Raw genomic sequence first — 131149 nt, 5'->3', positions numbered from 1 at the left:
GGCTTCCTTTTTATGTATACTCTCTACTGGCAAAAAATTAAGCAGATTAGTAACAGTTAGCTTTTTCCCACAAGCAAAAAATTAGAACTGGAAACTACCATGAAATCAAATATTTAAATCATTTCATGGTTTTACTAAAATCCAGTGTCTGCTAAAATTTTCCCAATTATATTCCAAACGAGACTAGATATGTTTAATCTACATCTTTAGATATTCTATGAGTAGGCTTCACTATGTATTGAACGAAATACGCATTTTTAGCTGATGCTAGAATAATTAAAATATATTTTTGAAAAGATGTGTACCTATAACAATTGGTATGTGCATTGGTATACCCATTACTGTTTAGGTTGGATGCCAATTGCATAAAATTAGTCAAAGATTGTATCTAATTGTATCTATCGTTTATGAATATATAAAATTGGTATAGACGGAGAACCTTTTAGAAATTGTTCAAATTTTTAAAATACACTAATTTCTTATGGAAATGACACCTTAAATTTCCCATATAAAAATATAACAACGATAAAGTGAATGAAAAGCGCTGACTGAATATTCATTGGCATCTTAGTTTTAAATCACAGTCCATTTTATTGAAGTTCTACGGCTAAAATTTCCGTTCTAATTCAAGGCATTAGGAAAGCCAGAAAACTTGTTTGAAAAAATTAAAAAATGAAATTAATCACAATTTTACTGAAGAAAAGACTCCCTAAAATTTTCCAAAGTCTTTTGTTTTTTGTTTGTGGCGTAACGAATATATCCGAATTTCTCAGCTTAATAAATGTTTCCTCTTTTTTTAGTAGTGACAAAAATGTTCCCAACAATATCAACCGACAGATAATGATTTAAAATAAACCCTTCAAATCTTTCTTTATAATTTAATTTATTTTTATTTTGTAAAGAGAAAAAGATTAAAACTGAAAGTCCTTATTTACATGTCTAAAATAAAATAAAAATACATCTACTGTATCTATAAATATACGCTAATTTTAAGTATAATAAAATTATTGTCTTAATTTTTATTTTCTAATAATTTTTAATTTTATGTTCGAAGTAAGCTTTTTTTGGTACATTTCTATGTTAAAGGATGAAAACAACAAAGAAATTTCTAATTATTGATAAACAAGTTTTAAATGCAGATAATTCTGGTAGTTTTAAGATCATAAGCGATAATTACAACAAATAAAACATATTAAAATCGAAGAAAAAGTCGTATACCAAGGAGTATTTATATGTGGTGCGTGAGCATGCCTTACCAAAATATGACAACTTCCTTTCGAAAATGTAATTTGCATCTCACATAAACACTCCATGGTTTACACATATTTTAATAGATATGAAAGTGCACGGGTAAGTGTGTATTAAATATAACTAAAGTTTTATTATTTTCAAGATCAGTTTAATGAGCTGAAATTTGCTATGAAAAAGCAAAGCCAGGGAGACACGTCACTATGCGTGCTAGTTGGATTAGCGGCCAAACAAAAATATACAGGGTGAGATAAAAAAAACTGCAACAAAGTCAAACACCATAATTTTTAAATTTTTTTTTTAATTTTATTGAATGAAAGCAAAAAATGTCGGAAATAGAACCAAATTTTAGAATAAGTTTAGATTTGTTCGAATTGGTCACCTTTGGCACGAATTATGGCCTTCAAACGGCCAATGAAACCGTCACACGCTCCAGATACAATAGTCCAACGGATTGGTATCCGAGCGGAGAGCGACCGTCGGCTGTTATGACGGCACACACCATCACCATGGCCGGCGCTTGAGTTTTGGTGGCCAACCGAAGGTGCACATTTTCAGTTGATCTCTTTGGCAAGTAAACACTATGATTTTGTTTGTTTACAATGAATGTTTTCTCATCGGAGAAAACCAAATTAGGCAGTTCACCCCTTTCGGCCAAGCGAATCAACTCTTTAGCTCTTTTGAGACTATTTTGGTGGCCATTATGCGCTGGAAATAAAGCAGGGATCCTCATTTTGTAACTATTTTTGGGTGGCGCGTGCTGAGTCCTGTTGGAATGTCTTATGGCGGCCCACACCATCACCATACCCGGCGCTTGAGTTCTGGTGGCCAACCGAATGTGCACATTTTCAGCTGACCTCTTTGACAAATAAACACGATTATTTTGTTTGTTTACAAACTGCTGGGCAACGAAACTGCTGGACAACGGAGAAAACCAAATTCGGCAGTTCACCACTTTCGGTCAGGCGAATCAACTCTAGCTTTTTTGAATCTATTTTCTTTCCGTTGCGGTGCAAGTTCTTGCAATTTTAGAATTTCAATGGCTTTACCCCGATCTCATTTTTCAATATTCATAATAATTTTCGGCCACTGCGACGCCGGTTTCGATCAAGTCATTTCTTTACTTTTCGAATCATTTCTTCTGATGCTGCTGTTTTCTTCCGTCCGCTTCCCTGACGTTGGGCTACGCTACCAGAAACACGGTAATGACCGATAGAAAGAAAATTACACTATCACGCTTGAATTCCATCACAAACAGCTTTTTTCTGGAAAATTCACATCAAAATGCTTTTGTACGCTTGTAAACAATAGAGGTGAGCATAAACTAATGTAGCTAAAGTGTCTAGATACATCCGATTTAAAGTATTTGTAGGTCTAAGCGCTATTCTTAGAATTAGCTTCTATGGGGGTAAAAGCTATTTTTCAAACGATGATCAGGATGATATGGTATTAGTATTTCTTCCAAATCTTGCAACTGCTTCAGCTAATAACGATTGTTTATATAAAAACAACACCAAAGGGATTAAAATATCATCGTTACAAGAACAAATTTCGCTTTAAAAAAATATTTGTGGTAGGACAACTTCTGTCAAACTTGGATTGATCTGGGTATGCTTTATCGCAATAAATTCGAAATACGAACTATCTTCCAAAGCATGACCCTTGTAAGTCATACACACAAATATTCCTGCTGAGCTGCTTTTGGTTTGGTTTCATTTTAGGGGATGTGAAGTTATACGGTAGTCGGCAGCTCCACGCAGAGAAAAGATATAGAAGTGTAAAAAAGAATGAAAATTTTGCAGAGGTCCTCCTAACATGACTCTAATATCTAGCTTGCTAATTGATAGAGCAGGTTCTTCTCGAAATAGCCGGGCAATTAAACTTAAATACCCTGCAAACTGAGCATGATACCACCCCGAGCTAATTCATAACCCATATCATTTCCCACTACATTGCTGTGTCGTTAGACCCAACAAACATTTGAAAGAGGGCCTTCTTGCAATCAAGAATATCTCTGGATTTAATGACAATCTGGAATAGATTTTTGAGAGCATGTTGATCATAACTGATATTTTTCTAAAATTTCCAATACATTTCTGTTATGTCGCATGCCATCTATTACCTGATGGAAAAATTAAAGCCCATATGCATTTTGTCCAATCTTTATAGTTTTATGTCTTTGTAGAGTAATAGCTCATGACAGAGGCATGCTAATATGAAAACCACAATTAAGGAAACGAATGACAAACAAAGTTTTGAAAAAGTCAAAAATGTGGTTTCAAAATTCTATTCCATAGACCTTTCCTTTGTCAAAGTCAAAGACATAGAAATGTCAAGATAGGACAAAACAGAGTCAACATATGTACACCCAGTTTAAAATGCCTCTGTTGTTATGATATCATAACAACATAGTTTCCAATGTTAGCTAATTTAAACCGCTGAGGCAAAATACAGTGTTTGGAAAGGTCTATGGAATAGAATTTTGAAACCACATTTTTGGATTTTTCAAAACTTTGTTTTTCATTCGTTTCCGTAATCGTGGTTTTCATATTAACATGCCTCTGTCATGAGCTGTTACTCTATGTATTCTACATACAAAAAAAAATTGCCCAGAATGCATTTTGTCTAGTCTTTGCCATTTTAGGTCTTTGACTTTGACAAAGCTTTGAAACCCAAAACTTTGATATAAAAATAAGTTAATGTTGAAAACGCTGGTATCTATCGGTAGGTCTTAGCGACTACTTTGATTTCTCTGATAAATTTCGTTAATTACTGGAATTATTTGCATTTTTATTTTACCGACTTTTGTCGGTAGCTCAGAAAGTGATTTAGAGAATTCCACTACAGGTATTGTTAAGTGAAAGTAATTGAAGTAGAACAAGTTAAAAAGCAGTAATTTTGGCCGTGCCAAACTTCGAATACTCTTCACCATATGGAACGAATTTGGAAATTTTCAAAAAATAAAATCCTTAAAAAATTCAGTTACAATTTTAAAAATACTGAAGATAGTAGTTATATTGGGGTGTATACGGCGTGGACCTACATAGGCATTGTTTTTCATAAGCCATTACCATATGCAAATTCGAAACTTGAAATAAACGGTCAATAATGTAGCAAAAATCATCAAAATATCGTATATAGGGAGGTACCGTTATATCGGAGCTGTGTGAAGACCTGGAGAAGCATTGACAATTTTCTGTCACAGGCTGTATCATCCATTACGAACTTCAAATACAACATCTCAAACAATTTCGGTAAGTATTGTACCTAAAATCGTCAAAATACCGAATATAGGGAGGTACTGATATACATATGGGGCCTATACGAAGACCTGGACCTGCATAGACAATTTTCTGTCACAGACTGTAGTTCCCATTACGAACTCTAAACACGTAATTTGAAACAATTCTGGCTATATGAAAACGTGGACCTACATGGTCCATTTACGAACTTAACCTGCCTACTGGAAAAATAAACATGTGTGCAAAATTCTAGCCTTCTGTTTCAATTCGTTCGAAAGGTAGCGGACATCGCTAAATCGACTTAGAATTTTACGCTGATCAATAATATATATACTTTGTTGGGTCTGACTTGAGTATTTCGAGGAATGACCCTCCACAGTATGGTGGAGGGTATAAAAAGGGGCATGTAATCACTAATCTTATCACCTTCGTCTAAGATATTCCTCTTATTAGTATGTCCAGGATTCGTCAATGACCAAAACCCGAAAAGTGTCTTCCTCTCCAAGGATTATGATGAACATCACGTTCAATGCACATTAGAGAGTGGTTTTTATAGCTCCGGTCTTCAATAAGGACGAGGTTATTTGCACGATGATTAAGTGGGGTATAATCGATATGCCACTAAACGAGACACACATAGGTCAGAACAGGTAAGGCCACCGTGACATACAAACCATGTTCTACTTGTGGTCTGAGTTCCCATCTCTTCCTTGTGGCGTTCTTGCAATAAGATGTCTTTATGCGCTCTTCGATGTTCCTGCTCAGTTCAGTCTCTACAGCTATTGTAGTGCAATATACATTAGTTCTGAAATCGTGGGAAAAATCTCCACTTATCAGCACTACTGTGACGTCGGCATAGGCGAATACGTTTTGGACGAAACTCGCTAGTATTTCATTTTTCACCAGAAGCCAAAGCATGGGCGAGAGAACTCCCTGCGGTGTAGCCCTGCTTAAAGTGAATGTCCTGCCTCTAGGCATCCTATAAATAATGTTCCAGGAAATATAGAATATATACAAAACTTGGGACATATACAGACAATTTTCTTCAAGAAGGATTGGATCTCATTACGAACTTGAAAGTATTAGTAAATTTCAATCTGAGGAAAATCATAAAGTTCGATAAGTAAAACTAAGAATGTCGGATGGAAGCGTTTTATGAGGACATGGACCGATACAGACAGTTTTCTGGCAGAGAGATTGATATCTGTTACGCATTTTGTTGCGTGCGTACCGCGATTGCGAAAGATTAATTTTCTGTATTATCGGCTGAGCGAGAATTTACATTTGTAATTACCGCTCCAGCCGATATTGAAAAAATGAATGAACCGGATACGGTTGGGTGTCAAGGTGCTGCCAATGTTCCTCTTAGTACATGGTACTAAGATCATATGCAACCATGGGTAACGATAGGGCTCGCTAAGTGCGATCAAAGAGGAAGAGAATAAACAAGGGAGAACAAAAAAAAAGGAAAAGTGGGAAGATTGCGTCCAATGGCTGCCGTATAAAAGGGGTAACGGACAGAAAAATTCGCCATTAAAGTTTTGGTAAACGGGCAAGGAAAAATTTTTCTAAGCTAAAATTTAAAAAAGTGATCCCATAAAAACACCAAGATAGTGGAATTAAAGTTTTCGTAATTTTTTTATTTTTATTTGCCGATTGTTGTGTATGTGTGGGTGTGACCAAAATTTCGTAAGTTTCTGTTGTTCTAATAGTGTATGTCTTTTTGGTGTTTCGATGTTGTGTTTTTTCTTTTAAGATAACACCCCAACAAAAGACGGCTAGATATCTGACCCCTCCAAGTTTTCGGTGGAGGAGGTCAGCAAATTTTTTATATAAAGAGAAGCGCTGCTGCCCAGAAAGTCCGTGAGTGAGGCCAAGCCCCGGTCCGCCAAAGCACCGGTATTCAAACAGTGGTCGGCTCGGTAGGTCTGATGCCGAAAAGGTCAAAAAGATCATCAATATATGGAAAGAAAAGAAAATATATAAGTACAGAATCTCCAGGTAATAATTTGTATTATTAAAACTTACCGAGTCCTGAACGGTTGGTGCGGCCAAGCGGCATATATATATATATATATATATATATCTTCCTCCTGCGGCCTGGAAAAAAGAAGAGAATTTTGATTAATAATTAATTTAAATGAAAAAGGGAATGACACCAACATTTTGTACTGACTAGTTTAATTTAATGTAATTGTCTGTAGTTTAAGTGTGATTGTCCTTAGTGTATAGAATTTAGGTTAAGATTTTTATATTGTGAAAATTTCTAACGCCCGGTTATATACCTGAGCGTAGGGTTAGACCGTCATACGAAGGGAGAGTTCCAGTTTATTGGTAATTTTGGACATAAGGTAACGTCCATAATACCCCCTTAACAGAGCTCTATTAGGGAGGGAGTAGATGCTTAAAGTGGCCAGTTTGGCAAAAATTTTTATGTACTCTTCGTAGACTGTAGTAGCCCGAGCGATTGGCTCACATAAAGACAGATTCAGGTGTTAGGAATTTTAAAGTCAACATTGTTCAAATATTTATTTGTTAGGATTAAGTCAACTCTCGATATGTCAATAAATTATTTATATGTGTAAGTGTTAATAGTCGATATGATGTGCTAATTTGTAAACTCTTGGGGGAATATAGGGTGTAAATTGCGTGGTAAGTGTTAGTGGAATGCGGGGCCCTTAAGATATTTAACGATTATTGGACATAAGGGTCAAGGTTGGGTGGGCCAAGTGTGGGTGCAATTTCCACCAAGCACCCTTGTCACCGGTGTATGCAGTGTTTGTATTTGTGTTTGTTTTGAAGTTGTAATATGTCCCCTTTTTTTTAATTGTTAGGTCCCTTGGACTGTTGGTGTCAGGGTTGGAACCGACCCTGAGCAAAAAGCTCCCCTGAGCAGCTGGATACACACCACAGTACCGCATAAGGTGGTAACCATAACAATTTAAAATACCAAAATTCATTCTAGGTAAAATCTGACAAAATTTTGAATGTATAGAGGTATCGTTGTATAATGGGATTCATAAATTTTGCGAACATTAAATTCCAAATTTTAGACTTTGATACGCTTTTGTGGATCGCTTCTACAAGTTACGGGTAGTGGGAAGCCCTGTAGATATTTTAGGTACCTTTGAATTGAATAATTAGTCGTGAACAGTTGGCGGGTCTGGAGGGAGAATCTCGGCTTAAATGATCCTTAGACTGACGAGGCGATGCTTCGGTAACGCTGGGGTGTTATGCGTCCATGTGTCTATCAGTGTTACAGGTTTGCTGTCTGAGCACCGACTATATTCTAACGGAGCTTCCTTGATACATGGGCGCCTCAACGAATATCTGGTAAGTGCTTGTAAGTAAGTACTACTAAGTCCTTGCAATAGTGCGGAAATTTGCCATGGTCGATCTCAGTCGTTTCAAAAACTATGACGTAAAAAATTTGTCCAAACACTAAAAGCGCCAAGCCAATGAGACGGAATAAAAATGCTGTAATCAATATTTCGATGGGGACCCACGAATATCAATGACAAGAGGTTGCGGCTTATCAGAACAAACCTAAAGTTCGAAAAGACGTAGCTTAACGTGGTGCTAAGGGAACTTCCGACAAGCAGGATTCCCACCTTTGGAACAGTGGTGAAACCTGTCGTGGCGCCCAAAGTCTCAAATCCTATTCTGTCGTTTTGTCTGCTGAATTGCCAGTCATTATCTACCACTTAAAGGAATCCATAGACTTTCTAATTGCCGCAGCTAATAAACAAAGGGTGGTTCTAAATATTGCCACGACGAGACCGTTCTAAGAAGTTAAGGTGACTGTTAAGCTTTGCGTTTCGAAGCATTCATTTTAGCTTTCGACAAAGCATGAAAAGGCTGTGTAAAGATTCGAAGACCTTTTTAGATAAACTGTACAGGGTGAGATGAAAAAACTGCAACCAATTTCAGACTGCTGTCATTTTTCTAAGCCACTCGTCCGACAGCTGTTAAAATTATTCCAGTGACAGCTCATTATATTGTTTACAAGCGCACAAAAGCATTTTGGTGAGCATTTTTTCAGAAAAAAAGTTATTCGTGATGGCGTGATAGTGTGATTTCTTTATATTTGGATGGAAAACCACAAGTGGCTATCGTTAGAGCACTCCAGCATTTAAATGTGAATAAATCTTTTGTGTCTCGTACCATCGCAAACCCGCGTCGCTGTAGCCAAAAAATAGCTCGTGAACTGAACATTTCGCAATATTCCCTTCGGCAAATATTAAAAACTTAGTTCGGGGTAAATCCATTGAAATTCCAAAAAGTGCAAGAACTTACCTCGCAGCAGAAAGAAAATAGACTCAAAAGAGCTAAAGAGTTACTTAGCTTAGCCGAAAGTGGTGAACTGCTGAATTGGATTTTCTCCGATGAGAAAACATTCGTTGTCCAGCAGTTTGTAAACAAACAAAATGATCGTGTTTACTTGCCAAAGAGGTCAGCTGAAAATGTGCACCTTCGGTTGGCCACCAGAACTCATGCGTCAGCAGACATTTTGGCCGCAGACCTTGGACATTCCAATAGGACTCAGCACGCGCCACCCAAGAATGGTTACAAAATGAGGTTCTTCGCTTCATTTCCAGCGCACAATGGCCACCAAAATCTCCGTACACCAATCCGTTGGACTATCGTGTCTGGAAAAGAAAAAAAATTTAAATTAAAAAAATGTAAAAATTATGGCGTTTGACTATGTTGCAGTTTTTTATCTCACCCTGTTTTTGTTTTCCACTTTAGTCGGCCAACTCCCTTATAGTAATTGAAAAGGTTTTTTGAATCTATCTAATTCTCATGTTGATAGAGTTACATTTTTTTGCGTGGAATTTAACATAGATCTACGAAAGTGTATGTTGAGGTTATGAAGCACTTAAATACTTCAACACAATAAATATTTCAATAAACTAATATCTTTGTTTAATAATTTTGTTAATTCGTTTTCAAGAAACTTTTATTTGTTTTAGATGTAATACTCTTTAAGTAAATAAGCGATGTGTATGTAAATAACAAGTAAATACATTACTTTTTTAAACAAACAATTTGCCTCTACGTACAGACATGTCACAGGAATTAATTCCGAACAAAAGTGGTGTTAATTCCGTGTTCAGAAACGAACTTTTTTTCGGTTTCTAATCACTTTGGATTTTGCAAGTGAAATTGTATTTTTAAGGAACTTCCAACTTTAACACACTTTTAAAACACTTTAAAGTAATAAACATGTTTTTATAACAAATACACAATTAAATTCACATTTTTTATTTAAAATTAGCAAAAAATTAGATTTCTGAAATCTACTATTCATTCATCCAATACCAATTTTAGTTCTATTTTGTAGATTTGTATTTCTCTATTCCTTCACCCAATACCAAATGTTGTACCATTCAGTACAATTAAAGTACACATTTCCTTAATCACTTCCATATGTCTAGGCTAAACATGAACAGCGACCCTAATAACAAATTTCAGATTTCAAGCACTTCCTGTTGACCTAATGAAAAATTGCACTAAACGTAGTACTATTTAGTGCTTTTAGTACACTTTTAGAACTCATTTCTAAAACCACCTTTTTATTACGAATTTACTATCAAAAAGGATCCCAATACAAAAATTCAGCTTTATTCATTCACCCTAAACCAAACTGTTTAAACAGTTTCCTCACTTAGTACACATTTCCAAAACCACCTTCATATATGAAGGGCTCACAGCTATACCGAACTAAGTCATAAAAACATAATTCGAAGATATTTCGAGGTAAAGTAAATACACTGCCATTAATTTCTGGAAGGAATATTGTAGTCTACCAAACGAAAATGTAAAAGTCAATATTCAAAATTAACTAATGATATTAAATTAAAATGAAAATAATTTAAATATATTACTAAAAAAATATTCAAAAACAAAAAAATCTACTTTGGTTCATTTTTACTCTGAATAAAATTTCAAGGTTTCACAGCTAAAGCGAACCAAGTCAAAAAATAAAATAAAGTGTTCGTTATATGACTAAATATAGTTGATTTTAGCGATTATTTTCCCACTACTTTCGGAGTTTTATTTTAAGTCATGACTTGCTTTGGCGGCTGGCAGCTGTGGAAATCACACTAGCATCCAAAGTAAATGAAGTATGTTGATAAAATTTTACTCAAATGTGTATTTTGTCTGATTTTTGACTTTTGGTATTGAAAATTGGCCATGCAGATCCACGTCTTCGTATAACCCCAATATAACGGTACCTCCCGATATGCGGTACAAATTTAGTATTTGAAGTTCGTAATGAATACTACAGCCTATGGCAGAAAATTGTCTGTGCAGGTCCATGTCTGCGTATAGCCCCAAATACACATACATTCGGCTACATTCGGTATTTTTAAGATTTTAACAGCATTTTTAATGGATTTTAATTTTTGGAAAATTGCCAAATTTGTACCAAATGGTGGAGGGCATTCAAAGTTCGACCCGGCCGAACTTACAGCTTTTTTACTTGTTTTTTTTTTTTTCAAAGTTTATGCATTTGACAACATCTCATTGTCAAAATGTATATTTATAAATCCATTGTACATATAAATCAGAGATGGGAATCTGCTTTCTACGCAGGGAAATTTGACAGAGTAAATTACACAAAATGCAGAGATGGATATGCTTATTTGGAATGACTTTACCTTCTTAATTTTACCATGGATTCAACAAATATTTACACATTAAAAATTCGTCATTTCCGTCTTTATCATTTTTGGGGCTGGCAAATATTCATCATCTTCATTAAAAAATAACATTAACACTGCTATTATTACTATCCATTTATAGAAAATACTGATTTTTTTAATATTGCTGAAAACTGAACGACAATAAACACGTGCTCACCAGTAGTACTGATTCAAAGTGAAACACACTGACTTGGTTCATTTTTGCTATGAAAAAAGTCGAAAATCGGAGTCGTTGACTTAGGTTTTTTACCGTTATCTTTGGAACGAAACACTTTTTGACATTGTGCTTTACAGAGAAAACAGAGTTTCCATATACGGGGACATTGGTCCTAATTTCGGTATTTTTTATTTTTCATGACTTGGTTCGGTATAGCAGTGAGCCCTCCATATTAAACTTACTTTTCAACCTTAATTATCTTACAAAATTTCTTTATCCTTTCACATAATACCAAATGGTACCATTTTAGAAGTATAGTAAAATTTTAGAACAATTCCCAAATTTAAAATTCGAAATCCCTTTGATGCATCTATCCTGAACTTAATCAGTGACTCTCATTCCAAATTTCAGAATTCCAGCTCCATCGGTTCATCACAATTCCAATTTGTACCAAATTTAGTACCATTTGATACACATAAGTACGAATTTCTAAAGCATCCTACAAATCCCAATTCTACACTCCCACAGGTATCCCAATTTCAAATTTTAGGATTCCACCCCAGTTGGTTCGCCCAAATACAAATTGTACTTTATTTAGTACATATAAGCACAAATTTTGAAAAAAAAAAACTGCCTACATTTCCCAATCCTACACTCAGACAGTAATCATATTTCCAATTTTCAAGATACCAGCTGCATTGGTTCACCCAAATCCAAAATTAGTACTATTAATTAAAAATTTTCATAACAACCTACATCATACCATTTAGTACACATAAGTACAATTTTCCCCAAACTGCCTATATCCCTCAGTCCTACAATGCAATAGTAATCCAATTTCCAAATTTCAGGATTCCAACTTTATTGGTTTTCCCAACATTTAAATTGTACCAAATTTGGTACTATTTAGTACACATGAGTACGAATTCCCAAATTACCTACGTTCTAGAATGCAATAGTAATATTATTTCTAAATTTCAGAATTCCAGCTATATCGATCATCGGTTAACCCAAATCATAATTGTACCAAATTTAGTACCATTTCGTATTTTTCGTGCACATATTCCTACACACCGCCAGCAATGTTAATTTCAAATTTCAGGATTTTTGTTCCATCTTTTCCTCCAAATTCAAATTGTACTAAATTGAGTACTGTTTAGTACTTTTCGTATACTTCCAAAAATGCCTCCACATATCGACTCTACTCCTCAACCTTGATTTTCATTCCAAATTTCAAGTTTTTAGTTCTAACCGTTCTGATACGAAATGACACCCAATATAGTACATTTTAGTATTTTTCGTACCCTTATGGTACGAACCCCTTTGGTAAATCTTTCTTGCACTCCATCTAAATGTAAGAGTTATACCTCTATTGCTTCCTCAAATACAAAGGGTAGCATATTTAGCACATTTTAATACTTTTCATACCGTTCCAGTACTAATTTCCAAAAACCCAGCCTTAGTTGACCTCTTTGGACCAAGAGTGACCTCACCCAAAATTTCATTTTCTAGCTTCAGCAGTGTCATGTGGGCGTTGATGGATCGTTAGGTCAGTCATTTACATTACTCTTTTGTTAATATACAGGGTGAGATGAAAAAACTGCAATCAACTTCAGACTGATGTCATTTCTAAGCCACTCGTCCTACCGCTGGTAAAATTATTCCAGTGACATGGTGAGAATTTCCCAGAAAAATTTATTCGTTATGGAATTCAAGCCTGATAGTGGTCGGAAGAAAACAGCAACATCAAAGAAGTGACTTGACCGAAACCCGCGTCGCAGTGACCGAAAAATGGCTCGTGTGCTGAACATATCGGGATAAAGTCATTGAAATTCCAAAAATTGCAAGAACTTACACCGCAACAGAAAGAAAATAGACTCAAAAGAGCTAAAGAGCTGCTTCGTTTAGACGAAAGTGGTAAACTGCCGAATTTGGTTTTCTCCGATGGGAAAACATTCGTTGTCCAGCAGATTGTAAACAAACAAAATGATCGTGTTTACTTGCCAAAGTGATCAGCTGAAAATGTGCACCTTCGGTTGGCCACCAGAACTCAAGCGCCGGCCATGGTGATGGTATGGACCGCCATAACAGCCGATGTACGCTCTACGCTCGTATTTATCGACCGTGGCTTCAGAATAAATGCCGACATTCCAACAGGACTCAGCCAAGAATGGTTACAAAATAAGATTCCTCGCTTCATTTCCTACGCACAATGGCCACCAAAATCTCCTGATACCAATCTATTGGACCATTGTATCTGGAGTATTTTGGAAAGCAAGGTTGGCACTGAAAAATAACAAAGTGTCAATCACCTCAAGCAAGCGCTTCGCCGGAAATGGGTCAAAATACCGCAGAGCAACATTCGGGGAGCGCGTGACGGTTTCATTGGCCGTTTGAAGGTCATAATTCGTGCCAAAGGTGACCAATTCGAACAAATCTAAACTTATTCTTAAATTTGAAGCTATTTCCTAAATTTTTTTGCTTTCATTCAATAAAATTAAAAGAAAAAACATTAAAAATTATGGCGTTTGACTTTGTTGCAGTTTTTTATCTCATCCTGTAGATAATTAGCACTTATTATTTGTATCTTATTGACGAAGCAAGTGATTAACAAAGTGGTGCCATATCATTTATTCTTGAAAGCCAGCTTTTTCATTTGTGATAACTAAACAATGGTGGCCTTTCGAATAATAAAGTGAAGCAGAAGTAAAACACATTACCAAAAACTCTAAAAAGCATTTTATGCAAAAATGTACATGGACAGGGGGTCAGAAGCATCTCTAAAATTCATCCGGTGTATTTTTTTAGTATTGTGTGCATTACTTACTCCCGGCAATGTGTACAAATTAACAAAATTAAATTACTTATCGCACAAGAAACCATGGTACAATGAATTCAAGGTAGGGCAGAACTACCATATGATTTTAATTTTTTTATTTTCTTGGCTTAATATGTCATCTATATTTGTTTATGTATGTGTTTTCTTTTCAATAATAAAAAAATTGTTCAGAAAATATTCAAATTCGGGTGTTTTCAAAATGTTTATTTCAACGTATGCATCTACAAAATCTAGAGTTTTTGTAGCGAAATAATCCTATAGAGATATGTAGTACATTATTTTGAAAATAAGTTTTGACCTTTCATTCAGTTATCGCGTTTTTCAATTATTTATTCAAAATAAATGCAACAAGTTGGTTGATTTTTTATTGTTTTGATAGTAATTCTGACATTACAAGCCAAACAGGTAGACCTCTATACTTGCAATTTTTTCAAAGTTGACCTACCTTCTCTTCATTGTACCATGCAAGAAACTATATTTAAAACAATATTTTTCACAATTTCCACTTCTGTTTTCTAATCATGTGGTTTGTTTTGATTCCTCATTCATTCGTCTTTCATTCCTCTAATTTGCCATATTTACACTGAGTAATGTGATTTTCGTAGTTCACCAAATCGATCGGAATCTAAAGAAGCTAAAACAAAAACGATCGATTTTGAATTACAGAGTTCAAACCATCGGCGTTCATAGGCCCTTAAATACTTATAGCACAACTACAAAGGTAATCTCATGCAATCACACGCTTACAATTTTTTTGATGTCCCTAAATTGGCAAATTTAAATTATGTAGTTCTTCCTTAAATATTAGCGTACTGCTGGAAATTTGTTTCCGACTAAATATTTTGTCATTTCAGAGAGTAAAAAATTCAAGGAAGAATATAATTTAAAACTGAAGTCTAAAATATTAGCCTCATACATGGCAACACAATAGAGGTAGATTCATTAGCTAAAACGAATATGGCAATCATTTTCTGGCTTACTCGACCCCTAAATATTAGTCGATTTAACGACATCCATCTGCCTGTTGAAATCACGATACAGACCACATTATTTGAAATAGAACAATTTGTATTGTGTCTAGGATGGTTGGTATTGAAAATTATATATATCGGTCCACGTTTTGATATAGCCGCCATATAAAGGTACCTATCAATATTCGGTATTTTGATGATTTTTATCACATTTTTTACGGATTTGCCTAAAAATTGGTATTTGTAGTTCGCAATGGGTTTAAGCTCCGGTGGCGGAGCATTGTATGTATTTGTCCACCTTATATATAGTGGGTTCTAGAAACATTGGTTCTGGAACATTGAAAATTTAGGTCCACGGTTTCTTATAGCGCATACATAAAGATACCCACTGATACTCTGTATTTTGATGTTCCTAGTCTCATGTACTGACGAAATTTTTTCAAAGTTGGTATTTAAGGAGATTTGGTAGATAACGACCCTTGAAGTATAAAATTGTCTATAGAGGTTTCCGTGTTGGCATAACGGCCTCACCCACTTTATGGTTTTTGAAAAGTTTAACATCATTACTCAGATGGTCTTACTAGTATTTGTAGTTTAAAGTGGAACACGTTTGAATTCAGATATTTTATATAAGAGCATAGACAAATAAACGTATAGACTAAAAAGTTTTAAAATTTTCCCCTTCCGGCAGATGTCACTATGGTTTATCTTGGGCCAGTAAAGTCACTCAGGGCCAGTGAAGTCACTCGACTTCGAAAACAATTTATTCATTTTTCTGCTATATAAGTTCTATATTTTTATATTTCACGACATAGTTGGGTAATGTAAATGTAAACAAAGTCACTGTTTATTTTATAATTGATAAATAATAATAAATCATAATAATATTCAATACTTTGTATTTTGAGAGAATTGAGTGAATAGACTCAAATCGGAAAAATAGTATTCTACCAGCAGTAAAGCAAAACAAGCTAAAATAATTTCGATATTCATACTTTGAAGCAAAATTCAACCACTCCAAAATCATTAGTTTATATTTTGAGTAAAATATTTGGTCGCAAATAAGTGTAAAATTCTTGCCAGCTGTACACCCATATTTAAGGAAGAAATACAAAACATAGATTTGACACTGAAGGACTATGAAATAAAAAAAACGTAAACCTATCATTGCATGAGATTACCTTGGTAATTTTACCATGGCCTCATAAGTCATGTAATGTTTGATTATGAGTGGTTGAGTTTTGTTTCATAGTATCATTTTGCACCATCTAAAACAAGTACCGTTTCATGTTCCATATCTTAGGAAAAGGAATTTATTTTTTCTTGTCGAAATACTAAACATATAAGAATAGATATTTTCAAACCCTTCGTTTTAAAGACACATTCTCTGTGCTGTTAGTTCTTGTGTAGTCCTCGAAAAACGTTTCATTTTAAGCCAGTCTTTAAGGATCAAAACCCCAGAATAACCGGTTGAAAATTTTTCGAAAAATCTTCACAATACCTGCTAAATTGATTCTGTACAAAACGACATCCCTGACAATTTTCTGTAATTAAATTAAGGCTAAATTTGGGATGATAATCTTCTTTCAGAATTGCCGCGATATTGTCGATTTTCATTCTTGTTTTAGATGACGCAAATTATACTTTGAAGCGAAATTGAACCATTCATAATCAAACCTTACATGACTTATGAGACTTATTTTTTAGGCTCTTGTTTTAAATTTTATTCTTCCTTGAATTGTATACCCTCTGAAAGGCGTGAAAACACATTTACAGAAAAAAAAAACATTGAAAACATCAAACCTTTGTCCTTATATGGATTATTTTTAAAGTTGGGGATTTTTATTAGAATTATATTTATTACATTTACATATCATATACATGCATGTGTGTAATAAATGCACAGGGGTTATTGTTTTCAGGGAATTATAGAGTACAGGTTTAAACATTTACAATTTATAACTAATAACATAATCTAATATCGAACTGAATTGATTTTCTTTTGTCTCTGAAAATCAACGTTAAGGAATTTTGCTGCTTTCTTACATTTACATAAATCTCCCTGCAAAATATTAGACACGACATAGGCAACATATATGTTTATGTAATAATGTGGGTATATATATGTAAGTATATAGTGTGGAATGTTTAAAATTTACATATCTTTTTCAAAATCACATAATCTTGTTTACACATACGCGGGGCGGGGCATTAAGGTGGTAATGACAAAACGGCATAGAGGAACTAACATTTATTGGAATTAAAAATATGTCTGTGTTTTTATAGTCATTTCAAAATGTCTAAAAATTGAATGGAATATTTTTCTTCTGACATCGTTTATTAAATATGTACGTATTAATGTATATATGTATGTATATTGTAAATATGATCTCTTTTTTGAATTTCTTAAAGAATGATGTGTATACGTTGTTCTTTTTTTCAATTTGATTTGTTCAAAGCAAAATGTATAATGATAGAAATTATCAACTAAATATCAGACAGAACAAATGATAATGTACGTTATACTTTTGTCCTTTAACGCAAACGTCCTAAATGCGGTTTTAACAGTTTAAACGCTCCATAGAGTGTCAAACCAATAAGACCATATTTAACTGTGTATTTACAAATACGGGTACTCAAACTGGCCGGTGGGATTTCCATTATGGCTGGTATTATATGTGGATCTACACGGCCCCACATCTTAGCTATGCCGTTGGCATGACCAATGCCAACCACACCGACAACACGCACCGGACGTAGTTCACCAGTTCCCTCAGCTGGCTGAGGTAAGGCGGCCATTTGCAGAGAATGACATAGGAATAGGTCACGTTCTTTGACAAATACATCGGAAAATTCGGGAAACTCTCCGGCCATTTCTTGCATTAATTTCTCCAAGAGATCGCGCTGTTTACACTCTTCAACCTCCTCTATGCTGATGGTGTCGGACGATGTAAGGCGCCATACTAATTTTACAGTCTGCCACAATGAGAGCGCTCTTAAAGCCCTGTGTAAAGTGATGCGTATGGGGCGATCACCAAGATGTAACATGCAACCGGGTAATTTGTGTATTTCTTCGAACGCCCGACGAAATTCGCCACCCGGTGCCATGCCTAAATCCTTGGCTATTTGTGCGCTCATTTGGAGAAGTAGTATAAAAAATATGCCATTGATGTAACCATGTGAATGGATAATGCTGCGTATCTGTCAATATTTAATGCAATAAAAACCGATTTTATTACAGATCGTTATGGGAAATTGAATTACCTTAGCCAAATTAAAACTCTTTGCCTCTTCCAGAAGGGTCTTTTCATCGAGTTTTAAAATGGGTATGCGGGATGTGCACAACTCTACCATAACAGCATCTGGACGGATATTACGAATAACCTATATAAAAATGAAAAATATATGAATGTGCTGAAAATTGTACCAGCAGTACAGTTTTTGACCTTAAGAGTTGTGGTATATATAGTAACTCATTCAATAGTAATGATAATAAGCTATTTTAAAACATAGTTTACGAACATACAAGATCATCCCAATAGATCGATATTTCAAAAATATATTTCTCATTATTCAAATTTCGGCAAAAACAAATTTTTGATATATTCTTTAACAAAGTTAATAAACTCATAATGATTTTTTATCGGCCTCACAAAAGGGTAGTAAAGAATTTGACTGTTGTGTAACTGAACTGCAGCTAAGTGAAAAGATAGAAATAGTCCTTAAATTGTCGTAGCATGTGTTTCAATTTAATTTTTCAAGGTATAAATAAAAGTTTTAAAGTTACGTTTTTGAATAAATCCAACTATATAGTTATTCGAATTACTGTACGTTTATGCAATTCATTTACCAACATAAATTGATTAAAAATACATTTTTTACTTACAAATGAAACATCATCTTGTGATTCCTCACTGAAATGAGCTGTACCAACTAAATAAACTTTACTACCGAACGGTGTGTCCAGCACAGTTACCGTGGATGGTAGATTCCTCTCAAACTCTTCAATCGTATCGTATATTTTGATTTCACGCTTTGTTTGCGGCTGTGGCCCATTTCCAACTGCATTGGCATCACCGACAGAGGCTGGTGATGCCGTCTCTGCCGCCGATGCTTCTGCAATTGCTATATTAAGTTTTTGTTTACTGGAATATATAAGGGTTTCAGCCTTTCTGCGCCGTTTATCGGAAACATTTTCACCCAATGTACTATGAGGCGATGACGATTTGTTGGCGTATGTTAAGTCTGGATTAATGGACTTATCACTTTGTTTGGGCCCTTGATCGAGTGATTCGGAGAAATCTTCATCCGATGACGTCTCAATGACCAAAACAGAATTTTCTATGTCCTGATCTCTGATAGAATTTTCATTTATCTCTATAATTGACAAATCCGGATTATCGGTTTTGAATATTGTCTTATTTGCTAGTTTCGATTTGGGATCCACTTCTTCTTGAGATGTACTATTAGTCTCTGTACTTTCTGACTGTATTAGTAGCATACTCGCGTTTATAACATTTTGATTATCATTGTTTAGTTGGTTAATGGGGTACGATGGTCCAAAGTCATTTTGTACTGCTAAATTGTCCGATAAAGCTGCTGATTCTGAGTCTCCATTCAAAGTTGTGTCAAAATCCATAGATCCAGATGATGCTGAGGAGGAATTCAAATGGGAAAAGTTTTCACTGGACGTTGTGGTAATGGGTGTACTACTGTTGGTTGTTGAATTTAACGTACTGCTATTATTGTTGGCACTCTCTGTTGATAAAATTTGTAATAATATATGCTATTAAATGTACATTGAAGTGACTATCACATAATCATCGTACTTACCAGTAAAGGAAACAAATGTTGTTATATTATCCATAGCACTATCATATAGGCTATTGCTGCCGGCGGTATCGTTATTAATTGATTCTATGCTATTGTCAGCAATTAGAGGGGTTTTGCTGGTCGATGATGTTGCCTTCGCTGTTGCCGGTGTTGTGGAACTTGAAGATGAGGATGATAAGTCCATTTTTGGAAGAATCGGTTGCACATAAAATTCGTTTGTCGGAGGAAAGAATTTGCTCCTTCTTGGTTTTGCAAAATAAAGTGGGAGATGTGAAAATGGTCAAAATGTGGCTAGTGTTGAAAATTCATAAAGCTGTGGAATATATAAACAATATAAGTTTGAAAAATATTTTATAATTTCATTTAAGTTATTGTTATCTAAAATTTTTGGATTTCATCAGATTCTAGTGACACGAATGCGAGTAACTGAAAATAGTTTAATTTGCAGGGGAAACTTTAGCACAATAAAAGTTAAAAACAATGAATATTAAAAATGCTGTATAGAATCCATTTGCTTAACCTGTGCAAAGGACATTGTACACACATCAGCGTAATCCAACACACACGGTACAAAGTAAATGAGTCTTCAAAGGTGAGGTAAGTAAGGTGGCGAGGGTGCGCTACAAAGGCACATATCATTTTATATTATCACTCTCTGATTTAAAATTTGACACGTCACTATAAATTCGATTTGGCAATTTTTGACACAAAGATTAATGTTTGTGTCGCAATATTAGATAAATCGAAATCGTTTTCTTGGACATCTACCCAAATATCAGGAAAACTTTTAATTTCTATTTCGCAACACTCACATTTGTTTACTGGTTGTTAGTTTTTGTCCATTTGCTGCGCTCCCTGTTGGATTTTCGTTTAATGTTCTGTGAATATTGTAAGGGATCGTCTGGCGGCAATTTATAACGTTTATAACAAAAAAAATAATAAAATATAATGCAAAAATTCCCAAATTCCAATCTGAAGTATCAACTCAACTACTTCATATTTATGTAGTTCTCTCGTGTTCCTTCTTTCTCCATTTATCTTCATAAGTTTCCTCATTGGGTCTGACCAGACAACGAAGCCCGATGATATTCACGGCGATGTCTGTCCATCGACATACGGCTAATTTTAAGGGCTAAGAGAAATTAAATTTATTGAAAAGATAAAAGTGCAGTCGCTACTCAACCCTTGTTGATGCTAGACTGCGCCTTTTTATTATCGTTTTGTTTTTGCGTTGCAATAACACACATACATACAAACATAATCACAAACTAAGTTTTTGTTTTGTTTTTCGAGACATTTTGTTTTTCTTGTTTTTTTTTTTTCTTTCAATAAAAAGAAAATAAATCAGAAAAACTTCTAATTTTTTAAAATGGATGCCGACGGGGAACCTCCCCCAACACCTCTCTGGGACCCTAATAAACGCCGGGCACATTTAATGTCAAACCAAAAGAAAATATTTATAAATAATAATGGTGAACCAATCAAAAATACAAATATTTCACAGACTTCTTCAAATGAATCTGATTTGTCAGGAAAAATTGAATACAATTATAATGCTCTACAATCGAATATTCTTTATCCACAAAATCATCCGGGCCCATTCTATGTCATTGTCACTTCGGAAACCCCAATTAGCTCCAGGAGGAAGAATTGCGAGTTGCATTTATATGCACTTTTTCAAAAGATTAACATTCCCACCACATATGTGTGTAAAAACATTGGGTACAATACCTTCCGCCTTACATTCAACAACCTTGCTATGGCAAACTCTTTCGTTCAAAACCAACAGCTAAAAGAAATTAAATTGAAAGCGGAGATTCCAGAGCGTTTTATACAAAAGTTTTACGTTATTAAAAATGTTCCAAAATCCATTGATGGTATTACAATAAAAAATTCTATCGAAGACAACAACGATATTGATGTTATATCTGTATACAGATTTACAAGGAAAAACGAAAACAACAAAATAGAAGAGACTGAAACTGTTAAGGTAGGAATAATATGTAATGGAGTTCCTCATTCGATTTTTATGTGCGGTACTAGGGTCAAACCTGACCTATATGTACCCCCAGTACGCCTTTGTAAAAACTGCGGCCGTCTTGGTCACATTGCTATACGCTGTAGATCAACTAAACGTTGTCTAGACTGTGGTAAATTTATAATATGTCCAAACCAATGCAAGGAACAAAAATGCAATGATTGCCTTACTAATACAAAATGTAAAGAACAATGTGACACTCCAAAATGTATTTTGTGCAACGGGAATGATCACAATGCCACAGAACAAGGAAAATGTTCAAGGTGGAAATCGGAAAAAGAGATCAAATCGCTTATGACACTGTCAAATCTAAGCAGGAAAGAAGTTATAAAGGCATACCCTGAATCCCAAAATTATTATAACATCTTAGCTGATGGAAGCTACGACTCTCATTTTCCAACAATTAACAAATCTTCTAATCAAAATATAAGAAATTTTAATGATGAAATAAACAGAAGAATTACAAAAATAAAATATAGCAAAATAGCAGCTCCTCATACTAAAATCAACCATCCAGTAGCTAGCCCCATCACTGTTGCGCCTTCAATTCCTGTTTTTGAACATCCATCTTTTGCCAAAGTATCAGATCTGGAAAAAACCATGTCAATGTTTACAAAACAAATGTCCCAGTTACTTACCTCTCTGAACTGCACGGAAGGTTTAGACATATTGGAAAACTTCAGGAAATCCCTCCTACCAGGTCCTGCAAAAAATACAAAATATAAAATAAATTCAAATGAAAATTCTCAAACTCCAAAATCAAATTCTTATACAAACAATCAAAACTAATCATCTTTTATCATGAACATTTTACAACATAACATTCAAAGCCTAAACAAGAATAAGAATTATCTTGAATTTTATTTGAATAAATTCAACATCGACATCTGCATGTTAAGTGAAATTTTTAATATCGACGAATCGCAAAACAACACATCTATATCCAACTATAATATTGTTTCAAAAAAGAGAAAAGACAACTACGGTGGAGTTGCCATACTCTTTAAAAAGAATATAAAGTTCAGAAAAGTACACTTCCAAACACCATTGGACATACTCATTTGCCAAACTACAAATATTTCAAACAACATAACCATAGTATCTGTGTATTTCCCTCATTCTATTAGAGCCACTGAAATAAAACACGAACTCGATAAACTACTATGCTTTCTGGAATCACGTCCTGACGTACTGATCTGCGGCGATTTTAATGCAAGACATTCCTGCTATGGAGACACCTTTGATTCACATAGAGGCAATATTGTCAAATCCTTTTTCGATCCATCTAATTTTTATTCACTTAATGATGGAAATTTCACTTTTAAAAAACGATCTATCGACATCACTGGTTCTGTTCTTGATCTCTCTTTTACGAATACGGCGTTAACCACTTCGTGGAAAGTACAACCATACACAATTGGAGGAAGCCATCACTACCCTATAATAATTAATATTGGTATCAGCAATATCAGAAACAAACGGTTCTTAGCTAAGAAAAAGCTATTAAAATCATTAAATAGTGCAAATATTGTTCCATGCTTTGAGAAAATTAATGAAACTTTCAAAAATGAAATTAAAAAATCCACTTATCTCTTAAAAGATAACCAATGCCCAAAAGTTTGGTGGGACTCTGTGGTAGATAAAACCCACAGACTTCAGCTAGCAGCTCAAAAAACATATAACATGTGCAATAATAACATCAATGCTTTAAAACTTATTGAGGCTAACAAAGCCTTTAACAACGCTGTAAAATTTGCCAAAAGAAAAGCTTTCAAAACAAAACTTCATGATCTTAACAACGAACCAAATTCCAAGGCACTTTTTAAATTTGTTCGGGGATGTAAAAATTCTTCGATGCCAATATATAAAACTCAATGGTCGTCTGAAAACGATAAACAATTTTTAATTCATCTTAGGGATCAAGTTCCTAATAATTCCCCAATACAACACATGCATTTAAAGCCACAATCGTCTTCATGTTTTTCATATGAAGAATTTGAAAATGTGCTGCAGAAAAAGAAGAAACCATCAGCAGCTGGTGCAGATGGTGTTACTTACGAAATGGTCAACCATTTGTCACATATGGCCAAGCAGAACTTACTAAGAGCTATGAATGATACTTGGAAAGATGGCAATTTCATCACAGAATGGAGAAAAATTAAGATTGTTCCCATCCCGAAGATCGGCAAAGATTTGGACATATTTACTAATTACAGACCAATCGCGTTGATATCTGTTTTTGCGAAAATTATAAACTTAATGGTAAAGGAAAGGCTTCAGACCTACCTTGATCAAAATAATATCCTCCCCCAAAACACATATGCTTATAGGAAAAATCTATCTTCATCTATGTGCATAAATGATTTGCTACATACAATAAACTACCATAAAGAGAAAGGTGATAAAGTCATAATTGTATCTTTGGATGTGGAAAAAGCATACGATTGTGTTAACATTGAACTACTCGTCAAAATTTTAATTGAGCTCTCTTGTCCCAGCGATATAACTACGTGGATTGCAAATTTTTTAAAGAAACGGATTTTAATGATGGGCAACGAAAGTTTAGAGATCTATAATGGCCTTCCACAAGGAAGCTGTCTAAGTCCTACTCTGTTTAACATTTATACTCTCGGCTTACATGGTATAAATAACCAATCCATCAAAACTTTTCAGTTTGCGGACGATTTCATTATACTATCAGCAGAAAAGGATTTTGACGCTGCTAACAATATTCTTCAGAACAAGATGAATGAATTCATTAGGATATTAAAATCCCTTAATCTCTCTGCAAACACTGAAAAAACTGTAGTTATGTATGTAGCAAAAGGTGCCAGAAAAATACCACAAATCAGAATTGAAGGAATTCCAATAAACTCTGTGGACAAAATAAAATTTCTGGGAAGACACATAAAAAACAGCTTAACTATAAAAAATCATTATGATGAAGTAATTAAGACTTCCAGCTACACCCTAAATGCCTTGAAAATGGTAAATTCGCTTAAAGGTGGAATTCACCCCAATATATCTGTGAACCTTTCCCGATCGCTTCTTTTTTCAAAATTTGAGTACTCCATTTCTTCAATGGCTCACATGCCCAACTACGTCAATAAAAAACTAACAACGTGTCAAAACCAAATTCTACGAAAGAACTTGGGATTAACACCTTCAACGCCTGTTCACATAATTTACGCCTTAGCAATCTTTTTGCCTCCGGAACTAAGGTCGCAGTATCTAGCTGCGAAAGAGCTGTTAAAATTCAAAATGTTTCACTGGAACACTTATGAGAAATTCACGTCTTACCCAACTAATAAAACAAGTCTTGGATTGGTATACAACAAATTCAAACACATCTTCGACAAAACCAAAATATGTCCGTCTGAAATTCCAAGCGACAAAATTTCATACGCTATGAACATCTTTAATGCTGGAAAAAACTCAGAATCAAAAGAATTCTTTTATAGCATATATCTTGAAAAACTAAACGAGTTCAAATCTAGCGGCACTTCCATATGGGCAACTGATGCCTCTATTATCGGAGACTCGACAGGTTGCGGAGTTTGCAACATATCATCAAATCAAAACTTTCTATTCAAAATTAACGCCAAATGTTCATCACTCATGGGAGAACTCAATGCTATTAACAAGGCCGTTGACCTCATTTTAGAAGATGGTATTCAAAGGGCAGTAATCCTGACGGATAGTAAAAATGCCTGTTTGCTCCTAAGAAACAACACATCACACAACTATTTAGTCAACATAATAATCAACAAAATAAACAATTCAACTTTAAGTCACCTTACCTTCCTGTGGGTTCCATCCCACATTGGAATCCCATCTAACGAACGTGCCGACTATTTTGCCAGACAAGCCGTGGAAGCTGGCTGTGTAATTTCGTCCAATTTAGCCGTAAAGGATGCTCGTGCGGAAATATATGAAGCCCTATGGGATGAATGGGTTAGAAAATATAGACTATTGTCGTTATCAAAAGGCACTTACTTCTCTAATTTCTTTCCATCTCCACCAAAAAAACACTGGCATGCCGAAATGTCTTTAGAACCTGTAGAAATTAAAATTATCAATAGACTCCTAGCGGGTCACTCATACTGCAAAACGTACCTGCATAAAATGAACCTGATAGACACTAATTTGTGTGCTGTTTGTAATGTACCTGAAACGGAAAATCATTTGATATTTGAGTGCAATAAATTTCACCACCTAAGATGTAACTTCAATATTTTCAACGATTTTACCAACTTACCTGATTTATTGAAATACCGAACAAACACCGTCCTCAAGGAACTCTGTAATTTCATTACTTCAGCCAAAATTGAATTGTAAACAAAAATGATGTCATATGTCATATTCACCATGGAACTAGTTCAATTATTTAGTTACTTAAGTATTCACTAATATGTAAGCAAAACTAGTCTTGGTATATAGGTACTACGGGTACCTATCCAACAATTACTTTTCAATAAACAAAAAAAAAAAAAAAAAAAAAGATAAAAGTGAGTGAATGAGAATGACGTTCCATGCATGGTACAATGAATTCAAGGTAGGGCAGAACTACCATATGATTTCAATTTTTTTTATTTTTTATGGCTTAATATGTCAACTTCATTTGCTTATGTGTGTGTCTTCTTTTCAATAATAAAAAATTGTTCAGAAAATATTCTAATTCAGTTGTTTTCAAAATGCTTATTGCAACGTATGCATCGACAAAGTCTACAGTTTTTGTCGCGAAATAAATTATAAGAGATATATAGAACATGATTTTGAAAAGAAATGTTGACCTTTTATTCAGTTTTCGCGGTTTTAAATTATTTATTCAAAATCAATGCAACAAGTTGTTTGCCTTTTTATTGTTTTGATAGCAATTCTGACATTACAAGCCAAACAGGTAGACCTCTATACTTGCAATTTTTTCAAAGTTAGCCTACCTTGTATTCATTGTACCATGGTTCCATGTTTGTGTTGTTTTTCAATAATATTTGATGTTATCTCAAAAAAATTTTTTTCAATGTAAATATTAACTCCTAAAGGTGTAGGTACATAAGCATCTAGAAAGGTGAGAGTATATAAAACACTTTTTTGACTGCTTAAGTCATCGACTGCCTTCTTCGTATAGGAACAAAAGAATTTTAGGTTGACTTAGTTAGATTTTGGCCCTACGCTCCTTTGTCCTTTTCCGAAGAAGCCAGCCAATGATTTAAGCAATTCGAATAACGTTTTATGTTTTCTCTCCCGAAGTCTTCACATGGTATATTTTCTGACATATCATATCGTTTCCCCTTACAATTCGACATTAATATGCCTAGCCATGATGCAATGCTGCCTATGTACCATGGTAGAAGAATATAGGTAGACGCATCGACACAGCTGTTGGGACAATGAACTGTCAAACCAATTTCGGAATTGAAATCTTGAATGAAAAATTATTTAAAATTGTAAAAATTGTTGAAAAATGCAAATTATAATAACCTCCGAATGACGTCGTATAAGAAAAACATATAAAAAGCTACTGATATTTGAAAAAACATTTAATTTTTTTTAATTTTGAAAAAATTGTATACGTATGATTGCACGACTTTACCTTCTTAATTGTACCTTAATTACTTCTTTGTTTGTGGTTTTTTAGTTTTCATATTAATATTGATAGCCTTCTGCATAATTTGTTTGTAACGCAAAGAATGTTGGAATGCCCGAATGGTATAAGAAAAAATGTAAACTTGTCGCAGAAACTAATGCCATGTTTACGTTAGAACTTTTTGTAGGGTTAACCTACTTTGAGAGGATTTATTTGAAGTAAAAGTAATTGGGTATGACAATTTAAATCCAAATCCAGTGGGTTAACCCTCATATATATAAACGTACTATAATATTGCAAAAATAAAACTTGTAAAGCATGCAACAATTGGTTTTGTTTATTTCGAAAGTGTTTTTTTTTCGCAAATTTCTTAAAATAGATAAATAACACTGTTATTGTACCATGCCCATCCATAAAACTCATCTTTCTTTTCACAAACTTTTCTCGTATGTTTACAGACATAGTTCCGATCTTTTCGTTCGCGGAGTAATTCATTTGAACTAGTTCGTTTCGAAACGATACACTTTTGACTGGCTTAAGTCAACTTAAGTTAAAATTAATAACGTAACGTCATTTCAAATGAGCATATACATCACTGCCTTTTCTGTAACTTAACTGGTTAAATTTCAATGACTTCTGTGTATAAAATGGATTTATAAATATAAATTTTGACAATGAGATATTGTCAAACGAATAATTTTAAAAAATTGTAAATGTAATTCCATTACTACCTTCTTAACTCTACCATGGGAGAGCCTAACAAATTGTATTAAAAACATGTTCTCATTGAAATTTGAATCAAGTTGCTCGCTTTCATGATTACGTTCACGAATTATCGCGTTCATGGCATGAATCTCAATTCATTACAACGTGATTTCATTTTTTAACTTTTTGTTTTTTTTTTTTTTTATTTGCATATTGTTATTTTTTCTCAAAGAGATATTGTATTATAACTTTAAACTCTTCATTCATGTTTTCAATTCCTTCAAAATTTTCACTTTTAAAATATATTTTTGTATTTAGCTATTTTAAAATTCAACAGGAGAGACACGTGTAGATCAAGTGTTGATGCGTCTACCTATATTCTTCTACCATGGTTGGAATAGAGAGTGAATCACGCACCATGAACTTAATATAAGTGTCGAATATCAAATAGGAAGCGAATCATGTACCATGTGAACTTGATATTACAGAAAATAGAGAAACAGCTGGTTGTCACTTAGACCTTTATATTCTGGCAACACTATAGCTGTCAATTGTAATGTTTTTGTTTGTTGCACGTGCATGCAATACATTGACTCAAAGTTTAACTAAAAATAAATAATTAATAAATAATTATGCCACCGAAAGATCCAATTTCACTGAGGGAATCGTTCCTCGCGGAAAACAACACCTACTCTGAATTAGAGACGGATATGGATGCGAAACCTATTGGCAAATTTGAAGATATTGATGTGATGGAGAACGAAATTTGGTTCCTTCAATGCCCCAAGGGGATGGATATAAAATCTCTGGAAAATGAAAAAATTAAATTGCCTGGACGGACAACACTTAACGAGATCGAGTCAGTTTCTGTGGACTTTGTGGAAGGAAAACAACAACACTCATTTGCATATTGCAATCGCAATGGAAGATACGATTTACGACTACTTCCAGTACGTGGAACTATTGTTTTGAGAAACCGTCTGAAAGCAGCCGATAGTATTACTGAAGAACGCGTTTCTGAATGTTGCCCACCATCGAAAAAAGTTCCAATGCCTTCAAAAATCCGTGTGAGGCATCCATTGTTAGGATTCCAATATGAAGAAAAACTGGAAGTAGATCAAAATGTAAAGAAACGTCTACAAGAGGCAGACCAGATATCTGCAAAAATTCTCAGGGAGAATATAGGCAAGAAATTGAGTGAAAATCCTAAGCAGAAACAGATTTCCAAACCTATTGAAATAGACAGTGAAGAAGACGATGCTGTACAATTTGTAAGCGAAGAGGTGATTAAGAAAAAGAAGCGAAAACACAGTGAGAGCAACAAATCAGATGATGGTTCCAAAAAAAAGAAAAAATCGAAAAAGTCCAAGAAAGGTGATGACGACGAGGAGGTTTCAAAAGATCTACAATGGTTACAGAATTTATAATAAAAACTATCTAAATTTAAAATTGTTTTATCAATCGTACAAACGTTAGGTTTCAAAACTATTACATTTCCGCTATGTATACAACTTAAAATTACACTATTGGTTTAATATGGCGCAACAAAACGTTGAACGGGGCTAGTCCCCAATTTTGTTCCTTGTTGAACATACTAAGAAAGGAAACTATACATTAACGTTTTGCATGAAATTCTAAGTCTATTACAATCTATACTGTCCACATAAATTGAAATTTGGCACAGTAATAAAAATGGGATATATCGGTCCACGTTTTCGTGGACGAAATCTCCTGATATTCGGCATTTTTCTTATTTTTTGTCACATTTTTCCACGAAATTCGGTATTGAGAGTTTGTGACGGTATTATATCTGCGTTGTCAGATCATTGTCTGTATAGGTCTTCGTTTTCCTATAGCGATCGATTTTAGCTCCAATTTTAAAAGGAGTTGTTTCAAATTGGGTATTAAAAGTATATTGGTATTTACCTCTGATAGCTGAATATAGTCTGTATAGGTCCACGTTTTACTATACCACCCACATGAAGGTACCTTCGGATATTCGGTATTTGGACGATTGAATTCACAATTCCATCGAATTTGCCTACTGTGGCGATTGTAGTTTGTAATGGTGGCAGAATATTGCATTTATAAATCCATGTTTTTCTATAGCCGATATATAACGGTACCTCTCGATATTCGGTATTTTGATGACTTTATCCACTTATTGTTTTTATACCCTCCACCATGGGTAGGAGGGTATATTAACTTTGTCATTCCGTTTGTAACACCTCTAAATATTCGTCGTAGACCCCATAAAGTATATATATTCATAATCAGCATAAAATTCTAAGACGATTTAGCGATGTCCGTCTGTCTGTCTGTCTGTCCGTCTGTCTGTTGAAATCACGATAGAGCCCACATTATTTGATGTAGACCTTTCAAATTTGGCACAAGTGTGTGTATTGTCCCTAGGATGGTTGGTATTGAAAATGAGATATATCGGTCTACGTTCTGGTATAGTCCCCATATAACGGTACCTCCCAATATTCGGTATTTTGATGATTTATGCCACATTTTTTCACGGATTTATCTGAAAATTGGTATTTGTAGGTCATGACGGGTCCCTGAGCGTGTTGCAAAACATTACATGTATAGGTCCACGTTTTGGTATAGCCCCCATATAACGGTACCTACCGATATTCGGTATTTTGATGATTTATGCCACATTTTTTCTCGGATTTGTCTGAAAATTGGTATTTGTAGGTCACAACGGGTCCCTGAGCGTGTGGCAAAACATTACATGTATAGGTCCACGTTCTGGTATAGTCCCCATATAACGGTACCTCCCGATATTCGGTATTTTGATGATTTGTGCCACATTTTTTCACTGATTTGTGTAAAAGTTGGTATTTGTGGGTCATAATGGGTCCTAGTTCGTGTGGCGAAACATTGTAATTATAGGTGCACGTGTTGGTGTAGCCCCCATATAACGGTACCTCCCGATATTCGGCATTTAAATGTTTTTTGCCACATTTCTTCTAATGTTCTTTTACCCTAGGGTGGAGGGTATTAAAAGTTTGGCCCGGCCGAACTTAATGTTTTTTTACTTGTTTAGTTTGTAATGGTTTTTACCTCCTATGGCAGACCATTGTATATATGGGTCCACTATTTCATACGTATTTTAATAACATACATACATACATTTTCTAATGGAATTGTATTAAATCCGGTACATAGAGTTTGTGATGGATTGCACTTTCTTTGTCAGAACGTTGTCTACATATGTTCACGGTTTCTAATAGCCGGTTAGTTCACATATTTGTGGTTCATTATGGATTAAACAACCAGTCACATAACATTGTCCATGTTTGTCCAAGATTTTCATATAACGGCATCCACCGATATTCGGTATTTTGATGATCCTAGCTACATTTTTCCACGGCGCTTGCAATTTGGTACTTAAGACTTGTAATAGATAACAATCCTTTTGGTTGTGGAATGCTGTTCCCGCTTTGGCATGGCACCAATATAACGTTTCCACCTACTTTATGGAATTTAAAAACAACGATCTTCCCCACTATGGTAAAAAATTTTTCTTTCTTTCTTTATTTAATTCATACTTAATACTAAAGCCTCCAAGGCTAATTAATTGTATTAATAAGGTACTCAATACCAAGTAGAAAAATTCAAAATAACTTATAATTAACTATCACATTATTAAAAAACAAGTTATGAAAGGCTCCCCAGCCAAAACTACAAAAAAAAAAAAAACAAACAAACAAAAGTAAAAGTAAAAAAAAATGAGTCAATAGAGGCAAAATAACCAAAAGCAAATAATTAATTTTTTTTAAGAAAGGTGAACAATAAAGGCGACGATAAAAATAATTTAAAAATTATTATTTAACAATTAAAAAAAAAGAGTAAAATGAAGAAAATAAAAGCTCAAAACAACGAAAATAAAACTAATTGGGATAAATACCAGGATACAGGACATGATTCAACACTTTCAAACGAAAGGCATTATTAGAATGGGAAAAAATTCTAAGCTCAATAGGTAGATAATTCCACAAACGTACAATGAAAGACTTTTCAAATGTTAAGTTATTTATTCTGGGTATTAATATCTGAGTACTCCTAGTTGACCTCGAAAAACTGAACATATTAGCCAGAAACCTGGGAACACCACCTCTGATTGTTTTGTAAAAATAATGCAATAACTTAACAGATAAAAATTGCTCAAAATAAACTCCCAGGAAATCTATAACAAAATTTGAGATGTGATCACGTTTCTTCAAACCATACACAAATCTTACGATAGCATTAACTCTTAAACAAATACAATTTATCGTACCCGAAACCAGCTCAGGCCCATAATTGATATGAGGCATTAAAAGAGCATTCGCCAACCTCTTTTTAACCCACAATGGTAAAAATAAATTAGTACCATATAATCTACGAATAATAGCAAAAACTCATCTCTGAACGGAATCGACATGAGTCTCAAAAGAAAGTTTCTCATCTACCAAAATACCCAGCATTCTGTGACAGCTTACAAAACTAATTAGATTACCATCGGGAGCAATATTTAGATTATATGCATTACTACCAAACTTAATAGCCTTTGTCTTTGACGGATTCAATACCGGAGAATGTTCAAAACACCACTGTCCAACATGAACAAGACAATTATTAATTTCACTTTCAAAAGCTGTAGGATTAATATTAGAATTGGTAAAAACGAGATACACATCATCCGCATATAAGAGAGGAGTACAATTTACATCATTACAACATTCAGAGAGGTTAGGGATCTGCCATTGTAATAAACGAATTGGGATCTACCAGACAAATATGATAAAATAAGATTACAAGCTGTCTCAGAAAAATCGAACTCATACATCAGTTTACTGAGTAATATTTGATGAGAAAGAGAATCAAATGCCCTTGTTAAATCCAATGAAACAATTACAGTATCCTTTTTAAGGTTCGTGTTAGATCTCACTAACTCAGTTAAGTAAAGAAGCAAACTGGTGGTATTATGATTCCTACGGAAAGCAAATTGACCATTATATAACTTGCCTGCAATATGAGCAAGTATTTGGTCCTTCATAACATGCTCACACACCTTAGCCATCACAGGGAGAATTGATATAGGCCTGAGATCATCAGGGCCACGAACAACATTCCCCTTTGGAATTGGAACGACACGAGCTTGCTTCCACAAACAAAGAACATCAAAACAGAATTGACCAAATCCAAAATAATATCACTCACATATGGAAAGATTGATTTCAAAAAATCCACAGGTATTTCATCAACTCCGACAGATTTAGACTTTATTCTGTTTAGTGCATTAATAATTTCTTCCATACGAACACAACTAAAAAAAATACATCACTGCGTGCGTTAGACAATTGCAAATCAATATTAGGCATATGAGAGTTCCGATATTGAAAAAAATAGTTCAGATCATCAACATCAATGTCAAGAGACACATAATCATCACCAATACAACCCGAAGACCTAAAAAAAACGCCAAACAGCAGTTGAACCCAACGTATTAAATTTCTTAGAGTAATACTTTCTACGCTCACGACGAATAACTAACTTCGCTCTATTACGATAACGACAAAAAATTTTCTAATTATCATTGCTTTTATTATCAAGGTAAGCCTTAAAAGCCAAATCACGAAGTGATCGAGCAAGTGTAATGTGATTTGAACTAATCCAATTATCATCAGATCGCATTTTTCTATGCACCAAAGGAACATAATCAAACAACCCCAACAAAAGATTTGATATTTGAGAACATTTAGCGTCAACATCCACATCATTCAGCACGTCAATATTAAAGGCTGATAGATAAGAAAAAAAAAACCCGGCCAGTCAACACAAGAGTAATCTCGATACTCAACAAAATCACAAAATGTATTAACACCAATATTTAACGATGCAAAAATGAGTGAATGGTCAGATATCGATGGACATATTGCCTGATCAGACAGATGCACCATAGTGCAGTCATTTATCAGCATAAAATCAAGCAGAGAAGACGCACGATGTGTAACATCATAGTGAGTAGGTTTGGAATTACGAAAAACTGACAAGTTTAACCGGAAGCAGACTGAACGGACAGACATAGATTTATGTGGATCAAACATATTAGTATTAAAATCACCCACTATAACAATTTTTGAATACTCTAAAAATAAATCACTATGAATATCTTCAAAAACATTAATATCACCTGGAGGAGGAAGATACACAACACCAAACAGAACCTTTTCATCGCCAGACATAACCTCAATAAAAAGCGATTCGCATTTACCTATCACAGATGATCTGAAAACAACTTTATGAGAAATATCACTAGAAATATATATACCAACACCACTACCTCTAGAGTATCGACGGTCATTCCTCACAAATTTATAACCAGGTACATTTATTGCACTAGTTGGAATATCAGATTTCAGCCAAGTTTCAGATATACCAAGAAAATTCAAGCCTGATCCCGATAAAATATTTTATATGGCCTAATACTGCGTGAGTTTATATGAGCCACATTGAACTTATTACTGCAAGAAACCAAAACGTGTTTAATATAATCATTGTTGCTGATCACCGGCCCCAAATTAGTAATAAAAGACATCAAATGTATAAGACTTAGTTGTGGCGGGGAACCAATTATAAGAATTCAACAAAATTACACTAATAAAATATAATTTCAATAAATTCATAATGAAAAATAAATACAATTTTAACGCAGCTGAATACTATAAAATGAATTTAAAAAAAAAAATAAATAAATAAATCAAATGATCCAGCACAAAAACAGGATTAGAAAATGAATGGAATCGTAAGCAATTAAATTAACAAAAATTAAAACAATTAAAAAAAAAAAACAATAGAAATTTTAATTAGAAAAAAATAAATATTGATATGCCAATTTAATTTCCACCACCTTCCGCAACAGCAAGCAGTGACTCACATTGACTAACGTTCTAAGTATCCTCTCTACAATCAGAAAAAACCAGCCATGCCTTTACCATATCAGAATTCAAATTCTTTTTTGACTACTTTAAGGCGACGCAGTTTTTTGCAAACAAAGTTTAAATGCTCTGTTATTTAAAGCAACACCTTGGACACCAAGTATATCACAAATTCGAAGATTGCGAGTTTTAAAATATTCTCTCATGATGCTATCACGCAACGCAACTTTGTTAAATTTAACAAGAATCTGTTTTTTACGATTAATATAACATACATGATTGATGTCCCGGCTGTTTATAGGTATGTTATAGAATGATCCCAATGCAATAACAGACAACTCCAAATCATCCAAACCTTCAGGCAACCCTCCTATGAGGATGTCAGACCGATTCATCCGTTTATGCATTACATTGTCTTCCCGCTCAAGCGCAACAAACTTCGCAGCAGTAGAAGATTCAATCCGCTGCACATTGTCATTTTTGTCATTTTTAACTTCAAAGGGTCGCAAATTATTTATACCAATTCCAAACCAAATTACAAACACATCTATTGTGGTAGAGAGTACAAAAGTTACAGTCAATAAATAAGGCCAAAATACCACACTTCATTTCTTGTATTGTTCTTTTTTTCCCCAATTGCTGTTTAACGACTAGTATGTGTGTCAGACATTACTTGGCAATATAAAAAAATAGTTATTAAAAAAATAGGCATGTCAAGTTCGAAGACGGGCTATATCGGTTCACGATATCGCATGGCCCCAATACAACAGTACTACCCGATATTCGGTATTTTGATGATTTTAGCCACAGTTTCCAATGGAATTGTCTGAAAACCCGCACAAGGAGTTTCTTGTAAGTACTTTATTCCCTGAAAGAGAATTGTCTATATTGGTCCACTGTATCGTATAGTCCCCATATAACGGTACCCACCGATATTCGGTATTTTGATTATTTTAGCCCCATTTTTCAAAAAAAATTGTCTGAAAATGAACACAAGGAGTTCCTTTTGAGTACTTTACCCCTTGGAAGAGAATTGTCTACATAAGTCTGCAATATCGTATAGCCCCCTTTCAACGGTACTCCCGATATTGGGTATTTTGATGACTGTAGCCAATTTTTTCAATAAAATTGTCTGAAAATCTACATAAGAATTTTCTTTTGAGTACTTCATACCTTTATGCCCAATATAAAAGTACCTCTCTATATTCGGTATTTTGATGATTTTAGCTTTAGATATTTGGCGATTTTAGGGACGTTACTCTCCGGAGTTGTTTCAAATTGCGTACCTAGAATTCGTAATGGGTACTATAGCCTTTGACAAAAAATTGCTTATGCAGGCCCAATATTCGGTATTTTTATAGTTTTAGCGACATCATTCACCGGTGTTGTTTCAACTACAGTCTATAACAGAAAATCGTCTATACAGGTCCAGGCCTCCATACAAGCCCCATATATCAGTACCTCCCTATATTCGGTATTTTGATGATTTTAGCTACATTATTCACGGATTTTTTTCAAGTTTCATATTTCAATATTTTAATGGCTTATGGCAAAAGTTGCCTATGCAGGTTCAAGTCTTCGTATGGACGCTAATATAACGGTTACATTCGGTATTTTTAAGATTTTAACAGAATTTTTCAAGGATTTTTTTTTTTTTTTGCCAAATTCGTTCCAAGAGGTGGGGGGTATTCAAAGTTCGGCCCTGCCGAACTTATAGCTTTTTCATTGCTTTATTTTCTTGGCTTAATATGTCAACTTTATATGTTTATGTGTGTGTGTATTCTTTTCAATAATAAAAAAATTGTTCAGAAAATATTCAAATTCGGATGTTTTCAAAATGCTTATTGCAACGTTTGCATCGACAAAATCTACAGTTTTTTTGTAGCGAAATAATCCTTTAGTAATATACGGAAAATGATTTTGAAAATAAATTTTGACCTTTCAAATTACAGTGGAATATTGTTCATAAGTTTATTAAGCAATTGTATAAAAAAAAAACAATAAAACCAATTCAAATATTTCAAATTTAATCATATTCATTGTGTTACTGCTAACATTATAGCCTCGATTTTATAGCATCGAAGATGTTAGGCTAAACATTTTCATCGATTGAAAAGACAACATGAAGGCATTATATCTACATACAAATTGTCATAAGACCAAACTGAGTGAGTCAGACAACAACGATATGGTCATACAATATTAATTCATTTGTTGATAAAATACAACCTGTTCGACCATCCGTCACTTAATCACATAGTGAGTGATTGTTGTTAAGCAAAGATTGAGTGAGCGAGTGAACGATCGAATGTATGGATCGAGTCAAGCATGTCCTTGAGATAATTGCTGCGTTCCTAATACAATGGAGGTCTTTCGTTAAGGTCGACCCATGACCGCGTAAACCACACCTTCACGTTCAAAACACACACACACGCACACACATGATAACAACAATGTTAAGTAACAACGTTATGCAGTTGGCAAAAGCTAAAATGGTTTATTAATTTTAATGTTAGCATAGATGTTTAAACAAATATTTATGTTTTGCTTAGTTACGATATCTCTTCTTACTTGGCGTTTTGCTATAGCTTCTGTTTGCCTAGTAGTGATAGAATAAATTTCTCAAAACAGTAAAAAAGGAAAATTCTGAATTTTGTCACTGAACACTATTGAATTTCTATAAAATTCAAGGCGCAGAATTCTAAGCCGATTACCACTGTCCGTCTTTTGTGATCACGTTATCTTTATATCGAATAAAGATACAGTCATATATTACCTTACACACTCTAAAAAACTCACATTTTTGAATTCTTTCTTAAAATTTTACAATTTATGACATATTCTAATTCTGGACTTCGGTAGCTAAAAAAAGTTGTGTTCCAGTACTTTTTTAGTAGTAAAACTAGCAGAAGAGAGAACAGTTCGAAATGTCATTCTCATTTAGGTTTGCTCAAAAAGTAAGGGAACGGAAAATTAGCAGAAATGCGATAAAATGTCAAAATTCAAAATTCCAAAAGTAAACAGCCTAAATCGGACTTGTGAAACCTTACTGAAAAGAGCGCCAACATTTAAAAAATGAGTATTGAAGACGATAAGTTAAAATTAATAATTTATAATAATAATTAATAATCTGATTCCTCATTCAGCCAGTCCTCTTCACTGCTGGAATCATCCAAAAGTGAATACATCAGTCGCTCCATATTTTCTCTTTTTGTTTTTTGCACGACAAATATTAGTTTTTCCTTTAGTTTTCAAGTTGATCATTTTCTTTATTGAAATGTATCAATACATTTTTCAACCTTGTTAGCCCTGCCAATTAAATGTCAAATTTACAATATGCACATTTCTGCTCGGCCAAATTCATGTAGCTAAAACAAGCAGAAATGTGCACCACTCAGCGCCATTTTGTTCTCGAGAGAGCTGCAAGTTTTGCTAGTTTTTGGAGTACGGGAACGCGTTGTAGCAGAATTAGTGCTAATTAGTACTAATTTGCAGGTTCTGGAACACAACTTAATATATCCAGGAAAAAATTCAAATTTATGTAAATTGGATAATAAATTACAATAAAAAACTCTTCAACTTTCCGGTGTCAAATAATACTACAGGGCGAGATAAAAAACTACAACAAAGTCAAAGGCCATAATTTTTACATTTTTTTGAAATTTTATTGAATGAAAGCAAAAAATGTCGGAAATAGCATCAAATTTTAGAATAAGATTAGATTTGTTCGAATTGGTCACCTCCAGACACAATCGTCCAACGGATTGAGATTTTGGTGGCCATTGTGCGCTGGAAATGAAGCGAGGAGTGCTGGTGCTGAGTCCTGTTGGAATGTTCAAGGTCTGCGGCCAAAATGTTTGCGTGCCCAAGCCTTTAATACACTCTCCAGAATATTTTCGCGATAATATTCGGCATTTATTCTGATGCTACGGTCGATTGATACGAGCAGAGAGCTACCATCGGCTGTCATGGCGGCCCACACCATCACCATGTCGATGTGTATTTAATATGGTGTAATTGACAATCATATGGTTTTTAACTTTTTTATTTTTGTTTGTAAACTAATCAATTTCAATTTTAGAAGTTAAATTTCATAATTTGTTTGAAGCAGTTCTTATACCAATGTATTAACATGCAAAAGGGTAAAACGCCGTGTCAATTGGTAGAACTGCAAATTGATTCCTTTAGGAATCAACATATGCGGAATTTATACTCGTGTACCTAACCCAAGGATGGAGCATTAACAGCCTTTTCATTTAGCTTCAGTACTTTTATTGCAATAACCATTGGGGCTATATAAGTGGCCTTGGTTGATCAAATAAGTCTAATCCGTATGGTTATGTATATTGCAGCTCAATGTATGGATTCGGTAGCTGGTGAGTGTGTGCTTAAGCTAGCTGATGCTAGACTAGGCATATCACAATGGTGTGACCCAATTGTGTAGTCGAAAACATCTCTGAGCACTGGCATCGAATTTATACTATGATTAATGTTGTTTCTGCTTTTGGAGCTGTTGACACTGGAAAACTGGAAAATAGGTTTATTGTACCCTTTAAAGGGGGTATGGCAGTAACCCTGAGACATGGGAGTACCACATGTTATGCAGGAACTGGTGAGAATCCAGTCCGACCATTGCAACGTATCATTGGAAATCGCCTTTGGGTCTATTGGTGTTGTTGCATGTATGATTTGTTCACATTTTCAGTGAATGCACAACCTAAGGCCATCGCAACAATTTTCGGTCAATTTTAAAACTGGTTCTTTTTGGGATATTTATTATACCCTACACCACAAGGTGGTCAGGGTATTATGTCTTTGTGCATTTGTTTGTAACAGGCAAAAGGAAACGAGATAGACCCATAGTTCCTTTTGATGATCTGCATAGAATCACATTCTGCGTCGATTTATGCATGTCCGTCCGTCTGTCCGTCTGTCCATGTATTTTTGTAAACAAAGTGCAGTTCGAATTTATTGCCCTATCCGTATGAAATTTTGCACAAATCATTTGTTTGGCCCAAGGACGAACCCTATTAAAATTGGAGATAATCGGTCAAAATTTAGATATAGCTCCCATATATATCTTCGTCCGATTTGGCTTTTATTGTGCACCAAACGTGTAATATCAGTCCGAATAGTATGGAATTTTGAGGGTACGATCAGATTGGACCTGAAAATAAGTACGCCAAATTTAATCGAAATCGGTTCAGATATAGCTATAGCTCCCATCTATATTGTTCATCCGATTTGTTATTTTTGTCCTCCGCAGCCGTAATATGCACTCTGTAACAACAATATTTAAGGAAATATATCAAATACAGCTCAGAAATACATTTGCTAAATTTTATCGAGATCGGTTCAGATTTGGATATATAATTTCGTCCGATTTACCTTTGACTGTGCACCAAACGACTAATATTTGCCCAAATTGGATGAAATTTGGCACTTACGACCGAATTGAGTCTAGAAGCTAGTATGTCAAAATCGGTTCAGATATAGCTATAGCTCCCATATATATTGTTCATCCGATTTGTCATATTTGTTACCCACAGCCGTAATATGCACTCCGTAACAACGATATTCAGGGAAATATATCAAATACAGCTCAGAAATATTGTTGCCAAATTTTATCGAGATCGGTTCCGATTTGGATATAGCTCCCATATATATTTTTATCCGATTTCAAATTAATTGTGCACCAAATGGGCAATACAAGTCCGAATTTAAAAGTTACAAATGCTTCGGCATATTTAGTCCTTTGAACTTTAAATTATAATTGATTGAATTCTCCCATAAAAACTTTTAATTGTTATGCGCAGCTCTACTAAATTAGCAAAGTGGTGTAGGGTATCATAAAGTCGGCACCGCCCGACTTTAAGACTTTCTTTACTGGTTTTTATTTTGATATCATGCAGGAAAGATAGTAAACTTTTATTTTCGCAGGATGAGATTTTAAGGTAAACGTATACGCGCAATATTAATAACAGCGGCAGAGCTACAAATAAAAATCAGAAGTATTAGTTGTTGTTGTTGTAGCAGTTTTAATATGCTCCGTTGTTTGTATTCTGATTAATCCGGCTCTTCCTCAATGTCCAGGTTTAGGAATTCTGCTTCCTTCATGGGCTGTAGCCAGAGATCCTCTGGACGGAGTTGGGTAGGTTTAGCTGGACAATTAAACAGGTGCAGCGTATTGTGTGGGCCTGTATCGCACGCTGGGCAGGCGTTCCGCACATATTCGTCAATTCGTGGTTTGCGTAGACAATCGACGTTCTTCAACTGCAATGGATGGGGGTGGACTCCGAGGATGGCATTCATACTGTAATTATTAACGACCTCTGCGACTGCATCAGTTTGAATGTTATTGAGAGCCGCTTGATAGGCTTCATGATCTAGGGGCTCTCTCTTATATCGCTGGACCTCTCTCTCTAGATCATGCAGGTTCTTCCTGACACGCCTGGGTGGGGGAGTTCTGTCCACCATATGGTGGTTAGAATGACTCCCACGAAAACACCCAAGCAGAAAGCATATGAGTATGCTGACGTAAGGGAAGAACCTTCGTCTCCTCATGTAAATGGTCCACAGGAGTCATGAGGAGGCACCCTGTTGCAGTTCTCAGGGCGGCATTCTGGCAGGTCTGAATAATTTTCCACTGTGTTGCACTCGTGTTCGCCGACCACAGACCGACCTATCGCTTTATAAGAGGTCAACAAGGTTTCCTTATCCACACCCCAAGTGCTGCCAGTTTGAGGACCTTTCCTACTTTCCATTTTATCGCAAATAGCTGTGGCTTGCGTGGAAGACTTGAACACGTGGTAAGTAGTGTGGCCGTCGATTTAGTGGCCGATATTTTCCTATTCCTCGCATGGAAGAATGCGGCAAGCTCCGCGAGATAGTTGTTCACCCTGACACATATGTCATTTACTACAGGAATTGACGCCATTTAATAGATCGAGAGCCACCACTACTGTTCTATGGCATGGCCTGTTCTGGTTGAGTCCTCGACTAATATTTGTGGATATGGCGTGCAAGTAGTAAAGCCTCGAGAGTCTTTGCTACTGGCGACAAAAGCGAAATTTTTCTGTATGATCCGCCTTGCCAGGCTTCAGTAGCGGGACCACCATGCCCATCATCTAGGCTTCGGGAACTATGTGGGTGGCAAACGACAAGTTAAGGACTTTGGTTAAATACTCAACTTCCGTTGTATCCAGTTGCATCAACATTACCATTGATATTCCGTCCGAACCCAACGCTTTAGGTGACTTAGCGTTGCGGATGACAATCGTAACATCACACATCGTAAACTGTGGAAGTACATCCTCGGCGGGAAGACCTCTTATACGACGTAGTACTCTTCGCCTCGTCTAATCACTCTCGAATCAGTCACAGCTACGTCGTTAAATATGACTGCTGTCCTATCGTCCTTTTTCCCAGGGTTCGAGAATGACTTTAAAGTTACCCACAATTTACTCAAATCGGTTCCAATGTTGCAACACCTCAGATGGTCTAGGCACTTTTTCCGCTTATGCTCCTGTAACAACCTGTTGACTTCCACTGTCATCTGTCTGTTATCAGTATGGTTGGTACGTCGGAGCTCATCACGCTCATTCGCTAATCCCGCTGCCTATGCTGGGAAATTTGGTCTTACTTCGGGTATTCGACCAGCAGGTATATATCGAGCGGCTGCAGCCTTGATGGTGTCCCGGAAAATCCTTTAAGATACCCGAAAATCAGAAGGATTGGGCAGTCTTCTGAAGCGAATGTTGGTGAACTCCCTGAACTCAGGTCAGTGGGCTTTCCCATGGTCTGCCAACGCTGGTCCCGTCTGGTCATTACCTAGGACGGAATGCCACAACTCATGGTGGGCATTGAAATCCTCGAGTACCAGGCGGATATTGCCTTCCAAAAGTGGGTTTATATTAGGCAAGTAAGGCGGTTCACAGCTATTAGCAAGCAAGTATTCCGGGATGTGCTGCTCCCCATACAGAAAAATAAATAAACACAAACATGTATACACTGGGTTGGCAGCCGCTTGCCGAAACTGGGATGTTGTTGTTTCGGGTTAATCTGGTGTCGTAGAACCCGATGCCGTGGGATTGGATTGTAAAATATTATTTGTTGTAGTTGATGCTACAATATAATAATATAATATATAATATAAATGCAATGTTCTGCGACCGGAATTAGAACCCATTATAAACTACAAACACCAAATTGTAGGCAAATTCGATAGAAAGTGACTGCAATCGCCCAAATACCGAATATCCGATGGTACCATTATCTGGCTGCTATAGTAAAACCTGGATCTATACATATGATTTTTTTACCCGGATAAATACATCCTGATATAACGCGAGCAAAATGACCGATATTTTCAACTTGTTATTCCGTCATGTTGGTTCATTCTCATTGTAGCTCACTGTACTTTACGCAAACGTTACATTTCAATACATATTGTTTGTGCCGGCATTTATTTTCCGTTTATGTTTTCGTTCGCTCGTTCGTTCGTTAGACGCAGTGGAATCCCAAATACGTACACAAATTGGGCTTTTGTGAGCCGCATTATCAGTGAGAGATTTGACAGAGCAACAACAATCTCTGACATTATCGTATCTAATACATTGTGAGATCAGCTGCATTTAGAAAATAAAAATTCTTATTGTCGCACTGAGTGAAATGAAAACGAATAATCGAAAGTAAGTAACGGTAGTTCGTTTTAATTTTCATATAAGACCTTTCCGTATCCGTACAGGAAGCGCGTATACTGGCACCGTGTATTAATTACAAAACTGATCGAGCTATACGAGCAACATGAATGCCTTTACAATGAAAATCACAAAAACTATAACAATCGAATAGAGCGATTAAAAGCCCATCGGAATATGCTGAGGGAATTGCAAGTGATCGAGCCGCATTTGAGACTTCCAAATGTTCGTTCAAGAATATCAGCCATACGCTCCCAGTATGCCAATCAACTGGCCTTGATGGAGTCCATGGAGAGTGCTGGTAAGACGTTCGAGTCAAAATTGTGGTACTTTCCTAAATTGTCGTATCTCAGGGACTACATAAAGGCAGCTCCCTTAGATGAGGTAAGTGGATTTCTTTTTAATAAATAAATTGCGCTCAAATATCCGTTGTTGTTATACATCGATTTACCTGACATTTACACCCACACATACCAGTGGGGAAAATTAAATTTTCGATCAGAGTTCGTATACTCAATCCATCGTAAATTTAATGTTAATGTAGGATAAATAATGGCCCAACATAATATTGTAAATTTGTTTTTTTTTTCATTAATATGTTGTTGTTATTGTTCAATTAATTCCATTTAAATGAATGGACACAGTTAGAACGATTAAAAGACAAAAGGTCAAGTCAACCGCTGTGATTTGTGTGGACATGCCATGGAAATGTGATAAGAAAAGAGGCATTAATATGTATTCCCTTAAAAAGTTCTAATTAAACAGAAACGACCCTGTATTATATGGAGAACTTCTTTGCCAGTCTAGTTGCAAAGTTGTAACTCATGCGGATCAAAAATTCACGAAAAAGGAACACATAAGCTTTTTTTCGCAACAGAAGTCACAAAAATGAGGAAACATTGGGAAAAATTAAAACTTTTAATACCCTCCACCATTTTGAAGGATCTTGAATAATGTTGTTGCCAAATAGTCAGGCTTAATTCCATTATTGTTGTTTTTATATAAACAACGTTTGTTTATGAGTGGAGAAAGATGGTAGGAGCCACCAATCCTCATCAGTTCCTTTTTTTTTGTCTGGGATATTCTCCCCAGGAGTTATTTTAAAAATAACTTCTATGACGAGATCTTAAGCTCAATAGAAGGGGAACCAATTAAATGAGAACCGTTATATGCGGGATATACAAAGACGTGGACCTTCATAATTAATTTTCATACCCTTCACCTTGGAAAGAAGGGTATATTAACTTTGTCATTCTGTTTGTAACATCCCTAAATATTCGTAATGTATATGTATTTATAATCAGCATAAAATTCTCAGTCGATTTAACCATGTCCGTCTGTCCGTTGAAATCACGATACAGGCCACATTATTTGACGTAGAGCGTCAACATAGCAGAATAATTTGTATTATGTCTAGGATGGTTGGTATTGAAAATGATATATCGGTCCACGTTTTGAAATGGTCCCCATATAACGGTATCTCTCGATATTCGGTATTTTGATGAAATTGGTAGGTCATAATGGGTCCTAGTTCATGTGGCGAAACATTGTATGTATAGGTCCACGTTTTGGTATAGCCCCCATATAACGGTACCTCCCGATAATAGGTATTTTAATGATTTTTGCCACATTTTTTTACGGATTTGTCTGAGAATTGGTATTTGCAGGTCATAGTGGGTCCTAGTTTGTGTGGCGAAACATTGTATGCATAGGTCCACGCTTTAGTATAGCCCCCATATAACGGTATCTCCCGAAATTCGGTATTTTGATGGTTCTTGTCGATTTTTTTTCACGGATTTGTCTAAAAATTGGAATTAGTTGGTTATAATAAGTTCTAGCTCCGTTGGCGAAACATTTTATGTATAGGTTCACGTTTTTGTATAGCGGTACCTCCCGATATTCGGTATTTTGATGGTTTTTGTCAAATTTTTTCACGGATTTGTCTAAAAATTTGAATTAGTTGGTCATCATAGGTTGTAGCTCCGTTGGCGAAACATTGTATGTATAGGTTCACGTTTTTGTATAGCTGTATATAGCGGTACCTCCCGATATTCGGTATTTTGATGATTTTTGCAAGAATTTTCCACGAATATGTCTAAAAAATTGGTATTCGTGGGTCATAATTGGTTCTAATGTTGCCCTTACCCTAAGATGGAGGGTATTAAAAGTTCGGCCCAGCCGAACTTAATGTTCTTTACTTGTTTGTCATAAGCTATAGTATCCAGTACGAACTTCAAATAAGAAATTCGAAACAATTCCGGTGAATAATGTCACTAAAATCATCAAAATACCGAATATCGGGAGGTACCGCTTATGTGGGCTATACGAAGACGTGGACCTGAATAGACAATTTTCTTGCATAGGTTGTAGTACTCATTACGAGCTTCATGCTTTAAATACGAATATGGGGGATATACGATATGGTGGACCTATATAGACAATTCTCTTCCTAATATCGGGAGGTACAGTTATATGAGGGATATACTATTTCGTGGACAATTCTCCTATAGGGGGTAAAGTACTCAGAAGCAACTCCTTGTGTGGATTTTCAGACAATTTCTTTCAAAAATGTGGCTAAACAGTTATATGAACTATATACGATATCGTGGACATATATAGACAATTCTCTGTCAGATGGTAAAGTACTCACAAAGAACTCCTTGTGTAGAATTTCAGACAATTCCATTAAAAATGGAACTAAAATCATCAAAATACCGAATATCGGGGGTACCGTTATAGCCTATCTTCGAACTTGTCCTGCCTGCAGACAAAAGACAGATCTGTTCAAAATTTTATCTTTTTCTTTTTATCTTAATTCGTTTTGACTGTAGCGTGATTACAACGGACGGACAGGTCTAAGTTGTCTTAGAATTTTACGCTGATTAAGAATATATATACTTTGTTGGGTCTAAAAAATTATTTCGATGAGTTACAAGCGGAATGATAAACTTAATATGCCTTCCTTACTATGTATTGTGGAGGGTATAAAAAGGGAACTTCAACGAGTCACTTATGGTTTAATATCGTTTAAACAAGTAAAGAAGTATAGGTTGGTTTTGCCGACAGATGTATACACTCAGCCAATGTTCGATTATTTAAAAATATTTTGAATTATGTTATGAATTTTCAAACTCTTGACCCTCTATGAAGTGGGTTTTGAAGAAATGTGTGAAATTTGAAGAGAGTTAGATGCTTATTTCGCTTTTTATGAGCGTTTTGTTTGTGGAGTAGGTAGCAAAAGAAATGGTCCGATCTCTTTATAACAGGTCTGGTGTTAATGGAAATATTGAGATGTACCATGTCTGGAATGGAATCGCTCTTTATGAGTTTCATGGATATTCCAAATTTTGAGCATTTGTGGGGGAGGTACCAGAAGGAGCGGACCGATATTGTCAATTTTCACACCTGACCTAGCACTGACGCAAATATTAGGATTTGCAAAGTTGTGCAGAAAATATTTTTTTTAAATTTCGGCACCAGAAGGCACCAAACCTTGGGTAAATACAAATATTGGGATGTGTGAAAGTTGAAGACAATCGGACTCTTACATCACTTTTTATGAGAGTTGTAATAATTTACAATTTTGACCCATTGAGGGGGAAGTATTTGATATAGTGGACCGATATTGTCCATAACCGCACCAGACCTAGCACTAACGCAAATATTAGGATTTGCAAAATTGGAGCAAACTTGGATTATCGTTTCTCTTTCTGTGCAGAAAATAGATTTTTTTAGAAATTTCGACTATTTGTGGAGGGGGTACAAGAAGGAGTGGACCGATATATTCTATCTAAACACCAAACCTTGGGTTAATATAAATATTGGAATGTGTGAAATTTGAAGACAATCGGACTCTTACATCACATTTTATAAGAGTTGTAATTATTCAAAATGTTGACCCTTTGTGAGGGAGGTATTTGATGGAGTGGACCGATGTTGTCCATTTTCGTATCTGACCTAGCACTGATGCAAATATTAGGATTTGCAAAGTTGGAGCAAAATCGGATTATCGTTTCTCTTTCTGTGCAAGGTACCAGAAGGAGTGAACCGATATATTCCATCTTAACACCAGGTATTGGGATAATATATATATATATATATCGGGATGTGTGAAATTTGAAGATAATCGGACTTTTACATCACATTTTAAAAGAGTTGTAATTAGTCAACATTTTGACCATTTGTAGGGGGAGTTATTTGATGGAGTGGACCGATATTGTCCATTTTCACACCTAAATTTTTTTGAAAATTTCGACCTTTTGTGGGAAGGTACTAGAAGAAGTGGACCGATATTGCTCATCTCCAAACCCGATCTAAGTTTGACAAAAATATTACGATGTACCAAGTTTGGACCAAATCGGATACTCCCTTCGAGAGTTATCGTGAGCACAAACCTGACAGACGGACGGACATCGCTAGATCGACTAAGAACGTTCTGAAACGGATTTGGTCCAAAGAGACCTAGGGTCTAAAGCCGTTATTTCGACTAGGCACGTTTTGACCGTATCAAATGTATACCCTCTGCAGCCATATGGCTGAGAGTATGCACTATTATCTGCAATATTACTGATAATAATACATAGCCAAAACGCAAATTTCAGTATTTGCAATTATAATGGATGGAGAAATGTTGTCCATTTCATGTTGGGAAAAATAGACCCCACAATAATTATATTACAGTCGTATTATTTATAAGACCTTAAAATTATAACGCATAGCAATTCTAAAATCTTAAATTAAAACTCCCAGAGCTAGTCTTAAACGTTATGATATTCTTCCAGAAAAATTCACCACAATACGATGACGACCATGACAGCAACGATGGGGGTGAATCATTTTATCGAGAACTGAAACGACGAAGGTTTAGATCAAAGTAAGTTATTGATGAGAAATAAAAAAAAAATCTTTTATATGTCGTATTTTTTTCTATACTTTTTTGCAAGGAATCGTAATTGGGATCTTTTCGTGACAGAACAGTTTATACAGCTGTTGAAAGAACACCCCTGTCTGTATGACGAACAACATCCGGATTATGGTGATTATGAAAAGAGAACTGTAGCACGGAAAATAATTCTGGAAGAAATTAAAAATGTACTACCTGATGCCACAATTACGGACGTAATTGCCAAAATCAAAACCTTAAGAGATCAATATATCCGTGAAAAGAATTGCAAGGCTTTGGCCGAAAAGAATAATGAGAAGTATGTTCCACGGCTTGGTTGGTTCGATCAATTATCGTTTATGAATGTCTCTAAACAGCGGAGGATCACAGTAAGTATATGCAAATAAATGATTGGCATCATAGGCACAAATATAGACAACGAAATGCTCTCACCGTACATCTTCGAAAAAAATCGAATCAGCAGATGTCGTCTATATCGTTTTAGGGGGTTAAGTGGGAATATTGAAGTCACTCAATTTGTGTTCCATTATAAAAGAATAATCAAATGAAATTCTTGAAAAACCATAAAATGTGTTTTCGAAGTCGAGTAGGTTGAACGAAACAAAACTAACTTTTCGTTGTCTATATCTTCATTTGTCTATGTTGGCATGCCCTTGTGACCCTGATTAATTAATTATTTTTTTTAGTCTAAAACAAAAGTTGAAGTCCCACCTGAGGATATGGAGGATGAGTACAATAACAATAATGTTGATGAACCTTCGGATGCGACTACACTCGAACTGGAAGACATTGTTGATAACAATTCATTCGATGCTAATGTTGCCGATATGACCACAGAAGACGTAGATGATGCGCATGATATTGAATCATCGTTATTCAGATCCGAAACTAATACACTTTTTAATGAACCCGTGTCAAACGGCTGTAGTGAGGCAAATGTTAGGCTTGAGGTTGTGGAAAACTATGACTGGCTGGGTCGATTGCTTACTTCACAAGTTCATGAAATATCTCCCACGCTTCGAAGTGATTTTGCCTGGGATGTACAATGCTTAATCAGAAAATACATCTTAAAAAGCAAAAATCCAGGCGCAGAATTGGAAAAAGAAGAAGCAGGAAAGACTGAAATGCCATTTGAATCTAGGAATATAGTATTGCCTCGCTCATCAAATATGTCATTGAATATCAGCTTTATATGAGTATGTTGATGGTGTTTTTTGAATTGTAAGCAATATATTTCGTTATTAGTTTTTGAAATCGTTGTTGTTGTAAAGACGTCAGCAAAAATGCATAATCTATGTAAGTCCATAAGTCCTAGTTGTGATCATGGTACAATAAGGAGGTAGAACAAAAATATGATCCAATCTGTTCAATCTTTCAATTTCAGGGCTGAACTGGTTAATAGCTTTAATGCGCGAGCCGCAATGTACGTGTCTTCCAATTATTGGTTTGCAAATATTTTTTTTTCATTTTTCAAAACAATAAATACATACACAAAAATGACAGAAGTCGGACACACTTAGAAAAAAAATTGTAATCAGCTAATGCATGGTAGAAATTCTACCATGGTACCATGCTTGTGATTTGGAATTTAAAGAAAGTCAAATCACAATAATGTAAAAACTACTAAATCTACAGTAATCAGCAAATATAATTTAATGTTCGAAATTTTTTAGTTGTTCCCATAATTTTGTAATTGAAAATTAATGTGAATGGAATGATTCTCACGAAATGTTATTTTGTGAATGGGAAATTGCATTCTATTTGGTAATTGCAACTCCCATTGGCTCTGTAATAATGGTGATTGTCAAACTGTACATTTATAAATCCATTGTATATAAACAAATCAGATATGGGATTTTTTCTAGGCAGTGAAAACTGACCATATAAATTACAGAAAATGCAGAGTTATTGTGAAAAACAACACAACAAACAACTTCTTGCATTTGTTTTTAGTATTTTTAAAGGTGAAATTTGACAAGGTAAATTACAGAAAATGCAAAGATGGGAATGCTTATTTGAAATGACTTTACCTTCTTAATTTTACCACGGGAGCTGTGTTTTTCGATTTAAATCATTCTTTTTTATTTTTTTTTGTTGTTTTACAAGTCTTAATTCTAACATAAAAAGACCGTTCCACTATCCTAAATGTACAAAAACTTATTGCCATGGTCCAACCAGAAAGGTAGGTAAACTTCGAAGAAAACTGAAAACAAGTAAAAAGTGGACTATACGAAGTCGTGGACCTGATACTAAATTTTTTGTCATAGGTTGTAGTGCCGAAATTCAAATATGAAATTTGAAACGATTCCGGTAAATAATGTTCATGGTACAAAGAAGAGAAGGTAGGCCAACTTTGAAAAAATTGCAAGTATAGAGGTCTACCTGTTTGGCTTGTCATGTCAGAATTAGTATCAAAACAATAAAAAATCAAACAACTTGTTGCATTTATTTCGAATAAATAATTGAAAACCGCGATAACTGAATGAAAGGTCAACACTTCTTTTCAAAATCATGTACTATATATCTCTAAAGGATTATTTCGCTACAAAAACTCTAGATTTTGTCGATGCATACGTTGAAATAAACATTTTGAAAACACCCGAATTTGAATGTTTTCTGAACAATTTTTTTGTTATTGAAAAGAAAACACGTACATAAACAAATAAATATGACATATTAAGCCAAGAAAATAAATAAATTAAAATCATATGGTATCATAGCCCTACCTTGATATCATTGTACCATGATAATGTTGCTGAAATCGTCAAAATACCGACTATGGGGAGGTCCTTTTTCAATACCAAAAGTCCTGCAGACATAATATACCTTTGAGTAAAATTTTATCAACCTACTTCATTTGGTTCGGAAGCTAGAGTGATTTCCACAGATGGACATTGCTAAATCGACATAGAATTTTATGCTATTCTTTTACATATATACTTTGTGGGTCTAAAATGTATATTTCGAGGTGTTACAAACGGTATGACAAATTTAATATACCCTCCATATTATGGTGGAGGGTATAAAAAGAACCAGTCTAGGGTATGTGACGAGGGGTATTAAATTGAAGCATTTTTGCGGGTTAAGCCTAATGTATTAAAAGCTATGTTCGCAGTGGCTTCATGAACGCATATGCTTTACATATCAGGTCCGTCGATGGCCTTTGGTTGTGCATTAACTGAAAATTTTGAACAAATCATATATGCAACGACACCAATAGACCCAATGCGATTGCCAATAATCCGTTGCAATGGTCGGGCTGGATTCTCACCAGTTCCCGCATAACGCGTGATACTTCCATTTCACAGTATTACTGTCATATCCTCATTAAAGGGTACAATAAACCTATTGTCCAGTCTGCTAGCGTCAAAATCTCCAAAAGCAGAAACAATATTAATCGATTTATTGCTATGAAAGTACTGAAGCTAAATGAAAAGGCTCTTAATGTCCCATCCTTGGGTTAGGTATACGAGTCAAAGAAAAGGAATCCAAAATGAAATTTCTCATAAATTCCGCCTGAGTTGATTCCTAAAGGAATCTATTTGCAGTTCTAGAAATCAAAAAGAAAAATCCGATAGTTGACAAGGGTTCTTTACCCGTTTGAAAGTTAATGCGTTTGGATTCAAAAAAAAATTATGAAATTTAAAGTTTGAAATTGAAATTGACAATTTGGTTTACAAACAAAAATAAAAAAGTTAAAAACCATATGATTGTCAATTACAGCTTATTGAATACACCATGCCAAATACGGAATTAGTACTACTTTTGTTCGGAATTCGTTCCTGTGACATGTCTGATAGTTGTGTGTATTTTGTTCCATCACAAACAGTTCTTTGAACCGAAACAACCCCACAAGAACAACAACCTTAATAATGTTTTTTAAATATTTTTATTCCTTTTTATGTATAATTTTTAAAATGTATCATTTATTTCTTTCATTCTAATAAATTATATAATATCAACAAAATTCCCTCGTTTGTTTTGGATTAAAAATTACATAATAAAAACTAAAACAACAAAATCGTATACAGCCGCAAGCATGCCGGGTCCAGTTTCAAATGGAATCCTGCAGCATCAACGACTGTAACGGTAAATAATTTGAATGAAAATTGGCAATGATTGCCATACTACTAGCTGATCAATGAGACCACTCTGGTTCGCATAGATGAGAGTGCGGGTGGATGAAGAGATAGTGGCATTGCGAATTCTATTCTGCGAAAATAATTTACAAATACAAACAATCAATAATTATTATCCAATAGAAATACATTTAAAATATCAATGGAATGGTAAAAAACAATACTAAGATTAAGAAGAAATAGAAGTAGAAGAATAAGAATAATTAGAGTTACATTACAAAATAAAGTGGACATTTGTAGGTTTTAATTTATGTGATCTGACAAATGAGTGGGTTAGGGGGCGGCACTGCAAGTCGAGTAACTTTCATGTACAGGGTAACGGTTCGGTTATTTGTAGTGTGGCTATTTAATATATCCGATATGATGATTAATAACTATTAACGGTTTCTTTTGTACATTCCGATTCATGCTTGGCTTAATGAATGGTTGATTTATAGCTTGTGATTCCATGAGTAGACCTCTGGTATGGCCGATGAGTAATGTAAGTCATACATTTGCGATTTTATGAATTCTCTCTTATCATCGGGCTCGGGACGGACAGTAGCCAAACCTATAAAAAATAAAATGAAAGTAAGTAAAGGTTATAGTCATTAGTCTATGATTTCACTACAGAACATTCAAATACACCCTTTAACTTCCCCTCGTTAAAAAAAAACCTCTTACCATTCTTGTAGGCATATTCCATAATGTAGGCTGCAATTTCCACCGAACATTCGGTAATTTTCTTCAAGGGTGGATACAAACTTCCTCGCTCCAAATCTTCTGGCTCGCAGAGGTCTGCCAGACGTTCAGCTGACATCAGGAACACTTCTTCCGGTATGGTCAACATACCGGCACAGAGAACACCCAATGCAACGCCAGGGAATATGTACGAATTATTACCCTGACCGGGATAGAATGTCTTGCCATTATATTCGACGGGGTCGAATGGTGAACCCGAAGCAAAGATGCATTTGCCGTTTGTGTATTTGTAGGCCTCTTCAGCGGTGCACTCCGCCTTGCTGGTGGGATTCGACAAAGCGAAAATGATTGGAACATCATTATATTCGGCCATTTTCTCAAGGATTTCCTTTGTGAAGGCTCCACCAATTGCGGCGGCACCAATGAGTACGGATGGTTGTAGCGTCTCGACGGCTTCAGCTAAGGAGTTAATGGGTGCATGATCCTGGGCAAAATGTAATTTGTGTTCAGTGAGACCACCGGCGGGACGGTCCTTTACAATCAGACCCTTACTATCAACCATCCAAATGCGTTCTTTAGCCTCGGCTTCACTCAAACCCTCCTTCATCAGAGCCATCAGACAAAGATTGGCAATACCCAAAGCAGCTTCACCAGCACCAAAGAAGAGTATCTTGTTCTCTTTCAGTTGAGTGTTCTTGATTTTCAGTGAGGCTAGCAGACCAGCTACGGCTACAGAAGCGGTGCCCTGGATGTCATCATTAAAGGTACAGAAGCCATCGCGATATTTCTTCAGAAGGCGGAAAGCATTGGCATTGGCAAAATCTTCGAATTGAATGAGACAATTCTGGCCGAAACGACGAACGACGGCATTCATGAATTCATCGATGAATTCGTCATACTCTTGGCCGGTAACACGTTTCTGACGTAAACCAATGTAGAGGGGATCGTTGAGAATGCTTTCGGTGTTGGTGCCAACATCCAAGGTAATGGGCAGGCATTGACTGGGCTTGATGCCAGCCAAAGCAGTGTACAATGATAACTTGCCCACAGGAATGCCCATGCCGTTGGCACCTAAATCACCCAAACCCAAAATGCGTTCGCCATCGGTGACAACAATGGCGCGGATATCTGTTTCTGGCCAATTCTGTAAAAAAGAAATCGGGAAAAATTAGCACATTCGAAAAATGTGTACAACTCAAGCGCTTACCCTCAACACTTCATAGACATGTCCCTTGTCGTTGATGTTAATGTACATGCCCTTTGGATATTGGAAGATTAAACTGAATTTCTGACAAGCCAAACCCACGGTCGGGGTATAAACCAATGGCATCATTTTGGCCACATCAGACGATAATACTTTGTAGAATAGGCGTTCATTGCGTTCGGCCAAGGTATTCAAATACATATATTTGTCCAAATCATTTTCCAATCTGTCCAGCAATAGTAGCGAGTGTTCCACCTGTTCTTCTTCGGTTTTAACACGGACTGGTAAAAGTCCTTGGATACCGAGTACTTGACGTTCTTCGAGGCTGAAGGCCAAACCCTATAAGAGAAGATTATTTGAATAAAGTGGTTATTAATTGAATTTTTTTTGGGATCTATTAAAAGAGGATATTTATTTATTTTACTATTTCTGCAAGAATCTTCTTTGCCAGAGAGTAAGCTGGTTTTATTCTCTTTATTATAAAAATATAAAAAGCAATTAGCTGATTCGATTTCCAAAAAAAATTATCACTTAACTTGCACTCTTTTGCAGAACTTTTATAAATTGTTCAGTTGCATTTTGCAAAAATGTATTTCCTATTCCTATGCGTGTTATTTTCGCTATTATTATTATATCCGTCTGTAGAAATCACTCTAGCTTCCAAACAAAATAAAGTGTTGATAAAATTTTACTTAAACGCACTTTTGGTATTGAAAATGGGCCATGCAGGTCCACGTCTTCGTATAGCCCCTATATAACGGTACCTCCCGATATTCGGTACTTTGATGATTTTAGCGACATTATTCATCGGAATTGTTTCAAATTTGGTATTTCAAGTTCGTAATGGATACTACAGCCTTAGACAGAAAATTGTCTGTTCAGGTCCAATGTTTCAAATATGGTGCTTGAGGTTCGTAATGGATACTACAGCCTATGACAGAAAATTGTCTGTGCAGGTCGATGTCTTCGTATAGCCCCCATATAACGGTACCTTACGACATTCGGTATTTTTGTGATTTTAGCGACATTATTCATTGATTTGTTTCAAGTTTCGCATTTGAATATTGTAATGGCTAATGACAAAAGGTTGCTTATGTAGGTCCACGTCGCCGTATAGACCCTGATATAAAGGCTACATTCGGTATTTTTATTAATTAATTAATTTTCACAGAATTTTTAGCAGATTTCATTTTTTTTGAAAATTCCCAAATTCGTTCCAAATGGTGGAGGGTATTCAAAGTTCGGCCAGGCCGAATTCACAGCTTCTGTACTTGTTTTTATACTAACATAGAGACATTTTTTAGCAATAACTAATGATTGCAGTTGTCATGATTTTCAAAATAGTTTTCTACTTGAGTAAATTTGTTTTTATTTTTAAGATTGCAAAAAAAAAAACTTAGAAATGTAATTAAAGAATTTTATTGCGATATCGTATTTTTATTATTTTTTTTTTTTTTTTGATATTACAATTGACGCGTGTCTTAGGACGTGCAAGTAATATGAAACGTTGTCACGTTTTCCTACAAACATTTTACGAATATGCCATTTGCGGTTTTGTTTTTTTGCAATCAGCTAAATTTCAAGGGTACACAAAACTGTTATGAAACAATTTGCTGGCTATGGAGAATTTAAAATATACAAGTAAAAAAGCTGTAAGTCCGGCCGGGTCGAACTTTGAATAGTCTCCACCATTTGGACGAAATTGGCAATTAAAAAAATAAAATAAAGACCGTTAAAAATTATGTTAAAATCTTAAAAATACCGAATGTAGTTATATTAGTGTCTTTATGTCGACGGGGACCTGAATAATGTAGCTAAAATCATCAAAATACCGAATATAGGGAGGAACCATTGTATATCGGATATACCAAAACGTGGACCAGCACAGACATTTTTCTGTTGTATGCTGTAATATCCATTACGAACTTCAAATTCCAAATTTGAATAATGTCGCTAAAATCATCAAAATACCGAATATCGGGAGGTGCCGTTATATGTGGGCTATACAAAGACGTGGACCTACAGGGCCCATTTTGAATACCAAAAGTCCTGTGGACATAATACACATTTGAGTAAAATTTTATCAACCTACTTCATTTCGTTCGGAAGCTAGAGTGATTTCCACAGACAGACAGGCGGGCAGACATCGTTAAATCGACATAGAATTTTATGCTGTTCAAGAATATATATACTTTGTGGGGTCGAAAATGTATATTTCGAGATGTTACAAACGGAATGACAAACTTAAGATATCCTCCATACTATGGTGGAGGGTATAAAAATAAAACAGTTATATCGAATGACAAGTGGCGATATTTAGAATTAATAATGGAAGACATTTAGGTTCACAAAAAAACCTTTTTTTGGATTTATTGACTTGGCAACATGTGTAGTTTTGGGTCTACGTGCTATCTGGGCAAAATACTTTTTTCAGACCGAACTTAATAAGAATTGTCTCGTTTTGACAAAGGGGAACACATCATCTACAATTTAAGAAGTAAGAAAATGAAGCTTCCTTAATACTTTTCTGAGAGCCCCTTCAAGTTAAATGAAATAAATTGAAACCGGAATAGGCCACTTTAATGGGTTCGTTAACATCGAACAGAACACATATCGTACGATATTAAAGCAAACACCTATGAATTCAAATCATGTATGTATGTAATTGAAATTTATGTGTGAACGTAGGTATATAAGCGAACGCGTACGCTGACAGATTAACACTCGCCAATTGTGTGTTTCACATATCAAAACTATTGGCCGTTAGCCAGGGGAGGGCAGCAAAATGTCACAAGTAACATTTCTGATTTTCACTGTGATTTTAAGTAACGGAAGTGAATAGAGCGGAGGTTAATTAATAATTCATATTGCTTTAAAAGAATTCTCAAAAATATTTTTTTGATATTTTGTTAGATAAGTTGTTTTGGAGTTTTATGTAAATATGCCGTGAATTAATGCACAGACACGACAATTTACGCACGACGTACAACCCTGACATTGCTTCTCTACTCCGACCATTTTAAACGAATCATCACATTATTTCACAAAAAAAAAAAATCATCAAATTTTAATTCATGCAAATTGTTTTTGCTTGGCTGTTTTAAATAAACCTTAACTTTGAGTTGATGGTGTTGTAGTAATCAACGGAACCGAATCAATGCCAAAATCACACGATTTGCAATATAATTATTATTATTTTTTGTTTATAGACAATGATATGATACATACAAACCATACCGTTGTCTATAAACAAAATAAAAAAACTAATTATATTGCATACGCAAATATGATTTTTTCAATAATTACACGATGATATTCAATTATAGGAATAAAGTAACATATTAATTGCACCCGTATGGTTGTACACATTTGTAAAGATTAGATGAATTTCTTCCGCATTTTCATATAAACAAAGAAATCCGGGTGGGTTCTTAAACTGTAGTCAGATGTTCGTCTGGATTTTCATGTATTTCTAAAGAATGACTAATCCAGATCAGAAATAAATTGAATTATTTATTATTTTATATAACAGAGAAGAAGACACGCACACGCACACATTATTTTTGTTTGTCACAGAAATGTAAAATACCGCCTATAAAAATAAAAACTTATGCATGGAAAATTTCCACTTTGTATTCTAGCTTGACACCATAAAAAACTACGGGCTATTTGCATATTTACACGACTTGTTTTCTACAGGGAATCGTATTCTTTGTTATAATTTACGGCCTGGTTTCTATTTATTATTTTAAGTAATTTGTTTCATTTGCTTTAATTTTACAAAAAATGAATGAAAAAATGTATATATAAATGTATTCTTAATGTGACTAAATCGGTTGCTCTCAAAATCCCTTAAATTTGGTGAACACTTTTGTCAGACACGTTATGAATCCAACATATTAGATTGAGTAAATTAAGTTGAAAATTGAGATTAAAAACTTGCAAAAAGATCTTAAGACAACTGGTCTTCTCGGACACCTGTGCGTCTATTGGTTTCATCCTGAATTGAAGAGAAACAGAAAAGTGTCTTGTAAACTGTGTCGGGGAATGAAGAAAGATCGTGCCCCTTAAGTATATGTCAAATACCGAAAAGAAATGTACAGTGGCAGAAGGAATGTTCCATTTCCGAAAGTAATGTTCTTTTATTGAGAGAGCGTACAGGGTGAGACAAAAAACTGCAACAAAATCAAACGTCATAATTTTTACATTTTTTTAAATTTAATTAATTCAAAGCAAAAAATGTCGGAAATAGCATACAATTTTGGAATAAGTTTAGATTTGTTCGGATTGGTCACCTTTGGTACGAATCATGGCCTTCAAACCGTCACACGCTGCCCGAATGTTGCTCTTCGGTATTTGGCCCATTCCCGGCAAAGCGCTTGCTTGAGATGATCGACACTTTGGTATTTTTTAGTGCCAAACTTGCTTTCCAAAATACTTCAGACACAATAGTCCAACGGATTGGTATCCGGAGATTTTGGTGACCATTGTGCGCTGGAAATAAAGCGAGGAAACTCATTTTGTAACCATTCTTGGGTTGCGAGTGCTGAGTGCTGTTGGAATGTCCAAGGTCTGCGGCCAAAATGTTTGCGTACCCAAGGCTTTATTACACCCTGCAGAATATTTTCGCGATAATATTCAGCATTTATTCTGATGCCACGATCGATTAATACGAGCGGAGCTGTTTTGGCGGCCCACACCGGCTGATCTCTTTTTCATTTCGTTTGTTTACAATCTGCTGGACAACGAATGTTTTCTCATCGGAGAAAACCAAATTCGGCAATTCACAAATTTGGCCAAGCGAAGCAACTCTTTAGCTATTTTGAGTCTATTTCCTTTCTGTTGTGGTGTAAGTTCTTGCACTTTTTGGAATTTCAATGGCTTTACCCCGAGCTCATTTTTTAATATTTACCGAATGGAATATTGCGATATGTTCAGATCACTATCCATTTTTCGGCCACTGCGAAGCGGGTTTCCATGAAGTCGCTTTTTGACTTTTCGAACCATTTATGCTCATGTTGCTGTTTTCTTTCGTCCACTTCCTTGACGGCGGGCTACGCTACCAGTATCAGGGTAACGAGCGATGGTACGAGACACAAAAGATTTATTCACATTTAAATGCTGGAGTGCTCTAACGATAGCCACTTGTGGTTTTCCAGCCAAATATATAAGGAAATCACGAATAACCTTTTTTCTGGAAAATTCTCACCTTATAAATGACAGCAGTCTAAAGTTGGTTGCAGTTTTTTCATCTCACCCTATACAATATATACTGTACAATGCTATATAATATACAGATATTATATTTATATAACAGTTATACTATGAATATATTATACTATATTTAATAAAGCATTTTCTTTCAGATTAAAAATTGTATGAAGCGCCTTAAAATATGTTATAAAAATGTGTAACCCAAATGTAGCAAAAGTAGCTTTACATATGATTCTAACATTACGTGTATCCTAGCCTTAACGCACATCTTATTCAACTACTATTTTCGAATATGATTTATTCGTTAATATTGAAAATAGAAGATTTGGTGAAGCTATTTTTATAGAAAAAATTCAATCCAACATCTGTGAATTTCTACTTAGAAACTTCACATTGAAAGCAAAATCGATAACTAACTGTGAATTACACAACAAAAAGTAAGTCCATAAAGTGCCGACACTGTACATGACGAAGATCACTTAGTCAGGCCATTATCAAATTAGTTATAAGCGGTTAATTTTCGCTCGTAAACATCGGTAATTTACAACATGATCAGATATCTGCAAAATATCACCGAGTGCCTAACAACCGTTGTGTGGCTATATTTCATAAAAGTGAGAGAGATTGAGGGAAAGAGAAAGAAATAAAATATTATGACAGGCTTTGAGGTAGGTAATGATGACACATAATTTTGACACTTAAGTGTGGAAAGATAAATGTGGCCTGGGGGGCAAACAATGATTAGTTTTTTGTTTTCTTTTTCTTTTTTGGTATTTGAAACAAAGTCACTTGATAAAAACGTAAGATTTGCCATAGCATTTTGTTATCGTTTTCAAACCCCTCCACCATCAAATCATGCGCCGGTGGTATGACTGGCAATATTGCAAAAAGAAAAGAAAAAACAAAACAAAAAAAAAACGAATCACATAGAAACGAAATCGATATTATGTAGCTACCTAAGTTTGTTGAAGAGGTGAAAAGTTTTCAGCGGAATACAATTTTTAAACAAAAAAAAAAAATATATTTATTTTATAAGAGCTATTGAGGTTAATTTTTCAACACACGTTCACACACATGTCTGTGTGAACGAACGTATGTAATTATTGTATTATAACTAAATTGATTTACGTAAAATGGCTGTTTGGTGTCATCATTTTTTTAGAGAGAAAATTTTGTAATGCTTTAACTTGAATTCACTGCCAAACAGGAAATTATTTCCACACATTCCATGCCATTACATCTGTAGATTTATCCAAATATTTGAATGCAATATACCAATGAATGGTAGGGTACATTCAATTTATTTATTTATTTTGTTAAGTAGGTACAATATTTGTGAACAAATGTCTGTCATTGTTTTATTAACAATACTAATTTCAATTAAGATAGCTTATCTTTAATATGGGTACTCAATAGTACACCAGTAGGAGAGTGTCATAACAAAAAAGGTTTAATAGCAAAAACTCACACCATAGCACAGAGGTTTGAATGTCAAGGAGACATGGGCATGGATCGATTGTAAATTGAATGGATTTTTACTGTATAAATATTAAAATTTGGTAATCTTTTGCAAAATTGATGCTTTAAATTAAACACCGTAAAAACCATGGTACGTAAAGACCATATTAGACCAATTTTATAATTTTAGTCTAATCACTTTGGGGAAAGTTTTGTTAAAATACTACTTTCTTTATAAAATATATATATACTTTTTATAGAAATAACCTCTCTATGGAGTTTGTAAATCTGCATGTAATTTCTCAGAATAAAACATTTTTTACCGAAATAATTTATCTCATCCCTGCTGATCTGGTTCTCCTTTAACGATGTCTTGTCAAATGAAAAAAAATTAAAACTTCTGATCAACCCCTGCTTCGGCCAAGAAGACTACTTTTGAAAACAATTTTACAATAAACCTAGTAGTTTTTGCACTATTGTGATTTGACTCCTTTTTACTTTCAAATCACAATATGTATTTTGACGCGAACTTGGTTGACAGATTGGCTTACTGGCCACCTTATGTAGGCCATGCTTGTTAACACAAAACTTCTGCAAAAGAGAGCTATTCCGTAAAGAAATTTTGAGAGTAAACAATGAAAAAAACAGTAAGTTCGACCGCCCGAAATTTGAATACGCTCCACCATTTGGAATGAATTTGAAAATTTTCAAAAAAAAAAAATCTGTTAAAAATCTTAAAAATGCCGAATGTAGACATTATATTAGGGTCTATACGACGACGTGGACCTGCAAAGACAACTTTTGTCATAAGCCATTGCTATATTCAAAAGCGAAATTTAAAAAAATCGTTGAATAATGTAGCTAAAATCATCAAAATACCGAATATAGGGAGGAGCTATACCAAAGCGTGGACCTGCACAGACAATTTTCTGCCGTTGGCTGTAGCATCCATTACGAACTTCAAATACAAAACAATTCAGTTTAAAAATATCGCTAAAATCATTAAAATACCGAATATGGAGGCTACACGAAGGCGTGGACCAGCACGGACAATTTTTGTCACAGGCTGTAGTATCCATTACGAACTTCAAATTGGAAAAATTTCCCGAGGACATATACATTTGAGTAAATTTTTATCAACCTACTTCATTTTGTTCGGAAGCTAGGGTGATTTCCACAGACGGACGTACATCACTAAATCGGCATAGAATTTTATGCTGATCAAGTATATATATACTTTATGGATTCTAAAATGTATATTTCGATGTGTTACAAACGGAATGAAAAACTTAATATACCCTTCATACTATTGTGGAGGGTATAACAAGTTTGCAAATTCTTGTCGGACAACTTTCTTCTTGGATTCCAAACTTGGAATCATACTTTTTCTTCTTCTTCTTCCTCCTGCTATTTGAAAACATTAGGTGTGTCTGGTTACTTTTCCAGCAGGAATTGTCCAGCAACTTCTTTCTGAGAGAAAAGGTAGTTTTATTCTCTTTTGCAAGGAAAATGCGAAAAGTAAACAGACGGTATTCCTGCAGAAGCTTGCAACTAATCAGCTGATTTGTCAAAACAAACCGATTTGTCCCCCATAAGGAGAATTAAAACAAAGGAAGCAATACTAATTTTACAAGTTTTTTAAATAAAAATGTTGGAAATAGTCTTGTATTTCCTTATTACATATTAATATTTAGGTTTTCCACATTTTTTAAAGTTGTTCTCCAAAAACAATTAGTATTTCAAATTCCAAAGTAATATCTTCAAATTAAAAGCACAAAAATAAATAAACAAACAATGGAAAACATCTGATTGAATGTCGATAAATGAGAAGAAGAAGAGTTGCAAGTGATTGCAAGAAGAAATTTGTCCAGCAAGAATTTGCAAACTCTCACTGAAAGAACTGTCAAAATTTCTCTCTCCAACCGTTCTCTTTTGCAGAACTTTCGGGTTAACAGACGACTTCCAGTAACAATTTGTAACAATTGTTACAAATTTTAGGGTAACCAGACACACCTATTTTTGATGCAGAAAATTGCAAAATGGAAAATTCTCTCACTCACAGACATTAGTCATTACATCATAATGAGGAAAGGAGTAACCCGTTATTTTCAACCTATGGATAATGCAGAAGGTAATTTTTACCTTTTAATGGGTTATTCGACTCATATAGCTTTCAAGCTTTTCTGGGGTTGGACCTATTGGGCCCAGAGTGAGCACCCTTTTTGGCCAATGAGGTTTCTATTTGATTGGCCTTACACAAGGGCCGGTATTGAATATTTATATACCAAGCCAAGAAACTCCTAGGAGGAACAAGATAACCAACCATTCCCAAAAAAATCCATAAAATATCAGTCTCAAATAATTTAAAGAAAATTAAATTTCCTCTGTTTAAAGATTCCTTTTACCATCATTTATCTGTATTTACACATTTATACACATAGATAGTTGACGATGCGATGACACATACCGCTCGCCCTCATTCATGTTTTGTTTTTTTTTTTTGAATAACGTGAATTTCACAAAATTTCCGAGTGTTAAACAATTCATAACATTGTCACGCCACTATACCAAATAGAAAAGTGTGTGTCTCTCGTCATTCATAACATAGGCCAAAAGACAAACAAAAAACGACCGCTGGTTAGAATGATAAAACATTTTATGAATTAAGTGAAACCAATAAAAAAAAAAAAAAAAAAAAAAAAAACTATTATGTTTATGTTATCGAGTTTTAGGGGATTTACAATGATTTCATGTTTTCGCGCCCTCCTTCAAGAGATAAGGTGAGTTTAAATATATCATTTGGGGGAAAATATTGATAAAATATGATTACCGTTAGCTTTTTGTAACCGAATGTTTTTTGAGCTACCCAACATGTCGGTACAAGGGCACAAAGGTCGCACGAATCTGTTGACATCTCGTCCATTGAATACATACATATACGAACTTTTTCGCAAAATAAGGTCTTTCCCATTACTTTTCCTGCAAGAATTGACCAGCAACTTCTTGCTCAGAAAGTAAAAGTACGTTTACATACAACTCTTTGTACGGATTAACCCTCATTATTGACCAATCACAATAAATTAGACTATTAAAAACAAAAGTTAATTTATTTGTGATTGGCCAGGTATCAAAATAAACCCGGTCAAACATTTTGTGTGTAAACATGCTAAAAGGTCCTTTTTATTATCTTTTGTGAGGAAACAATAAAAAGTAAACAAACACCTTCATTGTAAAATCCTGCAAGCCATCGCCAGGCTTTCAAAACCAAACCATTAAAAGTGGAAGTACATAAACAACTTGAAGTCTTCGTATGGCATATTTTATTCTTGGGTTTATATTGTGATTGATCAGTTATCACGGCTAACCAGGGTAGAGATTCTGTGTGTAAACGTGCTCTTACTTCCACAAAATAACTTATCGGGTAACCAATATAGCTGATTGATTGTCTGAGGAGGAAAAAGAGTTGCACCCATGGCCCAAGCTTTGGGCCCCTCCGCCAAGCCAGCTGATTACCAAATTTTATGTCAAAATGCATTATTGTGATTGAAATCGCAGAACAAAAAATAAACAAATAGACATAATTGCAAACAATTTTTTTTTTAAATTGCAGGAATACATTGTTTTTGTGCCATGGTTGCAACTATTTAAAGAAGGAATTTGTCCGGCAAGATTTTGCAAACTTTCAGTATATAACCTATCTTCCGCTTGTAAAACTTTTCAAAGACACCTATAATTTTTTTCCATTACGTTTTGTTATGTTTACTTTTATCAGCTACGCAAACTTATTTTCAGAAATCAAAGAAGCTCAATTCTACAATTCGTGTGCTGTTCGCCAAAGTAATAAAGCATTGGTGATAACATCACCAATTAGCGATAGCAATTACCAACTTGCAAATGAAAGACATTTATATATAGGTATCTATGAAAACCTCATTTCGATAACAAAACACCGGGGACGTTTTCTAAAGACTTGAGACCGCCACGGAAATAAAGAAAGCTTATTCAGGAATTTCAACATCTTATTTAAAAATGATAGCATTGCAGCGGAAGCAACTGACTATCTGACATTATTCAGCTTATTTTTGTGAAGGGTACAAGAACAAGACTATTTTGTGGTAACAGAGCATTGCATTTTTCTTAAGGGGCCGGTCATTGCCCTAAAAGGAAGAAACAAGAAGGATTCATCGTTTTAGGAACATCTTAACTAAGACGGTGGCATTTACAATGGAGCCACTGTATGTTTCTTAAACATCTCTTTTGATTCACTTCAAGTAGCTTTTAGGACAATAAAAGCTTTGACAAAGCTTATTTCTAACCCTACAACACACAGAAACGATATCGAATAAAAAACCATCATCTGACCGAACATCCATGAGCATTGCAATGAAACCAGAAACTATTCATGAATTCTCAAAAAACAACGCATATAACAAAAACAAAACCCAACGACAAATAAACTACGCCATGTAGTTGACGTCAGCAAAAAAGGATGGAAAATTCCCAAACAATTTGGGTATACAGACAGAACTAACGTCCAAGGGGAATCTCTTCCATGTTTCTTGCTTAGAAAAACAACCACTACTACTCGATATGCATACGCACATACCTACATATGTATATCTGTAGATTCTACGCGAAAAGTACTTTTTACGACGCCAGTATAGTATTTTTTATGTGTATCTACCTTCGTTATCCTCTAAATGTGTCACTGTCAACCAGGACGACTTAATGCGGAAAACTTTTTCCCCTCCATCCCGTGCTTACCTTGTTGTATTTCTTCTGTTGCAAACGTTGTAAGCCGGAAACGTTGCCGGGTACATCATTGTCGCCACCAGCACCCCACAGACCAAGGCGATCTCGGGGAACCTTTTTTAGGGGACTATTGTTGCTGGAACCGTTCATGCTTGAAAAATCCATGTGAATATTTGAACGTTGTTGCAAATTGGACAAGGCTGATAGCTGGTGTTGTTGCTGCTGCTGCTGATGGTGGAGAAGGTGTCCTTGTTGGTTAGAGAATGTATGACGTAATGTTCGATTGACGGCGTTTATTGCACTGACATTTCGCATCAAATCGTCCAGATCCGCTTGGGAAAGTAGAGGTACTTTGGATGTGGTCTCTTCCTGACTTTGCACCGTATCACAATTAAGTCGCGATTGAGATTCGGCTTTCGGTACGTTTGCTGAAGCGGCGTTTGCGTTTGATGGTTGCTCGGCGGCTACTCGACTGGTACTGATTTTTGAGAGCTTTGCAATGCCGTTCGTCAACTCATATTCAATGGTAGTCGTCGTCGTGGTGGTGGTGTTGGCTGTGTTTGTTGTAGCCGTCGTATGATTCTCATTTGCTTGGCCACTGCGCATTCCCATACAGCTGCAAACTGGTGGGGTTGCTGTTGCTAACGTCGACATTGATGAGGGAACCCCGCTTTGTACGACATTAGTTGTGACGTCATGGAGACCATGACAGGCATTTCGCATTGAGGCAATAGAGGCAGCAGCAGCAGCTGGCGTGTCTTTACCATCAGCTGTTGCTGTTTGGATTGTGCCATTGCTATTACATTTGCATTGTTGTTGTTGTTTTTGTTCGTTTATCGGTATTGTTGTTTTATAATAGTGATGTTCGTTGTTTGGCGTTCTCTGGCCACCGTGAGAGGGGCTGTACGAATTCACTGCCGATGGATACACAGGTGAACTGTAACAAGAAGCAAAGAGACGATAATGAAATAGTGGGTAAAACAAGCGATAGAAGATAAAGAAAACAACACATCGATGGTAAGGCAAATGAACATAGGTACATATGTAGTAAAGGGTCTGTTCCCGTAGCATTATGTGGCATTGGGGCATTTTGACAATGAAATGCCGTCAAAGGTAAAATTTTGGAAAGATGTGAACATATGATTGTACGTCTTTAAATTTATAATTTTACCAAGCGTCTGTCATTAAATAATAGTTCTACATATATTAAAATAAAACAAATCAGGAGCTAGAAGTATAATGTTGTATAAAAAAAATAATAAAAAATATACTTATTTTTGAAATAAAAACTAATAAAAATATACTCATTAAAAAAAAAAAAAAAAACATTTTAAAAATGTTAACACATTAATGTTGAAATTCATCAATTGAAATTCCTCACATGGTACTGGGGTGGTATTTTTATACATTCCACCATACATGGTATGGATGGTACTTAAGTTCGTCATTCCGCATGTAACTCATCGAAATAATAATTGTAGACATAACAAAGTATATATATTCTTGATCAGCGTAAAATTCGGGCCTGTCCGTCCGTCTGTTGTAATCACGCTAGATTCAAAACAAATAAAGATAGGAAGATAAAATTTTGCACAAATCAGTCTTTTGTCTGTAGGGGCTATATCGGTGCTAATGGGCTATATCGGTCTTATCGTATAACCCCCATACAACGGTTCACCACCCCCCCCCCCCCGTTTTTCGATATTTTGGCGATTTTAAGAACATTACTCACCAGAGTTGTTTCAAATTTCATATTTAGAATTCGTAATGGGTACTACAGCCTATGACAAAAATTTTTCGTATGCAGGCCCAGGTCTTCAAACAGCCTCCATATAACGGTACCTCCCAATATTCGGTATTTTGATGATTTTAGCAAGTTTCTTATTTGAATATTGTAATGGCTTATGATAAAATTGCCTATGCAGGTCCACGTCTCCGTATATATCCCAATATAACGGCTGTATTCGGTATTTTTAAGATTTTAAAAGAAGTTTTTTTTTTTGAAATTTTCTAAATTCGTTCCAAATGGTGGAGGGTATACTGCTTCTTTACTTGTTTTTGTTTATAAGGATTGAGGAATTATTTTCCTCATAACCAAGTAGTGAATAAAGTCGCTTTAGTGCATGCGCGTCCAACTATAAAACTGAAGGTTGTGACTTCGAGAGTCGACCTCGTCAAATTAATAACAAAGTAATAAAATACTATCAGTTCTCGATGTAATGACTAAACATGTATTTCTTTTATTTTTAGAACCCACCCACGCTGGAATGGCATAGAGGTTTGTTAAAATGCTAATATTTACAAGGACAACTCATCGTATTTTGTTAATTTTTTCTTCGTTTACCGATACGAATTATTTTTAAAGCCTCCAAAATATTGATCCATTGTGGGGAAGGTATCAGAAGGAAAAGTTCGTTCTATCCGTTCCTCATAAATGATCTTGTGTTGGTAAAAATATTGGGATGTGTGAAATTTAGTCTTATTTCACATTTTATAGTTATATGTATTGAAAATGTTAGGAGTACGCCAATATAACCCATTTTATTCAAAATGTTGACCTTTGTGGAGGAGATACCAAAAGGTGTGAGCCGATATATCCCATTTCCACATCCTATCTTTTAATGGTTAAAATATTGGGATGTGCGAAATTTAAAGAATATCTGATGCATATTTCGCATTTTAAGAGCGTTTTAGATATTCCTAATTTTACCCTTTTGTGCAAAAGGTATTCATTCGCATTTTATGGGCTTTTTGGTTATTCAAAATTTTGACCCTTTGTGGTGGAGATACCAGAAGGAGTGATCTGCTATACTCCGTCCTTACACCAGATTTTGTAATGGTAAAAACATTGGTATGTGAGGAATTTGGAGAGAATCTGCAGTTTATTTCGCATTTTATGATCGTTTTAGATATTCCAAATTTGGACCCTTTGTGTGGAATTTGGAGAGAATCTGCAGTTTATTTCGCATTTTATTATCGTTTTAGATATTCCAAATTTGGACCCTTTGTGTGGGAGTTACTAGAAGAAGTAATCCGATCTTGTTCATTCCCGCAGCCGATCTTGCTGTAATGGAAGTATAACGATTTGCAAAGTTTGAACAAAATACGATTATTCGTTCTCTTCCTATGCGGTAAATTATTTTCTATGAAAATTTTGACCTTTTGTGGGGGAGATATCAGAACGAATGGACCGATGTTGCCCATCTCCGAAGTCGATCGAAGTTAGACAAAAATATTATGATGTACCAATTATGGACCAAATCGGATACTCCCATCGAGAGTTATCGTGCGTACCAGCTAGACTGACGAACGGACATCACTAAATCGATTCCAAATCTCCTGAAATGTCTATAGACATTTCACTCTTTAATATATTGTTTCGATTAGCTTTTTAATAATTAAAAGTATGTTGAAGGCTTCAAATACTAAACTAAATTAATCAATTAGGATGATTCGGCTCCGCATTATGGCTAGGGATATTTATGTCAAATTCTAAGGGAAACCCGAAAGCAGTATTCAAATACTGCTCTGGCATGACTCTAATCTCTCTAATCTTTTTTTATTTTTATAATTTTTAATTTAATTTTAAATGTCTAAAGGGTATTAGTGCAGTGAATTTGTCTTAACCTTAGATATATATTTGCATAAAAACAAAATTTTAAAACAGGTAAACAAATAAAGTTGTAGTCCTACAACCCACAAAATTTTGTCACGGTGGCCTATCTATGTAATCAAGCCAATTTAATCGATAATATTACTGCAACTCTGACAAATTTGGAAAGCAAATGCTTATCATATAAAACAGTGATTGATATACAAAACAAGTTGCAGTCAAAATAATCCATATCGGATAAGTATTGCACAGTTGCTGACAAAAAAGACATCGCATCTACTACCTTCTTTGGTCTAACGGAGACTATTTATTGCATACCTTGGTGTAATTTTATTTCTCAAGAGACTGGTTGTTGTTATTTTTAAGTTGTTATTTTTATAAAAAAAATGATCTCTTATAAAAAGAAACAATGTTACCAATACCAGCAATGTGCTTTCATGCCAATTGGCATATATTCTATCACTGCACTATACGGAAACGTCTTCGCCTATCATGAAAGAGGATAGTTAGATTTTCAAAAATATTGTTATTTTTCAATGTAATCCCCTGAATCTTCAATACACTTAGTCCAACACTTTTCTAGCAATTCTATCACTTGATTAAAATAGTTTTCCTCAAGGTCTTCAAAATAGTGGTTTACAACTGTAATTGCCTCTTCATTTGAGGTAAAACGCTTGCCAGCAAAGAATTCTTTTAGATACGCGAAGATGTAAAAGTCACTAGGATCTAAATTAGGAGAATAAGGTGGGTGGTCTAGCAACTCGTACTTTAATTCGTTGATTTTAGCCATTGTTAAAACACTCTTGGGTGCTGGTACGTTGTCTTAACGAAAAATTTTTTTGTTGTAAGCCAGGACGCTTTTCTAGAATTTGTACGCGTTATTCAGTATTTTGATGATTTTAGTCACATTTTTCAATGGAATTGACTGAATATGTACACAAGGAGTTCTCTGTGAGTACTTTACCCCCTGAAGAATTGTCTGTATAGGTCAACGATATCGTATAGCACCCCATAATCCCCCGATATTCGGTATTTCGTTGATTTAGCCACATTTTTCAACGGAACTGTCACAAGGAGTTCCGTGTGAGTACTTTATCCCATGGAAAAGAATTATCTATATAGGTCCGCAATATTATATATCCCCCACACAACGGTACCCCCCAGTTTTGGTTGTCTTCATGATTTTAGCGAATTGTCTGAAATTGTGCACAATGAGTCCTTTATGAGCACGTTACCCCCTGGCAAAGAATTATCTAAATATGTCCACAATATCGTATATCCGCCATATATCGATATTAGGTATATTTAAGATTTTAAACGAATTTTTAATGGACTTTATTTTTTTTAAAAATTTCCTAATGGTGGAGGGTATTCAAAGTTCGGCCTGGCCGAACTAACTGCTTTTTACTTGCCCATTTTCAATACCAAAAGTCCTGCAGAACAAACACAAAATTTTAATAACTTACTTCATTTCGTTCAGAAGCTAGAATGATTTCCACCGTTGGACGGACATCGCTATATATACTTTGTGGGGTCTAACATGTATATTTCGAGGCGTTACAAAGGGAATGACAAACGTAATATACCCTCCATACTATGGTGCAGTTCTCATCTTATGTTCTTTTGCTTTGTAATTTTTTAAGGAAAACCATATTACCTTCAAATTTATTTTATTTGATTATTCGGCTCATACACCTTCCAAAATGTTGCTGGGTATTCTTGATTAGCGTTAATTTAACGATGTCCGCCTATCTCTCTTTTCTAATTAGAAGGCAAAACTTATGCACATGCACACATATAATGTCAGAAGGCATGTCATGCCCGTAACTGATTTTAGTTATTCTGAAGATTGTCTATCTATGCCACAAATATTGAGAAGCAAGACTATATTCAATTTTCTCTTAAGGATTTCAGTTTTTCTTATTTAGTCAATTTTGGTTAATATAAATTAAAACTAGCATGGAATGCTTTTTATATATATTTTTTAAGATCAATTGCTGTTTCTTTCTGTTCTGAGAAAATCCCATCTGGTATTCAAACTGTTAAGTATTTTAGTACCAAAAATAAATATCATTATCATCGGTGCGTTCTTATCACACAATTGGTGATTATTTATATCAATTAACTTTGTTATGAACAAACCACAAAATATGTTTCCAACTAAATAAATTTTTGGCAAAAAAGTGAGCAGATCGTAATATTTCGGATCGGAAGTTATTTATGGGCCAATGAAAGCAGAAACATTTCACAAAACTGCTGATAACTGCAGGAACACGCGTTCCCCAAATGTTAGTAAACAATTCTCCTACGACTAGCAGCAAATTTTGTTTGTTTGTTTTTTTCTTTACAACAAAAAAGTAATCCCCAAACTCGTATCTGCGCGAAAACAAACCTGCCTCTATTGATTCATTCCTAACATACATACATACACACATATGTATGTATGTACAATCATTCATGTTTATGCTGATAAGTTCGAGTGGAAAACAATGACCATCACAACTATTAATTTTGTCACCTGATTTTGTGCCCGCATTTGAATAAATTAATCTCATTTGACGCTTATCAACTAAATACTTTAGCTATGGTTTATTCCGATCCAATTAAATTAAAATTTGAAGAATATAAACAGAACACTTAATTTGTGCGTGGGAAATTACACTGGACAACAACTTTTGGAGTGTCTACAGTGAAATTCTTATAATTGAATCGGATAGAAAGATGCTCTACACTACTTTGGATGTGGAGAATAGGCGATTTGGTAACCAATTTGTGTGTAAATATGTGGCTTTCTGAAGAACTGAAGAATCGTGTCAGTTTTGAGTTTTTGATACCACATTGTTGTAATTCTTTTGTTTTTTTATTGGCAGAAATTAAACGATACCGAAATAACTTTATGAATAAATGCTAACGTCTTTATCTTCGAAAATGAAATCTGCATTCTAGAACGTAAGAAATTCTAATCCATTTAATAATTTTAAAACTTTTAAAAGAAAAATATATAAAATGAAAAGGAATGGAGAAATAATATGTATAAATAGCATGGTCGAGCCTGCCACTATTCTCCTGCAGAGAATGCAGGATCTACATATTTTGCTACAGGAAATTCTACCTAATAAAACCCAGAAATTGCAGCTGGTTGAAAGCTGGGAAATAGTGAAATAGAGAGGTCCAGTTGTATGGGGTCGATACCAGTCATTATAGACACAATACCAACTGCTTTATCTAATTCCTGGTTTCTGCACAAGATAAAGGTAACACGGAAAGGCCAGATGTTCTCTTCTTTTCCTTTTAAAACTGAACTGCCGAATTTGGTTTTCTCCGATGAGAAAACATTCATTGTGCAGCAGTTTGTAAACAAACAAAAAGACTTGCCCAAGAAGTGCAAATGTGGACCTTCGGTTGGCCACCAGAACTCAAGCGCCGGCCATGGTGATGGTGTTGGACGCTATAACAGCCGATGGTCGCTCTCCGCTTATATTAATCGACCGTGGAATCACAATAAATGCCCGATATTATCCACGAAAATATTCTGGAAGGTGTATTAACGCCTTGGACACGCAAAATTTTGGCCGCAGACTTTGGACATACCAACAGGGCTTAGCACGCGCCACCCAAGAATGTTTACAATCCGTTGGACTATTGTCTCTGGAGTATTTTGAAAAGCAAGTTTGGCACTAAAAAATACCACAGTGTCGATCACCCCAAGCAAGCGCTTTGCCTGGAATGGGCCAAAATACCGCAGATCAACATTCGGGCAGCATCTGACGGTTTCATTGGCCATTTGAAGGCTATAATTCGTGCCAAATGCGACAAATTCGAACAAATCTAAACTTATTCAGTTTAGAAGCAAGTACGTCAAATTTTTAGTAAATAATCACCATCTTCTCTGGCAGATAAATGGTTCCAGAGGTCCACGATTTAGAGTAGACCCCATAAGGAATACCTCCAGACATTCGGTATTTATTGATTTGTGTAACATTTTAGCTAAATTTTTAGCTAAAATTTTTAACAGAATTTTAGCTAAAATTTTTAACAGAATTATCTTAATTTTTGTTTGAAGTGCGTAATAGGCATCACTTTCTCCGGCAGATAATTGGAATTTTAAAAAATCAATGGATTTTTTTTTTTAATTTTGCAAGGTCCTTCCAAATGGTGGAGGGTACTTTTTATACCCTACTTCACACTGTTTTCAGGGTATTATGTTTTTGTGCATTTGTTTGTAACATAAAAAAGAAAGCGAGTTAGACCCTTAGTTCCTTTTGATGATCTGCATAGAATCACATTCTGAGTCGATTTATGCATGTCAGTCCGTCTGTCGATATCTTTTGTAAACAAAGTACAGGTCGCATTTATTATCCCATCGAGACGAAATCTTGCACAAATTATTTGTTTGGCCCATGAACGAGCCTTATTGAAATTGGAGATAATCGTTAATAATTTAGATATAGTTCCCATATATATCTTCGTCCGATTTGTCTTTTATTGTGCACCTAATGTGTAATAATAGTCAAATTCGGATGGAATTTGACACATACGACCAAATTGAGCCTAGAAGCAAGTATGCCAAATTTAAAATCGGTTCAGGTATAGCAATAGCTCTTATATATATTGTTTATCCCCTTTGTTTTTTGTCCTCCACAGCCGAAATATGCACTCCGTAACAACGATATTCGGGGAAATATATCAAATACAGCTCAGAAATACCTTTGTCAAATTTTATCGATTGGTGTAGGGTAACGGGTTAGGCCTTTCCTTACAAGTTTTTCTTGCTAATCTATCGGAAGAAATTATTCTTTTTCGGCACGATGCCCTTCAGAATGTATTACAGGGTATATTTCTTAAGAGATACATATTCTGGTCGCAATTTTTCATTTACATTTTAAAAGGTTTGTATTTTGACATACAGAAGACAGAAAGGACTGTATTTTTAAAAAATTCATAAAAATAAGTTCTAGCTAACACCTGAAACATTTTTGTTCCAGAACTGCAAGATTTTAAGAGTTTTACTACGATAGTTGATTTTCCCTTTATGATATCGAAAACATTTTCAAAACTAGTAGAAAAATATGTAAGAATATTAAAAACACTCCGTTATAATCCATTAATTATTTAAGTCTTAAAGTCGGGCGGGGCCGCATAAATCGACTCAGAATGTGATTCTATGCAAATCATCAAAAGGAACTATGGGTCTATCTCGTTTCCCTTTGCCTGTTACAAACATAAACGCATAATCAGGGTATGTAGGGTATAATTATAATTTCACCAGATGGCCTTATTAAAAACTTCTGCAAGATTATTGACATGTCTATAATATTATCCTACAATTATGATGGTACAAAAAAGGCGTTTAAGAAATTTAAACATAATTTCAGCCTATGACAGAAAATGTTGATAATTTTTGATGATTTTAGCGACATTATTTACCGGAATTGTTTCAAAGTTGGTATTTGAAGTTCGTAATGAATACTACATCCTATGACAGAAAATTTTCTGTGCAGGTCCACGTCTTCGTATAGCCCCCATATAACGGTACATCCCAATATTCGGAAGTTTGATGATCTTAGCGACATTATTTATTAGAATTTTTTTTTCAATGACAGAAAATTGTCTGTGCATATCCACGTTTTATAACTCCCATGGTACCTCCCCATATTCGGTATTTTGATGATTTTAGCTGCATTATAAAAAGATTTTTTTTTTCAAGTTTTGCTTTTGAATATTGTAATAGCTAATGACAAAAGTAGCCTATGCAGGCCCACGTCCTCGTATAGTCCATAATATACGTCTACATTCAGTATTTTTAAGATTTTAACAGAATTTTTTTTTTTGAGAATTACGAAATTTGTTCCAAATGGAGGAGGATATTCAAAGTTCGGCCCGGCCGTTCTTGTTTAATTATAATAAGAATATTTCGTTGTTGAAAACACTGTTCTATAATAAGAATATTTTAATAACAAAAACAGCTGAAATTTAAATTCCACAATCTAATGTTAATACAGCGATTGATATAAAAGACCACCCAAACTTCACTTACAATGTTGGTGGAATCGAACCCATCCAACCTTCGCTTACAATGTTGATAGATTTCGGACCCAATCAACATTCGCTTTGGGTTCTCTGGGTTATTTTTCAATTATTATTTTGGCTATGCCAAAATAATTTGCAACCAGAGGAGATGGTTACCATTACATAGCCCAAAAAAACAAATTTCAAACAATTATTTTGAAAATGTAGCTTAAAATGTAAAATTCCCTTGTATGGAGGCTGTACGAAAATGTAAACATGTACAGACTATTTTCTGTCGTAGAAAGAATTTTAAACAATTCCGTTGGACAATGTTTATTAAATCGTTAAAACACCAAATTATTGCATTAATTATGTCGTTAACTACTTAGAGAACCGCATTACAGACATCGTTAAATTAAAGTCCATTTTGTACTTTTCCACTTTGACAATTATTTTTTCAGAGCCTCCTCAACAGTATATCCTTTGTAACATATTAATTAACAACATAGACGAAGCGTAGAACATCTTGTAGTTACTGAGGTTAATAATTCCATTGTTATATCATACATCCGAACTGTTTTGCTGGATATGTTGGAGAATTTATTAATAGTTCTGCACTTGATAATTTGACGATAATATCTTTAGAATAACTGCCAGGTTTTTTATTTGAGATTTGTTTGTGAAGGCGGAAGCCCTATTTACCTAATTATTGATTATCTTTAGTGTTACATAATTTGTTACCAATAATAAAAAAAAATTGAAATATTATTTGTATGTTTGTACATCTGGTATATATTTATAAATCATCCACATTATCACTTCGGACAATTCCAAAGTTCAAACTGCGATTTGGACTTTATTTCGATTGTCACACGGTTAGCCCAGTCTTATAAATCAAAATATTTATTTTAATATGACATACATATTTACACATCTATATATTTAAGTGTGAATCGAGTTTTCAAAACACTGATATTTCGACTGTAATTAGATTAGATTCACTTGTCGCTCTCTCTTACCGACTGAAGTATCGAGAAATTTGTATCGAAAACAGGAAAGGTTGACGAACTTTGGAAATCATTTTTATTTTCAAATAAAAATTTGTTTAATTATTTCTTGTTTTGTTTTTCAGCTGTCTAGACTTGCGGACGGAAATTTTTGTTTCGAATAGCTGGTCGTACGATGTCAATATCGCAAAAGAATTCAATTCGAACTGATTCTGATTCCGAGCTGAAGAAACTGAACAACAAATATAGAAAATAATTTCTTTTTAGAAATGCAATTATCAGCAGTTTGTTTACATCGATGTTTTTCTTTGTTTTGTTTTCATGTTTGCGAAAAAAAAAATCAAAAAGGAAAAACAATATAGGAAAAACTCAAGTTGTCCGCAACTATGCATGTGACGTCATGTGTGGGGGAAAAGCAAAGAAAATAATTTCAAGATTGTGCAAGGGACAGCTTACAGCTCACCGTGAGCATTGAACCTTACAATAAAAGAAAATTCAATGAAACCCCTTTCGAAAAATAAATAAGAATGCATATAGACAACCAAATTGCTTTAACTTTTGTTTCACATGTCCCACCGCTCAAGGTTATTGGGTAATTGTTTGTCATTAACTTGAATGCAATAAAGTATAAACAAAAGCAATCTATAATTAAATCTGCCAGTAATGCATGCATAGTTTGCTCACATCTCAGAAGTCGAAATCTTAATAAAACATTTTCAATGAAGTAAATATAAACAGAATCCTGAATTAAATAAAAATTCTGTTCAATAGCTCACAGCTGTTCAATCACCCACTTGGCGTTTGGAAAATTTACATCGCAAAGTAACATAAATGGAGGAGACAAGTTCTCTCCTCTTCCACCCTTTTGGAATTTTCGGATTAAGATTCCTCGGGATGAGTGCATTTTAGGTATACAGGGTGAGATGAAAAAATTATTCCAGTGACAGCTCGTAATGGAATTCAAGCGTGATTTCTTTATTTGGCTGTAAATCCACAAGTGGCTATCGTTAGAGCACTCCAGCATTTAAATGTGAATAAATTGTTTGAGTCTCGAACCATCGCTCGTTGCCGTGACACTGGTAGCGTAGCCCGACGTCAAGGAAATGGGCGGAAGAAAACAGCAACACCATCAGAAATGGTTCGAAAAGTAAAGAAGCGACTTGATCAGAATAAATGTCGAATATTATCGCGAAAATATTCTGGAAGGTGTATTAAAGCCTTGGACACGCAAACATTTTGGTCGCAGACCTTGGACATTCCAACAGGACTCAGCACCATCGCACTCAGCACGCTCGAGTGCACGCACTCGTCTGGTGTATTTTGGAAAGCAAGGTTGGCACTAAAAAATGCCAAAGTGTCGATCATCTACAATATTGCAAAACAGTCAAAGGCCAAAATTTTTAAATTTTTTTTAATTTTATTGTGTGAAAGAAAAATATGTCGGAAATAGCATCAAATTTTAGAATAAGTTTAAATTTGTTCGAATTGGCCACCTCTGGCACGATTTATGGCCTTCAAACGGCTAATGAAACCGTTACGGGCTGCCGAATGTTGGTCTGCGGTATTTTGGCCCATTCCCGGCGAAGCTCTTGCTTGACGTGATCAACACTTTGGTATTTTTTATACCCTCAGCCACATGGCTACAGCGAAATATACCATTTGATACGATCACAACGTGCCTAGTCGAAATAACGGTTTTAGACCCTAGGTCTCTTTGGACCAAATCCGTTTCAAAACATTTGGAGTCGATCTAGCGATGAACGAACGAACGATAACTCTGGAATAATATTTATGTCAAACTTACAACGTCAAACCACAAAGGGTCAAAATTTTGAAAAAATACAAGTCTTATAAAGTGTGATCTAAGAGTCCGATTTCGCACATCCCAATATTTTTATGAACCCAAGGTCTGGCGTTAAGATGGAATATATCGCTCTACTCCTTCTGGTACCTCCCCCAAGGGTCGAAATTTTCAAAAAATGCATATTCTGCACAGAAAGAGAAACGATAATCCGATTTTTCTCCAACTTTGCAAATCCTAATATTTGCGTCAGTGCTAGGTCAGGTCAATTGGTAAAAGTTTTTAATAACCAAAACGTTTATATAATCTGTTCTCTTTATATTTCACATATACAAACATTTTTGCTAATACAAGATCTTTTGTGAAGATAGGATATATCGGTCCTCTCCTTCTGGTACCTCCTTCACAAAGGTTAAAATTTTTGAATATCCATGAAGCTCATAAAATGCGAAATCAACATCCGATTCATTCCAAACTTGAAACATCTCAACATTTCCATCAACATAAGATCTGTGGAATTTGTGATTTCCCATAAATTGGATATAAATGTTCGATTTTCTTATAATTTTGACCATACCAATATTTTTATCTGTTCTTGATGAAGCATTAAAATGGAATACTTCGGTCAATTATACCTGGTACCTATCTCATGTAAAGTAAAGGAAGTTACCAATATAGTCTAAACCTGGCCGTCGCAATATCTATATCATATTTACTTAGGTCCGATACGAAATAGACAATATTGGCCTATTCTTTCAAAACCCTCTCTATAGAGGGTCAAGAGTTTGAATAATCATAACAAAAGTCAAAATATTTTTCAATAATCGAACATTGGCTGATACCTGATATCTTTTTACTTGTTAGTGCCAACCTTGCTTTCCAAAATACTCCAGACACAGTAGCCCAACGGATTGGTATCCTCATTTTGTAACCATTCTTGGGTGGCGCGAGCTGAGTGCTATGGTGCTGAGTCCTGTTGGAATGTCCAAAATGTTTGCGTGCTCAAGCCTTTAATACACCCTCCAGAATATTTTCGCGATAATATTCGGCATTTATTCTGATGCCACGGTCGATTAATACGAGCGTAGTCGATTAATACGGCTGTTATTGCGGCCTACACCATCACCATGGCCGTCGCTTGAGTTCTGGCGCACATTTTCAGTTGACTTCTTTGGCAAGTAAACACGATTATTTTGTTTGTTTCTTATCGGGGAAAACCAAATTCAGAATAATTTGACTTGCTAAAATCCCATTTTAAGGGAATTTTTAACTATATTTAAAAAAGGGCCAAAAATACCTACAAATATGTTCCTCGTATTTTTATATGCAATATTACATAGTGTCTGTACCTAAAATACAGAGATTCCAAGGAATCTTAATCTGAAAATTTCGAAACAAAGCCCCTTCTGCTTAGGTTACATTGCGATGCATAGTATGGAGTGTATATTAAGTTCGTAATTCCGTTTTAACTTATCGAAATAACAATTTTAGACCCAACAGAAATATATATGTCTTTATCAGTGTAAAATTTAGCCCTGTCCGTCAGTTGTAATCGCGCTAGTCAAGTTCGAATATGGGCTATATCAGTCCACGATACCGTTATATCTCCCAAATAACGGTACCCCTGATATTAGGTATTTTGAGGATTTTATTTTTTATTTATTTTTCAATGGAATACCTGAAATTATACACAAGAAGTTCTCTGTAAGTACTTTACTGCCTGAAAGGGAATTGTCTATATAGGTCTGAAAGGAGTTCTCTCTGAGTATGTTACTCCCTGAAAGAGAATTGTCTATATAGGTCCACGATATCTTATAACTGTCCCTCCCGATATTCGTTATTTTGGTGAATTTAATCACATTTTTCAATGTCATTGTCTGAAATTCTACACAAGGAGTTCCCTGTGAGTACTTTACCCCCCTGGAAGAGAATTGCTTATATAGTTCAATGTTTTAGTATAGCACTCATGTAACGTTACCCCGAAATATTTGGTATTTGCAGTATTTTGACGACATTATTCAACGGAATCTCGTAAAATTTCGTATTTGAAGTTCGTAATGGGTACTACAACCTATGACGGAAATTTGTCTATGCATGTCCACGTCTTTATATAGGCCCCATACAACGGTACCTCCCTTTATTCGGTATTTTTATGATATTAGCGACATTATTCACCGGAATATGCGTCGAATATCGTTTGAAGTTTGGAATCGTTACTACAGCCTATGACAAAAAATTGTGTATGCAGGTCCATGTCTTCGTTTAGCCCCCATAGAACGGTTTTAATTTCAGCGTTATTTTTTGCAGGATTTTTTTTTTTTAAATTTTCAAGTTCCTCCCAAATGGTGAAGGGTATCAAAAGCTCGATCCGGACGATCTTTGGGGGGTTTTCACTTGTTTAGAACTGTGAACGTAAGATAACCATATCTATAATACACTTCTTCATTTTGTCCGATGCTGGTGTTGAACTCACTATGTTGTGATTTGTAAAGGGTGATTTTTAAGCTGTTATCTATTGGCAACACTGGTTTAAAACATCGAGCACGTTTCTTGTTTTGTTTCACTCTCAAACATCTTCAGTTTAGCCTATAATATAACCATGAATCGTCTTACAAACGAACAATGCTTGAATTTTATTGTCAAAATGGGCTCTTGGTTTGGTGGCACCCATCTTATCGAAAACTAATGTTCAGTGATGAAGTTCATTATTTGGCTCAATATGTACGTAAGTGGGCAGAATTGTCGATTTTGGAGTGAAGATCAGCCAGAAGTATTGCAAAAGCTACCAATGAGATGATATCCAGCTTTTTTTGGCCCAAAATGCAATAGCTTGACTTACACGACATGAGCTTTCAACAAGACGGTGCTTACTGAGAGGCGAATTTGTCGAATATTTTATTTCACGTTCGGAAATTGCCAATTGGTCCCCTAGATCTTGCGATTTAACTCTTTTAGGTTATTTGATGGTAAAGCTCATGCCTATACAGACAATCTCTTCACTCGTGAGATACCGACTGAAATGTTTGAAAGAGTGTGCCAAATTTGGACTAAGCGGATGGACCACTTAAAATAATCTATATGGACCGTACTATTATCTAAAAATAAAGATTTCATTCAATGTTTTAAATTTTATGTATTTCTTAACTTTCCTATATCACCCTACATTTGATTACCTTCATACCATGATAGACACCGGCGAGAAAATGTTTTGTTTCTAATCCCAAATTCTATAGTAAGTGTTTCAAATTTGATTTCGATATGTCGAAATCGAGGTGGCAAACCTCCATTTTGCCATTTCCTTTTTATACCCTCCACCATTGTATGGAGCTTCAAAACGAAATGAAGTAGATTGTCAAAATTTTACTAAAATTTATATTATGTCTGCAGGGCTTTTGGTATTAAAAATGGGCCATGTAGGTCTACATTCGTCTACTTCGGTTGACTTTACTGTCGTCTTATCTTTGACTTTCTTCCTCTCTGGAGACTGTAAATCCTCTCCCTCTGAAACGGCTTCGGAGGTTAAGGACGTATATCAAATAGTGAGAACTTAGTATGTCGAATTGCTTCACAACCTGTGTCCATATAATGTAGTACTCCTATTCACGATCGTCCACAGTACCATAGCGAGTATTCTTTGTACAACGATCGGTTTACCAAAATTTGTAAAAGGCCACGTTCCAAAGATAAAAGGCATCCAAATTGCAATAGTCCCAACAAAGTCATTGAAAACCTTATGCAGTCAAACAAATGTACATTTCTGTCGGTTACGAAAATTGTGTCAGAATTATTGTTGTTATTGTTGTTGTAATCTCGACATATGAACCAAGTCAAGCGTTAAAATAAAAGAAACAACTTGTGGAGTTACGCTTTAATGGTCATTTATGTAGATAATAATTGATTTCATAAAAAAAACTAAAACAAAGAAAATGTTTGTACAACAAAAACATTGCGAATGTTCAAACTCTGATTCATGACATTTGAAGGTTTTGGTTTTTGTTAATGCACACGCTTGGCTTAATGCTGACATTCATTCATAAATGCTTTATTGGAATCGTTTACGAGCATTTATTATGTTTGATGCCGTTGTGTGTGTGTGAACGTTTACAAAATGAGGTTTTTAATTAGACAAATTTAAACTTTTTAATTTGTGCTATTTAGCCATGGTCTGGAATTCTGTAATTATACATATCTATCTTTGAAACAAGATATTTATTTTATTCCATTAAATTATTAAAATGCGTCCTTCTACGAATGATTACAGAGACGTCCATGGACGTGGACCAGAATATGGTTCCCTGACCAATGAAAAAAGTAGTTGTATTTACTAAAGTTCCTATCATAAATATGAATGTATACATAAATGTATGTATGTACATAGAAATATGTATAATCACACAGATTCAATAATCCATTTTAATTACCCAGCATGCAATATTTATTTCCATCAAAAAATTAAAAATTAATACTGAATTGAATTAAATTTGAAAGTAAAATTTCATTTAATGAAGTCATTGTTAATTGTTTTTTTTTCCTCTCTACCAAATTGAATATTTGTTACATTAAAAACTAACAGTCCTTCAAATGACTTTCAAGATTAGACTTGAGAAACACACACACACAAAAAACATATTCCACAATATAAAATACAAATGTGAACGCATTAACCGACTACGTTCATTTGGGGTGGAGATAGACATGCACGCATTTCAGCCGATACGGGCGGGCAATAAACAGACATATATGGGCTGCAACGACAAGCGTATATGATTATAAATCTTGGAATTTCTCGGTAGTGACTCGTGTATATCATTTGCACAGGTGTGTAATTAAAAACAATTTAAGGTGAATCGTGTAGAGCGAGTGGTCAAGCCGCAAAGACAAACATCAACTCCACCAAAAGCTTGTTTTCACTTTTAATTCGACTGTAATTTGAATTGTGTCATTGAGGAATATCGTAGAAAACAAGCGTTTATGTTCTGACATTGCTATTCGACATTGTCACATTCTACATTTCCAGAGTTCCGCTTTAATATAAAGTTCGTTGTTATATTTTGTGTAAATTTTTATACCCTCCATTATACTATGGAGGGTATATTAACTTTGTCATTCCGTTTGTAACTCCTCGAAATACTAATGTCAGACCTAACAAAGTATATATATTCTTGATCAGCGTAAAATTCTAAGTCGATTTAGCTATGTGCGTCTTCCAAACGAATTGAGATAGAAGACTAAAATTTTGCACACAAGTTTATTTTGCCAGCAGGCAGGTTAAGTTCGTAAATGGGCCATATAGATCCACATTTTCACATAGCCCTCATATAATCGATATCCGTTATTTTTATGATTTTAGCGACATTATTCTTCGGAATGGTTTCAAATTTGGTATTTGAAGTTCGAAATGGATACTACAGACTAAGACAAAAAATTGTCTATGCAGGTCCACGTCTTCGTATAGCCCTCGTATAACGGTACCTCCCTAAATTCGATATTATGATGATTTTAGCGACCTTATTCACGGATTTTTTTCAAGTTTCGTATTTCAATATTGTAATGGCTTATAACAAAAGTGGCCTATGCAGGTCCACGTCTTCGTATAGACCCTAATATAGCATTTTCAGAATAAATGAAAACTTTTGCAGTGGGAATGAAACCTTTTGCAACCGAAATGATACCTTTTGCAACCAAAATGAAACTTTTTGCAAATCAAATGAAACTTTTAGATTTATAGAAGGAAAAATTACAAAAAAATTTTATTTTTAGTAGGTTTAAAATTAAATCAACTAATTATAACCAATATATAGTTAAAGAGGATTTTTTATTGATTATTAATATTTATGTTTTTATAAAATTTTTTCTTAAAGCTCCCATAAAACGCAAGTGTAGATGCAGAAAGATTGAAAAAAGTTTACAAGGTATTTTTTCCAAAGGACCCGAATTAGGTACCTTTTTATAACCTCCTCCCTGGAAAGGAGGGTATATTAAATTTGTCATTCGGTTTGTAACACCTCTAAATATTCGTCGTAGACCACATAAAGTATATATAATCATGATCAAAGTTGATTTAATGATTTCCACTTATATCTCTGTATTGAAATCACGACTGCTCTATCTCCATGATCAATAAAGCTGCGAAGCAGGAATCCTTTATTAGGTAAGATTAATAGTATACTATAACTATAAAAAATTGTGGTAAATCTTAATTTCACATTTCAGTCCTGGCCATACCTATATGGGCCAAAATTTGTTTCAATTTCTCTTTTTAGCCTTAAGCATTTGGAATTTAACAATATGGAAGCATTTTATATCAAATCAATAAAGGACCATTTGTTATTACAATAATTGAAAGTTTAAGAAATAATATAAAAATGTAGATATTTATCAATTATTAATTGATTTAATTTTAAAACTACTAAAAATAAAAGTGTTTCGTTATTTTTCCTTCTATAAATTTAAAAGATTCATTTGATTTGCAAAAAGTTTCATTTCGGTTGCAAATGGTTTCATTTCGATTGCAAACGGTTTCATTCCCACTGCAAAATGTTTCATTTCCACTGCAAAAGGTTTCAATTCCACTACAAAAAGTTTCATTTCCGCTGCAAAAAGTTTCATTTGAATTTCAAAAGGTTTCATTTAATCTGAAAATGCTATATAACGGCTATATTCGATATTTTTAAGATTTTAACAGAATTTTTAACGGATTTTATTTTTTGAAAATTTTTAAATTTGTTTCAAATGGTGGAGCGTATTCAAAGTTTGGGCCGTTCGAACTTACTGCTTTTTAACTTGTTTACTCATATAACTTCAACATATTTATATACCGATATTTAGAAACCAGTAAGGAAAGTTCAAAACTCGTGCGGGGCCGACTATATGATACCCTACAACACTATGCGTAATTATTAGAGTTCCCGCAACCAAAAAAGTGTATATTTGGAATTTATGTAAAGTAGATCATATCGACTATGAATCTTATTTGAATGCGTATCATGTCTTTAGAGTAGCCACAATTTGGAGACTATAACCAACACTGAACCAATTTTCAACAAATTTGTCGGAGGCTTTTGTACATCGAACAATATATACACCGGATCGAGTTTTACCAAATGGTAAAATTCGGTTGAATATGAAACAAGTAAAAAAGCTGTAAGTTCGGCCGGGCCGAACTTTTAATACCCTCCACCATTTGGTACAAATTTGGCAATTTCCAAAAAAAAAAACCGTTAAAAATTCTGTTAAAATCTTAAAAATACCGAATGCTTATACGACGACATGGGCCTGCATAGGCAACTTTTGTCATAAATTATTACAATATTTAAATGCGAAACTTGAAGAAAAATCTGTTTATGATGTAGCTAAAATCGTCAAAATACCGAATATGGGGGGTACCGTTATATGGGGGCAATACGAAGACGTGGACCTGCACAGACAATTTTCTGGCATGGACTGAAGTATCCATTACGAACTTCACATACGAAATTTGAAACAATCCCTGTAAATAATGTCGCTAAAATCATTAAAATACCGAATATCGGGGGGTACCGTTATATGGGGGCTATATGAAAACGTGGACCTACATGGCTCATTCTTTGACTTTGGATGAAGTATCCATTACGAACTTCAAATGCCAAATTTGAAACGATTCCGCTAAACAATGTCGCTAAAATCATCAAAATACCGAATATCGGGGGGTACCGTTATATGGGGGCTATATGAAGACGTGGACCTACATGGCTCATTTTTTGATTTAGGATGTAGTATCCATTACGAACTTCAAATACCAAATTTGAAACGATTTCGGTAAACAATGTCGCTAAAATCATCAAAAAACCGAATATCGGGGGTACCGTTATATCGGGGCTACAGGAAGACGTGGACCTGCACAGATAATTTTCTGTCTTAGGCTGTAGCATCCATTACAAACTTCAAATGCCAAATTTGAAATAATTCCGGTGAATAATGTCGCTAAAATCATCAAAATACCGAATATCGGGAGGTACCGTTATATGGGGGCTATATGATAACTTGGACCTACATGGCCCAGTTACGAACTAAACCTGTCTACTGGGAAAAAATACATGTGTGCAAAATTTTAGCCTTCTATCTCAATTTGTTCGAAAGATAGCGTGATTACAACAGACAGACAGACAGACGGACAGACAGACACACAGACAGACAGACGGACATGGCTAAATCGTCTTAGAATTTTACGCTGATCAAGAATATATATACTTTGTTGGGTCTGACATGAATATTTCGAGGAGTTACAAACGGAATGACAAAATTAATATACCCTCCATAGTATGGTGGAGGGTATAAAAATCTATTCAATTTGAGCTGATATTACATATATGTTGAGCAATAACCGTAAAATCGGATGAAGATGTATATCGAAACTGTATAAAAATCTGAACCGATCTCGATAAAATTTGGCAGAGATATTTTCGAGCAATATCTGATGTCCAGTATCAAATATTCTTGTTGTGGACTGCATATTACGCATGTTATGAACTTAAATACCAAATCGGATGAAACATATACATAAGAGCTATAGCTATATCTGAACCGATTTACACAAAAATTTGATGTACTTTCTTCCAGACTGAATGCGGTCGGATGTGCCGAAATTCAGGTTAGTTGGAATGAAATTGGCCATTTTCGGCACCATTAACCTGAAATCGGTTGGAGATATATATGGGAGTAATATCTAAATTTGAAACGATCCTCAGCAATTTTATAGTGTTCGTCCTTGTTCCAAATAAATATTTTTTGGAAAATTTCATATCAATCGGATAATAAATGCGACCTGCATATTGTTCACAAGAATACATGAACGGACGGACTGACATGCATAAATCAACTCTGAAAGTGATTCTATTAAGATCCTCAAAATAAACTATGGGTCTATGTCGATGCCTTCTCCATGTTACAAACAAATGCACAAACACATAATACCCTTACCGCGATTCCCAGCTTCGTTTGTAGCCTTACAGCTTTGTTACCTGAATTATTGCTTGCTGTTACCTTTATTATTCTACCATGGTTTAAGCACAAGAAAAGATAAATAAAATTCGTCTTCCAAAGATTTGGAGTAAATAGGAGATCATTTATTATTTTTGTAAAAAATACAACTCACTATTCGTAAGTTTTTAGATGTTGAAATTAATGTTTATTGGTGTATGAAAATTGTAAATTCATTTGAGTTCGGATTAGGTTTCAATAAGAAATTTCATTTTTGTCCCTTATAAACTTTATTGAATTTCATCTACAATTCATATTTGTTTGTAATACAATTGCCGCTTTGTCAGGACTAAAATGTTAGAGTGTGGTATGTAGCCATGTATACTCTCCCGTCTAAATTAATATGTCATGCGACGATGTCGAACTGCGTATTTTCACCATTAGATTTCTGAAATTTTATTATGTCCAGAAGAGTTAGTTTCATATTCATATTATCTACAGATTCACGAGTGGTTTCCAGGTGACGGATAATATCACACATATCTCTAACGAAAGAAAGTTCCTGAACTCTTCGGGACAAGCGGTTTTTTGACAAAATGGTGAAGGAGGTGTTTTGAGGATCTAAGTACTCTTGACTGGCAACAGGTAAGATTCTTTACCTCAAATATTCTGTATATAGAGTGCTGACAACGAAATTTAGATCATAAAAAATTCAAATCAGGGAATGCTTTTTGGTTCAATGAAAATATAATGGGAAAACAATTTTCTTTATGCGATTTTGCATTTGACATTTTTCTCCTTATGCATTTTTCATTTCACATTTTCATAGAAGAAGAATTGAGCTCCAGCTTATCTTTATTTGCATAGATGTTCGTACGAACACAATTGATAACAGTTTATCTGTTCGTTTACTTTTTCAGTCCATGTTATCTAGTAACTCCTTGTACACAAGTAAGACATTTTGCATTGGACGATTGATAAACGAAAAGCATTCAGTAGCAATTTCTATTTTACTAGGCACCTATGGACGTGTTAAAAGTAGCAACAGCTTCTAATTGGCTTATATATTTTGAAACACCCATTTGGTCGCAAATATTGGATAATAGACACGCCATTTTGGATAGTTTAATAGCACCGGTCAGAAACAAAAATATAAACACTTTGCAAGACTACATGACAGTATCTCAGGGATGCATTGTGCTAACATTGTGAGAAATAAAAAAACCGCATCATAGTCAAATGTCATAATGTTTACAATTTTTTTTTTAATTTTATTGATTGAAAGTAAAAAGTGTCGGAAATAGCATCAAATTTTAGAATATGTTTAGATTTTTTCGAATTGGTCACCTTTGGCACGAATTATAGCCTTCAAACGGCCAATGAAACCGTCACACGCTGCCCGAATATTGCTCTGCGGTATTTTGGCCTATTCCCGGCGAAGCGCTTCCTTAAGGTGGTATTTTTGAGTGCCAACCTAGCTTTCCAAAATACTCCAGACAAAATAGTCCAACGGATTGGTATCCGGAAATGTTGGTGGCCATTATGCGCTGGAAATGAAGCGAGGAACCTCATTTTGTAACCATTCTTGGGTGGCGCGTGCTGAGTGCGATGGTGCTGAGTACTGTTTGAATGTCCAAGGTCTGCGGCCAAAATGTTTGCGTGCCCAAGGCTTTAATACACCCTCCAGAATATTTTCGCGATAATATTCGGCATTTATTTTGAAACCACGGTCGATTTATACGAGCGGAGAGCGACCATCGGCTGTTATGGTGGCCCACACCACCACCATGGCCGGCGCTTGAGTTCTGGTAGCCAACCGAAGGTGCACATTTTCTGACCTGACCTCTTTGGCAAGTAAACACGATCATTTTGTTTGTTTACAAACTGCTGGACAACGAATGATTTCTCATCGGGCAAAACCAAATTCAGCAGTTCACCATTTTCGGCCAAGCGAAGCAACTCTTTAGCTCTTTTGAGTCTATTCTCTTTCTGTTGCGGTGTAAGTTCTTGCACTTTTTGGAATTCCAATGGCTTTACCCCGAGCTCATTTTTCAATATTCGACGAAAGGATGTGCTGTTGCTGTTTTCTTCCGTCCACTTCCTTGAAGTCGGGCTACGCTACCAGTATCACGGTAACGAGCGATGGTACGAGACATAAAAGATTTATTCACATTTAAATGCTGGAGTTCTCTAACGAAGGCTACCTGTGGGTTTCCAGCCAAATATAAAGAATTCACACTATTTCCATCACGAATAACTTTTTTCTGGAAAATTCTCACCAAAATGCTTTGTACGCTTGTAAACAATATAATGAGCTGTCACTGGAATAATTTTAACAACTGTCGGACGAGTGTCTTATAAATAGCAACGGTCTGAAGTTGGTTGCAGTTTTTTCATCTCACCCTGTACTTTCCAAATTGTGGAAAGTATTAAAAGTTCGGCCCGGCCTTTTTCAATTAATCAGCTTCTAATTGGTCGATATGTTGATTCTGAAGGAGTGTCATCGAATTCAAATAACTGTTTATTCAACTAAATTTACGATGTCAAAGAACGGGAACAAACCAAATATGTGTGTATTCTTTACTACAAAAAGTATTATACTATCATTTGTAGGTCAACATCTTCATAAACTCAAACAAAGGCCTTGAAATATTTATATATTTATGTAAATCACAATGTCCAATGAATCACTATAAAATCAAATTGATACTAGCGACGTCTCTTCCTTCCACTTTTTTTTCAAAACAAATGTTTAATTTTGAACAATGCCATGCAATACGACCTTGACTAAAATCGCAAGTTGCCAAATCCCTTTACTCTTCAACGAAAACGTTTAACAAAGAATTGGACCCAACGAATGGAAAAGTGAATGTGGTTTTATATTTAATATTTAAATATAATTTCTTACCTGTTTTCATCGTAGGCCCGTACCGCGTTCTGGTTTGAACATAAAGAACTAGAATTACCCATTCTATTCGATAGTTGAAACGTTTCAATACTGTTTTTCACTTTACAAGGAAAAAATCAATACATTAACTTTTATTAACTCAATTAACGTTTTTCATGTACGAGGACATGAAAACTTAATGATTTATTTAACAAAAACACGCGAACACGGCAGTTAGTGGCCAGGACTATTGGGCGGACGCTTTTCCTACGCCACTCATAACAGGTAGTTTTACACCGGGAATAGTTGTTTGACCGTATTTATGAATGGAATTTTTCAGTTTACAAAATTATGTATTCTTTTTGGTTTGGTTTGGTTGGACGTTCACAATTGAAATTTAAAAACAAATAACGAATTTTTATTGTCTCAATTTGTTGCCAGAGGTCTTTACACTTTTTGGTCAGTCATCAGTTCGTTAGGCGGACGAGGTTGTAATTGCGCGCAAGTGCGCTGGAAACTTGGACACCAGTCAACGATTCGAAACCGATTGAGGCGAATGGAGAATGTCGTCGGTAGAGTTGTTGCACATGTTCGCATGGTCAAAACGACAATTACAACAAAAACAAAACAAAAAGCCAAAAAACAGAAAAAACAATGGGAAGGTGAAACAACAGCATTTGGTATTGTGAATCGTTCACCAGTCAGTTGGTCAAACACACCCCTTCTCTGATTTAGTTGCCAGACAAGTTGTCTGCTCGGTTTGGTGGAATGTAATCCACATATTAAAACAAACTCATTTTATATTTTAATGTATGCTGTATATGAAGAGTACAATAGGATGTGCTGAGAATTGAAAAACGTAATGGGGTCCACTTCGTTTAAGTTTTTTGGAAATGTTCCGAAAAATTAAAATTAAATTATGTTGTGCAGATGATATATATCTCTGAACCCCTTCTGGTACGTCACTCACAAAGGGTCACAATTTTCAAATACTTTTATCTGTCATAACTTGCGAAAGAAGTCAACGATTCTTTACAACTTCTACTATCTAAATATAATATATATCTATATTATTCGCCAGAAACCTGAGATGAATGGGAAATTTATGATTTTCCATAAATTGGATATAAATGTTCGATTTTCTTGTAATATTGCTCACACCAATATTTTTATATATATTAGATGAAGCATGAAAATCGAATACTTCGGTCGACTATATCTGGTACCTCACGCACATGTAAACATTCTCTAAAAATAATCACATGTGTCATATAAAGTGAAGGAAGTTACCAATATAGTCCAAACCTGTCACGTCGCAATATTTATATATTTATAAATAAATATTGCTTTACGACACGAAATGGCCAATATTGGCCTATTCCTTCGTTAAACATTTGAATAACCATAACAGAAGTCAAAATATTTTTAAATACTCGTACATTAGCTGAGGGTATACATCTGTCGGCAAAACCGATATTTACTTTTTAACTTGTTTATTGTTAGCTTAATACCATTGCAAAGGCGTTTTGGGTCAATGCTTCTTAATAAAAGCATATCCTAATCTGTACCGACTTCAATATAATTTAACAAAATTTACTTTTACACCAAATTCCGTCACACATTCTATATTTCATTGAAATTTAAGGTCATTGAAATTTAATCGGCCGATAATATGTGTATAGGAGTTATATTCAAATCTTAACCGATTTCTAATAAATTTGTCAAATTCATTATTTTAACCAAATTCCAAATTCGTGTTTGGTGCATAGCATACATGAAATCGGCCGAAATATATACATTGGAGCTATACCCAAACCTCAACTGATTTCAATCGGTAACAAATCTCGTCTCTCTTCCCGAGAGAATCGGATATACATATCGCGTTGGGTGATCAAATATGTAAAATCGGCCGAAAATATATATGGAAGCTATATTCAAATATGAACCAATTTCAATATAATTTGTCAAATTTATTTTTTGTTCCAAATTCCGCTACTCATTGATCTGTTATCGATAAATAGATATGTGCATATAAAATTTAAATATAGCCTATGTTACTTTCAGTCGATGTTGTTGTACACCTTTTAGGAAAATCTGTTTAGCGGTTTTCGAGTCCATAAATTACAAACAAACAAACATACAAATATTTTCCTCTTTTATGGATATAGATAGCTGAACCCCATGTGCTTCGCTACCCCTTTTGATTTTCAATGCATTCAAAATTTTATATATGTAAATAGGGTAAGTGCGCCTAAGTTCAGCATGTCCCAGTAGTCGGCAGTTTTGAAATTTAAACTTAAATAACTAAAAATGGAATTGACCAAATAATCAAGCACTTTTCTCTTATATTATTTAATGCCGACATTAGGAATAGATAAAGAGATTTGCCAGTAGTCGGCAGGGGGTGCTGATTACTAGAAAAATATTATTTTTGACCTATTTCACCAAAACTTGAGAAAAGTATTAAAAAATAATCCAAAAACTACTCAAATAATAAAATAGTTTTGAGTCGGCAGTTGCTTTTATTTGTGCTTTTTGACCAATTAAGTAGGTTTTTGAAATCAGCTATTTGACGTTTTAGATAACGGTGGCAGATCAATTCACATATTCCAATATAAGAAAGGTACTTTTTTATTTAATCTCATTTTTATTTTAATCCATAATCCATCCATACGTTACTGAAGGCAGCCATACTATTCTTGATTTTCTACCTATATTTGGTTTAGAATGATAATTAAATAAAACACTATGTTGCGGAGCAGCGAAAATGAATAAAAAAGGAAATAAAACACAAAATATTAGAATTTTTAAATAATAAAAAATTGGCGGTTTTATTGAATATTAGTCGAAGAACTAATATTATTTACCTTTTTTAACAATGGGTGTTGTGTAGATGTTGTTGGACGAAAATCCGAAAAACAAGTAAGTTAAAAAGTAGCGAGCAAGCCTAGATGTCACAAGAGAGGCGCGAATTGATCATCTTTGCTCGTTACAATTTGTCATCACTAACTTTGAACGAAAGTTCAAAGTTGAATAAAATGGTATTTGACAAATTGAAGAAAAAGAGCAAAGGGTTGCATTTTTGAAGAAATTAAATTAAATTGAAGTTAAACATTACCGCCACCCTTGAAACATCTAGCGATGTTACAACAAAAAAAATCTTAACTTACAATAAATAGGAAATACAATTATAATAAATAAGAGGCGTAACCGTCAATTTTGAGCATAAAAAATTCATTTTATTATGTATATATATATATATATTTTTTTTTTTTTAATTTTTTCAAAAAACATTTGATGGTCGTATAACCATCGAGACAATAGAAGATTGCCTCCAAAAATCATCTTGGCGATAGAGACAGATGTTGGCTGATCATCTCTGGCGATCCTACAGTGGACAAGGACCCGATATCACCCAACCAAAAATGGTTAATTGAGCCCAGGGGAACCCTGGACTCGAATAAGTCTGTGACTTTATTACCTTCGGGTACACATCAGGCCCAAGAATGAGCCCCACGTGAGCGGACTTATGGAATTCGGGATCTGCCAATTGCATCCCGGCATAATGGTCCTTGAAATAGTCGGGGACTGATTGCGACGGCGTGACCACATGCCTCAAGGACATACTTCTGGCGGAAACGCGCAGAAGTTGGGACGAATCATGAAATGATTGCAAAGTAAGTTGGCAATAAAGCTCTTGGCCAACGTTTAGAGAATTGAGCTGAAGCTTACTGGCCAGCGTTGAGCATATACGGCTATGTCCAGCACAAGGGTCCAACAGCGCTCTGACTGGTACTTTTCTATCCGGAAGGATAATATGAACCACCATTGTCGGCCCCAGCGTAACAATGGGCTGGATGGACTGTATAGTCGGAACAACAAAGCTCGACGGCTTGGACGAGACCGGACAAGGAGGAGCGGACAATCTCGGTTTAGAGGACTTCTTTGGAACGGACTTTTTCGAAGTGGGTATATGCGACGAGGTGGATGGACGAGACGTGGAATCTTTTTTACCCGAAGGTCGGACATTTCCCTTGGATAGGGGCTTTTTGCCGAGGTGAAGAAGTGTATGGTGGTCGCCTTTACACTTCTGACAACGATGTGGACTCAAACATTTTCGGAGGGTATGTGACCTGCCTAAACAATTGGAGCAGAAATGCTCCTGAACCACAAATCGAATCCTTTTTTCACCGGTCAATTTGATGAACTCGGGACATTCCCGAAGGACGTGCCTCTGTGTGCATAAAACACATTTAGGTCCCTGTTGTCGAATGGATCTTGCCACTGTGCATTTACCTTGAGGAGTTTCGGCGGAAGTGGGAGTTTTAGTCTCCCGTAGAGGAGCAACCACTCCGCCTGTAGTAGCCACATCTGTCGATTGAGGTTCGTGTACGACGGGTGCAAGCTCCCGTAGAGGAGACGCCGTACCGACGGTCCAGGCAGAGCCTTGGGGAGATGCAGACCTCGCTGGTGCAATCTCCCGTAGAGGAGCAGCGGTGTCTGCGCCTGTGGTCGGAAGGCCACTGGTTGAGGCTAGGAGCACCTGAGGGGTAACTCCTGCCGGTTGGGACGAAAATCCCTGATTTGGCGCAGACTCTGCAGTGCAATTCACCCGTAGAGGAGAAGCAGAGGCTGTTTGATCGGCCGTAGAGCCGGGTGAGTTGGCTGGTAGTGCCGTTGCAGGTTCCCGAAGAGGAGCCGCAGCATTGGTGACCCCGCGTATATCGGAGTCCTGGGAGCCCAAGGGTATAATGGCATCCTCAACACCTCTCTCTTCATCCGACATTGGGATGTCCTCATCGTAGTAAGGAAGGGATGCGGCCATCTGACTCAAATTTTCCATCTGTGAAAAAAGTGGAGATGGCATGGGAGAGAGGTGAACATTTTAATCGTCGTCGGTCAAAATGACCAGCTTAACTACAGGTCGTCTTACGATACCGTTTTCCGTTTTTATATCAGCGACGCGAACGTGACCGTCAATTCCCGGATAAACTTGGACAACGCGACCTAATTTCCACGCTGTGGGAGGTAAATGTTCCTGTCGAAGGACAACTAAATCATCCGGTTGAATATCGCGTTGCGGAAATTTCCACTTGTAACGATGGTGGAGGCTCTTTAAATATTCTTCTTTCCACCGAAGGCAGAATTGTTGTGAGAGCGCTTTTAATTTTCTATACCGGTTAACGATATCCAATGGAGATTCATTTATTATGGGCTCCGGAGGAGCGAGGATCGGAGATCCTATAAGGAAATGCCCAGGTGTAAGGGCTACCGTAGTGTCAAGACTATCATTCATGGGACAGAGCGGACGAGAATTTAAGCATGCCTCAATTCTTGTTAACAATGTAGAAAATTCTTCAAACGTATATTTGAAATTTTTAGCCATTTTCCTAAAATGAGTTTTAAAGCTTTTAACCGCAGCTTCCCAAAGTCCACCCATATGTGGAGCTCCAGCTGGGTTAAATCTCCATGAAAGCTCTTGATAGGAAAACTTTGATCGGAGTTTATCACGAATTTCATTTAATGCTTGCTTAAATTCCCGTTCTATCTCTCGAGATGCACCAACGAAGTTAGTGCCGTTGTCCGAGAAGATAGTTTTTGGACATCCACGACGAGATATAAATCTATTAAATGCAGCCAGGATGGTAGTGGTAGATAAATCCGAGGCTAGCTCTAAATGTATTGCACACGAAGACACAGACATAAAATGAAAAGCACACGAAGACACAGACATACCCCTTTGTAATTTTACAACATCTACCTGTAAAGGATTTAATGTCGAATGGGCCAGCGAAATCGATACCTGTAGAGGTGAAAGGCCTAACCAAAACCGTTCTTTCTGGAGGCAGAGATGCCATAATTTGGGTACAAGTACGCTTCTTTGCTAAAACGCACAATTTGCAATGCCTTATGGTTGACCTAATCAGTGAAGTAGCGCGAGGAATCCAGTACTCCATGCGAAGCATACGGAGCATTAATTGGTTTCCTCCATGAAGCGAATCTACATGAATTTGTTCCAACAACAGTCTTGCGAATTTACTATGATAAGGTAAGAGAATAGGATGCCGTTCAGAATAGGAGAGAGTCGGAGACTGCGATAGGCGTCCATTCAATCTCATTACCCCTTCTTTATCCAGAAATGGATTTAGAGATAAAATATCACTTTTAGGATTAAGTGGTCGTTTATGAAGTAAGGCATAATATTCCTCTGAATAGTATGCCTTTTGAGCAAGCGCAGCAAGACGTAATTTTACTGCTAGGATCTCTGAATTGTTAGGAGCGGAACTCTCATAATGATGTTTACCTCTATGAAAAGAATGCGTATTGTGGAAAAATCGAAAGATATATGCAATGGCGCGAAATGCTCTATCTATGGAAGAAAATCTATTTAAAACGTCATCATAGTCTTTGATAAATGTGACATGACTTTTAACAGGACGAAGTTCGACCTCAGTGTCAACAGAAACATTTTGAATTTCCCAGTTAGAACTATTAAGGCTTAGCCAATGAGGACCGTGCCACCAAATTTGAGAAGAGGCCAACTCCGAAGGAGAAAGCCCCCTACTACCTAAATCAGCAGGATTGTCCTCAGATCGAACATGAAACCATTTATTTTGCCCAACATTCTCTTGAATGCGACATACCCTATTGGCAACGAAAGTAGACCATGTAGATGGCGTTTTTTGAAGCCAAGAAAGGACGATCGTAGAATCGGTCCAACAAAAGATATTATTAAAAGATATGTCAATTTCACTCAAAATACCCTTGACAAGTTCTGATGCTAATACAGCACCGCATAATTCTAAACGAGGTAGGGAAATGGACTTAAGCGGAGCTACTTTTGTTTTGCAAGTCAGCAAATTTGTGAAAATTTTCCCATTTGAAGCAACGACACGAATGTACGCTACCCCCGCGTATGCCTTTTCCGAGGCATCGGAAAAGACATGAAGTTCGACATGACAAAGAGGTGAATATTGGACCCAACGAGGAATGGATATGGAATTAACACCCTGATAAGAAATCACAAATTTTTCCCATTCGCGTTCTGTCGAAGACGGAAGCGAATCGTCCCAACCAATTTTGTCTAGCCAAATACGCTGCATGATGATTTTTGCTACAACAATTACTGGTCCTAACCATCCTACTGGATCGAAGAGCCTGGCGATGGTTGACAAAACTTCCCGTTTAGTATATTTGGACCGGTGTTCCAGAGGGTTAACACTGAAATAGAAATGGTCCAACTGTGCATTCCAGCGAATGCCCAGCGGTTTTGAACTACTAGCTTCCACGAAAGTGAGAAGCTTAGCATCATATAGGTGATCTAAGGGAAGACAATCTAAAATTTCTCGATTATTGGCTGTCCATTTACGAAGTTCAAACTTCGCGGAAGAAAGAGCACCAATGAGTTGGTCTCTTGATTTTTGCGCTGTCTCCAAATCGTGATAACCGGCCAAGACGTCATCTACGTACATGCACTTCCGAAGGATATGTGCAGCTAGCGGAAATTCATTTTCTGTATCATCGGCCAATTGAAGTAAAGTCCGAATCGCAAGATAAGGAGCACAGTTTACTCCGAAGGTTACCGTTTGAAGTTCAAAGTCTTGAACCGGTTTGTTGGGAGAATCCCGAAATAAAATTCGTTGGAGAGGCGTATGAGCAGAATCGACACGAATTTGCCTGTACATTTGCGTTATGTCGCAATTGAATACAAATTGGAAAAGTCTCCATCTTAGAATAAGAAGGACTAGGTCCAACTGAAGAGTTGGGCCGACATAGAGAATATCGTTAAGACTATTCCCGTTGGAAGTCTTGTTCGAGGCATTGAAAACCACTCGCAATTTTGTTGTTTGTTTATCCGGATTAATAACCGGATGGTGAGGAAGATAGCAAACTGTAGAGCTTGCTGACGAAGTTGAAACCCGTCTCATGTGGTCTAATTCTAAATATTCCCGGACCACCCCATCGTAAATGGTTTTAATTTGCGGTTTTCTTAGGAGTGACGCCTCATTTCGAAAGAATTGTCGTAAGCAATTGGTCCTAGAATGACCAAGTTGGCCTGCGAATTCAGGAATGATAGGAAGTGTGACAATATATCTGCCTTCTGAGTCCCGTCGAGTCGTCTTTTTGAAATTTTCCTCACAGAATTTGTCCGAAGGAGACAAGATAGCGCGTTTTGGAGGTTCTTCCAATTCCCAGAATCGAAGAAGAGTCTTGTTAAGATCTTCTTCCGGAAAGTTGATAGTGGTTGTTAAAACCGTAATTGTAGAATTGGGAATGGGACCAGTAATGATCCAGCCGAAAACAGTTCTCTGTGCCATTAAAGAACCTAAGATGTTCGATTGAATTCCCTGTAAAAGGATTCTAGGATATAAATCAGCGCCTAGTAGAAGGTCAACTGGTCTAGAATCGCAGAAGTTTCTATCTGCCAAACGAATATTTGGCAAACGGGAAATTATGTCACCACCTATGGAAATGGAGGGTAAATTACCAGAAATACCGGGAACCACTAGAGCTGGGATTTCAAAGAAAATTGATGAGTCGATAGGAGAACCTATGCATATTGAGCACAATTTTCTGGATGTAGTGGAAACACTTTGATTAACGCCAGAAATCGTAGCTTGGGACGACGTAGTAGAAATACCAAGACGACGTTGCAAATTTTCAGTGATGAAAGACGCTTCAGAAGCTGGGTCGATTAGGGCACGAGCAGGGTATGTGATGCCTTGGTGAATTAGAATCACCATTGCAGTACCCAAAACAACATTTTTGTTTTGCGAAATATGATACACTTGCCGATTGACAGAGTGGGATATACCTGACGAAGTCGAGGGAATATTTGGATTCGCATTGATGGATTGGTTAGAAGTTGTTGGCGACGGAGTCGCTGCTGGTGTAGAATTTGCGTGATTTGACATCTCACGATGTAAAAGTGTGTGATGTCGCTTATTGCATTTCCCACAATTGTGTTTACTTACACATTTTTTAACTTCATGACCAACCGTCAGACAGTTCAGACAACAATTGAAGCGTTTGAGCACTGAAAAACGACCTTCTATGGATAATTTTTTGAACTCTGGACAAAAGCGCAATGGATGAACCAATTTAGAACAGAGAACGCAAGATTTAAATGAAGAAGCACTTGAAGACACAGAAGGTACGGACTTTGTTAGGTGAGTCCGCACTTTTTTCTCAACCTTTTTTGATGAGTCAATACCTCGAATATCTCGGAGACAAGTAAGGGTCTGGATCCTTTCCGTAAGAAAACGATCCAAATCCTTCCAATCAGAAAAAGCCGACTTGTCTTTGACCGTCTGCTCCCAAAGCGAGACCGTGTGCTTAGGCAATCTTTGAATGCATATGAAGACTAATATGGGATCCCAGTCGTTCGTAGAAACGTCATAGATCGCCATAGCCGAAATGCATCCATTGATTGCTCGTTGTAGATTTTTCAAACTTGCACTGGACTCATTATCGAGAACTGGAAGATCAAAGAGCAATTTCAATTGGTTGTTAACCAAGATTCGGACATTGTCATATGTCTCCTTTAAGGCCTGCCACGCTAAAGCGAAACTTTTGTGTGTCAGCGGAAACTTTGAAATTATGTCTTTGGCTTCCCCACTGGTTTTCTTAAGTAAATAACATAATTTTTCAATGTTACTAAGTCGACTGTTGTTGATGTATACTGCAGAAAACAGATCCCTAAAGGTAGGCCAGGAAAGGAAATCGCCATTGAAAACATCTATATCGCATGGCGGTAGATTCAGACTATGCATTACATCGTCATTTGAAGCGAAAACTTCAACTGACGGTTCCGTATGGCGCGAAACGCCAGACAGAGGCAAAATTTCTGAATGAGGAGGAGAAACAACTCTTGGAGTGCTAGTTACATGTGAAACATGTGAATTCGAGCGATGAGACTGCTGGGTACTATTCAAACTTTGAATAAGGGAGGGGTTAGAATTTTTTTGTATGGTACGTAATTGGTCCAATTTACGATTTATTGAAGCAATGACGTTTACATATGCCCTATACGCAACGTCATATTTACTTTCTGCAGATGTGATGTCTTCGCTTTCAGCATCTTCAGAAGTTTGGAGATATGTAAGACATTGGTCAAACATTTCCTTCACTTTACTCCACAATTCCCTTGCCTCAGCGGCCTGAACATCAGGGGAATATATGTCCAACTCTTCCTCTCGAAGAGAAGTAAAGTTGGCTTCAAATTTTACCAGAGCATCAGTTGCTCTGATAAAGAAATCAAGTGGAGATAGTGGCATTGTGAATTAGAAAGCTCTATGAATTTGGCCAAAGAGAACAAGAACTGAATTTAAAAATCGCAAATCTGAAAATATCAGTGTAAACAAACTTTAAATTGTTAAAACTCAACGAAAATTGAGTGAAATTGTTCAAATTTATATTGAAACAGCACGAAAATGCTTTTATCTGTTAGTGAATGCTAACAAATACAACACCCAACTAGATAAAGAAACTCTTTTTTTTTTTTTAAATTTAAAAAGAAGTGATGAGAAAATGTAAATAAATTTTCTCGGTAATGAAAATCGAAAAGATTTTCACTGTGTATCGAATAATACACTCTTGTTTTTATGAGTATTTAAAAAAAAATACCAAAAACTTGAAGAAGTATTTGCAAATTTGACAAATTTTGTTTCGTTAGGTGTAGAAAACTACACGATTTTTTTTTCTCAGTGTATCGAAAAATACAGAGAATTTGATTTGTGTATCGAAATATACACAACAAAATTATTTCCGAAAAGAAATAATTAAAAAACCAAAACAAATCGCCAAAAATTGCAAAAAATCAATAAAAAAGTAATTTTGTTCAATATTTATTACTGAAGGTAGGGTGCACGGACTGTAAGATGCACGCTACAGTTCAAAACAATAATTATTTTTTCCAAAAAGGACAAAAAATTCAAATAAATATTTAAAAAATTAAAAATATTTAATTTATATTTTTATACTATACTAGCTGAACCCGGTGCGCTTCGCTACCCCTTTTGATTTTATATGCATTCAAAATTTTATTTACGAATCTATGTTGGTTAAAAAAAAAACAAATTTAAAAACTAAAAAAAAAAAATTATTGCACTACTTTAATGCGTAAATAAACAAAACCATTAGAAAAGCAGTAACATGACATACATACACGAAGGGTTTGTCCTTCGGATTTATTTATTTCATAGCAAATACCAAGCGTGCAGTAAACTGCAATCTTTTGAAGTTGAGTGGCATTTCTATTGCAATTAGTGAATTCGGGATAGCAACATACTTCGTCGTAATAAGCGTATTTCAAATTAATTGTTGTGTTGTTTTTTACTGTTAGCCTAAGGCGTTGTGAGTCAAAAGTTCTTATTAAAATCATATCCGAATCTGATCTGATTTAAATATAATTTTAAAAAAATTACTTTTACACCAAATTCCGCCACACTTTTCATATTTCATTGAAATTGGTGCGTCTAATATGTGAAATCGGCCGAGAATATATATATATATATATATATGTATATATATATATATATGTATATATATATATATATATGTATATATATATATATATGTATATATATATATATCTATATCTATAAAAGAGGAAAATGTTTGTATGTTTGTTTGTTTGTTTGTTTGTTTGTTTGTAATTTATGGACTCGAAAACCGCTGAATAGATTTTCCTCAAAATTTCCATATATACTGCAAAATCGCCTGAAAGTAACATAGGCTATATAAATTTTTGAATTTCCACTTGGAACTGGAGATATAGCATCAGAATCGGAGGTACCTCCCAAAAATTTAAATTTTATATGCACATATCTATTGATTGGTTGAAGATACAGTCTCCAAATTTGGAATACGTAACGGAATTTGATCCGAAAATAAATTTGTCAAATTAAATTGGAATCGGTTCAGATTTGGATATAGCTCCCATATATATTTTCGGCCGATTTCAAGCATTTGATGCACCAAACACGCTATGTATCCCCAATTTCAATGAAATTTGAAACGTGTGATAGATTTTATCTAAAGAATTGATTTCCCAAATTATATTGAAATCGGTTCAGATTTGGATATAGTTCCCATATATATTTTCGGCCGATTTCATGTATTTAATGCACCATACACGATAAGTATGTTCGATTCCAAAGAAATTTGGAATATGTAACGGGATTTTGATTAGAAAATAAATTAGTCAAATTATATTAAAATCTGTTCAGATTTGGATATTGCTCTCATATATATTTTCGACCGATTTCATGTATTGTATTCACAAAACACGATACGTATTTCCGATTCCAATGAAATTCGGCATGAGCGGCTAAATTTGGTACAAAAATAAATTTTGACAAATTATATTGAAATACGCTCAGATTTGATTATAGCTCCCATATATATACTCAGCCGATTTCACATATTTAATGCACCCAAAGTGAGAGAGACGAAATCTGGCACCAGAAAAAAATTGCCAAATTATATTGACATCAGTTGAGGTTTGGGTATAGCTAACATATATATTTCGGGCGATTTCCTACAGGTTATGCACCAAACATGATATATATGACCGATACCAATGAAATTCAGAATGCGTGACGGAATTTGGTTACAATAATAAATATGGCAAATTAATTGGAAATTAGTTTAGATTTGGATAGCTCCCATATATATATATATATATATATATATATATATATATATATATATATATATATATATATATATATATATATATATATATATATATATATATATATATATATACATATATATATATATATACATATATATATATATATATATATATATATTCTCGGCCGATTTCACATATTAGACGCACCAATTTCAATGAAATATGAAAAGTGTGGCGGAATTTGGTGTAAAAGTAATTTTTTTAAAATTATATTTAAATCAGATCAGATTCGGATATGATTTTAATAAGAACTTTTGACTCACAACGCCTTAGGCTAACAGTAAAAAACAACACAACAATTAATTTGAAATACGCTTATTACGACGAAGTATGTTGCTATCCCGAATTCACTAATTGCAATAGAAATGCCACTCAACTTCAAAAGATTGCAGTTTACTGCACGCTTGGTATTTGCTATGAAATAAATAAATCCGAAGGACAAACCCTTCGTGTATGTATGTCATGTTACTGCTTTTCTAATGGTTTTGTTTATTTACGCATTAAAGTAGTGCAATAATTTTTTTTTTTTAGTTTTTAAATTTGTTTTTTTTTTAACCAACATATATTCGTAAATAAAATTTTGAATGCATATAAAATCAAAAGGGGTAGCGAAGCGCACCGGGTTCAGCTATATATATATATATATATATATATATATATATATATATATATATATATATATATATATATATATATATATATATATATATATATATATATATATATATATATATATATATATATATATATATATATATATATATATATATATATATATATATATATATGGGAGCTATCCAAATCTAAACTAATTTCCAATTAATTTGCCATATTTATTATTGTAACCAAATTCCGTCACGCATTCTGAATTTCATTGGTATCGGTCATATATATCATGTTTGGTGCATAACCTGTAGGAAATCGCCCGAAATATATATGTTAGCTATACCCAAACCTCAACTGATGTCAATATAATTTGGCAATTTTTTTCTGGTGCCAGATTTCGTCTCTCTCACTTTGGGTGCATTAAATATGTGAAATCGGCTGAGTATATATATGGGAGCTATAATCAAATCTGAGCGTATTTCAATATAATTTGTCAAAATTCATTTTTGTACCAAATTTAGCCGCTCATGCCGAATTTCATTGGAATCGGAAATACGTATCGTGTTTTGTGAATACAATACATGAAATCGGTCGAAAATATATATGAGAGCAATATCCAAATCTGAACAGATTTTAATATAATTTGACTAATTTATTTTCTAATCAAAATCCCGTTACATATTCCAAATTTCTTTGGAATCGAACATACTTATCGTGTACGGTGCATTAAATACATGAAATCGGCCGAAAATATATATGGGAACTATATCCAAATCTGAACCGATTTCAATATAATTTGGGAAATCAATTCTTTAGATAAAATCTATCACACGTTTCAAATTTCATTGAAATTGGGGATACATAGCGTGTTTGGTGCATCAAATGCTTGAAATCGGCCGAAAATATATATGGGAGCTATATCCAAATCTGAACCGATTCCAATTTAATTTGACAAATTTATTTTCGGATCAAATTCCGTTACGTATTCCAAATTTGGAGACTGTATCTTCAACCAATCAATAGATATGTGCATATAAAATTTAAATTTTTGGGAGGTACCTCCGATTCTGATGCTATATCTCCAGTTCCAAGTGGAAATTCAAAAATTTATATAGCCTATGTTACTTTCAGGCGATTTTGCAGTATATATGGAAATTTTGAGGAAAATCTATTCAGCGGTTTTCGAGTCCATAAATTACAAACAAACAAACAAACAAACATACAAACATTTTCCTCTTTTATAGATATAGATATATATATATATATATATATATATATATATATATATATATATATATATATATATATATATATATATATATATATATATATATATATATAGCTGAACCCGGTGCGCTTCGCTACCCCTTTTGATTTTATATGCATTCAAAATTTTATTTACGAATATATGTTGGTTAAAAAAAAAACAAATTTAAAAACTAAAAAAAAAAAATTATTGCACTACTTTAATGCGTAAATAAACAAAACCATTAGAAAAGCAGTAACATGACATACATACACGAAGGGTTTGTCCTTCGGATTTATTTATTTCATAGCAAATACCAAGCGTGCAGTAAACTGCAATCTTTTGAAGTTGAGTGGCATTTCTATTGCAATTAGTGAATTCGGGATAGCAACATACTTCGTCGTAATAAGCGTATTTCAAATTAATTGTTGTGTTGTTTTTTACTGTTAGCCTAAGGCGTTGTGAGTCAAAAGTTCTTATTAAAATCATATCCGAATCTGATCTGATTTAAATATAATTTTAAAAAAATTACTTTTACACCAAATTCCGCCACACTTTTCATATTTCATTGAAATTGGTGCGTCTAATATGTGAAATCGGCCGAGAATATATATATATATATATATGTATATATATATATATATGTATATATATATATATATATATATATATATATATATATATATATATATATATATATATATATATATATATATATATATATATATATATATATATATATATATATATATATATATATATATGGGAGCTATCCAAATCTAAACTAATTTCCAATTAATTTGCCATATTTATTATTGTAACCAAATTCCGTCACGCATTCTGAATTTCATTGGTATCGGTCATATATATCATGTTTGGTGCATAACCTGTAGGAAATCGCCCGAAATATATATGTTAGCTATACCCAAACCTCAACTGATGTCAATATAATTTGGCAATTTTTTTCTGGTGCCAGATTTCGTCTCTCTCACTTTGGGTGCATTAAATATGTGAAATCGGCTGAGTATATATATGGGAGCTATAATCAAATCTGAGCGTATTTCAATATAATTTGTCAAAATTTATTTTTGTACCAAATTTAGCCGCTCATGCCGAATTTCATTGGAATCGGAAATACGTATCGTGTTTTGTGAATACAATACATGAAATCGGTCGAAAATATATATGAGAGCAATATCCAAATCTGAACAGATTTTAATATAATTTGACTAATTTATTTTCTAATCAAAATCCCGTTACATATTCCAAATTTCTTTGGAATCGAACATACTTATCGTGTATGGTGCATTAAATACATGAAATCGGCCGAAAATATATATGGGAACTATATCCAAATCTGAACCGATTTCAATATAATTTGGGAAATCAATTCTTTAGATAAAATCTATCACACGTTTCAAATTTCATTGAAATTGGGGATACATAGCGTGTTTGGTGCATCAAATGCTTGAAATCGGCCGAAAATATATATGGGAGCTATATCCAAATCTGAACCGATTCCAATTTAATTTGACAAATTTATTTTCGGATCAAATTCCGTTACGTATTCCAAATTTGGAGACTGTATCTTCAACCAATCAATAGATATGTGCATATAAAATTTAAATTTTTGGGAGGTACCTCCGATTCTGATGCTATATCTCCAGTTCCAAGTGGAAATTCAAAAATTTATATAGCCTATGTTACTTTCAGGCGATTTTGCAGTATATATGGAAATTTTGAGGAAAATCTATTCAGCGGTTTTCGAGTCCATAAATTACAAACAAACAAACAAACAAACAAACAAACATACAAACATTTTCCTCTTTTATAGATATAGATAATAATAACGAAAATTATTATTAAATATCGAAACGACCGAATATAGGGTGCATCCAATAACGAAATAGTTAATTTCCAACAGAGCCGTTAAAACTTTTGAGAAAAAATTAAAATTTTTGAAAAAATATATTTTTTAATTTTGGCCCGAACAGACCTAATAAACAATTTTCACTTTTTGCAATGAACACACCTATTACACGGTGTGGTGGTTACTGACTACCTAACACAAGTCAGTCAACCACAAGCATACAGCACTGATATGTGATCGTATTGTTGTTGTTGTTATTTCTTCTCTGTTTTGTGGTAATAAACAAAAAGCACAAATCACAACAACAATGAAAATCACGAATCACTGCTTTTTTATTTGCACCACACTTTCGACAGTTTACGCGTATATCGTAAAGAAGAGCGAAAGAATGTAAATGTATTATGAGTGTAATATTCTTGAAGAGAATATTACACACAATGAGAAACCGGCACTGTTGGAAATTATACAAAACGAATTACCAACGGACGGACACTTGTAAAAACGACCGTAGTTAAGCACTTTGTTCGTTGTTTTTGTAATATTATTTTTATTTCAAAACGAAACACTCGCGGTTTATGCTCACTAAATAGACGGTACGTACCTTTTTAGTGATGTAGTGATGAATTTATATAAATAAATTAATGGATAGGCTGCGAGTGTAGGATGGTAGGCACTGGTAACTGCTGTTTTTTGACGAAGTCAAACCTTTTTCAAAAAGGGAAAGAAGAAGCAGATTAGTTTTTTTTGTTGCTGGAAGCACGTATCTCGGCTCGAAGAGACCAAAAATGTTGCGGAGCAGCGAAAATGAATAAAAAAGGAAATAAAACACAAAATATTAGAATTTTTAAATAATAAAAAATTGGCGGTTTTATTGAATATTAGTCGAAGAACTAATATTATTTACCTTTTTTAACAATGGGTGTTGTGTAGATGTTGTCGGACGAAAATCCGAAAAACAAGTAAGTTAAAAAGTAGCGAGCAAGCCTAGATGTCACAAGAGAGGCGCGAATTGATCATCTTTGCTCGTTACAATTTGTCATCACTAACTTTGAACGAAAGTTCAAAGTTGAATAAAATGGTATTTGACAAATTGAAGAAAAAGAGCAAAGGGTTGCATTTTTGAAGAAATTAAATTAAATTGAAGTTAAACACACTATTTAAAAACGAAATTAGTTAATTAAACTGTGAATTAGTAATACAGCATTGTTTTATACTATTTGAAATAAAAAATATACAAAATAATATTTTTTTTTACTGAAATAGCATATGCCGACTACAGGCAAATAGACATGCCGAGCATTTGAAAATGGCGCCGACTACTGGCAAAAAACTACTATTTTAGTAAAATTACATGCCATACATACAGGAAGGGTTTGTTCTTCGGATTTATTAATTCATATCAAATGCCGAGCGTGCAGGAAACTGCAATCTGTTGAAGTTGTGTGGCATTTCTGTTGCAAGATTATTTGATTATTATGAGAGTTATTAGTAAAGACTATATCGGTTACTCGATTCGATTCATCCATATATACATAAAAGAGTAGTGAAATAACTGACTAACTGGCTGATCTCGGATCAATGCCCAGACGAAACTTCTGAAGGAGTGTAATAAAGATTGTTCTTTGGGTAGTAGTAAACGGGTACAAAAAGTACTAAAATGTTAGCTAGATTTCTGGAATTTGGAAAAACAGTCACTGATAAAGTGCTGGATAGACGTCTCAAAGGGTATTTGGAAATTCGAACTTTATTTTTATTAAGGCGTTTTAAATGCTACTAAACTTTTAAAATTGTACCATTTGGTATTTTGTGAACGGATAGAGCTAAAAACTTGAAATTAGTAATTTGGTAAATTTGATATATGAAGGTGGTTTTGGAAATGTGTACTATGTGTGCTAATTGTACTAAATTTGGTTTAGGGTGAACGGATGAAGCTGGAATTTTGAAATTTTGTATTCGGATCCCTGTTGGTGGTTGGCTTTTGATAAATTGCTTGTTTTGAAAATGGGTACTTCAAGTGCACGAAAAGTAGTAAATTGTACTACATTTTGTACAATTTGGAATTTGGTGAACAGATAGTGCTTAAAATCTGAAATTTTGTATTGGGGTGCAATTTGATGCTTACATTCCTGATGGTATCTGTGTTTGGTATTTGGCGTTGGTTTGGACGTGCGTCCTATATTTTTACGAAAAGTATTAAATTTGGTATTGGGTGGCGGTATGGAATTGAAATCCTGAAATTTGATAAGGATGTCACTGTTGTTGTCTGTGATTAAGATATGAAGGTGGTGTTGGGAGATGTTTACTTTGATTGTTCTTAGTACTTTTCGAACTAATTTTGGATCACTGCTGATGTATAGAATGGAGATTTATTTTGTTTCAATATTCAGTTCGCATATACATATTTATAAATTTGGTTTTGAATGAAGGGATAAAGCTTGAGGTCACTGTTGGTTTCCAGGGTTTACATATGGTGATATTGAAATAGTTATGGACAGAGAAATTGGATGTGGGTCCACTCTGCACTAGTTTAACTTATGTCTTCCTCGGTAAACTTCAAAATGAAAAATTTTAAAAATTTTTGGTGTAAAAAATATTTTCCAATATATATAAAAACCTGAAAGTCGGAAAATTTAGTACGATGTATGAAGTTTTCATTAAACAATGTTGTCAAGCTGAACAAATTGTGTATTTTTAGAATTAAAAAGGCCTAACACTAACTGTTGGAACAGTGCTAATATTTTAAAGTAGACATTTCGCTGACGAAGTAGCGGGCACTTGCTAGTATGAGATATATTGATAATTATACCATCCACATTAGAAAGGAGTGTTTATTCGATTTCTCATTCCGTTTGATCGGAGATCAACATAAAATTCTAAGTCGATTTGACGATGCCCGTCTGTCTGTCTTCCCGTCTGTGTGTAGAAATCAAAATACAGTCCACATTCGTTTGAATTGTGTCTAGGATGGTTGGTAATGAAAATTATGTATATTGGTCCACGTGTTCGTATAGCCCTCACATAACTCTACCTATCGATGTTCGGGTTTTTTATGATTTTAGTCACATGGTTTTTTCCGAATGGTTCCAAATTTGATATTTACAGTATATAGAGGTTTTCGGCAGTGTATATATAGCGCCCCTATAACGGTACTTTTCGATATTCGATAATTTTAAGATTTGTGCCACATGTTCTATTGGATTTGTCTAAATTGGGCATTTGTAGTTGATTATGAGTTCTCGATGACAGAACATTTTCTATATAGGCCAATATTTTCTTATAGCCCCCACGATATTTGGTATTTTGATTATTCTGGCAACATTTTCCACGGAATTTAATATTTGAGACTTTGTAGTAGAAAATTTTCGATAAGGTTTACGTTTTCGGTATTCCATCCATAACTGAACCACCAATTTTATATATTTTTGAAAACTTTAACCACATTCTCCACCCCACTGGTATTTGCAGTTTAAAGAGGGGCACGTTAGTATATTGAATCCAGATACCTTTACATATAAATGTAGGATGGTATTGAAAGATCCGCCGATCTTACGTTTTATTACTCGTTATGCCCCCCACTTTGAAAAGGAGGATTTATTAACTTTGTCATTCCGTTTGTAACATCCCTGTATATTCGCAGTAGACTCCATAATGTATATTATATACATAATCAAAATAAAATTCTATGTCGTTTTAACGATGTCCGTCTGTCTATTGAAATCACGATACAGGATACAGCCCACATTATTTGACGTAGAGTTTAACAATTTGGCAGAACAATTTGTATTGTGTCTATGATGGTTGGTATTGAAAATGATATATACCGGTCCATGTTTTGGAATATCTACCAAATAACGGTACCTCCCGATATTCGGTATTTCGATGATTTTTGCCAAATTTTCCAGGGATTTGTCTAAAATTGGTATTTCTAGTTCATAATGAGCTCTAGCTCAGTACATTGAAAATTAAGGTCCACGTTTTCCTATAGCGCATATATAACGATGCCCACCGGGTATCGGTCTCGAAATTGTCTCAAATTTAGTTTTTAAGAATATTTGGTAGATGATAATCCTTGAAGAGGTTCCCGTTTCGCTATGGCCCCCATACAACGGCCTCATCCACTTTATGATTTTTTGAAAAGTTTAAAGCGAAACACGTTTGAATTCATAAAAATGTTTTCTTTACCCTAAGGTTCGGCCTAAAAGTTCGGCTCGGCCAAACATGTTTTTAAACCCTCTATATTAAGTTTGTAATTCTGTTTGTATTCCGTCGAAATACACATTTCAGACCCCACAAAGTACATATATTCTTGATCAGCATAAAATTTTATGTCGATTTAGCGATGTCCGTCCGTCTATCCGTCGGTGGAAATCACTCTAGCTTCCGAACGAATTGAAGTAGATTGATAAAATTTTGCTCTAATGTATGGGCCATGTAGGTCTACGTTTTGGTATAGCCCCCATATAACGGTACCTCCCGATATTCGGTATTTTGATGATTTTAGCAACATTATTCACCGGAATAGTTTCAAATTTGGTATTTGAAGTTCTAAATGGATACTACAGCCTAAGACAGAAAATTGTCTGTACAGGTCCACGTTTTGGTATAGCCCCCATATAACGGTACCTCCTGATATTCGGTATTTTGATTTTATCGACATTATAACCGATTTTTTTGAAGTTTCGCATTTGAATATTGTAATGGTTTATGACAAATGTTTCCTACGCAGGTTCATTTCTTCGTATAGACCCTAATTCCCAAATTCATTCCAAGTGATGGAGAGTTCGAACTTACAACTTTTTTACTTGTTTTTTTTTTTTTTTTTGTAAATTTGGAGTTCTCCCACAAGAGCCAAGGTGTCAGAAATAACTACATTATGGACACTTTGGACAAAACTTTAATTTACGAAGTTTCAAATGATCGGATTAAAGATTTTGGTGGTATAATTTGCCTTTTTTTTAGAGGAAGGAGTGGGGAAATATTGTTTTTCTTTCCACCGGACCTAGATTTTATATAAATATTACGATGTGTCAATATTGAAGTTAAGAGGGAGAAGTTTATTTTCTCCAAAATTTTGATCTTTAATGGGACGGTGCTAGTAGGTCTAAGTCTGATGAAAATATTTTGGTACGCTAAGTTTGAACCGGAACTGATATTCGCATTTGACAGATATATAATATTTATGATTTTTTTAAACTTGATTTCGACTTCATACTTTCTGAATATTTCATTTTTGTTTATCTTATTTTTGTCTGACCACTTTAATATTTTTTCACAGATTAATTCCTTATGCCTGCTTATTTAATTGATTGATTCAACAATTTCCCGTTAATATTTTGCCAATTTAAATTTTTAACACAAACAATCTAACTTAGGTAAATGGTATTATTTTTCAACTAATAAAAATAACTATAATTATAAATGTTCTCCACCTAAATACATATTACAAAATTATAACAAGAAATGAAAAGAAATATATATTTTAAAATATTTTACATCTACTTGCCACTATTGCCGTTTGCACTTTCGTAAACTACATATTTGCATAAAAATCAGACGTTATTAACTTATTTGTCATTGACATTTTGTGGTCAAGCAATAAATAAATTATGCCAAAAGGATATTTTCATGACATACTAACACACAAATATGATCAACTTCAAATCAAACTAAAATCCTAACAACCATTCATTGAATACATAGATTTCAGAGCCATCTATTTTTGTCATTTGACATTAAGTTTTGTGTAAGCTAATTATTTTAGACCTTCTTTTAATGTTTCACCCTGTTGGCGGGTTAGTGTCTGAACTAGATACAGATATGTGTTCGTAATACAACAGTGTTATCGACCGTTATTACGTATATATTGTGTGGTGAAAAATTAAAATATGACCTAATGGTTGTATGTGAGACATTTCAGTGATGTTTTAATTTGGTAGATGACGTTGTTAGTACAAACAAGTTAAAAAGCAATAAGTTCGGCCGGGCCGAACTTTTAATACCCTCCACCATTTGCAAAGAATTTGGAAATTTTCAAAAAATGAAATCCTTAAAAAATTCTGTTAAAATTTAAAAACATGGCCGTTATATTGGGGTCATACATAGGCATTGTTTTTCAAAAGCCATTACCATATTTAAATTCAAAACTTGAAATAAACGGTGAATAATGTAGCTAAAATCATCAAAATATCGTATATAAATAGGGTAAGTGTACCAGTAGTCGGCACTTTTAGAATTTTCAATGTTTAAATCTTTCAACATTCTGAGTGAAATATTTCAATTGCAGAAAAATAAAGTTGTTTAGATTCCAAATTTTGTTTAGTTTTCGAAATAATAAACAACAATTGAATTTGTTTTTATTAAATTGGCAAAATTTGAAATTTTACTAAAATAGTAGTTATTTGCCAGTAGTCGGCATATAGTATTTTAGTATAAAAAATATTATTTTGTATTTTTTTTTATTTCTAATAGTATAAAACAATGCTATATACAGTTCAATTAATTAATTTCGTTTTTAAATGTGTTTTATTTAATTATCATTCTAAACCAAATATAGATAGAAAATCAAGAATAGTATGGTTACCTTCAGTAACGTATGGATTTTAAATAAAAATTAAATTAAATAAAAAGAAAAAGTACCTTTCTTATATTTGGAATTTGTGAATTGATCTCTTTCCTTTCTTCAAAAATGTCACCGCTATCTAAAACGTCAAATAGCTGATTTAAAAAACCTACTTAATTTAGAAAAGTTGGTCAAAAAGCACAAATAAAAACAACTGCCGACACAAAAATATTTTTTATTTGTGTAGTTTTTGTATAATATTTTAATAGTTTTCTCAAGTCAACAATTATATTTTTTTTAGTAATCGGCACCCCCTGCCGACTACTGGCAAATCTCTTTTTTTCTGTTCCTAATGTCGGCATTAAATAATATAACAGTAAAATGCTTGATTTGTAAATTTTTTAAGTTATAAAATGATCTTTAGACTGTTATTTACTTTAATAAGTTCTTTCTGATTCCGAAAGTATTAAATTTAGTTTACTTAAATCGATTATTAAGTTGACACCACCACTAATTTTTTCTTTACAAACAAGCACTATCGCATGCGTTGGAAGACACTCACTGACGAAAACCGTTTTTCTCTCGTAATAAATGATCGGAGCTCATTGTTTTTTTTTTACAGAAAGAGAGCAGAGAACACTGTTGACGTTTTTTGCAATTATTTTATTATTTGGTCAATTATATTCTTAGTTATTTAAGTTTAAATTTCAAAACTGCCGACTACTGGGACATGCCGACCTTAGGCGCACTTACCCTAGGTGCCGTTAAATTGGAGCTGTGCGAAGACCTGGACCAGTATAGACAATTTTCTGTCACAGGCTGTAGCATCCATTACGAACTTCAAATACCACATCTCAAACAATTTCTGTGGGTATTGTACCTAAAATCGTCAAAATACCGAATATAAGGAGGTACTGATATATGGGGCCTATACGAAGACCTGGACCCGCACAGACAATTTTCTGTCACAAACTGTAGTTCCCATAACGAACTTCAAATACCAATTTTGAAACAATTCCGGTGAATAATGTCTCTAAAATCATCAAAATACCGAATATAGGGAGGTACCGTCATATGGGGGCTATACGAAGACGTGGACCTGCACAGATAATTTTCTGTCTTAGGGTGTAGTATCCATTTTGAACTTCAAGTACCAAATTTTAAACAATTCCCGTGAATAATGTCGCTAAAATCATCAAAATACCGATTTTGGGAGGTACCGTTATATGGGGGCTATACGAAGACATGGACTTGCACAGACAATTTTCTATATTAGAGTGTAGTATCCATTTGGAACTTCAAATACCAAATTTGAAACAATTACGGTGAATAATGTCGCTAAAATCAACAAAATACCGAATATAGGGAGGTACCGTTATATGGGGGCTATATGAAAACGTGGACCTACATGGCCCATTTACGAACTTAACCTGCCTACATAAATAAACATGTGTGTAAAATTTTAGCCATCTATCTCAATTCATTCGAAAGATAGCGTGATTACAACAGACAGACAGACGGACATCGGTAAATCGACTTAGAATTTTACGCTGATCAAGAATATACTTTGTTGGGTCTGACATGAGTATTTCGAGGAGTTACAAACGGAATGACAAAGTTAATATACCCTCCATAGTATGGTGGAGGGTATAAAAATGTTATATAATCATAGCAATATATGGCATTAGCCATGGTAGAATAATACAGGTAAGAGCAAGTGTTTTTGTACAACAAAAGTAACAAAAAGCACAAATAAGTTGGTTTTTGTAAGTAATACAAGTGATAACAACATATGAGCAATAATGTAAACAATACAATGAAATACCAAAACGTTTTGAAGTTTCAGCAATTTAAAATTAAGAATAGAATTTTCATTTAATAACACTGCAACATTTAAATTCTCCAATCTCCCTTTTAGTTATAATTTCGCTCCGCTTTTTCCATTCCATCTGCTGTTCAGTTCAGTATTTTCAAGTCTTCTCCCATTTCCAATCTAATTGAACATTGCGAACTTTCAAAGAATTGAAATTCGCAATAAGGTAGAGCCACCAGCTGATTACAATTTTTTTAAGTGTGACCGACTTCTGCCAATTTTGCCCTTATTTATTGTTTTGAAAAATGAAAACAAATCATTTTCAAAACCAAATTGAAAAATTTAACAGTTTGGATCATATTTTTGAAAGAAGATCCAGGCATTTAACTCATTTTAAAAATGAGGAAAAATATGAAAACAATTTGTTCATGGCTTATATAAGGTCGGCCAGTAAGACCATCTGACAACCAAGTTTTCTGTCAAATATATTTTGAATTCGCCCTATGAATACAAAAACAACAAATTATAAATATTATAAACAGGAAAATCTTGTGAATTTGAAAATGAGAATTTGCCAAATATGCAGAAAAAAGGAGGTTCCAGGAAGGGGTACATTTTTTTCGGTTCCAAAGGATGAAGTTTGGAGGGCAGAATGGAGTAACGTTTGCCATGTAGAATTTAAAGCAACGTCTTCTGTGTGCTCTGAACCCTTTGACGGTGCTCATGTGGTGAAATTTGAAGAGATTTAGACTGCTGCCTATAGCTATACCACAAATGGAACTTCCACTGGAAGATATTGATGAAAAACTTAAGTTAAGGTAAGGACAACTCAATGGTCAAACAATTATTAAAAGGCACAAATATTACAAGATAAAAGGCATTAGGGCCGGGCTTAAGTGTCATCCGCCAATGTCTTTATTATTTTTATATGGTTGAAACTTAAGCGAATTCTAGAATATGTTGACGGGTTTTAATATATATATGAACACAAGGGTGTATAATTTGAATGAAATTTAACTCATCTAAATAATTGGATGAGACTTAGTTCTGGTTAGAAACAAACAATATCGGTTATTTCATTCTTGTACCTTTCCATAATGTTCAAATTTATAAATAATTGTAATTCTCATAATATAATGTAACTTCCTCCTTCTCCATATTTTTACCAATATTGGATCTAGAGTTCAGATGAAATCTGAGTACTAGGTACACAATATCAATTTTTTACAGTTGGATCCTTCGAAACTAGTAAAATATTGGCAATACAGTACCGTAGTAAGTGGATAAAACCGTGATCCCACAAACGCACTATATCCATAAGAAGGATATGGGGGCTATATGAAAATATGAACCAATTTCAATTTTTTGTTTGGGGTTGCAGAGTGCATGTATTTATACATAAAATGTAAAGGGACTAAAGTATTATTTCGGGAACTGTGGAGAGAATAAGAAAAATAAACACTGCACTAAACAGAAGAAGTCCTAAACATTTAAATAGAAATAAACTAATAAAGAAATAACCCAAATTTATATATGTTTTCAATAGAATGTTGAGATGCCTCTTGGGGAAATGGATTTGAACTTTGAACCGGATACTACAATTGATAACATTAATCATTGAAACGAGTCGCAAAAAACATTCGAAGATCAGGATACTCAGACAAAGTATTTTTTTTATTAATTAACAAAAATATATTGTAATTAACGTTATATATTGTCCAGTATTCTTTGGTATTGAAGCGCGATCTTTGGGAAGCAAATAATGCCTTGGATTCCGTTAATGAAATTTTTACCGATGGCCAACTAAGAAAGATGAGATGAAGAACAACGGTAAGATGGCAATGGGCAGATATCTCGAGTGCCATATGTTTGCACGGTGTACCAAAAGGGTTATCTTTTACCAAGCGTATCTACACTCAAAATCTGGTGCAATAAAATATCGATAAATGAAGGAATAATGTATACATCCATTGAATTTATGAGACATGTAAATTATATGACAAAGGAGCACAAAATATGTTTGCTGTCATTCGATGAGATGAAGGTGACCGAATCCCTTGAAAACGACACTAATAGCGATTGCGAATTGTACGGAAACAGGCTAATTACGTACAGGTCGTAATGGCAAGTGAAATCGTAAAAGCCTGGAAACAGCCTGTGGTTTACGATTTCGATTGTAAAATGTCGACGGAAATTTTATTTAAGATAATTTCGCTTTTGAAAGATGCTGGATATCTTGTGGTGGCTGTGGTATGTGACATGGGACCAGCAAATCTTAAGTTGTGGTGAGATTTGGTCATAACGCCAGGTATGTATTTCCAGCAAAATCCACACACACTACATAACACACCATCGAGATTCTAGTCGGATACACGTAGAAAGCCGGACATCTATATAATGACCTATAGGTAATTAAAATACACCTATATATAAAACATAAAATAAGAGCACTTTATTTCTTACACAGGGATATTATCAATTATTTTTCACATGTTAATTTTCGTACAATTATAGTACACATATCAAAAAACCATCTCTTTATCACAATCCTTACACGAAAAGGGACACTAACTCACAATTTCAAAATTCTAACTTCATCGGTCCACTCTTAACCAAACTATACCATGTTTAGTTCATTACAGTTTGTACACATTTCCCAAACCACCTTCATGTATTAAACTCACTTTCATAGGTCTAGGCAGGTTCATATACAATAATATTTTAGAATTCACTAATTTTAAGATTTTTTATAGGGAGGCAAAAGGTGAAATTGGCTACCCAGCTCTTCTCTCACATAACTGCAAATGCAATCAAAAGATGCTATTTCTTAGGTATGGAATTTTACAATGCAATGGACACTGCTGAATTTATTCAGTTGACCAATGACTCGTTCGATGTACATAATTCATCTACTGGCACAACTGGTTTACCCGGAAAGGTAAGGAAATGTTTTTTTAAAAAAAACTAGGGCTCTATCAAATTAATTATTTTTTACAATATTTTTTGTTCTGTAGGAAGCATTCTGTAATGACCTACAAAATCAAAAAATGTATAGGAAAGAATGACCAAATTAATGTCAAAACCTATTATCACTAATAAGAATACATTGGAAATCTTCCAAAAGGGAATTCTGGTATCGAACAACGCCCTAATTATGTTGTACGAATACGTACAAAAGTTCAACATCCAATGTATTTTAACTCGACGGCAGGACTTCAAGTTTAGACTAAGAAAATACATATTGGGTAAGTGCTTGTTATTATTATTTTAATTACATAATTTAAATACGCGTGTCTTTTAAGTTCGTAATACGGAAATCCTCTCTGGTACCGGAAATGTCGACGTAAATGAAAATAACAAATGGTTCAGTCTAATTGAATCAATTACTGATAATATGATCTCATCCCAAAAATACTGAAGTTTCCGAAAATGAGGAACGACAATTGACGCAACCACCTGATTTGGCCGAAATCAATGAAATGATTGCTCATGACATTGGCATTCTTCAAGATAACGCTTTAGAATATATATCAGGGTATATGATTCGAAAGTTAAATCTGGAAGAATATCAATGTCAGGAGCAATCATTCACATGGATGGATCAAATTTCGAAAGGGTCAGTTATAAAACCATCTGAGCAGTTCGTCTCACATATAAGGCAATTAGAAACTATTCTTAGTAAAATTAATTGTTTTACTATATCCCATTCAAAAAAATTAAAAAACTCCTCGTAAAAGAAAGCTTAGAAGTTAATTTATCCAATAAAGTGAAGGAGTTTTTTTTCAAATGCCGGCTTCATTTCAGAGTTCAGCATTTAAATAAGCGGCTTAAAGTTCAAAAGGCCAAACAAAGAATTATGGGATATAAGAAGCTGTTAAAAATTAATTTATAAGAAGGCAAATGAAAACTGTACATTTTCTATAAATAAAAAATGTAATTTTTAAATTCTTCCAAAATAAAACAAAATGAATTATTTTAAAACAAATCATTTTTACATTATACAAATATGAATAATTGTTAGGTATAACATTTGATACGGCCAAAACGTGTCTCATCGAAAGAACGGTTAGAGACCCTAGGTCTAATTGGACCAAATCCGCTTCAGGACATTTGGAATCGAACAAGAGGGAGCCCCCGATTTGGCTTAGAAAACTTAGATCCAGTTCGTATATGAGCAGTATTGGTCGAATCCTATTGGTACTTACCTTAGAAAAGGTCACAAATTTCAAAGAAAATAATTTACCTAATAAAACAAAAACATATCATCCAATTTTGTTCAAACTCTGTGCATCCCAATAACCATATCAGTGTTAGGACGATATCAGTCAAAATCTGTTGTGAAGATGGTAGGTTTCGGTGTACTCCTTCTGGTACCTCCTACACAATAGTCGATATTCTGATACATGATGTTTTCCTTTTGGTCTTGTTTTTCTTTGTTGGCAATTAACAAATTTGCCGTGATTATTTGATGTCAGGGCGAAACATGTTTTTTCACCTAAAAAACAACAAATTGACATTAAAACAAGTAAAAAAATAAGTTCGCCGGGCCAAACTTTTAATACCCTCCACCTTGGGGCAAAGGAAACATTAGAAGAAATGTGGCAAATACCATTAAAATGCCGAATATCGGGAGGTACCGTTATATGGAGGCTATACCAAATCGTGGACCTACACATGCAATGTTTCGCCACCGGAACTGGAACCCATTATGATCTACAAATAACAATTTTGAAAAAAATCCGTGAAAAAAATGTGGCAAGAATAATCAAAATACCGAATATCGGGAGGTGCCTTTATATGGGGGCTATACCAAAACGTGGACCTATACATGCAATGTTTTGCCACACGCACAGGGACCAGTTATGATCTACATATACCAATTTTGAGACAAATCCGTGAAAAAATGTGGCAAGAATAATCAAAACACCGAATATCGGGAGGTACCGTTATATGGGGACTATACTAGAACGTGGACCGATATATCTCATTTTCAATACCAACCATCCTAGACACAATACAAATTGCTCTGCTAAATTTTGGCGCTCTACGTCAAATAATGTGGGCTGTATCGTGATTTCAACAGACAGACAGACAGACGGACATCGTTACGACTTAGAATTTTATGCTGATTACGAATATATATACTTTTTAGGGTCTATGACTAATATTTAAGGATGTTACAAACGGAATGACAAAGTCAATATACCCTCCTTTCCAAGGTGGAGGGTATAATTAACAGGAAGAGCTGTATTTTTTACAAATTCGCTTCCTGGCCGACCTTATATAGGCCATGAATTTGTTGTATATTATTTTGAATGAGTCTGACAGGAAACGGGCATAGCCACAGGGCTGTATTTCAGTAGTTTTACGAAGCTGTTCTACCTCCTTATTGTGCCATGGGACTATTGGTATGTATTGGTAGGTGTATTTAATAAGGTGTAATTGACAATCATATGGTTTCAAACTTTTTTATTTTTGTTTTGTGAATTAAGTTGTCAAACTCAATTTTTCGAGTTCTTTATTTAAAATTGAATTTTGATTTTTTTGAAAAATAATGTTATTTTGATTGAAAGGTAAGCATTTGCTACTGATGTTGGAGTACAGGAATTTAATTTGTTGCTGTTGGTGGTAATACTGCGGGATGTCGATGAAAGGGTGGCTTTGTCGTTTATATTGGGAAAGTTACACACAAAAAATAAGCATATGCAAGAAAGTTGGCATTCTCTTAAACCTTTTGGTATAGTGTTCTGAACAATATCTTCAATTGAAGCAAAATATTGCAATGGTTCGGGAGTGTGTGGATTCTAATAATACATGGGGTAGTGTAGAAAATCATGAATATGAAAATGCACATACAAGCTGTTCACGACGAACGGCCATCTTCTTCAAATCTAACAATGCAACGTGAAAAAAGATCAACAGTGTTCCAGTGATGATGACGGATTCCAAAAGGACTAGCAAGATGAGAATAGCGCAGCAACAAGGTGAAAGCATGCATTCTGTGTCAAATGAGAAAAAGGTTCCGATACCCTCCATTCCTACATATAAATACATCTAAAATTAGAACAGGAAGGACAGGTCCAGACAATAGTTGTGTTCCAGAACCTACAAATTAGTACTAATTCTGCTACAATGCGTTCCCGTACTGCAAAAAGCTAGCAAAACTTGCAGCTCTCTCGAGAAAAAAATGGCGCTGAGTGGTGCACATTTCTGCTTGTTTTAGCTACATGAATTTGGCCGAGCAGAAATGTGCAAATTGTGAATTTGACATTTAATTGGCAGGGCTAACAAGGTTGAAAAATGTATTGATAAATTTCAATGTTCCCGCGTCATAACAAAAATAAAGAAATGATCAACTTAAAAACTAAAGGAAAAACTAATATTTGTAGTGCAAAAAAACAAAAAGAGAAAATATGGAGCACTTTTGGATGATTCCAGTAGTGAAGAGGACTGGCTGAATGATGAATCAGATTATTAATTACTATTATAGATTATTAATTTTAACGTATCGTCTTCAATACTAATTTTTTTAAATTTTGGCGTCCGTTTCAGTAAGGTTTCACCAGTCCGATTTGGACTGTTTACTCTTGGAATTTTGAATTTTGACATTTTATCGCATTTCTGCTAATTTTCCGTTCCCTTATTTTTTGAGCACACCTAATTGAGAATGACATTTCGAACTGTTCTCTCTTCTGCTAGTTTTACTACTAAAAAAGTACTGGAACACAACTAATGTTGTCTATTTTTTGCAGATTTGAATTTTATTAGGTAATCTATTCACTTAAGATGATATTATATTTATTTTCCATTTTTTGGAACTCATTTGGGGTAGGTAACAAAAGAAGCTGAAATATATTGACATCAAGACCGATTAAAGTACCAAATCAGATATTCCCTCTAGAGTTTACATCGCTTAATCGCCTCTACAATTGCAATGGGTCCAGATGTGTTATGTGTTATTGACATATCAATTTAAGAAGTAATTTCATTAATTATTCGATTGTACGTCTAGTAAGACGTTCGTTTGCAGAGTAAAACGGAATCCAAAAAGTAATTGCGATGTAGTTTAAGCAAATTTGGAGCATCGTTAAATACAAATACTTTGCCCATTTCTAGAGCAGGATTTCCAAACCATGGCCGATCTAAAGAAATACCATTAAAACACATTTGCGAGATGAAAATGATTATGATAAAACTAGAAAATTTAATTTCAATTACATGATTAATTACAAATACATGTTTTTTTATTTATTTATTCATATAAATCATGTACAATTCAGAAGTCCCGCGAAGCCGTGAGCTTGTCTGCAGGAATAACTTAAATGTAATTTGACTATATACAAATTTTAATAACTATTTAAAGTTCAGCTGTAGTATGGTTTAAAAAAAATTACATTATTATACGAAATATAAATGTATGTTAATTCTTTCATAATCAAAACATATTAAAAATTTATAAGAAATTTATCAGTTTTTTCCTTCTCGGCTTGTTTCTTATATTTAGTATTGATATTGAATTCATTGTTGTTGGGACGCTTACATTAAGCGATCGTTTGCCGTAATCGTTTTTGAAGCATGGTATCTTGAATCTTCCTTCAGCACGTCTTCTGGTGTTTTGAGTGTGATCTATCTGCTGCAGGTAATTTGATTCATCGTAAAATTCATTCAATATTGTTGTCTTATATAAGTTTTCTATGTTCAGTACTCCCAGACGTTTGTGTAGATTTTCATTGTGATCTGATCGATTTGTCTGATCGTATAGATTTGTCTGAAACGATTATGGCCGTGTCATCTGCATATAAAGGAGTAATGCTGTCATTTAAAGTTTTTATCATATCATTGGCATATATTATAAATAAAATGGGTCCGAGTTTAGAGCCCTGTGGCACTCCGTAATCTGACTGGTATTCTTGGCTTGTAACATTGTCATTTTTAACTTTAAATTTTCGACAATTTAGGTATTGTTCAAACCATTTTAAACAATGTCCTCTTATTCCATGTTTTTCTAGTATATTTAAAAGTTTTGGATGTGACAGGGTATCAAACGCTTTGCTGAAATCGATAAACATTATAAGGCATTGTTTTTGTTCAGATAAGTTTTGATATATTGTGTTTGTGAAGTTTCCCAGGAGTTGATTAATGTTCTTTCCTTTTTGGAATCCATACTGTATTTCGCTAGGAAATTATTCAATCTTCTAACAAGAATTTCTTCTAAAACTTTTTCGATTGCTGGTAGAATAGATATAGGTCTGTAGTTTTCGCAGTTACATTTATTACCACTCTTATGAATTGGGCGAATAATAGATAGTTTTAGCAGATCGGGAATAATTGACTCGTTTAAGCTTCTATTTATAGGCTCTGTCAGGATTGGAGAAATTAATTCAGCGTTTTTTTTTTGATATCAATTGCACGAATGTCATCAACGCCTGCGCTTTTCCTGGTGTTTTAGCTTTTCAAAATATTAATGACTTCTACAACATTTGTGCCTTCAAGAAAAATTGAGTTCGGAAAGTTGTTTTGGATATTTTCCATAGTTTCCTTTTCGCAAAAATGTGTTATATTTTCAACTTTCGTTTCAACTTTTTGTGCGAAAGTTTCTGCGACTTCAACAGTATTCCGATTTGTAAAGTTTAGTTTCACCGTTTCGTCTATACTTTTGCATTTTTTACCAATAATTTCATTAATTGTTGCCCATGTTTCGCGAATATTACTTCTGCATTGGATAAACTTACTGAGGTAGAAAGTATTTTTTGCAAAAATGATTTTCTTATTTAGTTGACTGTTGAAAGTTTTATAAAGCCTTTCATTTGCGGCATTTTTATACCCTACACCACAAGGTGATCAGGGTATTATGTCTTTGTGCATTTGTTTGTAACATGCACAAGGAAACGAGATAGACCCATAGTTCCTTTTGATGATCCGCATAGAATCACTTTCTGAGTTGATTTATGCATGTCAGTCCGTCTGTCCATGTATTCTTGTGAACAAAATGCAGGTCGCATTTATAATCCGATTGAGATGAAATTTTGCAAACAACATTTGTTTGGCCCAAGGACGAACCCTATTGAAATTGGAGATAATCGGTAAAAATTTAGATATAGCTCCCATATATATCTTCGTCCGATTTGCCTTTTATTGTGCACCAAACGTGTAATATCAGCCCGAATAGTATGGAATTTTGCACATACAACCAAATTAGGCCTGAAAATAAGTATGCCAAATGTTATCGAAATCGGTTCAGATATAGTTATAGCTCCCATATATATTGTTCATCCGATTTGTTGTATTTGTTACCCACAGCCGTAATATGCTCTCTGTAACAACAATATTTGGGGAAATGTATCAAATGCAGCTCAGAAATTCCTTTGCTAAATTTTATCGAGATCGGTTCAGATTTGGATATAGTTCCCATATATATTTTTACCCGATTTTAAATTAATTTCGCACCAAATGGGCAATACAAGTCCGAATTTAAAAGATACAAATGCTTCGGCATATTTAGTCCTTTGAATTTTAAATTAGAATTATAATCGTAGCGTGTATGATTGAATTCTCCCATAAAAACTTTTAATTATTAAGTGAAGCTCAACTAAATTAGCAAAGTGGTGTAGGGTATCATAAAATCGGCCGAGCCCGACTTTAGGACTTTCTTTACTGGTTACTTCTGCGGTACATTTTATACAACCGATCTCTTGTATTACAATCACTAATTATTTCTTTAGTTAGCCATGGTTGACCACTTCTTTTTCTCGTTTTAATTTTCTTAATGTCAGTTGACTTTTCATATATTTTACTAAAGGTATTAATTTTTTTTTTTAAAAGTTCATTTGTACCATTAGTTTCGCTAACAATCCTGCACCAATCTACCTCTTTTATAAGATTGTTTACTTTTTTATTATTTTTTTAGTGGATTTACAATTGTGTCCATTTCAATAGATCCAAATATTGAGTAATGATCTGAGATAGTAGTGGCGATTATGGCTGACTTAATATTGTAATTTCATTATTACAATTAAATTAATTATAGTTACTTGTAATTTCAATTACAGATGACTTTCTGAGCTATGTTTTATATCTCGTACCAAATATCACTTTTAGCGGACAACTTACGGTGATTAAAGTATTTCCATAGCGATTGGTTTGTAGTATGGCAGAAAAATACAGGTAGATGCATCAACGCTTAGGAGCATTGATGTGTCAAAAAATTTAAATGTTTTTTCAAATATAAGTAGATTTTTATATGTTGTCTTATACTACGTCAGTTGGAGGGCATTATAATGCGCGCTTTTCAAAAATTTTTACAAATTTAAATAATTTTTCATTCAACATTTTCAATTCCAAAAGTGGTTTGACAGTTCAGCTGTGTCGACGCGTCTACCTATATTCTTCTACCATGGTTTGTAGCTTCCATATTCGAAACCATGACCACAACCGTTTAGCCAGCTTTTACCAACGGTTCAATATTCATAAAAAGCATTTTCTTGCCATTGGACTTTCAAAGGCGAAAAATATTGTTTGTTTCCAGGTTTTAATAAAGCGACTTACGATTACTATTTGAGTATTCTGTTCTTACATAGCACTGATATATTCGTACGATTCAGCGACCTTCATTTCGTCAGAGGCATGTATGCATAATTTGTCATTATCGTTAAGATTAAGATAAGTAGTTACGGTTCATTAAATCAATAACACATTCAATAATGCCTTCATTCAAATTATCTTTTTTACACCATCGCTTCAATGTGGTTTCATGCGGTAATGTATAGGTGCATTTAAGTTCAATTTTGTATAGGTGCCTTTAAGCTCTTAGGCCAGCCGCATGCAAAAAAAAAAAAACATTGCATATGTCCTCCTATTTCCATTCGATAAAACCATCACAAGCCATTTTTCGAATCTGTCAGAAGATCTGCCTCAGAATTTTTTTTTATAGAAGTTATAACAGCTTCACCTTCTTCAATCTTAAGTTTCGTGACATCATGCTCAGACTTGAGATTTTTCAATTGATCTTTTAATATTGATATTTACTACATTTGCAAAATTAATAACAAAATACAGATTATGATATTATATGTAAAATATCTCTTCCGTGAGTTATGTTTGGAGTCAATTGAAAAAGATCACAAGTGATTGATGCAATTGTTTCAGTGGATTTATTAGATCTTGTATGTAAACCAACAACATTAGATCTTGTGTGTAAACCCCTTTTCGTACCTCCCCCACAAAATATTAAATGATCATAAAATATATAAACGTAACCTTTTTCATTCCCTCTAAATTCCAAACTTTTTCTTCAATAGGGGAAGAGACTAAGACTTAACTTTAATTTTTAAGGTGATATATTTTACAACTGTGAATTTTTGTTTGATTTATTATATGGTTCGGTTTGTGTGCCATATTCAGCATAACTTTTTGTTTCCACGTGATTACTTTCCTCAACATCTTCCAATAATAGCTCATGTTGCAAAACTGTCAAATCGATATTGACACTTGATAAAGTGTTATCAGCTGGCACTTGCTGTTACCTGTTTTATTCTGAGGATATTATAAGCTTAATCTTTGCTTTCAAACAAACATTTATTGAGTAAGAAGTTACTGCATTTCTGATTGAGAGTTCATCGTGTGAAGACGTAATTTCTTGTAAGTGTGATCTATAAAGTGAGAGAAAATTCAATATGAGTATACCGTTATGCATGTTTTTGGGCGGCTGTTGTGAAGATTTTTCCATCTGCGGTTGCTGCGTGGATTTTTTTCTGATTTGCTATGGAGCCGTAATTTAAAAAAAAAATGTTCTATTCCTGGTGAAGAAAGCCGCATTGTGCGAGGTTATGAACGCTATGGCGCCTTACCTTAAGACGCTGTGCTATGTGGGAGTGAGGCTTACTGGTGTAAGGTGAGTTTATTTTTAGCTCACACTCAAATGCGATGAATAAAAATATTCTAGAAAATTGCGATGTTGATCAAAGCATAAGTATGTGTGGTATTGACGCTGCCGACGACGGCGAAGATCCTAAGAAGAGGAAAGTAAATGACGTGTCTACTCTTTACAATGCGGAGCATAAAGGTGAGTTTATGGTGTTAGTGGATACTAGTGAGACAGAAAATATTAGAAATAAGAGAATTAAAAATTACTTATATTTTATAGAAAAAAATAAATAAATAAAATATTGGCTTTACGCTGTACGAAATCTCCTTCGAAGACAGAGTTTCACCGAATGCTTTAATATAAAATAAAGACTTGAAGAAGAAAAAATTGAGAGCTTTCGTCCCAAGGAATTTCGTAGAAACCTTTGGAGTCATTAGGAATGTACCAGTCTGTTCTTCAAAGGAGGATTTGTTAAAAGGTTTCGTCTCTGATAGGAATGTGACGTCGGTGAAGAGATTCACCAGAAAAGAAGGGTCTGACGTGCGACAAACTGAAACCATTAATATGGTTTTCAGTGGTGATAATCACCCGGCATCGACAGATTTCAAATACCCGGTGTTAGTCGTGAATACTTACTTACTTATCCAGCAGTAAGACTATGTTTCAACTGCGGAAGACTAGGTCACACAAAAATGGGGTGTCGCTCCTGAGCTAGAGGTTTTGAGCGTAGCAATGGTATGTTTGAGGGAAAAGGAGGTAATAAGCATGTATAACATGAAAACCCGTTTTGACATTCTATGGGATGATGAATACTTCCCCAACCTCCCAGATACCAGCAGAAATAACGGCCCCAAAACTAGACAGGTTTTTAATCACTCTGTTGACAGTGAAGTAAATGAAATAATGACACTCTATACATACAATTCTGTTGCAAAGAAACCGGTGAAAAAGTGTATTCACAGGCAGGGGGAGTTTCAACTACAAATATAATGTGTGACGAGCCATCTCCGTCCAGGCCAGTATTCGTCTAGGAGACTTAAAGAACTTCAGAATTGGTCATGTTTATGTTAGACATCTTTAGAATTAACAATAATACAACCCTGAGGCTATGCACGCTTCCTGTCAAATTTGGATCCAACAAGTTGTTTTCATATATTCAATATTTTTCCTCATTTTTAAAACCAGTAAAACAGGGCGAAAAATGAATGTAAGGGCAGGGGTTTCTTTTAAAACATATGATCTAAATAGTTCGATCTTTCAATTACATGGCAAAACTGGCAAATAGCTTTAATGCGCGTCTCCAATCATTGGCAGAAGCCAGGCAGACAGAAAAAAAATTGTAATTATTGTCAACTTTAACTTAATTAAAACCAGTAAAGAAAGTCCTAAAGTCGGGCGCGGCCGATTTTATGATACCCTACACCACTTTGCTAATTTAGTTGAGCTTCACTTAATAATTAAAAGTTTTTATGGGAGAATTCAATCATACACGCTATGATTATAATTATAATTTAAAATTCAAAGGACTAAATATGCCGAAGCATTTGTATCTTTTAAATTCGGACTTGTATTGCCCATTTGGTGCGAAATTAATTTGAAATCGGGTAAAAATATATATGGGAACTATATCCAAATCTGAACCGATCTCGATAAAATTTGGCAAAGATATTTCTGAGCGGTATTTGATATATTTCCCTGAATATCGTTGTTACGGAGTGCATATTACGGCTGTGGGTAACAAATTCAATAAATCGGATGAACAATATATATGGGAGCTATAACTATATCTGAACCGATCTTCACCAAATTTGGCATACTACCTTCTAGACTAAATTCGGTCGTATGTGCCAAATTCCATCCCATTTGGACAAATATTAGACGTTTGGTGCACAATAAATGGTAAATCGGACGAAGTTATATATGAGAGCTATATCCAAATCTGAACCGATCTCGATAAAATTTAGCAAAGGTATTTCTGAGCTGCATTTGATATATTTCCCCAAATATTGTTGTTACAGAGAGCATATTACGGCTGCGGAGGACAAAAATAACAAATCGGATGAACAATATATATGGGAGCTATAGCTATATCTGAACCGATTTCGATAACATTTGGCATACTTATTTTCAGGCCTAATTTGGTTGTATGTGCAAAATTCCATACTATTCGGGCTGATATTACACGTTTGGTGCACAATAAAAGGCAAATCGGACGAAGATATATATGGGAGCTATATCTAAATTTTTACCGATTATCTCCAATTTCAATAGGGTTCGTCCTTGGGCCAAACAAATGTTGTTTGCAAAATCGGATAATAAATGCGACCTGCATTTTGTTCACAAGAATACATGGACAGACGGACGGACGGACAGACGGACTGACATGCATAAATCGACTCAGAAAGTGATTCTATGAAGGTTCTCAAAAGTAACTATGGGTCTATCTCGTTTCCTTCTCCATGTTACAAACAAATGCACAAAGACATAATACCCTTACCACTATGTGGTGTAGGGTATAAAAATTGTAATCAGTTGGTAGCTCTACCTTACCCTTTTTCTACCCTGTTATGAATCACATCAATGATGGGATTCAAAAATGCGTAGTAACTATCGATTTTTTGAAAAATGAATTTAAATCAAACAAACAACATGGACAAGGTAAAATCTACAATTTAATATTCTCATCCGCTTTACCTCATTCCGCACTAATAAAAACTATATTGAATTCTTTGTCAACAAAAATAAATATGACGTTGTAATCCTTGCAGAAATCTTTTTAGAAAATATTAAAAATTCCAACAAACTCATCAACTTTAACTTAATTAAAAAAATCAGATTTGACTTATATTGTCATAGATCTCAGGAAACAGATAAAATTTGCCAAGATTCCGTTTGAAATACATGCTGGGGTGACCATGTCATGTTCGAACATGGATTAACATTTTTAAACAATTGCAAACCCACTTTAAAGACAGTGGGGCTTATCAGAGATCCGTACTAAATTTATCATTTGTATCAAACGGAATTACTGCGAGTTGGTGTACGCTTCAAGGACATTGGGGAGCAGTCATGTAAGCCTTGTTCCTAGAAGCAGTGAAGTAAACAACTCTAATGTACGTAACAATAGTTTTCTGCACAAAATGAAATTACTTGGTCAGCTGAGCAATCTAGAACTTGAACCTGCATTTGGCTTGATTGAAGACGGGTTGAGTGAAGAAATCAGGGCAGCCACAATATCTCTAAAACATGACAGAACGCCTAAGTATTGGTGGGATGATAATCTTTCAACCATATACCGATGACAACTGTCAGCCCTTAAGAAAGCCAAAATATACTCAACATATAACAACTGTATTTAGTTTTTGAAAGATCCCGATGATGGGTAAATAACATGTCCCAATCCAACCTACACTCAATTTCTCAGATGGATGAAAATAATGAAACCATAATTTTTGATTTTTACCACTTTGAAAAGATTTTAAAAAATAAGAACAAAGGTTCAGCGGCCGGGCATTATAATATAACCTACGACATTATCAAAGTACTTCAGAGAATATCAAAAAGAGCTATTTAAAGCAATGAAAAATTTATTTATTTATAATACAATTCGTCATAGCTGGAGCATCATCAAAATTGTTCCGATGATAAATCATAACAAACTACAGAACTATTTCTTTTTTATTTCAGTCTTTGTCGAGTGAATTAACTTAGTGCTTAAATTGGAAAATAACAATGTCTTGCCAAATCGTAGTAACAATATGCAGGCGATATTCTCCTTATGGTATATCATAAGGACTTCGATGAAGCTATGGAACTCTTGTAAAAGGAAGTCAAACGATTTCTTAAGAGCACACTCGGAACTCAATATTACGTTTAACCCAGAAAAATTAAACACTATACTTTGA

General features: G+C 34.7%; 4 protein-coding genes across 7 annotated transcripts; 2 read left to right on the top strand and 2 right to left on the bottom strand.

Moving 5' to 3' along the window:
* Positions 1 to 16971: 16971 nt before the first annotated feature.
* On the bottom strand, positions 16972 to 21007 carry LOC101891001 (traB domain-containing protein). Of its 3 annotated transcripts, none has more exons than XM_020035900.2 (5): positions 20813 to 21007; positions 20001 to 20242; positions 19054 to 19925; positions 18432 to 18551; positions 16972 to 18368 (listed from the first exon to the last, which is right to left on the bottom strand). In XM_020035900.2, the coding sequence occupies exons 2-5, from the start codon at positions 20182 to 20184 to the stop codon at positions 17703 to 17705; spliced, it is 1842 nt and encodes a 613-aa protein (XP_019891459.2). In that variant the 5' UTR covers positions 20185 to 20242; positions 20813 to 21007; the 3' UTR covers positions 16972 to 17702. The 3 variants fall into 3 exon arrangements, with proteins under 3 accessions (XP_019891459.2, XP_005181124.2, XP_011291513.2); XM_005181067.4 differs by having other exon boundaries at positions 20001 to 20313; positions 20813 to 21006; XM_011293211.3 differs by lacking the exon at positions 20813 to 21007 and adding an exon at positions 20521 to 20662 and having other exon boundaries at positions 20001 to 20313.
* Positions 21008 to 28867: 7860 nt separating this feature from the next.
* Positions 28868 to 29779, top strand: LOC101892044 (uncharacterized). Its single transcript, XM_005181074.4, has one exon. The coding sequence runs from the start codon at positions 28963 to 28965 to the stop codon at positions 29755 to 29757; it is 795 nt and encodes a 264-aa protein (XP_005181131.1). The 5' UTR covers positions 28868 to 28962; the 3' UTR covers positions 29758 to 29779.
* Positions 29780 to 43746: 13967 nt separating this feature from the next.
* LOC101891398 (uncharacterized) lies at positions 43747 to 50118 on the top strand. Its single transcript, XM_005181070.4, has 5 exons — positions 43747 to 43952; positions 44009 to 44345; positions 48743 to 48834; positions 48905 to 49232; positions 49551 to 50118. The coding sequence occupies exons 1-5, from the start codon at positions 43933 to 43935 to the stop codon at positions 50058 to 50060; spliced, it is 1287 nt and encodes a 428-aa protein (XP_005181127.3). The 5' UTR covers positions 43747 to 43932; the 3' UTR covers positions 50061 to 50118.
* Positions 50119 to 52734: 2616 nt separating this feature from the next.
* Positions 52735 to 90766, bottom strand: LOC101891576 (NADP-dependent malic enzyme). 2 transcript variants are annotated; one of them, XM_005181072.4, is made up of 5 exons: positions 90609 to 90766; positions 66325 to 67249; positions 54892 to 55227; positions 53667 to 54828; positions 52735 to 53553 (listed from the first exon to the last, which is right to left on the bottom strand). In XM_005181072.4, the coding sequence occupies exons 1-5, from the start codon at positions 90668 to 90670 to the stop codon at positions 53435 to 53437; spliced, it is 2604 nt and encodes an 867-aa protein (XP_005181129.2). In that variant the 5' UTR covers positions 90671 to 90766; the 3' UTR covers positions 52735 to 53434. The 2 variants fall into 2 exon arrangements, with proteins under 2 accessions (XP_005181129.2, XP_005181128.2); XM_005181071.4 differs by lacking the exon at positions 90609 to 90766 and adding an exon at positions 76954 to 77136.
* Positions 90767 to 131149: the final 40383 nt, after the last annotated feature.

This window comes from Musca domestica, unplaced genomic scaffold (assembly GCF_030504385.1).
Source record: "Musca domestica strain aabys unplaced genomic scaffold, Musca_domestica.polishedcontigs.V.1.1 4, whole genome shotgun sequence".
Lineage (NCBI taxonomy): Eukaryota > Metazoa > Arthropoda > Insecta > Diptera > Muscidae > Musca > Musca domestica.
This window is presented reverse-complemented; position numbering and strand designations above follow the sequence as displayed.

Coding starts and splice junctions, on each gene's coding strand:
- LOC101891001 (XM_020035900.2), bottom strand. CDS start 20,184: ATGGACTTATCATCCTCATCTTCAAGTTCCACAACACCGGCAACAGCG. Junction 19,926..20,000: donor AACATTTGTTTCCTTTACTG/GTAAGTACGATG, acceptor TTTTATCAACAG/AGAGTGCCAACAATAATAGC. Junction 18,552..19,053: donor CACAAGATGATGTTTCATTT/GTAAGTAAAAAA, acceptor ATTTTTATATAG/GTTATTCGTAATATCCGTCC.
- LOC101892044 (XM_005181074.4), top strand. CDS start 28,963: ATGCCACCGAAAGATCCAATTTCACTGAGGGAATCGTTCCTCGCGGAA.
- LOC101891398 (XM_005181070.4), top strand. CDS start 43,933: ATGAAAACGAATAATCGAAA. Junction 43,953..44,008: donor ATGAAAACGAATAATCGAAA/GTAAGTAACGGT, acceptor GTATCCGTACAG/GAAGCGCGTATACTGGCACC. Junction 48,835..48,904: donor CGACGAAGGTTTAGATCAAA/GTAAGTTATTGA, acceptor CTTTTTTGCAAG/GAATCGTAATTGGGATCTTT.
- LOC101891576 (XM_005181072.4), bottom strand. CDS start 90,670: ATGGGTAATTCTAGTTCTTTATGTTCAAACCAGAACGCGGTACGGGCC. Junction 55,228..66,324: donor AACAGAAGAAATACAACAAG/GTAAGCACGGGA, acceptor CTTCTCTTATAG/GGTTTGGCCTTCAGCCTCGA. Junction 53,554..53,666: donor GGAATATGCCTACAAGAATG/GTAAGAGGTTTT, acceptor TATTTTTTATAG/GTTTGGCTACTGTCCGTCCC.